Raw genomic sequence first — 120,147 nt, forward strand, 5'->3', positions numbered from 1 at the left:
TGAGTGAGCCAGCAATGAGCAGCACTCAGAGGTAGCTCTGTGATGCACGCTTCTGTGGGCCGACAGCACACTCGAGGTGACACTGACGTTAGTTTTCACGCGATTGGGAACATCAGGAATTCATCGTTTGGCTCATTCTAGGGCGCTGAGCCAGCGACTGTGAGGGCCTGAGTTCAATCCCCTGATTGATGTCACCACCTCACTCTTGCACGTGGGCCGATCTTGTTGCACCCGTGTTTGTGTGTGTGCGGTGCATGCGAGCGCGCGTGTGGTGCATGTGTGTGCGGAGCGTGTGGTGCTTGCTTGTGGGCCGTGTGTGCGGCGTGCGTGCGTGCGTGTCCGCCGCTCTCCTCACGTCTATCTGCTCGGGGTTGCCGGCGGGCAGCACAATGGCTGTGTGCGGCTGTGCGCGCTCGCGCGGCGTGTAGGTGTTCCCGCTGGCATCCAGCACGACCTCCCCGCGCAGGTTCACGCTCGCCACGGCCCCGTGGGCCCGCCGCTCCCCCGTCAGGTAGCTCAGCACGTGGGACAGGCCCTGCTCACGCCGAACATCGTCGAGAAACATCGCTGAACATCAACGCGGCCAGACCGAACGTTACCAAACATCGCCACCGTGCCCAAAATCAGCAGCACGGTCAGAAAACCACCGCACCGCACCACCACCACTCAGAGACACTGTGACATTGACGGCGACCTCACGCACGCGTCCACGCAAGCACAGGACAATGACAAAGGTCCTCCTGTGTAGCCTTGACAGACTGTTGGGGCAAGTGCCGTTCGCGAGCACGTATGAAGGCCGGCATGGCACGCAAGGCGGTGAGTGGTCAACACCGCTCCTGGCCACCTTTGTCTCCCCAGTGCAGATGTTTACACACCGCACCAGGTATTTACCAAGAACTCAAACTAAAGGAGGCCCAGGACCGGTTCAAATATTCGCCACTGTTATTAGTCGTGAGCGGGAATCGGGCTCGGGTCGCACTGCTGCCACACACACACATATACACACGTGGACACGTACATGCACACACACGCGCGTGCACACACACATGCACACACACATGCACACGCATGCACACATGCGTGCATGCACACAAATGCACACACACATGCACAAACACATGCACACGCACGCACATGCGCGTGCACACACGCATACACGCACGCACACACGCATGCGCACCTCTGAGCTGGGCTGGGCCATGCCGTAGACCGGGAGTTTGGGGACGCGGCGGAAGTTTGCGACGTGCATCTCACGCTTGGAGCTCATCACGTCCAGGTCGACGTGATCGTCCGCCACCTGCGTTGGACAACCGCTGCTGACTTCCCCGCAAAAAGTGGTGCTCATTTTATTGACTTACCCCCCCCACCCGTCCAAGGGATGATTGGCCGAGGCAGCTCCCGGCCAAGATTTGGAACTCGCAACCTTCCAATTTGCGAGCCGCTCGCTCTACCGCTGAGCCACCTGGCTGGACAGAAAACAAATATCCCCCGTGTAGCCTCTACGGACTGTTGGGGCAAGTTCTGTTAGCGAGCGCCTATGGCCAGACAATACACGTACATACAAACACAGGCGTGGTATCTGTCCGTGTCAAGGGCGTGTGTGCGTGTGTGTGTTATGTGAATGAAGAGCGGTAGTGGTTAGCATAGTGAGGGATGAACCCAGTGACCCGAGTTGAATTCCTGCTCACAGCCAACACCGGTGATGATTATCTGAAACGGACCTGGGCCTCCCCTAGGTAGACTCAGCCTCAAATGAGTACCTGGTGTGCGGTGTGTAAACATCGCCAATGGGGGTTACACAGGGCGGCCGGGCATGGTGCTGGCCACCCACCCCCTGGTGGTGCTACTCGCTAACAGCACTTGCCCCAACAGTCTGTGAAGGCTACACAGGGGGGGATCTTTTTTTTCTGTGTGTGTGTGTGTAAATGTGCGTGTGTGTGTGCGCGTGTGAGCAGTGACCAGAATGCGCGTGCCGGCGGTGATGAGCTCCGGGGGCGCCCACAGCTCCGACACATCGCTGCGCGCCAGCAGCCTCAGCAGCTCGGGGTGGCGGCGCATCCACACGCTGAATGGCAGCGAGAAGGCCAGCCTGAACTGAGCGCAGCGCCACACACACAGATACCCTACAGCAGCACACACACAGAGATACCCCCATAGCGGCACACACACAGATACCCCTATAGCGGCACACACACAGACACTCCCATAGCGCCACACACACACCTGTAGCGCCACACACACAGATACCCCCTATAGCAACACACACACAGACACCCCTATAGCGGCACACACACACACAGATACCCCCTATAGCGACACACACACAGACACCCCTATAGCGGCACACACACACAGAGATACCCCCATTGCGGCACACACACAGAGATACCCCCTCTAGCGCCACACACACAGATACCCCTGTAGCAGCACACACACACAGATACCCCAATAGCGGCACACACACAGATACCCCTATAGCGGCACACACACAGACACCCCCATAGCGCCACACACACACCTATAGCGCCACACACACAGATACCCCCTATAGCAACACACACACACACACAGACACCCCTATAGCGGCACACACACACACATAGATACCCCCTATAGCGACACACACACAGACACCCCTATAGCGGCACACACACACACAGATACCCCCATTGCGGCACACACACAGAGATACCCCCTCTAGCGCCACACACACAGATACCCCTGTAGCAGCACACACACACAGATACCCCAATAGCGGCACACACACAGATACCCCTATAGCGTCACACACACAGGTGAGTCCTCACACACACACATACACACAGGTGAGTCACACACACACACACAGGTGAGTCCTCACACACACACACAGGTGAGTCACACACACACACACAGGTAAGTCCTCACACACACACACACACAGGTGAGTCCTCACACACACATACACACAGGTGAGTCACACACACACACAGGTGAGTCCTCACACACACATACACACAGGTGAGTCACACACACACACAGGTAAGTCCTCACACACACACACAGGTGAGTCACACACACACACACAGATACCCCTATAGCGGCACACACACACACACAGGTAAGTTCTCACACACACACATACACACAGGTGAGTCACACACCCACACCTGCTCGTGCAGGTAGAAGTTGAAGCACAGCAGGTAGTAGCAGCGCTCGAGGCTCCCGAGCAGCCGGTGCAGGGCGGTCTCCCTCTCGCCGGATCCCTGCAGCCGGCGCCGACCCCACAGGGCCGGCGTCGGCACCGGCAAAATGCGAACGGTGGGAGAAACGAGACGGCGGGCGCGACGCAAACGGAGGCCGTGCCGAGCGCCATCGCCCCGAAACGTGAAGCCGAAACGAGACGGCGGGCGACACAGCCATCGCCTTCCGCCATTACAACGGTACGAATACCAAATGTGCCATCCATGTGTAATGTGAGGATATATCCGGCTCACTGACGTATCACAACTCGTCATGATGATTGGTGGAAACGTACCACGTGACCCGGGTATTAAATAGGGGTGGAGACGAACGGCACGTGGTCAGAACGGGAACGAACAGAGGAAGGGGGCCACGCGGGAGCGGGGCTCCGGGTTGCCACGTGGCGGTGCGTCTCTCTATCTGTCCCTCTCACGCTGCCTGTCACTCACTCACGCTGCCTGTCAGCAGTGTGAAGGAAAGCTGTAATACAAGTTGAATAAAAGACGGATTCCAGAAGTCGCCTCAACGACCTTTATTACACATGTATTACTACTGTTGTTGTTGTTGTTACGATTCATTTTCAGGGCTGCACGGAAGGAAATAACAAACATTCTGCACATTCGTAAACAACACTGCCTTCCTTAAGTGTAAAATGTATATACATACTTATCATCCCCATCCTGGATGGGTGAAATGGCGAGAGATGACTGGTGTGGTGTGCGATAAGAGGGTCTCAGTTTGTTTGAAGGGAAAAGTGTGTAGTGTATAGTGTAGTGTATAGTGTAGTGTATAGTACAAGACGGTGGTGAGGCCGCTGATGTTGTACGAGGCCGAGTGCTGCTGGGGCACAAGGAGAGAGGGAGGACTGAGCTACGGCAGTCACAGAGATGAGGATGCTGCGGTGGATGTTGGGTTTGACAAGGAAGGACACGGGGGGGGGGGGTGAGAAATTAAGAAGTGAGAGGAAGACTCAAGGTGGTAGAAATCACAGAGAAGATGAGAGAGAGAAAAGCCTCTGGGCGTGGCTCGGTCATGTGGAGAGACGACAGGGATACTGTGTGGGTCAGAAGGTGGCGAGTGATGCAAGTGGAAGGACAGAGATCAAGAGGAAGACAGAAGAAGAGGGGGTGGGGGGGGGGCGATGTAGTGCGATCGGACACGGTGGCACGAGGAGCGGAAAGAGAGATGGCGCAGGACGGGGCAGCGTGGAGACAGGGCAGCGTGGAGACAGGGAGAGCGTGGAGACAGGGCAGCGTGGAGACAGGGAGAGCGTGGAGACAGGGAGAGCATGGAGACAGGGAGGGAGTGGAGACAGGGCAGCGTGGAGACGGGGCAGCGTGGAGACAGAGCAGCGTGGAGACGGGGCAGCGTGGAGACAGGGAGAGCGTGGGGACAGGGCAGCGTGGAGACAGAGCAGCGTGGAGACAGGGCAGCGTGGAGACAGGGCAGCGTGGAGACAGGGCAGCGTGGAGACAGGGAGAGCGTGGGGACAGGGCAACGTGGAGAAGGCTGGCAAGGACAGTGGACCCTATATTGTATGAATTTGAAATGGGAGCATATTACCACCTGGTTATTGTAAATGGTAAAATGGATAAGTAGTACTTGTGCAGATAAGTCAATATATCAAGCTAAAGGTCAAATGTTTCAGTAATTTTGACCTCATTTGAGTAAACTACATATCACAAGCTTTCAAAGGACAGTCTCCTCGTTCATTGAAATCGATGGAATGGTCTGGGTGGAGTTCTCAAGGCAAAGATACACAGATTAGCCAATTATGGCGATCCTGGATGGGGATGTGTTAAACACTCGTGAGTTGAGTTGACCAAAATCTAAATATAGGACCGCAGAGCTTTGGGCAATTGTTGGCACCGGTTCTGGATGCCCCCCAGCCCGTCCGTGGTTTCCCACTCACTGAATCTCTCCCCGTCTCCGCGAGTCGGCGAACATCGCGCGCGTGACTAATCCAACATCTTTCTTTCCCATTGTAGGTTAGAGGACTCGGGTTAGGGCCCCCCGGCTGTGGTTCTTGCGTTTCCCATCGCTCTCGACCGAAACTCCGCCCTGGCCGGGGTGCGCGGGGGCACTGGGTAAGAATCACCGTGACCCTGACGAGCGGTCGGGGGTCTCGCTGATGGGCAGCTTCCGCTGGGGAGGGGGGAGGGGGCTCGTTTAATTTCCCGGGAAAAGTACACGGCCGCAGCGGTGTGTCAGGTTTCTGTTTGGTTTCCCCGTTACCGTGGCTACGGGCTGTCAGCTTCGGAGTTTTTTTTTTCCTCTCTCCCACTCCCCGAGTCGGCGAAGAAGCGGGACGCGTTTCATCGTCGGCACGGACTCTTCGCAGCGGCCGGGGGAGGCCTTCACCCAGTAGTGGAATGATCATGGAGGTGTCAGAGATGACTCCTTGCTTACGTTGAGGTTGATGGCAACTTGGAAGTCCGCGTCCGGATTATTTAGCCGGGATATGGATTCAGTCGGAGCGCGGTGGAATGATGCTTCAATGCATCCCTTAAGTTTCTAGAGTGGCCCAATCTGACAGCTCAACCGAGAATCCCTGGCTTGAATCCGAGTCTCAGCCGGCCAGCCGCGGCTCAGACTGTGGAGAGCTGACGCTCCCGCACCGGTCACCGATGGGCGCACTAAAAGGAACCGCCGCGCTCGATCCGGAGAACGCGGCTTAACCATGGGCGGCTGAAACTCGGCCCCCAGGTTCGGTGTCCCGGAGCGCCGAGCCAGCCGGAGCAGAGGCACTGGCCACGTGCTGCTCGCTCACCTGCGACTGGCGATCGTCCGCGGTGGCCTCCAGCCTCTCCTTGTCCTCGTAGACGGCGCCCGACAGGCTGCACAGCTCCGAGCACATGGCAACCGCACAGTCCACCTGCAACGCCCGCACCACAACCACACAGCAACCACACAGTCCACCTGCAACGCCCGCACCACAACCACACAGCAACCACACAGTCCACCTGACGAGACAACAATGGCACAACTTCCAAAAAGCATCGTCCCAAGAGACAACGTCATAGCAGTCAACGAGAACCAACAACCACATTGCAGGGTGGCGTGGGAGAGCGCTGTGAGGCAAAGGGTGGCGTGGCACAGGGTGGTGTGGGACAGGGTGGCGTGGGAGAGCGCTGTGAGGCAAAGGGTGGCGTGGCACAGGGTGGTGTGGGACAGGGTGGCGTGGGAAAGGGCGACGTCACGTGTCCGAGTGAGTGCACCTCGTGGAGGATCTGCTGTGCGTCGGGGACGATGTCGAGGAAGCTCGTGATCAAGTGGAGCCGTGGGATGGGAGGGGTCTCCGCTGATGCGCCATCGCCAGGCCTAGCGGGCGCCAGCACCACCCCCACCACCCACACGCACGCACGAAGACAGCAACCCCCATAGTAAAAAAAAAAAACACGCACTCGCCATTCCTGTACGGCGTCTCGAGAGACGCGATGGCGTGTCGACACTGTATACGTACGTGGACGTCTGTGAGAAAAGAGCTTCATAGCTCATCGGATTCTTCCAGTCTACAGAAAGATTCTGATTGTGATGTGTGTGTGTGTACACACACGCTGTGTTCAATAGCCAGGGCCACCAATGGTCGTTTCTTTGGGAGGCCCGAGGGGAAATGCAGGTTGAGGCCCCCCGGCCACCTCTAGAGGCCCTCCACAGCTGTTTCTGCGGCCCCCTTCCTCGTGTCCTGAGGCCCCACCTCTCACTGCGGCCCGGTCAATACCCTGCATCGCCAGATACAAGCCCCTCAACGTGCTGAGAGTACGGGAGTCGGTTGTTTCGGTAATCACGCGAAGGTGGGGTTGTCAACCATCCTCCCGGATTGACGGGGAGCCTCTACCGGGATCGGCATCGATCTCCTCCCGGTGACTGCTGAGATCAATACGGGAGATTTTAATCATCGGATATTTCAAGACAATTTCATTTTTGTTTACATATGTTTACACGTGGCGCCTTTCCGGCACAAATCTGCCACTGAAAAGCGCCATCATCTCAATTAATACTCAACATGAAATAAAAATGTTTCTAAACAAAGACAAAAATATACGTCTATGAAATAATAAAAATACATCCTCTGGAATAGCTTCAGTCAAGAGTTGGCAACCCTACGTGGAGAGAAGATTGCCGGGCGGGGGGTGGTGGGGGGGGGCGAAGGTACGGATTGTGGTGGGTGGGGGGAGGCGGTGGTGGTGGGGGCGAAGGGGAGCTACGGATTGTGGTGGTGGTGGTGGTGGGGGGATGGTGGTGGTGGGGGCGAAGGGGAGCTACGGATTGTGATGGTGGGGGGGTGGTGGGGGAACGGGGGGGTGGTGGTGGTGGCGAGGGGGGAGGTACGGATTGTAGTGGGTGGGGGGAGGTGGTGGTGGTGGGGGCGAAGGGGAGTTACGGATTGTGGTGGTGGTGGTGGGGGGGTGGTGGGGGAACGGGGGGGTGGTGGTGGTGGTGGCGAGGGGGGAGGTACGGATTGTAGTGGGTGGGGGGAGGCGGTGGTGGTGGGGGCGAAGGGGAGTTATGGATTGTGGTGGTGGTGGTGGGGGGGGTGGTGGGGGAACGGGGGGGGTGGTGGTGGTGGTGGCGAGGGGGGAGCTACGACTTGTGGTGGTGGTGGTGGGCGGTGGTGGTGGCGAGGGGTTCGGGCCTCACCGTGGTGTGGCTGGGAAGCCGAGGCGGTGGCCGAGCAGCAGGCAGGCGAGGGCCATGCCCAGGGTGGTGCCGCCGGTGCCGCTGCGGCAGGTGAAGAGGAAGGCCGGCACTGGCGCCACAGTGGCCCCGGCCGCCACCTCGTGGCCCACCAGGCCTGGGCTCTGCTGCACCGACACAACAACATCGTCGTCGATGTCGTCATCATCATCTCACTCGGGCAGAGTGAATGGCAACTTACTCATCATCATCACCATTTTCATTGTTGTCATCAATAATGTCCATCATCATCATAAATACCATCATCGTGGTCATCATCATTTTCAATCGAATACCATCATTGTCATCATCAACACCATCATCACCGACATCATCATCATCATCGCCTGGCCCATATGCTGCTGCACTTCGGACAAAGATATCATCATAATAATCATATTGACCGTCGCTACAATTACTGTTCATCATTATCTGCATTCTATTCATCATCACAACCATCATTATAATTACCATCATCACCAACATCCCCTACAACGCAATTACCATCACCACGGCCGCGATGCGACGGGTACTATGTTTTTGGGGCGGACGTACACGGATGAGGTTGATGAAGTCGTCAAACGCCTCCTCGTCAGGAGCTCCCTCCACTGGGAACGGGATCCGGGCATACCTACATCATCACCACGTCATCACATCATCACTACGTCATCACCACGTCATCACATTATCACTACATCATCACTACGTCATCACCACGTCATCACATCATCACCACGTCATCACTACGTCATCACCACGTCATCACCACATCATCACATCATCATCACGTCATCACATCATCATCACGTCATCATCACGTCATCACCACGTCATCACATCATCACCGCGTCATCACCACGTCAACACGTCATCACCACGTCATCACAACATCACCACGTCATCACATCACCGCGTCATCACCACGTCAACACGTCATCACCACGTCATCACAACATCACCACATCATCACAACATCACCACATCATCACTACGTCATCACCACGTCATCACGTCATCACCACGTCATCACATCATCACCACGTCACCATCACATCATTACCACGTCACCACCACATCATTACCATGTCACCAAGCGCATATCCACATCATCACCACATAGCCACTATATTATCACAACGGGTATCGCAACATCTTGATGACATCAATACATCACCACGACGTCACCAAAACATCACATCACCACGGGCACAGCTGCAACGTCACCAACTACATCGCTATTCCACCATCACCGCATCACGACATAATCAATCACACCATCACCACGACATCAACACATCGAGTGACGATATCGCCACGACATTACTCCGGGCAAAGGAGACCATCCTGGTCTCTGGAACGCTCAGCTGCTGAGAAAAACATCAACTTGGGAGTCGCGACATCGCCACGACATCAACATCACCACGTAGCTACGGTACTGATTTACATAAAGCAAAGTTTAAAAATTTAAAAAAATTACGAAATGATGAACGAAGCAAAGTGCCGACTACACCGAGCATCTTCTTGTTTCCACTGATCGTAAAAAAAAAGAACAAAAATTATTACCAGTTCATCACCCCGACTCATGGCATGGCTCTCAGACGTCACCATCGCGGCTCAGTGGCGGAGGCAGCGTGATTGAGCGAAACGATCCCAGCTCAAGATCGCCGCCTCCTGGTGGCGGTGAGGATCAGTGTGGTGAGAGTGTGGTGTGTGTGGTGTGTGTGGTGTGTGTGTTGTGAGTGTGGTGAGTGTGTGGTGAGTGTGTGGTGAGTGTGTGGTGTGTGTATGGTGAGAGTGTGGTGTGTGTGGTGAGTGTGTGTGGTGTGTTGTGAGTGTGGTGAGTGTGTGGTGAGTGTGTGGTGAGTGTGTGTGGTGAGTGTGTGGTGTGTGTGTGGTGTGGTGTGTGTATGGTGAGTGTGTGGTGTGTGTGGTGAGTGTGTGGTGTGTGTGTGTGGTGAGTGTGTGGTGTGTGTGTGAGTGTGGTGAGCGTGGTGAGCGTGGTGAGAGTGAGTGTGGTGAGCGTGGTCAGAGTGAGTGTGGTGAGCGTGGTGAGAGTGAGCGTGGTGAGAGTGAATGCGGTGAGCGTGGTGAGCGTGGTGAGAGTGAGAGCGGTGAGCGTGGTGAGAGTGAGGGCAGTGTGAGCCCGTCGCCGGACTCACCGCAGGCCCGGCACGGTGAAGAGCGGACGACAGAACACCTCCTCGCTGGTCCGGACATCGTCGTCCTCGCCGAGCCGGCACGGCAGCGCCGCCCCGGCGGTGACGGTGTCGCCGCCACCGCCAGAGGAGGCCGTGGCGTCCAGCTCCTCGTACACGTAGTACGTGCTCTGCTTCAGTGACGCAAAGTCCAGGATCTACTCGGGGCGAGGGGGAGGGACATCACCGACACCACGGACATTCATCGCAAGGCAGTCGCAGCATCGCGTGCTTTCTTTCAGGTGCGCTCCTGCGGCCGTCTGGAACGCTCTTCCTTCCGATGTTAGGTAGCCACTGGAGCGAACTCATTTATTTTGAACTGATATTTGTGTTTAGTTTGTTGTCCTTCCCCCGCACCTCCGATTAGCAAGGTTGGCTACGTACGGTGGGAAAGAAGTTCAACATATACAGAGGTAAATAAATATCATGATAACAATCTGGAATTTTTTACGCAAGCAGTGCTCGTACATTCTCTCGCAGACAGAGCACGGAGAGATTCAGAGGCGCGGGAAGTCGCAGGCGAGCGGGAAGGCAGCCGGAGCCGGCGTGAGCAACAATCGCCCGAGCTCTGCGGCCCTACATTGCAATGTTTGGCCAACTCCCTCAATCAATCAATGCGTTTATCCGTGCAGGAGAACAACAGAGTGCACGGGGGAACCCCACGCCTCAGACGGCCGGCGAACGCTCCAGCCCCCAACAGTTGGAAGTTCGTCCACCGGGGAGACGAAGCGAAAGCGGCCGCAACAACGTGGCCACTGAGCGGCCACTTCCCGTCCCGTGGGCCCTCGCCTCCCGGCACCGGGTGCACCGGCGAGGGAGCGCGGCCTCCCTCCCTCTCACCTCCCTCCCCCTCACCTCCCCTCCCCTCCCTCTCACCTCCCTCCCCCTCACCTCCCCTCCCTCCCTCTCACCTCCCCTCCCTCCCTCTCACCTCCCCTCCCTCCCTCCCTCTCACCTCCCCTCCCTCCCTCTCACCTCCCCTCCCTCCCTCTCACCTCCCCTCCCTCCCTCTCACCTCCCCCTCCCTCTCACCTCCCCTCCCTCCCTCTCACCTCCCCTCCCTCCCTCTCACCTCCCCCTCCCTCTCACCTCCCCTCTCCCTCCTCTCTCCCTTCCTCCCTCTCACCTCTCCCTCCCTCTCACCTCGCTCCCTCTCATCTTCCCTCCCTCCCTCCCACCGCCCCTCCATCTCACCTCCCCTCCCCCTCACCTCCCCTCCCTCCCTCTCACCTCCCCTCCCTCCCACCTCCCCTCCCTCCCTCCCACCTCCCCTCCCTCTCACCTCCCCTCCCCCTCACCTCCCCTCCCTCCCTCTCACCTCCCCTCCCTCCCACCTCACCCTCCCTCTCACCTCCCGGCGGATGCTCAGCTCCAGGGCGTCCACCTCCCGGCCGGCCCAACCGCCGCCACGGCTCCCGCAGCGCCCGCTGCGGTGGCCCCACGCGGCGGGGCCGGCGTGCGGAGGCGCCGGCGGCGCTGGTGGCGGCGGCGGGGCGGGGGGGCGCGGGACGTCGAGGGGGCAGCCCGGTCGGCGCGGAACGAACGCCGCGAAGTCGTCGTCGTCGTCCGGGCCGGTGCGCGGCAGGAAGACCACGGGGTCCCCGCGGAGGTTCACGAGCAGCAGCTCCTGCGGGGGACACGGCGCGCACCGCAGGCGGAGGTCGCTCCCCCTACCCCCCCCCCCCCCCCGCGTAGCTTGCGACCGACTGTCGGTGGGGCGAGCGCCGTTAGCGAGCGCCTTGTTGAGGCCGGAGCGGCACGCTAGGGGAGGGTTGCGAGGCCACAAACCGCGCCCGGCCGCCTTTGTCTCCCAGTGCTGATGCGTCGCGGACAAATACGCACGGACGCGTAAATGTGCGCACGGCTCCCCCCCCACCCCCCCACTTCACCAACCCGCAGGGGCCGGTGTGGGGAAGTATGGTCAGACAACCGCCATGATCGACACAGCGTGGGGAGGCCTTCATCCAGCAGTGTACTGATAAAGGGCAGGAATATTTGTTCCACCACATCCCTGGCCACGTGCGCGTGTGGTGTGGTGCGCGTGTGGTGTGGTGCGCGTGTGGTGTGGTGCGCGTGTGGTGTGGTGCACGTGTGGTGTGGTGCGCGTGTGTTGGGCTCTCACGGTGTGGCCGGCGTCACACATGCCCTGCAGCAGGCTGAGCAGGCCCGCCGGGGACGGCTGCCCCATGCCGTAGACAGGGAGGCCGTGTTGAGCCTGCCGGAAATTGGGGGCCCCGCGTTGCGACACCGTGCCCAGCACATCGGCCCCACGGGGCTGGTCCCTCACCAGGAAGTACTTGCCCTGGACGGGGAGTGCAGAGGGGGTGGGGTGGGTGGGGGGCGACAGTTCATCCAAATCAAGGTGCCGCGGTGGCGAGATGTTATCTCCCTCGCCTGGTCTGCAGGACATCGTGGGTTCGATTCTGACCCTGACGCCTGCTGTATATTTGGAATCTGCATGTTTCTCCCCGTGGTCGCGTGGATTTTTCTCCGGGTCCTCTGGTTTTCCCTCCATGTTTAAAAACGCGTGTTTAGAGAATTTTGCTGCGAATATAAATTCCCCACATGATGATAAGCCCACTTCGTTGAGCTATCATTTGTGGGCAGATCTCTTCTGAAAAAAGTGCTATACATCTCAGTGGGCTTTACCTGGTAATCAGTCAAATTTTTATTTAATATCCATGACCGCGCACGGTAAAGATCCCGACTCTCTGGGAGGCTCAACCGTGACCCATGGTGAGCCAGCAGCTCCTCTGTCGGCGATGCGAACGTCTGGAGGGGGGAGACAGAGTTCCTGCCGCCAGGGACAGACTGGAGGCGGGTTTCGTCCACCTTTGTTTTCTCTACAGCCGATGTCTCGAGATGCGCGCGCGTTCTCATGGACGGCGCGTCGCGATCGCCGCGGGCTTTTTGGGCCGGTATGGGGAGAACCTGAACGCGGAATCATCGCAGCCGGTGGATTGCAACGCGACAGTGGAACACAAAACAACTCCCAGATTCGAGAGAAGATGCTGCCCCGGTCTAACCGTGGGCTGCTGCCCAAAAAGCTTCCCTTTGGCGGAGGTCACCGACCGAGGTCGTGAGCCACACCCAGCCGGGGATTCCCCGAAGTCCCACGGGGATCGCAAGGAGGATAAGTCGTTGGTCCCAAGAGGGGAGGATTAAACGCGGTGCTGAGAGACGGGGTCACGGGGTCGGGCGTGACGGGGAAACGGAACCGAGCAACGAAAGATGCGACCGAACGACCATCACCAGCATCACAACCCCCCGTTGCATCATCACCACCGCCATCACTACCATCACAACCACCCACTGCATCATCACCACCAGTACCATCATCACAACCCCCATTGCATCATGCCGATCATCACAACCCCCCATTGCATCATCACCACCACCATCACCACCATCACAACCACCCACTGCATCATCACCACCAATACCATCATCAAAACCCCCATTGCATCATCACCATCATCACACCGCATTGCCCATTATCATAAAAAACTATCATTGCTGGCATATCCATCAGTCATCGCCGTCAGTCACCACCACCTTATTCTCGAAGCTTTCTATCACCCCACTTATCTCCTTTCACCGGTACATCTCACCCCCTCAGTCACGTACAGCCTGTCGTGATGGCGGCAGCAGCGTCTACAGCAGCAGCATCGTCGCTGTGGCCAGCAGCAGCAGCAGCATTCCACGTGGCACATGCAACAGCAAAAGCAAAATCATCTCGGGCATCTGCCACTCGGTTTTCAGCCTTCCAAAACGTGGTGGCAGACGCCGTATTCATAAGAGCAGAATACCAATGTCCACGAATTCGGATTCCAAATGAGTGTCCCCCCCGTCGCCTGCCATGACACCAGATTCGGAATCGCGGGGAATTGACACGTAACGTGGAACACAAGCTGAAACACTACACACGTGCAGAGAAGCATGGAGGAGGAGGGGGGGTGGCGAGTCACGCCGAGACGGGGAGAGGAACACGTGGACCGAAGAAGGTGCTCACGTTCGAGGCGTAACCGGGTCGGCGAATCGCCGCGAGAATTCTGCGCGCGATACGAACGGGAATTATTATTTCTAGATTTGAAGCTTTCGTGACTGCAAGGATAGCTGTATCACTTGATACAGCTATCGTGCTGTGACGGTTCCACCTAAAGACGGACGCTTGTGTTGCCTCCGAAACGTCGTGATTTTTATTTTATTTTTATTTTACTTTTATTAATTTTAATCTTTTACCTACGTGACTTTACCGAAAAAAACCTAAGAAAATGGGAATTATTATATTTTTGTCATTATTATTATATTGGCTGCACCAACGTCGGGTGGGGTTTGGGCAGCGCGCGCCGCGAGTGAGAAGGGACGACGTCTCCGCAGTCGAGACGTACATCGGAGCGGCAGCCAAAGGAGGGAGAGCCGGCCGACAGGACGTCCATGGCCGAGACGATGCTGGACCGCGCCAGACGATGATGGCTTGAGGAGAGGGGGGGGGAGGAGGCCACCATCCAGCAGTAGATAGACCACAGCTATGATGATAACGACGAAAATCTTCCACCGCACAGCACCGTAGGCCCTGGCTCACGGTGTGGAGGTGCCGCTGTAATGTGAAACCCGCCAGGCTCTGGTGGGGGGTGCAGGTGGACTGTGAGCCGATGCGGGTGACGGTTCCCCACGGGGGGGGGGGGGGGGCTTCTGGCTATCGGCGTAGGGACACGTCACGTGCCCCGGCACGGGCAGCCCGCTGCATCTTTAATGGGGGCACGCACGTGGCCGTGCGGGTCACGTGGCGCGGCCAGAAGGTGCAGCCCTGCCACTAGCCGCTCGAGCCACTGCTGGTGGAAGGGCCTCCACCAGAGGCAGTTCTAAGAGAGACCCTTCACCCCAGCCCACACGCAGACAACGACAGCAACACACGCACACGCACGCATGTGCTAGAGCAACAACAGCAACACCAACCACCCGTGCTCCCACGTCGCGGCGCCAATGTCTCGAACGCGGTTCCCTCGGCTCGCGTCTAACGAGTCCCCAGCGAGTCCCCAGCGAGTCCGCGCCTACCCGCACGCAACGCGTTCAACGGCCCGGCCACGTTCCCGCCTTGCCAAATTGGGGGGTAGGTCCCAGGGGCGATTAATTAAAAACAAAAATACCAACGTTTGCTAAACGTTGACGGTCCTGGAGGGACAGAGGCCGATCTCGACAACTGTCCCAATAAGGGGTGGGGGGTGCGGTTTTAGATTGTAAAAGTAGTAAAACAGGGTCCTATACTATTGGGACAAGACATAAATGGTGAATATTACTCTGATTATTTCGAGCTTGCATCTCTTCTCCATCGTACTCTTTTTCGAGTTTTTTTTTTCATTTTTTGTTCCACTTTGTGATGTCAAGAATTATTCTAAATGTTACACTGATGAACATCTTGAATAATGCAGTTCGTGAGTCGCGGGTAGGCAAGTCCCTCATCACAGCCACCATCACGGTCACCACGGCTTGGTTTCCAGACAGAATTCACCATCACCACCACGGCTCTTACCATCACCATTGCCATCAGGATTATTTAAACCGTGTCCTGGGCCTCCCCTAGGTCGACTCAGCCTCAAACGAGTACCTGGTGCGATATGTAAACATCGCCACTGGGGAGACAAAGGTGGCCGGGCGTGGTGTTGGCCACCCACCACCTTGTGTGCCGTGCCGGCCTTCATAGGTGCTCGCTAACAGCACTTGCCCCAAAAGTCTGTAAAAGGTTATACGGGGGATATTTGTCTTTGTGCGGGTCAGTGTGTGATTGTATGTGTGGGGGGGGTGCTAGAGTACTGGTGACATATATCTGAACCGGTCCTGGGCCTCCTTGAGTAGTAGTAGTTTATTTTGAATTACCATGTGAGCCAATAAGCTCTTAGATCGGGTTCCATCAACCTCAAATGAGTACCTGGTGCGGTGTGTCAACATCAACATTGGGGAGAGACAAACGCGGTGCGGGCGAGTTGCTGGCTCCCCACCCCTTCCGTGTGCCGTGCCGGCCTTCATAGGTGCTCACTAAGAGCACTTGCTCCAATAGGCTGTTCGAGGCTCTACCGGGGGAGGATCTTTGTGCGTGGCGTGTGTCACCTGGATGAGGTAGTGCTCCCTGTGTCCGTCTGCGATCCGTCCCGTGATGTAGCCGGCTCGGGACTTCTCATCATGGATCTGGAACTCCTCCTTGCAGTTGAACCTGAACACCGACACCACCAAATTATTTTTATTTTGCCCCGTAGGGTGCACTGAGCTGTATGGCTCTTGTCAGAAGCTTAGAATGATACAGGTGTATTATGGACAGTGCTACCTCGTGTCTTATTTGTCGTGCCTTATGCCGATAATTCCAGCATTATAGAAAATGAGAGATTAAGCCCTAGGTACACCCCCCCCCTTCTCCTCCAAATGTTTGCCGGGTCCTAGAATCACCGCTGGGTGAAGTCGCAAGAGGCTGCCCACTCACGTGATGACGACCGGTGCCACCTTGTTGGTGATGATGGATTTTGCCCGGTTGCCAGGCAACTGTGCACAACCGCCTCCACCCATGCCACCGCCGCCACCGGCTGATGTGTTGGAGATTATGGTTGCCGTGGAGATGGCCGAGTTGGTCCTCGGTGCGGCGGCGACGCTGGAGGGCGGGTGGCGGCTCGCCGGTCCGTCACCATGGAAACTGGAGTACTGTGCTGCCACGGAAACCGCCTGCCTCCCCGTGCTCGCTGTGGTTCCCATGATCCTCGGCCCCTGGAGTGTTGGAGAGGGGGGGTGGAGAGGGTGGGGGGCTAGGGAGGAGAGGGGGTGAGGGAGGATAAACATTTGCGTGGCTTTTAAAATGCAACAGTTATTCCTCGTCAACCATTACAGTGTGAAATCACGCTAAGTTTACTTTAATTCATATGACTTTTGTCATATAGGTTGCGCAGTGGTTAACACGTGGCACTATGGAACCCAACGATCCAGAGGTGGGACAAAGTCATTGTTATGCAAGTCCAAGTCGAGTCGCAAGTCATCAAATTCATGACTCGAGTCTGACTCGAGTCCAAGTCACATGACTCGAGTCCACATCTTATAGGTGGGACAAAGTCATTGTTATGCAAGTCCAAGTCGAGTCGCAAGTCATCAAATTCATGACTCGAGTCTGACTCGAGTCCAAGTCACATGACTCGAGTCCACACCTCTGCAACGATCTGAGTTCGATTCCCGGCCAACAGCTCACATTACTGGCGTTTGATATCTTAACCGATTCTGAGCCCGCAAACTCCATCACCATCCCGCACCAATAAACCAACCCCCACGACCGATGCGACGTGGGGAGGCCTTCATCCAGCAGTGGATTGGCTAAGGGCCGTAGCTCTACCTTATATACCTAGTCAAACTGATTAGCATCATATCTTACCTATCTTACCTATCTTACATGGATGTACATATGATAATTATCGGAAAAAAACTATTTAATGGCATAATACTCTCGAGCCGGTAGCGCGTACGTGTGATATAATACGAACGTGTGGACATTGTGCAGCATGGATTCGTGATGTTTTGATGTTTTATGTTTTTAAAAGAAGAAAAAACGTAAACATCAAACTTAAATTTCGACCGTCGTTTCGGCTTTCATTCCGTTTTCATCGCCACGTGGAGCCACGAGGGACGCGGGGCCACGTAGGCGCCGGTTGCCGGCTTCTGAAGGTACGCGGGGGGAGTTATTTTGATCAAGCTATGCCGTATGAGAACAAAACAAGTTTTACTGGCTGGCTTCCGGCCTGGATTCCTCCCTGGCTGGCCGCCTGCCACGCAAGTGCGCGTATGCTCTCCGCATAATCTCATGGGAGGAGGAGGAAACGTCCGTTTCGAAGATGACTTCAATTAACTATTTCAGAAGCCAATCCCATGAATAGATATTTGAGAGCGCCGCACCTTACAATGCCATCCATTTATCGCTGCCAAACGACATTTTTGAAATGTACAATGCCAGGGTTTAGCCTGGTTAGCAGTGGAGTGGGACGCTGCTAGCGTAGAGCAGGTGATGTCGGGTTTGAGGGGCTTGGTAGTTAACATCTCACCACTGTGGCTACGGATACTTGAATACATCTATGCGGATCTGCGTCATCCACTCCAATGTTCTCTGTTCCCCAGTTTCCTTTCCCAAGAAGCCGTACTGCCGTTGTTGGAAGCGGTCAAATCCCCCCGTGTAACAGCACACTCCTGACAGGTGCTCCACAGACTCAGTGAGGCTTCCAAAGGGAAACTGCATTTTGACAATTATTATCCTTTAAATTTCGATTTAAAGCTTTCGTGACTGCAGAGATTCATCTTCTTGGTTCTTTCGGTAAAGTCACGTAGAAGGTAAATAATAAAACAATAAAATAATTCTCACGACGTTTTGGCCACAACGGCTGCTTGCGATGGAGTCTGCGTCTCCTGAGCACGCGACGCCGATTATAGCGCGATGGGGTGGTGGGGGTGGTTCATCTTGAGCAAAAAGAAGAAAAAAATACCAAACATTTAATTAAAACACGGCCGAGGTGCTGTTCATATCGCTGGGGTTACCCAGAATCCTCACACACCGCGAGCCACAGATGAAGAGGCTGTTGCCAGGCAATGCCGCAATGCTGTTGGCCGTGTCTCCATGGCAACGAGCTAAATTTAGCGAGCCGGTGTTTTTTTGTTGTTTTTGTTTCTCGCGTGCATCCTCCTGTCTCGCGCCCTTGTCCCTTCCTTCGTCTCCCTCGCTCTCCCCAGCATCTCTCACACCCCCCCCCCCCACGTGCTCTCCCTCTCATTCAGCATCTCTCTGTATCTATCGCGCTCTCTATTCCCTCTCATTCAGCATCTCTCTGATGCTCCCACTGCTCTCAGCATCTCTCTCATGCCCCCTCTCTCTCTCTCTACTTCAGATTTTCTGCCTCTCTCTCTCTCTCACGCTCTCCCTTCCATTGACCATCTCTCTTTTTAAATCCTTTATATTAAGTTCACTTGCTTGCTTGCGCGCTTACGACCGTGCAAATCTTTCGGTCGTTTTTTAACCCACTTCCCGTGATCCAATCGAGCTGACATTTTGCACACAGACTCGTTGTGCGTGACAATTAATTTTGGTGAAATTTTTTTTCCTAAATTTTACACTTTTTAGGGGAAAAAAATATATTTAATTACCAATTGCTTAATGGTGGCAGGCAATCATCTGACCCATAGGTGGCAGCCATCTCAAGCCAGAGGACGAGAGGACTTTAGCAGCCACGCATATAAAGGATTTATAGTGAAAAACTTTGTTTTTACGGGTTCATTTTTTCTCTCTTTCTCTCCCTCTCCGAACACCATGTCTCTGTGACGTTCTCTCTCTCTCGTCTCATGCTCTCTCGCGCGAGCGGTACCCTAAATAAATAAACCGCCCCAAATACACGAAGAAAACGTAGAATTGGACCATATAAACACACCGAACCACTGATTCAACGGATGCCCAAACAACTGGCTCTCACGACCGCGACATGACGAATGAGTCGTGTCACCCACCACACAGCCACAACGCCATACTTCACCGCCGTGGGAAGATATCCCATCACAGCCGAACTCACACACAACCCAGTGGGAACCTTGGGGGCATACGGAGTCACGTCAGGCAGATCGCACCCCGCCTGCCCAGATGTTGAACTGGGCAAAGCAGGAATAACTGCGCCTCCATCAATCTCCTAAATGGGGCTCAATGCCCACGTGCCTTCACCCCCTCTCTAAACTAGAATACTCTTCCCACGGCTTCATACATATATATACCCCCCACCTCTAAATCACACAGGGCAGAGTGAATTCCTTCCAAAATTATCCTGGCACAAGTCTGGCTGGGGCTCCAGGCAGATGTGTTTATGTTATTGTGGGAACGAGAGAGCGATTGTGGCTGACTTGTGAGCTACACTGGGACTTGACAACAGCACACTGGGGCTACACCGGGTTGATGGCATCGAACCCGCGTCCTCTGCAAACATCAGGGGCACCCCCTGGCATCTCGAGGACTGCGTGCGGCACCACACAACCACGGGGTATGGCCAATCTCGGACGCCAAGCGGGGTTAAACCTGCACGGTGCTCGCTCGCTCGCTTGCCATGGGACGGCTGTGTTACGTGCTAGGCAGCAGATGGCGGGGCAGCAGAATTCACTGTTGTACCGTACCCCTATGCTCCCGCATCGATGCTGCTCGCCTTAACCACCCACGCTGTTGCGGTGTTGAATACATTAAAAATGGAGCTGTGGGAAGAGTCTTGAAGTTTTGGGGGTGGCAAGTACACGTGTAGTGTAATAGCGCCGCCTGTTGTCCAGCAACGGCAACTGCGGTGGACGAGCAGCACACACGCCGGTGAGCATCGACACGGCTGTGTGTCGGCAGGGCGGAGGAACTGGGGCAAGGGTCATAGAAGACCCCATCTGAAAGCCGCTGGAACCCGCTAGTGGGTTCGAGAAGGGAGGTGTGGCCAGGGCGGAGCCAGGCCGCGTCGGAGAGCATAAAAGTGGCGGAGAGCGGGAGCTCGTGGCTGCCGGTTCTGGGAAGTGAACTCGTCTCGTCGTCGCCTTTGCCGCCTTCGTCGCTGACGTCTTCGCTGGATATCACGCGGCCGATGAGTTGTTGGCTGTCTCGGTCGGCGCCATCGGTGTTACACGGTCAGAGTTTTGTTAAGACTGGGCTAGACAACTAGGGAGAGCGTGAACCTGTGAACCTGAAGGTGTTGAATAAAGAAGGTGCTCCTGAGAAACCTTGTCTCCTGCTCCGCTGACACTACACGTGCCTGTGTACATACATACATGAGTACACGTACATACGTGTACAACACTTTTTGTGCAATCCACTGCTGGATGAGGTCATCCTTACGCCCGTGCGGGTCACTGGCGGATATTTGACTATACTTCACCACGTTGGTCAGCGCGGATTGGTTGGTGAAGGCGGGTAGAGCATTCATTGCGGAAGCATACAAGTGCAGTACAATGAAGGCTTTTGCTTCAAGTTAATGCGAGCCACGTTACATCCACTGACGCGATCTCAAGGGCTCACTGTTGTTTCCCTCATCGTATTGTTAATCAGCTATTTTATTATCATTATGTTGATGTTTTTTTTAATTGTGAGGTAAAAATTTGTTTTCATTTAATGTAAATAATCGCGATAGTGTGGCTTTCAAACGGCCCCAATGCTGCTGTGGAGTGGTCATGGCACTTCGTAAAAAATCTGTGTTTAGCATTTCTTAGTTAATTTCCATCTCAATGAGGAATTAATCCTCCCATCTTTCCCCTCAATTTTCAACATCGGCACTTATTTTGCTCGCGTTAAGCGTCGTGGCTTAAATTCTTAAGAAGGAAAATTATATCGCAAGAGTTTACTAAGTCATATATCTCTCCCGACACGCCAAGTAGCTTTGTAATTAATTCTCGAATTTGCATAATCGTGCATTAATAGTCTAAATGTCCGGACCAGACATAGTCTTCGCGATCAGCGATCAACTAATCAGCGTGACCATCATCATCATCATCACAAGTAGCATCATCAGCATCATCATCAGCTTAATGAGATCAGCAGTAAAATTGTTACAATTACAGCAATACCCCGGTTTAAGTCGGGAATGCGTTCCTGTGTGACGACGTAGCTGTCAGCCCAGACGCTTTACACGTATTCTTGTACAGGGAAATTGAGTTCTCAGCTCCACACAGCGTACAGCCGTTGCAATACGGGCATTTTGTGTCTATTTGTTTGTGTTTCTCCCTTGTAATGGTGACTTTGTAGGATGAACGCTGAGATTTATAAGTGGGCACGGCGTGACCATTAAGGTCTGAATTGGTCTGTAATAAGGTAGGGGCACTGATAAGGGGTTGACAGGCATGCGAAGACGAATATCTCAAACGACGTTAATCGAAGCGAGGCTGGTGTCAAGCGACGCAAGTGTGGGGGTGGTTGAGGCGACGCAAATCAGGTGGCGGCGTTCATCGTAAAGTGGCGACGTATTAGCGAAGCGACGTAACAGGGGGCAGACGTAGCAGCAGCAGCAGCATCAAGTCGAAAGTGGCGAGTATCTACAGCCTCCACCATCGTTACTGCGCATCAGCAACAGCGCGGACATCACTTCAACCACCGCCTTCATCACAACCACCACAATCACCCCGACTACCGCATCATAACCACAACTACAAAATTACAACTACAATCACGAACTCATAGCCACAACCACCACAATCACCCCGACTACCGCATCATAACCACAACTATAAAATCACAACTACCATCACCACCTCATAGCCACAACCACCACAATCACCCCCACAACCGCATCATAACCACAACTACAAAATCGGAACTACAATCACGACCTCATAGCCACAAGCACCACAATCACCCCCACAACCGCGTCATAACCACAACTACAAAATCACAACTACCATCACGACCTCATAGCCACAAGCACTACAATCACCCCCACAACCGCATCATAACCACAACTAGAAAATCACAACTACCATCACGACCTCATAGCCACAAGCACCACAATCACCCCCACAACCGCGTCATAACCACAACTACAAAATCACAACTACCATCACGACCTCATAGCCACAAGCACTACAATCACCCCCACAACCGCATCATAACCACAACTACAAAATCACAACTACCATCACGACCTCATAGCCACAAGCACTACAATCACCCCCATAACCGCATCATAACCACAACTACAAAATCACAACTGCCATCACCACCTCATTGCCACGACCACCACAATCACCGTCTCAACCACAATCATTGCCTTATAATCGCTAACCACCATAATCGCCACCACCTACAAAGACAAAGGACCCCACCACCCCGGTATAGCCTCAACAGACTGTTGGGGGCAAGTGCTGTTGGCACCTAGGAAGGCCGGCACTGTGGCACACGAGAGAGGGTGGGTGGACAACACCACGCCCGGCCGCCTTTGTCTCCCCAAGTGACGATGTTTACACATCGCACCAGGTACTCATTTGAGGCTGAGTTGTCCTTGGGGAGGCCCAGAATCGGTTCTGATATCACGCGGCCCTGCTGTTAGCTGTGCCCCGGAATCGAATTCAGGTTTTACCGGTTTATCAGGCAATGCGCTAACCGCTATCCCACTACTCCCACGCACACCGCAATTACCTCACATTACTAACCACACTCACCTCACACCACTCACCACACTCACCTCACACCACTCACCACACACCACACTCACCTCACTCCACCCACCACTCACCACACTCACCTCACTCCACCCACCACTCACCACACCACTCACCTCACACACACCACACCACTCACCACACACACCACTCACCACACTCACCTCACACCACTCACCACGCTCGCCTCACACCACTCAGCACACACCACAAACACACCACACCACTTACCACACTCACCTCACACCACTCACCACACACACACCACCCACCACTCACCACATCACTCACCACACTCACCTCACACCACTCACCACACCCACCTCACACCACTTACTACACTCACCTCACACACACACCTCACACCACTCCCCACACTGACAACCACACCACGCTCGCCATACCACGCCGACCTCCGTCTGTCCAGCAGAGAAGCGAAACGAGCCGTGGCCACAACCTCCATCAATCGCGGATGCGTGCAGCTGCAGCAGTAGCAGCATTAGCAACATCAGCAATAGCAAGCAGCAGCAGTAGGAGCAGTAACAGCCGTAGCATCACAAGCAATAGAAACAGCAGCAACATCAACAGCAGCAGCAGTAGCGGCAACAGCAACCGGGAAGGGACAACAGCAGCATCAGCAAGGGCATCATCATCATCAGCAAGCACGAGTCAGTATTCGTAAGCGCTCACGGGAGTTGAAGACGAGCGGAGCGCAGTGTGCGCTCTCTCTCTCTCCCCGCGCTCTCTCTCTGCTCTCGCCTCCCTCCTCCTCCTCCCGCTTCCCTCCCTCCCTCTCTTCCCAGTGAGAGCGTGTGTGTGTGTGGCTGTGTGTGACTGTGTGTGGCTGTGTGTATCTGTGTGTGTGTGGCTGTGTGTGACTGTGTGTGGCTGTGTGTGTCTGTCTGTGTGTCTGTGTGTGTGTGGCTGTGTGTGACTGTGTGTGGCTGTGTGTGTCTGTGTGTGACTGTGTGTGTGGCTGTGTGTGGCTGTGTGTTTGTGGCTGTCTGTGTGTGGCTGTGTGTGTCTGTGTGTGGCTGTGTGTGCTTGTGGGGAGCGGTGGTGCAGCGGTTAGCGCGCTGCGCTATGAACCCGGCGACCCGGGTTCGATTCCCACTCACGGACAACACCCACTGACGATTATCTGAGCCGGTCCTGGGACTCCCCGAGGTTGACTCAGCCTCAAAATGAGTACCTGGTACGTTGTGTAAACATCGCCACTGGAGAGACAAAGGCGGTCGGGCGTGGTGCTGGCCACCCGCCCCCTCATGTGCTGTGCCGGTCTTCATAGGTGCTCGCTAACAGAACTTGACCCAAACAGTATGCCTAGGCTATACGGGCGATCTTTGTCTCTACACGAGGTGTTTCCTACGAGGAGCGAAGGGCGAGTCCCGTGGAGACGGAACGGATTCACAAAAACGGACGGAGCGGGAACAAGCAACAGCAGCGTCTAAAGAAATCAAACAAACTCTACACAATCGCCAATAACACGCTGGCATTAAAGCTGCATGTAGAGAGGCCATAAAGAGCTGATGAGAGTTTGATTTGCATTTTACCACCGTGGGACTGTAAAGTGCCCTCTCCAACTGCCCCCCTGCCCCCTCTCACCCTCTCCAACTGCCCCCCGCCCCCTCTCACCATCTCCAACTGCCCCCCCGCCCCCTCTCCAACTGCCCCCCGCCCCCTCTCCAACTGCCCCCCCGCCCCCTCTCCAACTGCCCCCCCCCGTCCCCTCTCCAACTGCCCCCGCCCCCTCTCCAACCACCCCCTCTCCAACTGCCCCCCCGCCCCCTCTCCAACTGCCCCCCTGCCCCCTCTCCAAATGATCACACAGGGATGGGTGACGTGACCCAGCGGCATCGCGTTAGTCGCCGTTTGCTTCAGAGGTTCACGGCTCGAATCCAGCGGCCGCCCTGGTTATTACCGCGGTGGTGTGGTAACCATCGCCGCCAGTTTCACAGTGGACGTGAAAGATCGCCGACGTCATTCGCAAGAGCTGGCTATTGCGTGCCAGCGTCAGGGTCCCACATTTGACCAAATTTTTTAAAACGTATTAGACCCGCGAATCGCTCGATCGGGATTACACACCACAGCAGCAGCTGCAGCAGCCCCCTACTGGGAGCAGAATGACGCCCCACATCTGTGGCAGCCTCTTGAGTCACCTTGCAATGTCGCTGTTCTCAATACTTGCGCCAATTCACTGCAGGATACAAGGGCTTCTTTGTTTACGACGTAGCGTGCAGCGTGGTGGTACAACCGCCTGGGGTGTCACTCACCACTCGCTCGCGTTAGTCGTGCCGAGAATCCAACTCGGGGCGCCACATTCATCAAAATCAAAACAAACTTTATTGTATTGCACAATTCGTGCAAATAATGGAATACAGAGTGCTTTACAGGCCACAATAAAAGTGACTGACACAATATAAACAACAACAATAAATCTTCTTGGTTTTTTCGGTAAAGTCACGTAGAAGGGAAGTAATAAAATAATAAAAATAAAACATAATAAAACAATTCTCACGACGTTTCGGCCACGACGCAAGCAGCCGTCCCCAGGTGAAGACCAGGTATGTCGGGGAGACAGCGTCTGAATGAAACAACACCACGCTTGGAGCGTATATTTAAGCTGGGTTGGAAGGGGGGAAGGGCGCCTTGACAAAAGAATTTGCATATCAAGAGGAATTTAGCATATTTTTTAATCGAAACAACAATAAAGATACTTTTTTTTTTAATGCCTAACATTATAATACACTGAAAATAGAATAAAAAGCATAATAAACATACAATAATAGCGTCCTAATTAAAAGCCCTTCTAAAAAGAGTGCGTTTTAAGATTTCGTTGAAAAACATTCGCTGATTCTGATGCCCTCAGATCCTCAGGCAGGCCGTCACCAAGGCGAGGTTCACACAATCTGAAGGCGGCCTCCCCATCAGCCTCGGTCCTTGACCTTGGCACCGCCAAGAGACCAGTGCCAGAGGACATAGCGCAGTGCGTTAACCACTGCGCCACCGCTCCTCTTGCCCCCCACCACCACCATCACCGACCGTCCTTCGTGAATAGATGTGTTTATAAAGAGTGCTCACAAATAGCCACGTGCTCGCTCTCCTGGTCTGCCAATTCAATTCGCTACCGCAGTGAGATCAAGTCCCTGCCGAGTCGCTCAATGATAACACAGCCATCGGGGGACCTCTGTGGTCTCGTTGGTTAAATCCGAAATTAGTCCGGAGGGACCGGTGGCTAATTACGGGGTGAGGGAAGGGGGTGGCATTTGTGATGGAGGGGTTCCCAAACTGACCATCGGAGTAACAAAATTCAATTTAGACTCTCTGGTCATTTCGGTAAAGTCACGGAGGTAGAAACAAATAATAGATCACGATCTTCTTGGTTCTGTCGGTAAAGTCACGTAGAAGGGAAATAATAAAAATTATTTTGAATGATGCTGTCTTTCCGACAGACCTGTTCTTCACCTGAGGACGGCTGCTTGCGTTGTGGCCGAAACGTCGTGAGAATTATTTTATTATGTTTTATTTTTATTATTTTATTACTGCCCTTCTACGTGACTTTACCGAAAGAACCAAGAAGATGAATCCCTGCAGTCACGAAAGCTTTAAATCGAAAAATAGATCACGATGTTTCGATCGCCACACAAGCAATCGTCTTCAGGTGGGAGAGAGAATATTCCTGCAGTCACGAAAGCTTCAAATCAAGATTAAAATTCTATTTTTTTTGTACACATCCCATCAGCCACACAGCGACACTACGAAAGGTGGCGACGACATAGGGGAAGCCTTCATCCAACAGGGGATCGATCATGGCTGACTCGAGTGATGTGCGTTGTGTGTAGACGTGACGTGAAGCGATGGGAGCATTTAACCTGGCAGTGGTTACGAGACAAAGCGGTGTCGACATGGAGCCGGCGACCTCTTGACCTTGACCGAATTTCCCCGCGCCAGCAAACATCGCAGCGATCGGATTGCGCGTGTGCGCCCACCTCCCACATGTATGTTTGGTGCACTTCTTTCGCACCGTACGTAGCCAACCGTGCGAATACGGAAACCCCTCGCGAAGAAAGAACGAGACAGGTCTTGCGGAAAGTCTTGAGCTCTTGGGACCGGCCCGACCGGTCGCTCGCGTTATTTCCGACTCAGTTCCGCGTTCTCCGCCTTCCGAGTCGTCAAGAAGCGACAGAATCCAGGGACGCGTCCGTGTGCGGTGCTGCGTTGCTGCTGCTCCTGCTGCTGCTGCTGCAGCAGCTGCTGCTGGTTTGTCGGTGGTGGTGGTGGAGACTTCCAGGATGGCTCAGTCAAGCTTTGCTCTAATGCTGAATTTGGATCATCTGGAGGCGAGGCTGCGAACTCTCAAGTGAGTATCGCGGTGCGTGTACGCGACACGGTGCGACTCCCTGTGTGGGTGTTGAGCGAGGGTGGTGATTGATGCTGAGAATAACGACGTTGATGGATGGTGATGGGAGGGAATACGAGATAGAGGATAATGGCGATGATGACAGTAATCGTTGTGGATGTATGTTGGACTTGAACTTCTTTCGCACCGTACGTAGCCAACCGTGCCAATGTAGGACCGCAGAGCTCGGGAGATTGTTGGTCACGCCGGCTCTGGCTGCCTTCCCGTTCGCCTGCGGCTTCCCGCGCCTCTGTATCTATCAATGCTCTGTCTGCGAGAGAGTGGACGAGCACCGCTTGCGTGAGAAATTGAGATTGTTATCATGATATTTATTTACCTCTGCATATGTTGAGTTGAGTGGATAGTGCTTAGATCGGTCACCATGAAGCATAACATAAGTTGGCAATGTTGTCTGTACTGTATGTTGAACATGTTTCGCAGCGTACGTAGCCAACCTTGCCAATCGGAGGTGCGGGGGAAGGACAACAAACTAAACACAAGAATGCGTTCTCAAGAAATTAGTATTCGATCTAGATTTAAATCACGATAATGATGACGATCGTCATGATCGTGAAATAGGACTGACGCGCGTTTCTCTGCACGTCCATGAATATGTTAACATGATCCTGAAACGTTTGACTGACGAGAGAGATGATCATGATTGCGACAAGATGCTGCCATGCACGGCTATTAATGACGATGGTTTTAACGTACAGGGAATTAAATGTTGCTATAAACGGTATATAATATATATGATTGGCGATGACAATCCAAATGATTATAATCATGAAAGTGTGCTAAAATATAGTTGTTATTGAGAGGATTCTGACATGGAACCAATGTTCAAACGATAAAAGCAAAGCAGGTTGGAGCGTGTATTGTGATTGGGTGGGTGACCATTTATACACACCAACACACGTTAATAGCACTGTGGCTTGCATAGGAAACGATATCCTGTAATAGGTGACGTTTCGGGCAATGACCCTTCCTAGCACAGAGAGGCCAGAGAGATCGAGTGGATAATAAAAGTTGGAGGCTGTACTTTAAGACTACGGGACCTTTGATGAGAATTATCTTTATGAAATGTTTTAAATACGTAAATTAATATTTACATAACAGTAGACATTAACTAATAGACACACCCTTGAATATTGTAATGGAAAAATACATTGCTTCTTAAATAAGCTCATTTTCATTAAACGTAAGGTTATGAAGTGATTCTGGCACATTGCATTATGGGTAGACCTGCATTCTCGATCCTCAATTATCAATACCTGTCAACCCTTTATCAGTGCCCTACCTTATTACAGACCAATTCAGACCTTATTGGTCACCCCGTGCCCTCATAAATCTCAACGTTCATCCTACAAAGTCCCATTACAAGGGAGAAACACAAACAAATAAAAAATAATTGCCCTATTGAAACGGCTTTAAACCGTGTGGACCTGAAAATTGAATTTCCCTCTACAAGAATACGGGTAAACCGTATGGGTTGACATGTATGATTTTAATTTCAGTCGGATAAAATTGGCTTTCCAAGAATGTTGATATAAAAGTGACTTTAAAATGTTTTAATTTCCTAAAACCGTGCAAGCAGGGAGAGGGGAATTTATGGGAGAACGTTTTTTTTGTTCATCTGCGTGTCTCTTTAGGCTTTGTTTTCCAAGGTTGCTGATCAATCAGATGTGCTACGTAAACAGATTTGTGTTCTGAGCGGTAGCGCAGCCGGGTGAGCCCAGAGCAGACGAGTGGGAAAGGTGAGACGCTCCGCTAATTCGTGAGACCCTCGAGAGAGAGAGAGAGGAGCGAGAGAGCTTCATTTTCTGAATCCTCCGAATCAAATGCCATTTGTGTTATCGCCATCGCGTCGAGAGACAATGGAAAGTCTTTAAATCACATCGTTACCACGGATGCCGATCCCGTTCAGACGGTTTCTCGACTGATTTTACAACCAGGAGATCCGTGACTGCTGCGTGAGCTCAGCAGCAGCAGCGAGAGCGACACAAACGTCGAAAATTGCAGGGGGGCCTTCAGGGCATGTTGCACAAGTAACAAACGAGGTATTTGAACGCTCGTAAACGACACACTCGTGAGTCGAAAACAAAAGTGCGAAATATAATGGCAGGAAGAGGCGACAGAGAGCTGGAATATGACAACATCCTTCCTGAGGTCGCTCGCCTTCAATGTTCAATCCTCTCCCCACAGTTCCAGCCCCAAATCTAAATCTCGGCCACTCTCAATCCTTTAAAAGCGCCCCCAGGCAATGTAAACCGTGACTCGCGGGCCTCCGGTAACGCGAACCCTCCCACACACCAGGCGCGTGTCTCAGCCACCCTTGGTCTATCATCACAACTCTGTGCGCTATGCTGGTTATTGTTATGAGGAAGCCACTGGAGCTAAGCACTTTTAGGCCCAGATTGAAAACGCATTTCTTTAAAACTGCGTTTTGTGTTTAGTTTGTCGTCCCCTCCCCTTCCCTCCGACGCGCACGGTGTATACGTTGAAAGGTATGTTGAAGGACGTTAAACACACATACATTTCCATCCGCAAAAAAAGTCAACACACACTACCGGTAAACAAGGGGGGTGGGCGCGAGTGTTGCACGGTGTGCGCGGCGATTCTCTCATTCGGCGCATCTCCGATTCTGTGAGAAAGTGGCACACACTATCGCAAGCACACACCCGTCATAAGCAACAACCGCCGTTCGCCATGAAGTGGCGGTGATGTCACAACGGCATTTGCGCCATGCGAGGTGCGCCCTGAGGCCACGTGAACTGTCGAAGACTCGTTCGCAGGTCACAACCGGCCCCAGGTGCCATTGGCTGACTGAAATGACAGGCAGATGCACCACCTGTGCTCCCCACTGCCCAGCATCGTTGCCTTCTATCGGCCTGGCGCTACGCTCGTTGTTGTTGGGGGGCGACTGCCTCCAACTTCCCAGCAGCGTCCTTTACAAACCTCCTCCAGAGGGTTATCTTGACACCGCTGGTACCAGTCATTGGCAAGTCAACTCAGCTCCACGTCCTTCTGTACCACATCTTTCCATCTCTTCTCCAGCTCGTGCCGCCCCTGTTTAGCCCCCTCTATCCGGGCATACAGAAAGCTGCTTGAGGTATGATGGGCATACGAGCTTCATGTCCCAACCAACGCAACCACACCTACCGGTCGAACTCACTGATGGGAATGTGTCCAGAACTTTCAAGAATCTGCGAGCTCCTCACACAAGACAGTCTTGAAGAACCCAAGATGGATAGTAGGCAGGGCAGCCTTAATGTTTCAAATCGTGGCAGATGATCCTTTAAGGGGCTTCACGTGTCGCAATGCATGGAGAAGAGAGGGCGTAACTGTGACCGACATTACTCCGATCTTCGTATGGCGCAATAGGCCAGGTAGCTTCCGTACAGCGTAAAGCAGCCGATGAAAGATAATGCCGCTTGACTGAATCTGAGATCGCTGCCAAACTGGATCTGCTAATAATCACAGTCAGCCAACCCAAAAACATGCTCAATCGCACACAGATATGCACAGTAACACATAGACAAAAAAACATCTCTCACATCGCCTTTTAACAGACTGTTAGCGAGCACCTATTAAAACCGACATGGCACAAGATACACACAAAAAATCGCTCTCTAACACACTCGCACAAATAAATGCACGCAGAATCACATACATGACTTTCAAAAAAATATTTACAACACGTGCAATTTCACACCTTACGTCAGCCACAGCCTGGGCAATGACGTCACGGTGGCCATTTTTACATCAGGGATTGTTTTCATGGCAGCTGATTGGCTGGTGCAGCGGGAGTGATGACGTAAACAGGTCCCTGCGGGGTGGGCTGGTAGGAACGAATATCCAAAGAATATAAACATCATGTATTATTACACTTGTTTAGCCAGGAAAGCCTCACTGAGTGTAAAGGTGTTTGTAGTGTCCTGCCAAGTGTTTGCAGTAGGGGGCGATGTTGCTACACCTAATCGGACGATACGAAGGGAGAGTTTGAGGCCTAGTTCTAGGCTTTAGGCCTAGCTGTAGGCTTGAGGCCGCTGTGAGTTAATTTTTTATTTAAATGTTTTAATTATTAATGTAAAAGCTTTAAATGTAAATGTTTCTATTTAAAAACATCAGGGAATGTAACATTGTTAAACATTAACTCCCTTGCACACACGCGGGGGTACGATACGAAGGGAGAGTTTGAGGCCTAGTTCTAGGCTTTAGGCCTAGCTGTAGGCTTTAGGCTGCTGTGAGTTAATTTTTAATTTAAATGTTTTAATTAAAAGCTATCTCAGGGAATTATAAGGGAATGTTACACTTGTTTAGCCAGGAAAGCGTCACTGAGTCTAAAGGTTTTTTAATTAAAAGCTATCTCAGGGAATTATAAAATAAGGGAATGTTACACTTGTTTAGCCAGGAAAGCGTCACTGAGTCTAAAGGTTTTTGTAGGGTCCTGACAAGTGTTTGTAGTAGGGGGCGATGTTGCTACACCTAATCGGACATCGGACGGTCGGACGGACGATATCATCTATTGTAGGCTGGTTCACTTCGTTCCTACCAGTATTATGAATAATCTCATGAGACCTCCTTTGCCAGTACAGTACCAAAATATAATGGGGGTTTTCCCCTTTTTTTGGCAACAAAATTGAAACCTTTTTACAAGGATTCATGTCTGCATTAACCACAATACTTGCAGTCAAAATGCAAACAAAAAACACACTATGATAATATATGCATTCATCGTCTTGGTTCTTTCGGTAAAGTCACGTAGAAGGGAAATAATAAAATAATAATAATGATGCTGCTAATCCTGCATAATGCACGGGCATAATATGACTTTGAAACCCCTCGCCCACCTACGCATTTCACAAGTAGTGACTAATCCCATATTAGCATTTCCCATAAATATGCTAAGTTCCTCTTGATATGCAAATTATTTTGTCAAGGCGCTCTTCGCCCTCCAACCCAGCTTAAATATATGCTCCAAGCCTGGGGTGTTTCATTCAGACGCTGTCTTCCCGACAGACCTGTTCTTCACCTGAGGACGGCTGCTTGCGTTGTGGCCGAAACGTCGTGAGAATTATTTTATTATGTTTAATTTTTTATTATTTTATTATTTCCCTTCTACGTGACTTTACCGAAAGAACCAAGAAGATGAATCCCTGCAGTCACGAAAGCTTTAAATCGAAATATATGCATTGTCCTTGAAACTGATTGGTCCACACCAAGGGACGGCTTTCTTTTGAGCCTCGACCCAATTGGTGCTCGACCAGAGGACGCCTTTTCAAGGACAATGCATATATTATCATAGTGTGTTCTTTGTTTGCATTTTGACTGCAAGTATTGTGGTTAATGCAGACATGAATCCTTGTATAAAGTTTTCAGTTTTGTTGCCAGAAAAAAGGGGAAAACCCCTATTATATGCGTAACCTTTGTATGGCTCGGACGCTCCCAGATACGTACGGTACTCTGCAATTGGCACTACGTGATTTCTGAACATATGGCAAATCGCTCCCTGATTAGGATGTATGCGGGGTTTTTTTATTCTTTAGTACCCAGGCCCCAGATCTCGGTACAAATCAATTTCTGCCACCCGTATACAAGTGCCATTTCCGCGGACTGAGCAAAAATCCGGATAGGTGGCAAACCTACTAATTTTGTCTCAGAAAACCGGGGAGTGCAAGACTGGCACAGTCATAGACAGGCCCGGACTGGCCATCGGGCAGTCCAGGCGGCAAATGCCATTCGGAGTGCGCCGGTGGGCTGGTCTGTTTGGGGAAATAGCAAATGTGATCAGAGTAAAACAAATGCAAATATCTTATTACCTCTAATGTGTATGCTTCATTGCTTATTTACGCTCTCAGTTAGCATTGAATCTCATATTTGGCAGCCCCAAAGATTGTTCCTCACTGGGCAATTTGTTTTTTTGCACCAGCTCAAATGGGCAAATGAGGATCGCACAGAAGAAATCACGCTAATAGATCGTCACATCGCAAATCTCGCTACTGCAGTACAACACAATTTGTAATAGCACAACAAATCATTTATCACAAATAAATAATTCCATAGCCCGAATATGGACCGGTGAGAACCGTGACCTTCGGTGACACCCAGAGGGGCTTTCCACAACGAGGAAGGCGCCCCAGACGAGTTTACACAACAATAGCCAGAGATGTTGATTTGAATATTCCGTGCAATCTCGAATAACAAGAAATTCCTCTCTTAACCGAGAATCTTCTTAACACCGCGACATCGGTGTGGATCATTGTAGGCTTCCAGCGGTTGCCCCCACGTGCTGATAAACCGGCTGTGTCCCGAATCTTTCTCCAGGCAGTACATTGATTTAGTGTGCTGATCTTAAAGGTGCATTGAAAAATGTTAATACTCCGACTGATGCTCCTGCTGTTGTGGAGTGACTCATGCAGCCAGCTATGGCTGCAGAGTTTGGTGGTACATGTTGTTTATGTCGTTTATTGTGAAAATTCGGTCACAGTTCCTATGATCACTGTTACATTGGTTTTTATGGCTTTATTTTGGTGATTTCGAAAAGTTTTTTGGTTTGGCCATGTTTGTTTGTTGTAGTACAGAGTTAGACTGATGGCCTTAATCTAAGTTGTCTTGTGGTTGTTGTTGTTGTTTGACTTGCATCCCACTGGGATTTTTGCACAGTGTTGGTGTACGGTGCTTTTTCTGCAATATTTTGCTGTCTTTTCTTGGATTTTCTGTTTGCACATAGTCACTTTAAGATGTTTTCTTGTTCATGTTTTTGTTTGTTGCGGTTGCACCCGATTCAAGAGCCGAATGGCTCACAGGGCTATACCTAATAAATGAACTTGAACTTGAACATTGGCGCTTGGCGCGGTGTGTAAACCCCCGGCGCTGGGGAGCAAAAGACGCCTGGACGTGATGCTGTCTACCCACCCACTCGTGCGCCTTACCGGCCTTCACCAGTATGTCTAACTAAACTATTAACCGGGTTAAGGCCCCCACTGAACTATGTAGATATTTTCTTGGTTCTTTCGGTAAAGGTACGTAGAAGGGAAATAATAAAATAATAAAAAGTAAACATAATAAAATACAATAGTGAGATTTGTATTTTATTATGTTTTATTTTATTATTTTATTATTTCCCTTCTACGTGACTTTACCGAAAAAACCAAGAAGATGAATCCCTGCAGTCGCGAAAGCTTTAAATCGAAATTTAAGTAGATATTTTTCGGAAGCGACCTGGCCACAAATGATAGCTCAATGAAGTGGCTTATAATGTGGAAATGTTATGCAGCCAAATATTCGAAACGCATTTTTATAAATGTGGAGGGTTAACCCGAAGGACCCGGATAAAAATCCACGCGACCACGGCGAGAACATGGAAACTCCAAATATATAGGGCAGGATATTTTTTATTTGTCCTTTGTGTATGTATATGTTTGTGGGGTTTGTTTGTGTGGTGTACGTACCATGATTGTGTGCCGCGTGGGCTGGGTCATATGGCCACTACATGCCCAAGCAGCTTCCGTTTAGCTGGATAGAGGGGGCTAAACGGACGCGACACGAGCTGGAGAAAAGATGGACTGATGCGGTACAGAAGTAAGTGGAGCTGAGTGAACTTGCTGATGAAAGATATCAGCCGTGGATGAGGCATATATATGTTTTTTGATTTGCAGGTTTTATCATGGGAAGCTGCCAAGACACAATGCCGAGGCTCTGCTGCTTGCGAATGGGACAACGGGGAGTTTCCTCCTGAGGAGGAGCAAGGAGCCAGGGAAGTATGCGGTGTCAGTCAGGTACGGAGAGACTCTATACACACACACATCATCATCGGCCACTCGCCATTGAGTGGTATGGATATCTCCATGGCTTGTCCCAGGCTAGGGGTACTCTTAGTTACGTAACGTGTCGAAATCTCGCTGGAAGGAGGTCATGGGACATACCCAGGTGTTGTGGGTTAAATTACTGAGATGATTGGTAGATGGTTGGCAAATGCACCACCTGTACCCGCTGTGTTTTAGCTGTCCGGCGCGCTGTCCATCACTGTGAGCATCGCTCCTCCGCCTCCAATTTAATTTTACAAGCCCCCTCCACAGGCCGTGCTTGAATCATTGATGTTCGTCTTCCGCGACTCCACTCAGCTCCCGAATCCACTTGCATCGCATCGGCCCATGTTCTCTCTAGGCCATTTTGTTCATTTTTACCTTCTTTTATTCCGCCAAGCCAGAAGCTGCTTGATCATTCGTGGCTGGGCGTGCAGCTAACGTTGCCCGCGAGAGGAGTTCGCTGATGGAACAACGTCAATATATTTTAGGGATCTTCAGAAGATCTGTGATCGCACACGGTTCAGCATGGATATAACAACAGAATGAATAACAATCCACAATCCTAATGAGAATGGCAATAATATTGATAATGATCGTATTACTGTTGAGATGGATGGTGGTGGTGATGATAGGTACCATGATGAGGATGATACCAAACATTATTATGATGCTGCCAATGATGATGAGACGATGATACAGTTGTGATACTGCAGATGACATAGGTGGATGCTGACAATTATTATGAAGCTGAGAAGGATGATGATAAGAAGGACGATGCTGCCGGTGCCGATGATGATACTGGCGATGACAATGTTGTTGCTGCTGCTACTGCTGATGTTGTTCATATGCAGGACCAGCAGTAACGTCATCCACTTTGTAGCGGAACTCAATGTCGACGGGGAGGTCACCTTCGGACAAAAGAAGTTCTCCAACATGGAGAAGTTCATGATTCACCTGCAGGGGCAGCCCATGGTCGGCAGCACCGAAGGTATAACACATGCACCTAGCCTGGCACGAGTACAAAGCCTAATTCTATCAAGATGTCATCGTGGCCCACGTCATTCGTGGCACCACCGCACGTCACCGAAACTCTCTGCCCTCGTCAGATCCCGCAGCTGCTGCGTAGTCGAGACACGCAGGGTACCTCCAAGATATTGCCTGAATGTCTCCCACCATGCGCTTAGGTTCTTCCCCTTGGAACCTAATGACATAGCATCGGCAATATTACCAGCAAATGGTTGTCATACGTGCACACAAGCACCATGACAACCCTTTGAAGCTACTTCATAACACGAGTTCTAGCACGATGACTAGTGCTACCACCACCAACACGTGCTTTAACCCTCTAACGCTGGCAGCTGGTCCTAACACCCCCAGGTGATGCAACCTCACGTGGGCCCACGCCTTGCGTGTGCGTGCGTATGGGGAGCCGTAGTGTAGTGGTTAGCGTGATGTGCTATGAACCCGGTGACCCGAGTTCACTTCTCGCTCACAGCCAACGCGTGACGATTATCTGAACCCGTCCTGGGCATCCCCTAGGTCGACTCAGCCACAATTGAGTACATGGTGCGATGTGTAAACATCGCCACTGGGGAGACAAAGGCTGTCGGGCGTGGTGCTGGCCACCCACCCCCTCGTGTGCCGTGCCGGCCTTCACAGGTGCTCGCTAACAGCACTTGCCCCTACAGTCTGTTAAGGCTACACGGCGGGATCTTTGTCTTTTGTAGCGGGCACGGTGGTTTTCCTGTCGACGCCGTACCCAGGCGTCGTGGACGAGCCCAGCATCTACACCCGCCTCAGCATCCACCACGAGGGAGGGACGTACCCCCCGAAGATGCCCATGACCTCTGACCGCGTGTCCTCGGTGAGATGGTGGGGGGGGCACCCAGGACATCTTCATGCACGGGGTGGGTGGCATGGCCTCGCGCCAGGGGGTGGGAAACATGCGGATCTTCCTCCGCATGCCGCTTCCTAAACTTTGCGGATCTTTGGCTGCTCTCCTTGCTGGGCAGTCGTTTTTTGTTGTTGTTGAAAAACAATCCGCACCCCACCTCACCCCCACAAATCTTAAATATTATTTAACGCGAAGATAATTGGTTAAATATGGCAGGGAATGAGTCACTGTGGAATGTCTTGGTGACAGGCAAAATTCACGACAGTCAAACCGTGTTGTTAAATGTTAACTCAGGGGGCGATATAAACTAAATAGACGCATACTCTTAGGTTTTTTTCGGTAAAGTCACGTAGGTAAAATAATAAAAATAAATAATAGAAATAATAATAGAAATAAAATAATAATTCACGACGTTTCGGAGGCAACACAAAGTCTCCGTCATCAGGTGGGACCAATTTTAGCTGTGACGGTGTATTGTGTGTGTGTAGTGTATTGTGTGTGTATTGTATTGTGTGTGTAGTGTATTGTGTGTGTATTGTAGTGTGTGTGTGTAGTGTATTGTGTGTGTATTGTATTGTGTGTGTGTAGTGTATTGTGTGTGTATTGTATTGTGTGTGTGTAGTGTATTGTGTGTGTATTGTATTGTGTGTGTTGTGTGTGTTACAGCTGGCAGGCAAGTCTGGCTACATGGTGAAGCAGGGGGGCCGCGTGAAGGTGAGACAGCCGCACTGGGGGGGGGGGGGGGGGGGGGGTCACGGGGGGGGGTCACTGGGGGGGGGGGGAGCTGTCGCCCCCCTATCCCCCCGTCGTTGGCTCCACCACTTCGCATCGTGGGGCAGGGGGGGCCACGCGGCAAGGCTGCAGCCCTCCTCTCGTTCAATGCACGTGGACAGGAAGATAGGCGGCATGCACGATTACGTCACACGATAAGTGACAATCAGTGCCGGATTTAGGCATAAGCTAAGTTAAGCTACAGCTTAGGGTCTTATATTATGATATGGGAGGGGGGGGGGGGTTCTAAATACGAAAAGATAATTATATAAAGTTTAAAGTTTTACATAATCGGTTGAAAAATAAAGATAAAGGGAAAAAAGACACTCGACAAAACCGGTTCTTTTCATACCCACGCGACAAAATTTTGACGCATTCCTCGATCTGCAAAGCCTCAGCTTCGACATTACTGAGGTTCCCCAGCATCATCCGACCCTCACGAACGAATGCATCCACACGCCTTGTAGATGATGGTTGTTTGACCATACTTCAGACTCGGTTAAACGAAGCAACGCCGTGTCCCGTCACCACAGCTGCAGCTCCTCCATTCGGCTCCAGCGGTGACATGCAGTATAAAACCCATTCATGAGAACTGCTTTTTGTGTTTAGTTTGTCGTATTTCCACCCGCACCTGCGATTAGCACGGTTTGCTACGTATGCTGCGAAAAATGTTCAACATACAGTAGACAACATTGCCAACTTATTTTATGCTTCATGGTGACCGATCCGAGCACTATCCACTCAACTCCTGCTTGGCTTCTTCAAGTTCAGGTGTCACCTGTGCAGCTGGTGGGGAGCCCAGCAGAGCACAGCGAGGCGTGGTGGTCACTTTGAGGGCAGTGGACATTGAATAATGTATATTGGAGGAATCCGATTATCTATAAAGCTCTATTTTTCACAGATGTTCAGTGTACAGAGCCATAAGCTGAACCACAACTTTCCTCCCCCCCCCCCCACGCTGTGTACAGAGCTGGAAGAAGCGTTGGTTTGTCTTGGAACGCAACGAACTCAAGTATTACAATAATCAAGCGGTGAGGTCATATCATTGTTGTTGCGTTCTCTGTACGTTCCGACTTTGTAACCTTTACAAATCCACATTTTTTAAAAGTACGTGAACAAATATGGCATGGAACGGAAGCCCGTCATCTGTAGATGTGCACGACCTTATGGGTGCGAGCGAAAGAGACAAAAACACTTGTGGACTACAGAATGCAAACCCCCGGAAGGCTAACATACTTGTGCGCATTACGAAATCAAACCGTTTCCTCTGCTGGTCGCGAGGACCAATCGCCACCCTAGCAACAGGTGCTCCTAGCAACGGCTTCCATAGCAACGACTTCCATAGCAACGGCCGGCCCTGCAGGAAGTAGCAACGGATGGCGTCGTCGCTTTGCGTGCAGGTAGTTTGGTGGGAAGTGCTGGTGGCATCACTCATCGTAAATGCCACGTGTCATCACGATAGGTTTTTTTTTTAAATCAGTTGCATCGACAAAAAAATTCCAACACATGTTTTTGTTATACAATATTTCGCTGAATTTTGATTTAAAGCTTTCGTGACTGCAGGGATTCATCTTCTTAGTTCTTTCGGTAAAGTCACGTAGAAGGGAAATAATAAAAAATGTCTTTCCGACAGACCTGTTCTTCACCTGAGGACGGCTGCTTGCGTTGTGGTCGAAACGTCGTGAGAATTGTATTTTAATACGTTTTATTTTTATTATTTCCCTTCTACGTGACTTTACCGAAAGAACCAAGGAGAATATTTGGCTGGTCCTGGTTTTACTTGGTTCATTTCACGCGCGAACACCCCTGGAACGTGTTCTGTGGGGGGGGGGGGGTCAAGACAGCCACTCGGTGATTAAAACGTGCTTTTCTGCATACCATCTGATAACGTACAGCTAGATCTCCATTATCCGTCAGCGGGTCGATTGCCTGGGTTGCGGACTCGGCGTGGACATCAGTGCCGTTCGTTTTGAACGCAAGCTCTGCTCCTCTCTCGTCCGCGACTGTGACCACGTGAAAAAAAATTATTCAGACGACGCATTGTGTCGTCACCCCCCATTCGACAAAGCAAAACCCAATAAACACACTTCTGGAGCCAAACTTGCTTGTGCACGATTTGCGTTTTTGCTTTATATCTTCCCCCAGTTACGCCAGATAATTGAGTAGTGGACTGCACAACGTTGCCACGTGATGATGTGTTTAAAGTGACCACGTGACCCCGCGTGACGGTAGGATGACAAGCCGATCGACACATTGCGCCTGTCACGGTGCTCTAAAGTGGAGCAGGACATCAGCCAGAACAAGGGCAACTGCTTCAGGTGAGGGCACCCCCCACATCAATACCTCCCTCGTCTCACCACCAGTCCTCAGCCCCTCTCGCTCCCTATAAAGTATCGCCCCGATACCCCCCCCCCCCCAATCATTTGAAGTATCATTATTATGCTTTTTCTCAGGAAAGCCTCATTAATTCACTCACAATTTTAAAGAGGGTACCGTCAAATTTTGCCAACAGGTGAAGATTGCAGTTGTGTGTATAATGAACTCGAGTAATTTGTGGACTTTTTTTTTTCCAATTCGGCATATTTGAACCAGGACGGCCACAAAACGGCCTTACCACTTGCGAATTACATCAAAGCATTTTTATATTCACTGTATGCATAACTTATTTTTCATCGTACGGAGACCCTTTTATAAATCCACTTCTGGACGAGGGCCCTTAGCACACTCACTGTGTGGGTCGTGGGGGTTTATTTATCCATTCTTCACGCTGGCCATTGCAGTTTGTGAAGACTTTGGAGCAGCGTTGAATATATTTATATTTTCTGCACGGCCCTCTGCTGCCTACAACGTAGCCCCGCAGCAACCTATAGCACCCGTTTCGTGCACGGTGGTCACTCGTCCGAGAACTATGCAGGCTCCATCCCGCTTAGCTTCCCAGATGCGATGAGGTCAGGCGCATTTCCGTGCGATTTGGTTAAATTCGGTAGACTGCTTTCCTGAGGGCAATGATGATAAATAAACGATGCTTAAATTATTTACGAGGTAGGAGGGTGAAGATACAGACGTAGACATGTATTGTTGTTGCTGCCAATGATGCGGATGTCACTGCTGTTGTACTGGCCCAGGATGGTGTTTCCGGAACGGACTTACTACATGCACACAACCACACCCGAAGAGCGAGAGCACTGGATGGAGCTCCTACAGTTCAAGCTGGTGAGACGTCGCTTTCGTTTCTACGACGCAGCGCTAAGTCTGGATCTTGTGCGATTGTTTCAAGTGCAGAAAAGCATTGAACGGTCTCTACTCGCAAACGTTTGGCCAAGCTTCTTGAGGAAATGTGCTTTCCTCGACACCAATACTAATCCCTGCCATTCGCCACCAAGTGACGTCACCACGGGTCCTGTGCCAGGCCAGGTGCACTTTGAGGCACCTGGCCTGGCGTTATTGCCCTTCGCTCAAAAAACTCGATCGAACAGCGACACCACAGCATAAAACCCAAGTAAATTAACCCTCTGGTTACAATGTCTGCAGTTGAGAAAGTCACATCACACCGCTCGCCTGGTTTCAGTTAAGACATCGCACCACACGTGGGCAAGCCAGCAACACTGGGCTCATCCGTTCAAATTCAGCTGCTAGCCGCTCACATTTAAACCAGGTTCTAAAGTGAGACAAATTGATGGCCTCAGCTTGGTCACAAATGACATTGTTTGATTGACATGCAGAAAAAACTCTCAAAGAGGTGGCATATAAAATCACTGTGCTCAAATTGGTGGAGAGACACAGGCTTTGGAAGTGACTTCGACGTAGTTTTGAAACATCACCATGTTCCGGGGCAATTGTCGAACACAGGGTGGTGCACTGCTCGCTGTGAGAGCTCCGAATGGTGATGTAACGATGGAACACACGAAAACCACCCATTTTTGAAGACGAATAAGTATTCGGCTACCACGAATGATAAAGAAAATTTGCGAGCGGGCAGCATTATCGCTCCTGTGAATCAATTAATTGGCGGTGGTGGTGCTGTTGTTTTCCAGAACCCGGAGATCAAGCACAACTGCCTATGAAGCCCTGCCCACGTGGCCCACAGCTTCACTCTCCCACCAGCTTCCAACTACAGCTTTGCCCCGTCCACAACCGCCCCTCTGTGGAACCTCTTCCTGGCCAGGGTTGACACCAGTGATAAGTGATACCAGAACTGGTGATGTATGGTCAACAGACTCACACGACCGACAAGGCGTGGGGAGGCAGTCAAGCTGCAGTGGATTGACAAATGACTGTAAACTATTAATACAATTTAAACAAAACTTATAAACAAGGGTATAACATTGAGTATATATGTTTGGTGCAAACTATAGCCTCGGTAACCTATACAAAATCATTAAAGATTTCTATTCCAGTATTTAACAATCGTAATATTGACTTAAAGCTTTCGTGACTGCAGGAATTTCATATTCTTTGGGTCTTTCGGTAAAGTCACGTAGAAAGAATACAAAAAATTAAGTGAATAAAGCATAATAAAAATATCACGTCAACAAGAGAAAAGAGGGACGATTGCTTGTGTTGTGATCGAAACGTCGTGATAGTTTTATTAATTTTTATTCACTTTATTTTCATTTTTATTATTTTGTTCCATCTACATGATTTTACCAAAAGAATAATCGTAATATTAATAAAGCACATAACTGCAGTGTAAAATGCTTTATCAAAAATGAATACATTTAACATTGTGGCAATAACGGTGTTTAAATAAGAGCAGTTGCAAGGGTCATGTGAAACCATTAAATGTACAAATAGAAAGCGTACTCTTATACGCGTGCAGTTATATGCATGTATTGGGAGCTTTAAAATAAATAATTAATGCATTTCATCCACCTCGGTTGATTTGGTGCTTTTGTAATAACCCACACAGATGAGGCAGTTGATGGCAATAATTGGGGCTTATTCTGCTACTGCAAATGAGGGTTCGGGTGCTGCTGATGTTAGTATTGACAATGATGTAGGTTAACATGCAAAAAATAAGTTTTTGAAAGTAAAAAAAACTCAACAGTAAGCACTCATCCCCCATGTGACTCATCTCACTCACGTGACTCCCATCAAAGCCGCCACTTACGAGAAAAACAATAAAGACAAGTTACTGACTCCTCTCTCTACCAGTCTCCCTCATCCTGCCCGCATCTCCCTCGTCCTCCCCATGTCTCCCTCCCTCCCCATATCCCTCAACCTCCTTGTCTCCCTCCTCCTCGGTGTAGGATTCCCACCACCACCACCCATCTCAAAAGAATTCTCTCATCAAAACGCTATACCACGGAGCTCATGGCATTTCTGACCAACACCACCTGGCCAGTGAATTGAAACATGTACATCGGGCCCTCAGGATGAACGGATACTCTGAACGCACCATCCGCCAAGCTGTTTCTCCCACCATACAGAAACAGCCACTTGAAACTCCGATAAAAACTGTCACGTTACCATACATAGCAGGCGTGACCAAAAAGATCTCCAAAATTCTAAACAAACATAAGATCCAAGTCCGATTCAGTACAGTACATAAAATCCGTGATCTAATTCCATCTGTGAAGGATGTCATCCCTGACTTGCAATACCCTGGATTCTATAAACGGAGTTGCAGCTGTGGTGACTGTTACATTGGGGAAACGAAACGTCATGTCTCTGATCGTGTCCGCGAGCACAAGTCAGATTTGAAACACATCAAAATTGAGTCTTCCGCCGTTGCCGATCATTGCTACAACGCGGTGGGCTCTCATGAGATTGTTTTCTCCGAGACTAAGGTGCTCTGCAAACCCTCTGGCTACCATCAAAGGTTTGTACACAAAGCCATTCAGATATACAAACGGACATAATTTCAACCGTGATGATGGGTACAAACTTAGTAATCATTGGAAAGATGTTATCAACCATGCAAAAAAGATTTAATTACACATTTTTGGACCATCTTATCTGACAGGCACTATTTTACTTTACCGAGTGTTAACATCCCTAACGTTTAACAGTACTCTCTTCATTGTCAGCCAACACTGGTATAAACATGGACATTTTCGTTCCTTTTCTAATATGTACATCCACAGTGACTTGCGCACAAACACGTCATTGGCCATGACCACGAGTACCCCGTCCCTCTGTTAGCCCCCCCCCTCCCGATACGCTCCATTCATTGGCTACCACATTCTGATAAGCCCCCCCCCTCCCCCCTTAACTGGTACTTAAGAGCTTACACCTTGAATCCCTCCCTCACTGGATGCAGCAAATCTGGCTGTGACGGTTCCACCTGATGACGGAGACTTGTGTTGCCTCCGAAACGTCGTGATTTTTATTGTTTTATTTTTATTAATTTTAATTTCATTTTTTTACCTACGTGACTTTACCGAAAGAACTAAGAGTATGTATGCGTGTACTGTATGTGCGATTCTACTTGCGTGGAGCGGTAGCGTAGCGGTTAGTGCGCTTTGCTACAAACCCGGGTCCTGGGTTCGATTCCCGCTCACGGTCGACACCAGTGACAATTATCTGAACTGGTATTGGGCCTCACCTCGGTCAACTTGGCCTCAAATAAGTACAGTGAAACCTTGGAATGTGAGCATAATACGTTCCTGAAACGTGTTTGTAATCCAAAGCACTTGTATATCAGTTGTGATCACGTGACGCTCGGCAGACAGCGTCTGCACGTACTACTCATATTGCAAGACCTCGCTCGTTTATCAAATTAATATTTATTTAAAAAAATTGCTCGTCTTGCAAAACACCCGCAGACCAAGTTACTCGCAATCCAAGGTTTTACTGTACCTGGTACGGTGTGTAAACATCACCACTAGGGAGACGAAGGTAGCTGGGCATGGCGTTGGCCACCCACCCTCATGTGTCGTGGCGGCCTTCATAGGTGTTCGCTAACAGCACTTGCTCCAACTGTCCATTACGGCTATACGGGGGATCTTTGTCTTTGCGATGCTACTCCTGTTGCTGATGATGTTGCTCATGTTTTTCTTGAGGATATTGCTGTAGATGATGAAGTTTTACTTTTGCGATTGCCGATTTTTCCGAAACTGCTGATTCATCAGCAGGATTAGAGTGGAGGAGAAACGGGAAGCTCAGCGGGTGCTGAGTTTATCCTCCAGGCGAGCGTTCATGGAGGCGAGGTTTTGAGCCCCAGAGAGGACAAGGTGAGCGTCTACGATAAGAGACGAGAGGGAGCAAGGCTGTGGGGGGACACAGACACACGCATTATGATCACTCATAGACGTACACAATCACAGAAAAACACACACTGAAACACGCACAACGGCACAGAAACAGATAATCTCAGACAGATGGGATGAGGAGACAGAGACAGACACTTCGACATATACAGAAAAACAATCAAAGATATACACACGTGTGTGTACTGTGTGCATTCGAGTATCTAGTGCGGTCTGTAAACGTTACGGAGAATTGGTGATTAACTTGGACTCTTAATCATGAACATGGATCACCAATGATCAGTGTAGATAGCAATATTGAACATTAATTATTAGTTGTTTATTTTAACTCTTAAGAATTAATATCTGTAGTTAACGATTAGGGAGACAAAGGTGGCTGGGCAAGGTGCTGGCCAGCCCCCTCAATGTCCGGTGACAGCCTTCATAGGTGCTTGCTAACAGCACTTGCTCCTACAGTCTGTTAAGGATATATGGTGGGATCTTTGTCCATAATACAGGTTTTTTCGGGTTAGATTGCATACATATATAAATGTGTCGTGAAACCTACCACCGCCCGACACAGCCAATTAGTAATGTTTGTCACAAACAGAATATGCGTGCATGTGTCTGTCTATGTATCTCCGTGTCTGTGTTTTGTCACTCACATTTCACACTTAACTTCTAATTTAGAAATATTTGTAAGAACGTAATAAACCAGGCTACGCGTTAACTGTGTGTTAACCGACTCTGTTGCATTGCATTTCCAAATTTTACTAAGTTTGTTTTCTCAAACTTCCTATTTCTCTTTCAAATTTGCCAGGCTTGTTTGTCTACAGGTTCATGCTGCGGGGTGGATTTCCACACAACTCTCTCATTGACATGCTAATTTCTCTACCCCCCCCTCTCTATTTAAGGCCTCGACACAGAGGCGTTGTGTCTCTGTGTGTCTATGTGTGTGTCTCTGTGTTCTCTCTATCTGCTTGTGTGTCTGTCTATGTGTCTGTGTTTTGTCTCTCAAATTTAGCAATCTTTGGAAGAACGTAATCAAATCAACCAGGTAGGGTGTTGACTGTTGTTAGCCGACTCTGTGTTATATTGCATTATATTTCTAAGTTTATTAGGTTTGTTTTCTCATTCATTCTTACCTGGTGACGATTGCTTGTGTTGCAATTGAAACGTCGTATTCTATTATTTCATTTTCTTTCAACGTGACTTTACCAAAATAACTGATTGGGTTCAGGTGAGGACATCGTCCTGCTCTATTTAAGACAGGAAGCAGGTGGATTGCTTCACTATTCTGGCAAATCGGCCGATTATGCTGGATGCAATTACCAGCGAAACGTCGTACTAAAATTGTAAATGTTGTGGATTTACTCTCCAACACACCGGTCGGCTGAAGTAGTAACTATTTGGCGTTTTGTTTACGTGACAAATCCCTTACTAATTAATTGGCTGTGTCGGGTGGTGGAGGGTTACGACACATTTATACTTACGCGATCTAACCCAAAAACCTTAATTATGAATGTTATTTTATTAGTTTACATTTGACGGAGGGGAAAAACAAATCGCGCGTTTTCGTCCGGGGACTTAGTGTGTTGTATCTGTGTACTTTGTTGAAACGTAAACTCAATAGTGTCAGTTAAAAGCAGACAGGCAGACAAAAAATTAGGTTTATAGGTAAGATATTGGTCGTGAAAGCCTACGTCTTAAACTTGGATCGTTGTGAACCACACTATAAACTCAAGAAGCGGAAGTTGATTACCGACCATGGCCAACATCTGTACCTGCCATGGGCTCTCCGGTTTTAAATGAGTATTGTACAATGTCACACATCCGACTCATTGGAGACTAAGGTATAGGTAGACGTGAGCATCTATAGAAAATGACAGTTACACCATCATGGACAAATACAGTGGATTGCGAGTAACTTGGTCTGCAAGTGTTTTGCAAGACGAGCAAATTTTTTAAATAAATATTAATTTCATAAACGAGCGAGGGTCTTGCAATACGAGTAGTACGTGTATACGCTTTGTCTGCCGAGCGTCACGTGATCACAACTGATATACGAGTGCTTTGGATTACAAACACGTTTCCGGAACGAATTATGCTCGCAATCCAAGGTTTTACTGTACCGCACTGGGTGTGGGCGGCAAATTGGTCAGGGTGGATACGCGATGGTCCTCTATGCAACATAGTGTATCTTATTTGATCTCGACTCACCAGTTCCTCCTCTTCCTCCTCCTCTTCCCCGTGCCTTCTCTGTCCCCGTGTCTCTTTCTCCGTTTTGTAAAAGTTGGAAAGAGACTCTAAAGTTGTGGCGGCGTCAGCCAGGGCCAGGTCGCGTATCTCCCCCAACTCCAAAGCCTCCTGCCGGAGCCTACACAGCATCACCATTAGCAATGCCATTCTCATCAACGGCATTATCAATAACATCAACAACATTTTAGTAAGCAGCAACATTATAAGCAGTAGCATCAGCATCAGCTTTTTCATCGGTAGCATCAGCTTTTATTATGTTTTATTTTTATTATTTTATTACTTCCCTTCTACGTGACTTTACCGAAAGAACCAAGAAGAAGCATCAGCTTCATCACCAGTAAGAGCAATAGCAGCATTCACAAGATAAGATAAAGTACACCAATACCAGCAGCAACGTCATCATCATAATTCTAAAAACTCAGCATCTTAATTATTACGATTGGTGATAGGGTTCTTAAAACCAATGACGATGATGCTGCTGCTGACGATACGTTAGCCGATTCCCACCTCTCTTTCTCCATCCTCATAGCGAGTCTCTTCTTGCGAATTCTCACCAAATCCAACTCAACCTGAGATACAAAGAAGCCACATTCGTCACCAGGACATCAAAAGTTATTCACTACCTATCATCATTAATAGTTAACTACTGATAATTAGTATCAATTTTCATAATTAATATTCAATATTGCTATCTATACTAATCATTGGTGATCCATGTTCACGGTTAAGAGTAAAAGTTAATCACCAACTCTCCGTATTAAGCCTTAAGAATAATCACTCAATGTCACACCTGTCAACCCCGTATCATTATCTATATTATTACAGACCAATTCAGACCTTATTGGTCACCTCGTGCCCTTATAAATCTTAACGTTCATCCTACAAAGTCCCATCACAAGGGAGAAACACAAACAAAGAGACATTTTTTTTGCTCGTAATGAAACGGCTGTACACCATATGGACCTGAAAACTAAAATTCCCTGTACAAGAATACGGGTAAACCGCATGGGTCGACAGGTATGCAATGTTAAACATCAATATAAATTAACATATTATCTCTAAAGGAAAATCTTAATAATTGGATCGTGAGATGGTGGGGCACCATAATGAGGCTTTTAATCAGCAGTGGATTGACCATGGCCGATGGTAACGAATTGACATTATGGCAAGTCCTCAATGGTGCGTTCACACGACGCGTTTTTTCAATATCGCGGTTCCTCCATCACGGGAACACCATTCGCACAATACGGAATGTGCATCGTAATAACGAGGAAGGCACACCGTTATAACGCGGGACGCATGCTGTTATACGATGGGATGCGCGGTTATAACGAGGAATGTGCACAGTGATAACGCGGGACACGCGTCGTCACGAGGAACGCGTGCCGTTATAATGCGGGATGCGTGCTGTTATAACGTACGTGCAGCCGAGCAGTATGATAGTCAGTGGAATGATACAGTAACACAGCGGCGTACCACCCTCAGTTATTCGTCCTGCCATCTGTCTGTGCGTATATCGTATCCCGCCAAACTTTATCATTGCGTTATTTATGGGGAAATGGTTTTCGCTTAACACGGCACTTTTCAGGAACACGTCCATCGCACTGAACGAGGACTTTCTGTACTCGTTAATTTCTATACCCGTCACTTCTCACCCTGCGTAACTTGGAATTCAGATTCTTCCATTCTTGACGTTTAAGAGCCTGCGACACAGAACAAGCGCAGTGAATTCACCCAAAGCACGTAAAAAGCATCAACAAATAATGCGTGACAAAATCGAACAATGAATCAATGCATCGACAAAATTATCTATAAAAACTCAACAATAATCAATGAACTAAACGATTTTTATTTTGCCAGGTAGGGCTCACCGAGCTTTATAGCTCTTTTTCAGAAGCGACCTGGCCACAAATGAAGCGGCTTGCCACGTGGAAATTTATAGCAAACTCTACACACGTTTCTAAATGGAAGGAACAATCGCAGGACCCGGAGAAAAATCCACGCGACCATGCGAAGAGAGACATGCAAACTCCAAATATACAAGCATCGGGTTGGGATCGAACAGATGACTTCCTGTATACCAGGCAAGAGAGTTAATTATTTGCAGCTCAGCCAAATAGATTCACAGTTATGGCCGTAATTCTTACAAAAACTTCCAATGCCAAAATTATATCCTTATGAATGATTAACAGCGATTTATATAAAGTATTAATAATCCGTGGTTCAAATGTATTAATAATAGTCTCGCCATTCATAAGGATTGTTAATGATATTGATTTTTAACGATTATTCTAGAAAGTTAAAGATAAATCATCTCACCAAGTTATCAAATTCCACCTGCAAGTTCTTATGAAGCTCTTGAAGGAAAGTAACGCACACTTGAGATGTCACCTCCTCCCTAGAGACACACGCAGAAATATACAATCATCCCCCGAATAGCGTTAACAGACTGTTGGGGCAAGTGCTTTTCGTGAGCACTTATGGAGGACGGCACGGTACACGCAGCACCACACCCCAGCAGCCATCGTCTCCCCAGTGGCGATGTTTACACACCGTGCCAGGTACTCATTTGAGGCTGAGTCGACCTGGGAGAGGCCCAGGACTAGTTCAAATTGTCGTCACTGCTGTTGGTGGCCGTGAGAGGGTATCAAACTCATGTTGCCGGGTTTGTAGGGAGCGCACTAACCGTTGCACCACTGCTCCCCATTAAATATATACAAAAACACAGCCATATATACCACCATATCTGTGCGTGCGCATCTCTTTGTGTGTTTGTCTCTTTAGTGTCACTAACATGTAGGTCTCGATTGACGCTGTATATGTAGAGTAGTGTGGAGCAGTGGTGGTTAGCGTGCTGTGCTTCAAACCCGGCAACCAGAGTTAGATTCCCGTGCACAGCCCACGCCAGTGATGATTATAATTATCTGAACCGGTCCAAGGCTACCCCTAGGTCTACTCGGCCTCAAATTAGTACCTGGTGCGATGTGACAAAGGCGGTCGAGCGTGGTGCTGGTCACCCACACCCTCATGTGACATCCCTGGTTTTCATACATGCCTAATAGCACTTGCCTCAATAGTCTGTGAAGGCTGTTCAGGGGATGGTGTTCGTATGTGTGAGTATCTCATTGATGTGTAGGACTTCGTGATGCTTTATATGTAGGTGTATGCTTGTGTGTGCCATGCTGGCCTTAATAGGTGCTCGCAAACAGCACCTGCCCCAAATGTCTATTGAAGGCCATACTGGAGATCTTTGTCTATGTTTGTCTGTATAGAGGAGTGTTTATGTGATGGGTCTCTGTGTGAGTTTGGGTCTCTATGGAAGTCTCACTGACATGTAGGACTCAAGGACGTTGTGTATGTAGGTGAGGATGACATCAAGCGCGGTGAGTTGGCGAACTCCTCTCTTTCGTTCTCCTACACACACTCGCACAGTGCGCACTAAACACATAGATGCACATTAATATACACACACACTCAACAACAACAGCAGCCATTCGCCATTAAGTGGTGATGGTGCCACCACGGCACTTGTGCCAGGCGCACTCTCCGAGGCTCGCTGGAAGGTCACGGGTCAGACCCAGGTTACACGAGTTGACAGGTGCACTATCTACTGTGCCAACTTTGTGTTTTAGCCACCCGGCGCTCCGCTTATTGTTGCGAGCAAAACACTCACTCACACATTCACACTCGCCATCACTTGCACTCACGTTTGATCATCGAAGCTCTCCCTGCACTGCCGGGGTGGTCCCTGGTTCTCCGTGGGCGCAGTTTCTCCAAAGTGTTGGGCTGTTGTGGCTGCAGCTGCTGCACCGCAAAAGAGCGTCGTGCCGGGCCGCTGTGCAGGGACTGGGTGCTCTGTTAAGAGATTTGGAGAGTTTTCAACTCGGTGCATCGTATCACCGTAAAAGGCCAAATACCCGCTCTAAAGGGACTATTTATCGGCCTATCTGTCAGCAGTGGCATGAGAAAGCAATTTGAAGACTGGACCTTTACCCTTCATCCACCACATATCAATTCTCCAACCAACCTTTATCCACCACATACCAATATTGATGTGTGACCTGTAACATATGGAGCAGAAGGACAATGAAAAAGAAAGCAAGTGTGAAAGTTTGAACGGTCCAAATTGTTACTGCCAAAAAAGTTCCCAGCAAATTTTATTTCCATCCATCCGTGTTACCATGGTGTTAATGTGTGCTGGAATTGCAAGACAAGAGGTCGCCTGTTCGATCTTCTGGCAGGCTTAGAGCTCATCGGATTCCTCCAGTATAAATATTCTGATTCTGAAAACAATGACACGTGGCGCCATTGGGAAGGGGGAAAACATGACGTGCGACATCATTGCCTTGGCTGTAGCGGCTTATTAGATTGCCGTTTATATTTAAGTCGACACGTTTTGGGCAACCCTTTGTTCAATTTAGCAGGATCATCTTTACCCGAGTTATGATGCCTCCCCATGTTAGTCAGACAGAGTTAATGCACAAATGCTATCAACCTTAAGTTTGGAAGCGTGAATGATGTATAACCTAACAAAGTGAGGTGAGAGCGAGTTTGAACATTTTAGCATTTACAACAAAAAAAACTAAATCGGTTTTGTTGAATCGAGAATTTGAGAATGTTGACAATTTATGTAAATAAGATGCAATATTATTACACTCGGGGTAATATAACGAGATTGACATTACAAATGAGACAATATAAACGAGACAAGACAGCGTATGTTGAACTTCTTTCTCACCGTAGCCAACCGTGTTAGTCGGAGGTGTGGGAATACAAACGGAATGGGAAAAAAAGTGACTGGATAAAAATGAAAGGATATTTTAGGCAGAAACAAACGAGATGGGACAGAAAAAACGAGACTGTCAATATGACAGACACGATGAATGAGACAGCCAGCAATAGACGTATAATTTCTCGTCTCACCGATTTGTGTCCGAAGTTGGTAGGTGTCTGCGAGGTTAGTCCACGTATTTGTGAAACTCGTTTTTCCAAAATGTTCCCAATGGAATTATCAACTTCGCTGTCTTCTTCGTCTTCCTGTTCTACTTCCTCTTCCAAGATTCTGGCTTTTTTCGAAGAATGTCCATGTGGTATCAAAGTTCCAACACCTTCCATTCCTCCCGCCTCCTCCTCCTCCTGAATCTCAGATTCCCGAGAAAGTTCCTGATCTGGGCTTTCAAGGTCCGGCGGGCTTTCAAGGTCTGGCAGGTTTTCCTGCGCATTTTCAAGGTCACCTTCATCACTGTCACGATCACTTTCACCAACAACTTCATCATTATCCGGAGGAGTTGGCTGTACAGTTTTTGACTCTGAACCTCGGCTCTCTGAAGGATTTTCCTCCATAGCTTCACCATCTTGATTTGTGGTTCCAACGGGGCTGTTTTCAGAATTATTTAGGTTTGGACTTTCTAATTCTGCGGTTGGTACTTTCCGAGCACTTCTAGTGGTAGCATCATCTTCTGGAAGAATTTGTGGGGTTCTCTTCAATGATATCTGTTGAAAGAACAGAGGAATTCAATTATCAAGATTGCAATCCCTATTTTCCAGATCTTCCATGGACTGGCTCCTGCCTATGCTTGTCCCCTGATCTTACTTTACTCCACCTCCATGCACTCCCCTACCTTCCCCCTCTCACCTCACTACACACCTCTCCACGTGCTCTCTGGCCTCACCCTCAACACGAACCCCCAGTGACACACAGAAACAACCAGAACCAAGGCTCAAAGTCAGGATCTCAGTATCTCCAACAAAGTCATTATGAAACCGACAATGATTATGAACCCCCAGAGATAGAGACACGCATGATTCGAATTCAGGATCTCAGCAGTGCCAGCCGTTAAAAACCTCTTAAAGAGAGAAACAGACACCCAGACCCAGGGCTCGAACTCAGGTTTCACAATGTTGTTGATCTAACCTTGGATTCTGGATGACTTGTGTTAGTCTTTGACTTTGCAGGGCTGGAGATTTCTAAGATCACAGAACATACGTTACAAACATCATTATCTCCATCAAGCAGTGGATAGATGGTGGTAATAAAAGCAAGGAAAGATGCATATGGATAGAAATACACCAAAATAGAAAGAGGAACACATGGATATATAGATAAAATGTATGAATGTACAGGCGACCCCCACACCTACAATCGAATTGGTTCCTGGACAACATTCGCAATTGGACCAGTCGTAAGTCCAACCCTTATTACCCATAGGTGAAATGTTATACATTGGGGTTCCGTTCCTGGAAACCCATTTACATACCATAAAAATACCAAAATTTACCGCAAAAATAAATGAAAATAACCCTTAACACACATTCATTGTAACTTAACAAACATATTTTTAAGTAAAAACACATATTAAAATCTTTAAATACTTTTCTAAATGTACATCACATTTCCTCTTTTCTGACATAGCGAGTAGATTTTTTTTTTCAAAATTTGAAGAAAATTCCCTAAAAAAGTGAAGAGCGTTGCGCAAGAGATGCGTTAGCGCTAGGGCAATCGACTCGGCATTGGGGGTCATAGATACGAGTTTTAGTCGCTGTGGGGGTTTTAGTTACTATAAAAAAGGTCGTAAAACCGGGGGGTTGCAAGTCGAGCCTTCGTAAAACAGGGGTTACCTGTATGGAGAACTTCTTTCAAACTGTGTGTAGCCAATCGTTCTAATCGGACGTACGGGAATAGTCTTCCCCGACCAGGAATCGAACTCGGGTCGTGGCGGTCAGAGTGCTGAATCATAAGTACTAGACCATTAGAGAAGGCAAAGATATGCAGGTTAAATGTATGTATGTAGCACGTATTTTGCACCAGGCTAATGGTATATCACTACATCCTATGCTCTTTCAAGATTGAGCCACATAGAGATGATTAAATGTCGAGTGAGTTCACAAACATCCACACATACAACAAAGATCTCCGCCCACACCACATAACCTCAACAAACTATAGGACCAAGTACTGTTCACGAGTAGCACCTATGAAGGTCGGCAAGGTACACGAGGGGGTGGGTGCCCAGCACTACGCCCTGTGTCTTATTCACGGCGATTTTTACACAACGCACCAGGTGCTCATTTGAGGCTGAGTTGATCTAGGAGAGGCCCAGGATCCATTCAGATAATCTTCACTGGCGTTGGCCGTGAGTGGGAATCGAACTTCGGTCGCTGGGTTCGTAGTGCAACATGTTAGCCGCTACCCCACTGCACCTTATCCACACATGCACACACATACTTGGACGTACTGCATAGCTAAACTAATTTACCTTCTTCTTCAGAGTAGTCCTGTATGCTGGGCAGCATCAAAGCCATCGAGCCATTCTCATCGTTGGTGGACACAAATAGCTGGGGGCATGGAGAAGAAGAGACCCATAGACTCACGTAGACACTCAAGAGACCCACAGACTTACACAGACACCCAAAGTGAAACAGAGACTCATAAGTCTTCCATAAATACCCACTCACCCAAAGTCCCATATGCAAGTACTGTATGCGAGTTTCTGTGCAAGTCTGTGGGTATCTATACAAGTCAATGGATAATCATGTCTGCGAGTCAGACATATAGAACCACGGCTTAAACAGCTTCTCAGTGTATCTGACATGGCCATTATGAATCAGAAATTGTTATTATGAATTTAAGATGGATGACCATTATAAACCTCTTACCTGCTTCTCCAAATGAGCACTTTGTCTTGTCGAAGACTTTTCCACAGCATCAGTGTCTGTAACGTCAACAGTTACAGAGACCCATAGACTCACATACAGGCCAGGTTTGGTACCAGCGTTAATAGATGCTCGCTAACATTATACCAGTGTTTGAGCTACACGAGGGCTCTTGGCCTTCCTACATGTCTGTGGGGGGGGGGGGGGGTAATGTAGTGGTTATTGCACTATGAACCCAGCGACCCAAGTTTGATCATGGCTAATATCAGTGGAGTATCCAGGGCTGTGTGTAAACATCGCCACTGGGGAGCCAAAGGTTGTCAGGCATGGTTCTTGCCACAACACTCCCCCGTGTGCCGGTCTTAATAGGTTCCCCCTAACAGCACTTGCCCAAACAGTCTGTCCAGGCTATATGGGGGATCTTTGTCTACAGTATGTGTGTATATGTGTATCTCTGACCTGGAGGTTCCTCCTCCACCTGTAGTTGTTCTTGCACAGCAAAATGAAACTTTCGTTGTGTGGGCTCTCTCGTGCTGTTCACACAACACGCACACACACAGAGTTGTAAAGTTGATTTTTGTTCAACCAGGTGAGAACTCAAGAGAACAGGGCGGTCTCATTTGTAAGGGTGAGCTGGGTCACCAACATGCCAAGAGCAATGACGTAATAAACGAAGTAATGTACAACAATTCTATAAGCTGAATCTATGCATGTATGTTGAACTTCTTTCGCACCGTGCGAGAAAATATATACAGTATATAGTGCATGCCTGTCAAGCCCTTATCAGTGCCTTACTTATTCTTGGTTCTTTCGGTAAAGTCACGTAGAAGGGAAATAATAAATACGATAGCAGCACCGACGAGGAAGCAGCCTAAGCCTTGGATCAGAGTTTCGTATTCATTAAACCAGGTTTTAATTCCCCGAAATCGGGTTTAAATGTATTAAAGAAAAAACCCGATGCCTGCCGCTGGAAAAATCGGGTTTTTTCCACCCATGTGACCAGGGCACCCCGGGCTTTTCACATCGTGATCTAGGCCGGCGTAACTTAAAGGATGCTTGTAGGTAGGGCAGGCAAAACCTTTACACGGCTCGGGGTTAGCCGGGCGTGGAGGAAGCGAGGCGGAGTGGAGCCCAGGTGCTTCGTGTTGGGAGCGATAGGCCAGAGACGGCGGCTTCCATAACAGCGTTAACACGATGGCTCACGACTACCACCGTCACCGTCACCCAGAAGTTAATTCGCCGCGGACGGCCCGGCCTGGCTTGGCAACTCACCTCAGAGGGCGCGTTGTGGGCCGCCTCAGCGGCTGCAGAGGCTCCATTGCGAGGGGAGAAGGCGGCGTTGGGAGCCTCCTCCACTTCACTTTTCGCTTCTCCCGCCAAAAATGAAGCTCCCCCACCACGTGACGGCACCAGAATCGATTCCTAGGAAATCGTGATGGTTTTATAGGAGGAATGGATCGATTCGTAAATAAAAATTGTTACCTCGATTAGTTTCGATTTTTCCGTTGCAGTACTGTACTTCGAATGGCGTTGGATTTATTAAATTGCTTTAAACGTCAAGAATCAGAATCTCTATTTATCCGGGAGAAATCCGGGAGAAATCCGTGGCGTCCGAGCAAACATTAATGGCAGAATCCGTTATTAACGGACCGGGTTTCGATTTATTAACATGTTCATTTTTGTTCACGAAGAGATAAAATAGATTCATTAAGTTCGGAATTGTATTGACAAGCTTTTGATTTAACGTTGCCGTATCAAGGAATGTAAAAATCTATTCAACGGATATTTATTGTTAAAACGGACGCAGATTTTACCAGCAACGCCTTGAACTTGATTGGGGATTTCTGACGTCACGTGCACGCCTTGGGACTGTGATGTCATCACCCAACATGATTCGTTACGTAGTTACGTCACCACAGGGGGCGGGGGGTCGTGGTGACGTCATCGCGCAATGGGATTCCGACTTGCGTGACGTCAGGCGCGTCCCTAGCGAGAACTCGTTGTTTTATGACGTCACCGCCAACATGAAGTCATCGATTTTATTTTAACTAATGAAGGAATCGATTATCTCCCAAAAGCTGCACTCCTTAACGTTGCGAATAAAAATAATCAGCTCAGTAGGAATCGATTCCAAGATTCTTCGAAGCGATTCCAAGCTGGTGTTCTTCCCACGGGAATCGACAGTTGGTGTTGGTGATCACGAATCGATTCCTGTCGTGTAAGAAGTCAACTCAGCCGGACAAGGCCCCAAGCAGGTTTGTACCTCCTGCCGATTAATTATCGCGGCTGATATCTTTCTCTCCTTGTCCATAATTGATTTGATCATCGTCGTCATCGTTATTATTACCATCACCAGCCACTGTCAGTCCACCGCCAGCAGTCAGAATTTTGAGACGTGTTGATAATTTTTAAATGCGTCTTCTTGAGCCTGTTGCTATCGCTTCGGATGTTGCTGATTGATTGTTGTTGGCCGAAACGTCGTGAGAATTGTATTATTTTTATTATTTCCCTTCTACGTGACTTTACCGAAAGAACCAAGAAGATGATCGCTGTCTGTTGATGCCGATGATTACTGTAGCCTTTGTGAAGACTGCTAGACTCCCATGTAATGATGATGCCGATGATGATGTTTGGGGCCGTCCATAAATGACGTCACGTACCTACGGGTAGGGGGGGTCAGATTTTTGTGACGAGGGAGGGGGGGAGTCAAAAATTGTCCAAAATCGCGTGACGTCATTTATGGACGGCCCCTTTACTGTAGGATGAGCGAGGAGGAGGCCGGGTTTGAGACTAATGCTCGTGATGCTGCTGCTGCTGCTATTGATGTTGCTACTTGAGGATGAGTAATACTGCGAGGCTGCTTCTGATTATAGTCATACAGATTACGCAAATTACAATCACAAATCTGGCTGTCACCTGGTGATGCCGGTTGTAATTACTAGCGAAACGTCGTACTCCAATTGTAAATGTTGTGGGTTTACTCTCCAACACACCGGTGTGATGTACTAGTAACGAATTTGCACATTCTGTTTACCTGACGAACCTTACTAATTGGCTGTGTCGGGTGGTGGCGGGTTTAATGACACATTTATGCGACCCAACCCAAAAACATTTCTTAGATGGATAATGTCTGGTCGCGAAAGTCTCCTACGTGTAAAACTACGATTGTGTTACTGCTTCTAAAAAAATGATAATGACGATGCTGATTTTATTTCAGGATGAACGAGGAGGTCGAATCTGTGAGGCTCCGTGCTGAGCGCAGGAGAAATCGACTCCTGCAGAACCCAGAGGAGAGAATGAGGAAAATCCTTGGGCATGGAGACATGAAGGCGAGAGACACTGGGAGACTGCAAGGTGAGAGATACACGGGGAGAGAGAGATGAGGGGTGAGAGATATACACAGGGAAATAGAATGAAATGACTGAGACATACACAGATCATACATGGTAAGAGAGAGACACGAAGAGAGAGTAGGGGAGGGAGATATACACAGTTGAGTGTCACTGACCTTTTACGTCTCTGTGTCTATATCTGTCTTTCTCTCTGCATCTGTCTCTATATCTATCTTTGTCTCTCTGTTTCTGTCTCTCCATTTCTGTCTCCGTCTCTCTCCCTTTATTTCTGCCACTGTGTGTTTCTCTCTCCGTGTGCGTCTCTGTCTCTCTCTTCTTCCTCCAGACCCTGAGAAGGAGGAGGGGATCAAGGGGGACGTGTCTCCACCACAGACTCTGCCAAAGATGCATACGAAGGAGCAGAATGAGGAGAAGGGGGGGTCCCCCACCCACCCCGCCCATGCCACTGAGCATAGCACCACCCCTCGACTCAGACTCCCACGTACGCGTGGGCCAAGCAGGGCCGAACTTGGCGAGAGATCTCTGGGTGGTGGGCAAACGCCTCCGGTGAGTGCACGCACCGCACGTGCGTATACACACGTGCAGTATAAAATACGTGCATGGGCGCATGCACAAACACATTGATACGTACGAACGCACACAAAGGTGGTACTTGGCTCTAGGGCTCTCTCAAGCGGAGGCCCTTCCGACAGCTGTGGTATGAGCAAGCCATTGCAGGGCTGCCCCTTCACATCATCCCCCCCCGCCCCCTTTCCTTTGTCTCTCCTGCACAGAGCGGCCTCGAGAACTACTTTGCTCAGCTCGACCAAGTCCTGAGGGCGGAGGGATATGGTGGTGGTGGTGGTGGAACAGCAGAGGGGTTTTTCCGGCGTCGTAAAGAGGTTGGAGGTGGCGTGGAGGAGGAGGACGAGGAAGACGAGGGGGAGGTTTTCCGTCTGCTACGTTTGCTCTGCAGTGCGATGCTGGCCCTATTCGTACGGATTTTCGTCGTCCAGTACCTGGTGAGTGAGGCGTGTCTCCCCGTTTGACTCCTCGTCCAGGATTGAACTACAAATTTAGTTACGACGTCGGAGTGATATCATGCAGGTACTAAGTGGATTCTTGCATTGCAGGATCCTGGGAGTTGGCGACAGTTTTGGAAGGGGGAGGACTTAATTCACCAGTGGATAAATCATGGCCAATGATGATGATTGTGTGTGTCTGTGTGCTACAGTCCATATTCGCTCCGTTCCTGACTCTACAAGTCGCTCTGATGGGCATTGGAAAATTCTTCCCACAGGTACAACTATTTTCACACCAATGGTATCTTTACACAGAGAAAGACACAGCGAGAGATGCACAATTTGATAGAGATATGGGGAGACAGACAGACACAGGTAGAGAGGAATAGAGAGGTGGGGGGGAGGGGGAGAGAGGCACGGCGAGAGAAAGAAGCAGAATATTTATTTATACTGGAGGAATCCGATAGGCTATAAAGCTCTTTTTCACAGATGTCCAGTAGGGCGGGTCAGAAAGTTACAACAATAAACAATACAAACACACGACACGAGTGCAATGTAGAGGAAAGGTAAACAAATCACAAACAAAAACGTGCTTTTTATTTCACCACGTAAAGCCCACTGAGCTGCAGAGAGACCTTCATATAGAGAGACACAAAGGGAGAGACTCAGAGAAATGGAGAGAGACAACCAATGAGGTTATCAGACGAAATTAGTTGTAAATGTACGGAGTTCAGATAAAAGATACCCCTCCTCGTGTCTCCCTTCTCTTCCTCATGTTTCCCTCCTCCCCGTGTCTCCCACACTCACCCCTGTGCATCTCCCTCCTCCCCTCCCCATATCTCTCTCATCTCCATGCCTCCTGTCCGTCTTTCCCTCCACTCAGTACGAACGGAGGGTTCCCAGATGGATGCCCACGGAGCTCACTCGCATCCTCACGGGGAACTCGAGGCAGCGAAGTGTTTCCACGGGAGACTGCCCGACCACCCCCTCCGCCACCACCCCCCTCCGCCACCACCCCCACCGCCACCGCATTTCCCCCGTCGGCCGCCACCGCCCTGCGTAACCTCTGGAGCCCGTCGGTTATCGGCATCGCCAGCCAGGGCAGCTCGCTCTCGGCCCTGCTCCCTCGGCTCTTGCGCTTCTACGCGCGTCTCACGGACGCCTGCGCCGACCTCGCCGTCTATTTCTTCACAATCCTGGTTTGCCACGAGGGCATGCGGGCGCTCGGCGCGGAGATGGAGCAGGAAGAGTAGGGAGGGAAACAGGGGTCGAGGAAAAGGAGGGAACAGGATGAGATGAAACAACGGCACGAGAGGGAGGTGGAGGGAGTTTCGAGTCGATTACAACTAGGGCTGCCACAGTATTTCTCACGATGCAATGTCAGATTTCGCGATATGATTCTCACGATATCTGTTTTCCATTAGTTTGTAGTATTTATTATTGTGTTGTTTTTGTGCTTTGCTGTCATTCCAGTCAAAGTTCTTCAACTGCAGTGCACACAACATCAGCCCGCCATGAGTCTTTCTATTCATTACAAACTGCAGTGCACATGCTGTCAGCTGCACAATAAATAAGCAATTACAATAACTTCTAAACCTATGACATCGGTTACTCCGGAAAACTTTTTGTAAAGCACTAATTTAATTGGCGAGAGCTATTTATTTAGAACGTGGTTAAGTGTGCTTTTCATTTTGTATATATTTTGTCAGGAAGTAAAATTTTGATTTGGAATATATTGGCCAAAATAACCACGATGTCACGATACTTTGCATAGTGGGCGATACGATTCTCGTGGTCCTTGTATCATACGGCATCATAGTATTGGCACACCACAGAAACCCTCGTCAGAAGTAGAGAATGAGAGTAGTCTAGAAGGAAACACTGAGTAGATTAGGAGGGAATGAGAGGATTACATTTGGAGAGAATGAGAAGGCATATACTCGAGAATTAATAGATTAGGAGGGAATGAGTAGATTAAAGGAGTAAATTAGGGAAGCGTTTATTAGAAGTACAGAAGTAGGAAGGGGGTGATACCTTTTCCCTCTGAGACTAAGGTATGTTTTACTACAGCTATCGGTCTTGCATGCGACAAAGGAGAATGGAAATTTCCGAACGATGAACAATGGTCTGTAACGACATGATGATAATAAAGGTCATAAAAATGAAATAACGTGCTGCCCTTTGTCGATTCACTGTCATGCGATGAAACGCCAACCTCCTAGCGGAGAGCGTGGGAAAGTTGCCGAGGATCTGTGGCCATCCTTGGATGCACTAGGCACTGCTCACTGCTTTCCTCTTAGTTTCTTCTAACGACTGCTCCATCAATTTCAGTGAATGGAGAGACATATTTGAAAGCGTATGATGTGTAACTTAGGGCAACGATTACGCCTATCCGTTCTGGCTATTGTGGAAGAGTAGGCCAAAAGACCCTCTAGAGCGGCTGCATTAAAGCTCCCTCTAGTGGAGGCCCTTCTGCCAGCAGGGGCGTGAGCAAGCGGTTGCAGTGCTGCGCCTTATCTCCTTTCGGCCCGCAATGCAGTTCCCACGTGCTCAGGGTAAATGCAGCACCCGGTTACAGCTTGCCCGTTATCACCATCTCAGCTGATTGCTGAATTTATCCATATCCTGCCTGACAAGTCTAAACCAAAACACAGAACTCGCATTTAGATCAAAGTCTTAAGTAGTTCCAATCCTGCCACAATGCCATTACGATAGCCGGCACACGAACCAAAGCTATCACCGCAGATGCAATGAACACTGTATTTTAATATTTAACTTTTTATTTTCCCAGGTCAGGCCCACTGAGCTATGCAGCTCTTTTTTAGAAGCGAGCTGGCCATAACTGATAGCTCAACGAAGTGGCTTATCAAGTGGAAATGTAAAGCGGCCGATGTGGTGCTCTTAGCACTTCCGATTAGCACGCTTGGCTACGCACGGTGCGAAAGAAGTTCAACACACATACAAGGGGTGACACGCTTACGACCCTAAAGGGAGGTGAACCCGCTTCCATGCCCTTGACACGATTGGTCCTCCAGCACTTATGCTGAGTCACTATTCCAGCAAACAGTGCCTTGCATAACCGAGGTCTAACCTGGCTCCCCCCCCACACCCAGAACCGTGCCTAAATGATTGAAGGCCTCCAAGGAAGGGCCATAACCTTTAAGGGGCACCGCGGTGTCTCAAGACTTAGCATTGGCATCTTTTTTGTGAAGGGTGGTGTCGCGTTTTATGTCGCGACTTAATGACTCTAACATGTTTTATTGCCGTGTTATTGTGACTGGGTGACCGCGGGGTGACTGGGTGATTGTTGACCTCCTGGGTGGTCGGGTGATTGGGTGACGGGGTTACTGGTTGTTTGTTACTGAAATGACTGGATTGGTTGTGGTGTCGGCTGAATCAGGAGTGTGTGTGGAGTGGAATGTGACTCAGGGTTGTGTGAATTTGAGATGGTTAATACTTTCACCATTTATCCATATGCCCCATATTTCTCTAATCGATTCGGAGAAATTTTACATGGGGTTCCTGTTTTGAAATGTTTGGTCAATTCCTTACCCGCTGAAATGTGTTCCAGTGGGATGAAATCAGTTTTACTACCCTGGAGAAAATACACATGACACACACACACACACCTTCGATAAGCACTGTTGGCTACCTACGGTGCTAAATACGTTCCATATCCATACGTACACACCCATCGCAATCAGATTCAAAGTCTATTTACTGGGCTGCAATGCATTGGCGAAAGAAAAGTTTTTGTTGCGCAAACGTACCTGTAAAAGCCAATGTTAAGTTACCGTGCGTGCACGCGTGCGTGACGTGAAGAAGGGACTTTGTCCCACCAATAATCCCACTGTCCAGTCCCCTCGCCATATATAAACCCTGGCGACCCGTGAGTCCGGAGCGAGAGAAGATCGAGGACAAAGCTTCATCTCAACTTCCAAGGTGTGTTGTGCTCCTTATCACGGGAGTTCCGTGTCGCGTGCTGCCCCACGTCTGCTCCCTGGCCTCGTCTGTCTAGTGGCGAGTCGTATGTTGTTGTTGTTTTTCTGTTGGATGTTGTTGAATGAACCCCGATGACACCCCGTGTGATACAGAATTCGGCAGGATGCGAATTTTTTGCGTTTTTATGCGGCTAATGTTGACAACATCTTTAACGTGCTCAAATAAAGATGCGCATAGCAGTTTTGCAACATCCACTGCGAGATGAGAGCCTCCTCACATCGCGCGGGGGTTGTTTGATCACACTTCACCACACTCTCCACTGTGGTGAACATGTGCAGTGTATACGTAGGAGCATAGAAAGTATAGTACAACCGATGTCGGCTACACTGCCCTTTGCTACTACACTGCCCTTTGTAGCGTATACGTAGGAGCATAGCTAGTATAGTACAACAGATGTTGGCTACACTGCCCTTTGCTACTACACTGCCCTTTGCAGCGTATACGTAGGAGCATAGATAGTATAGTACAACAGATGTTGCCTACACTGCCCTTTGCTACTACACTGCCCTTTGTAGCGTATACGTAGGAGCATAGCTAGTATAGTACAACAGATGTTGCCTACACTGCCCTTTGCTACTACACTGCCCTTTGCAGCGTATACGTAGGAGCATAGATAGTATAGTACAACAGATGTTGCCTACACTGCCCTTTGCTACTACACTGCCCTTTGCAGCGTATACGTAGGAGCATAGATAGTATAGTACAACAGATGTTGCCTACACTGCCCTTTGCTACTACACTGCCCTTTGTAGCGTATACGTAGGAGCATAGCTAGTATAGTACAACAGATGTTGCCTACACTGCCCTTTGCTACTACACTGCCCTTTGCAGCGTATACGTAGGAGCATAGCTAGTATAGTACAACAGATGTTGGCTACACTGCCCTTTGCTACTACACTGCCCTTTGTAGCGTATACGTAGGAGCATAGCTAGTATAGTACAACAGATGTTGCCTACACTGCCCTTTGCTACTACACTGCCCTTTGCAGCGTATACGTAGGAGCATAGCTAGTATAGTACAACAGATGTTGCCTACACTGCCCTTTGCTACTACACTGCCCTTTGCAGCGTATACGTAGGAGCATAGATAGTATAGTACAACAGATGTTGCCTACACTGCCCTTTGCTACTACACTGCCCTTTGTAGCGTATACGTAGGAGCATAGCTAGTATAGTACAACAGATGTTGCCTACACTGCCCTTTGCTACTACACTGCCCTTTGCAGCGTATACGTAGGAGCATAGCTAGTATAGTACAACAGATGTTGGCTACACTGCCCTTTGCTACTACACTGCCCTTTGTAGCGTATACGTAGGAGCATAGCTAGTATAGTACAACAGATGTTGCCTACACTGCCCTTTGCTACTACACTGCCCTTTGCAGCGTATACGTAGGAGCATAGCTAGTATAGTACAACAGATGTTGCCTACACTGCCCTTTGCTACTACACTGCCCTTTGCAGCGTATACGTAGGAGCATAGATAGTATAGTACAACAGATGTCGGCTACACTGCCCTTTGCTACTACACTGCCCTTTGTAGCGTAAACGTAGGAGCATAGATAGTATAGTACAACAGATGATGGCTACACTGCCCTTTGCTACTACACTGCCCTTTGTAGCGTATACGTAGGAGCATAGCTAGTATAGTACAACAGATGTTGGCTACACTGCCCTTTGCTACTACACTGCCCTTTGTAGCGTATACGTAGGAGCATAGCTAGTATAGTACAACAGATGTTGGCTACACTGCCCTTTGCTACTACACTGCCCTTTGTAGCGTATACGTAGGAGCATAGCTAGTATAGTACAACAGATGTTGGCTACACTGCCCTTTGCTACTACACTTCCCTTAGCAGCGTATACGTAGGAGCATAGATAGTATAGTACAACAGATGTTGGCTACACTGCCCTTTGCTACTACGCTTCCCTTAGCAGCGTATACGTAGGAGCATAGCTAGTATAGTACAACCGATGTTGGCTACACTGCCCTTTGTTACGACACTGCCCTTTGCAGCGTATACGTAGGAGCATAGATAGTATAGTACAACAGATGTTGGCTACACTGCCCTTTGCTACTACGCTTCCCTTAGCAGCGTATACGTAGGAGCATAGCTAGTATAGTACAACAGATGTTGGCTACACTGCCCTTTGCTACTACACTTCCCTTAGCAGCGTATACGTAGGTGCATAGAAAGTATAGTACAACAGATGTTGGCTACACTGCCCTTTGTTACGACACTGCCCTTTGTAGCGTATACGTATGAGCATAGATAGTATAGTACAACAGATGTTGGCTACACTGCCCTTTGCTACTACACGTCCCTTTGCAGCGTATACGTATGAGCATAGATAGTATAGTACAACAGATGTTGGATACACTGCCCTTTGCCACTACACTGCCCTTTGCAGCGTATACGTAGGAGCATAGATAGTATAGTACAACAGATGTCGGCTACACTGCCCTTTGCTACTACGCTTCCCTTAGCAGCGTATACGTATGAGCATAGAAAGTATAGTACAACAGATGTTGGCTACACTGCCCTTTGTTGTGTGGAACTTTGCATCGCTGCACGGCCGCCTTTGACAGCCTGGCGTGCGTGCTGGTCACCCATCCAAGCACGATCCACTGCCCAGGCTCAAACACCGCTGAGCTTACGAGACCTCAGAAGATCTGGGGCATGTTGCGGGTGATCAAGTTCAAGTTCATGTATTAGGTATAGCCCTGTGAGCCATTCGGCTCTTGAATCGGGTGCAACCGCAACAAACAAAAAACAAACATATGAACAAGAAAACATCTTAAAGTGACTAAGTGCAAACAGAAAATCCAAGAAAAGACAGCAAAACATTGCAGAAAAAACACCGTACACCAACGCTGTGTGCAAAAATCCCAGTGGGATGCAAGTCAAACAACAACAACAACCACAAGACAACTTAGATTAAGGCCATCAGTCTTACTCCGTACTACAACAAACAAACGTGGCCAAACCAGTAAACTTTTCGAAATCACCAAAATAAAGCAATGAAACAGTGATCATAGGAACTGTGACGGAATTTTCACAATAAACGACAAACAACATGTACTACCAAAACCCTGCATGGTGACGATGATGATGATGCCATAGAGATCCACGTATATGAGTGGCTGAAGAAGAATATTGCAACACGTCTCGGTCGTATAGACATGCAACGCCTGTCTATAAACACAAAAGCTGTAACACACCTGTTCATAAACACTGCAACACACCTGTACGCACACAACTCCTCCAACACACCTGTGAACACACCTGTGACATTCATAATATAGGTTTTTTGGGTCAGATCGCGTTATTTATAAATGTGTCGTAACCCTCCACCACCACCCGACACGGCCAAACAGTAAAAAATGTGTCACGTTTTTCAAATATATTTATTTAAATCTATTTAAATCTATTTAAGACCGGAAGCAACAGGAGAGCTTCACCATTCTTGCCCGATGAAGCTGATTGTAATTATTAACGAAACGTCGTACTCAAATTTAAAAATGCTGTTGATTCTCTCTTCAACACACCGGTAGGCTTAAGAAGTGAATTATTTTGTCCTTTGAAAAACGTGACACATTTTTTACTGTTTGGCCGTGTCGGGTGGTGGAGGGTTACGACACATTTACAAATAACGCTATCTGACCCAAAAAAACCTATATTATGAATAATATTGGTCGCAAAAGCCTACGTGTTAAAATACACCTGTGACATGTTTGTATACAAACACCTGCGTGCAAACACAACACGCGTAACACACCTGTGCACAGGTACCTGTGTGCGAATGCAAACACCTGCACCACATGTTGCATGAACTACAAAACACCTGCACACACACACCACATGCAGCACATCTGCGTCTCGGTAAGGCGGCCACTTGCCCGCGGCCCCACGATCTCATCCCATTATTGACCCCGCTACCCCGGAATGACCTCCCCCATGCTCCTTGACGCCCCCAGGAGCCCTTGGAGCTTCCAGGATGGATGTAGAGATGAAGGGGTCAGACTCGAGCCAGGAGATGCAGGGCTCCGTGCTCAGCTTCCACGACATCGGCTACGGCGTTACCCTGTCGAGTGGCCCTCCCTGGCATCGCTCGTCCCAACGCAAGGACATCCTGGTGAACGTGAGGTGAGGCGGGCTAAGGCTGCCCGGGGTTGTGTTGGGGCACGCCCGGATGGATGTCAGCGAACGGGGCAGTATTCCTGCCATCCTGGCTTCTTCTGCAACGCGGTCGCCTCTGCTCCGATTTCTATCCGATGGTTTTTTTTCCCCACCCTGCTCGGATTTCTAATTGCGTCATTGTTGTTGTGCCAGTTTTTATGTTATTGTTGTACCAGTTTTTTTTTATGTAATTGCTTTTTTGATATTGGTGACCCAGGTCAGACCATCCTTGCTTCTTGAGTTATCACCTTGTTAAACAAAACAACCTTGAACCCCTTCCGATTTAGGGGGAGGCTGCTGGTTTGTATTTATATATATAAAAAAAGCTAAAATACATGTTTAACTAAAATGTTCTAAAGCAATACGAATGGCTTAAAGCAGGGGTCCTCAAACTTTTTAAACAGGGGGCCAGTTCACTGTCCCTCAGACCGTTGGAGGGCTGGACTATAGTTTAAAAAAACTATGAACAAATTCCTATGCACACTGCATATATCTTATTTTGAAGTGAAGAAACAAAACGGGAACAAATACAATATTTAAAATGAAGAACAGTAAAGTTAAATCAACAAACTTGCCAGTATTTTAATGGGAACTATGGGCCTGCTTTTGGCTAATGAGATGGTCAATGTCCGGTTCCATATTTGTCACTGCTAGTCGTAACAAGTGATGCAAGTGTGCATCCGTTAGTCTAGATCTGGTTGGAGATTTCAAATGTTTCATTCTGGAAAAAGTTTGTTCACAGACATAAGCGCTGCCAAAGATGGTTGCCATTTTCAGTGCATGGTTCCTGAGATGAGGATATGTCTCAGAGGGGAGAAATGCATAGAAATTATGAAGGCTGCTTGACTTGAATGCGTCTTTCAGAGAGTCACAATTCTGCAGTTCAGCCAGTTCCATTTGGTAAATTGTATCCACATTTTCAATGTCAATAGAAAATGGGTTACGGAAAAGCTGTATGTCCTGTTCATGAAGATGAAGCTCTTTAAATCTAAATTGGAACTCCTTTTGCAATTTTTCCAGTGAATCCACACATGTTTTGTTTGGGAATGCAACCAATGGTTTTTCTGCTAACAGATTTTGAGTTGTGGGGAGATGGCAGAAGTTTTCCTCCTTCACTTGTTTGATGAGGAGGCCTAATTTTACTTCAAATGCTTTGACATGTGATTGCATATCACAGATGAGCTTCTCCTTTCCTTGAAGTTGCACATTGAAACTGTTGAGTAGATCTGTTACATCTGTCAGAAAGGCAAGGTGCCATTTCCATTCTGCATCATTGAGCTCTGGTACTTCTTTGTTTTTTGAAAACAGAAAAGCTGTAATCTGTGTTAGTAAGTCATAGAAACGTGTCAAAACTCTTCCTCGACTCAGCCAACGGACTTCTGTGTGGTACAGAACATCTTCATAGTCAACATTTAGCTCAGACAGAAATTCCTGAAATTGTCTGTGGTTTAGTGCATGAGCTCTAATGAAGTTAACAGAGTCCCACTTCAGTGATTTACTACACAGCGCTTGTTGGTGGATGAGGCAGTGTATGGCTATTGGATGAGAATGGTTATGTTTGTCCATCTCTTGGTTAATGCGAGCAATTACTCCTTTCTTAGACCCCACCATGCTAGGAGCACCATCAGTTGTCACACTGGCTAGTTTAGCCCAGTTCAGCTCCAAACCATTCACAGTTTGGCAAACCTTTTCATAGATATCCTCTCCTGTAGTTGTTCCTTTGATGCTTTGCAGTGCAGCAAGCTCTTCTGTGACTTCGAAATAGTCATTCGTCCCACGAATAAAAATTAGAAGTTGTGCAGAATCACGAACATCATTGCTTTCGTCGAGTGCCAAGGAAAAATAGGAACGTTTATTTGTGGAGTTTTGCAAATGCTGATGGAAATTGTCTCCCATTTCTTCAATCCTCCGTGTAATTGTAGGTCCTGAAAGACTCACTGTACTAAATAAATCGGCCTTCTCTGGACACATCTCTTTGGCAACAGAAAGAAGGCATTCTTTAACAAATTCTCCCTCAACGAATGGTCTGCCAGTGATTCTAGATTTGAAGCTTTCGTGACTGCAAGGAATCATCTTCTTAGGTTTTTTCGGTAAAGTCACGTAGAAAGTAAAATAAAATAAAAAACAAAAATCACGACGTTTCGGAGGCAACACAAGTCTCCGTCATCAGGTGGGACCGTCACAGCCAGATTAGCTGTACAGCTAGCCAGATTAGCTGTACAGCTAGCTGTACAGCTAATCTGCATATGCTGATGGAAATTGTACAGCTAGCCAGATTAGCTGTACAGCTAGCTGTACAGCTAATCTGGCTGTGACGGTCCCACCTGATGACGGAGACTTGTGTTGCCTCCGAAACGTCGTGATTTTTGTTTTTATTTTATTTTACTTTCTACGTGACTTTACCGAAAAAACCTAAGAAGAGGTCTGCCAGTGCACGCTATTAGCTTGGCAACTTGAAAACTTGCTCGCAGTGATGAAATATTTAGCTGCTTCTGCTTCACAAAAGTATTTTGCTGAGTTGTTAATGTATTTTTCAGTTTTAATATTTTATATTTTCTCACTTCTCCGACCAAACAATCATATTTATCTTTATGTTGAGTTTCATAGTGTCGACGTAAATTGTATTCTTTGAACACAGACACTATATTCTGGCATATCAGACACACAGCTCTTTCCTTGTATTGCATGAAAAAGTAATCATAATTCCACTGTTTTTTGAATATCCTACACTCCGAGTCAATTTTTCTCTTTCTTGACATCATTGTTTCCTAGGGAGTCAAAATTGCTATTAGTAAAATACCAATATATATACAGCGCTACAAAAACAATATACCAGCAATAACTTTGCCCACACAGAGACATACAGACTGCACTGCCCATCAATGCAGTCTGATTGGGGGAACTCCGCTTTTACCCCAGGCTCACACTGGTGCGGGTGCCATTAAAAAGTTAATTACACCTGCAGTTTTGTTCACAGATCGCAGTGCGATCTGCGAACTCGCATAGGAATCTGATCGCATGGGGGAGAAGACCCATGCGATCCGATTCCACTGCAGGAAAAAAGAAGGCACATGTGCCTTTTTTCTTCCGAATCTAATGCAAGTTCAGCCATACAAGCATATGGCTGAACTCGCACTGCTCAGAGATCGCAACAGTATGAACCGGGGCTTACACAACATACAACATATAACCTCATATAATTGAATAGCAATCAGAATATAATTGCACTTACTGTCATTTAAATTGGGTTTCCTACTCCTCGGCTGTCTGTCACTGATCAGCACGGGAAAACAGCAGGCAGCTCCTCCAGAGATCAGAGATCACTCTGTTATTACCCCTCTATCATTTACTCAGCACACAGGAATATCACTGGGAGTGGAGCCGAGGGGCAAGTGAGGGAGCTGAGGGAGGGAGAGCCAGTCAAGCGCAGCCAGGGGAGGGCTGGCAGCCTTAGGCCTGGGGGGCAAGTCCAGTCAATTGGCCCATTGAACCATTCACCAGCGCAGCCCAATGAGTGCCCACCGCCGCAGCTCAATTATTGCTCACCAGCGCAGCCAAATCAGTGCTCGCCACGGCAGCCCAATCAGTGCCCACCACCGCAGCCCAATGAGTGCTCACCAGCGCAGCCCAATTAGTGCTCACCAGCGCAGCCCAATTAGTGCTCACAAGCGCAGCACAATTAGTGCTCACCAGCGCAGCCCAATTATTGCTCACAAGCGCAGCCCAATGAGTGCTCACCAGCGCAGCCCAATTAGTGCTCACCAGCGCAGCCCAATTAGTGCTCACCAGCGCAGCCCAATTAGTGCTCACCAGCGCAGCCCAATTAGTGCTCACAAGCGCAGCCCAATTAGTGCTCACCAGCGCAGCCCAATTAGTGCTCACAAGCGCAGCCCAATGAGTGCTCACCAGCGCAGCCTAATTATTGCTCACCAGCGCAGCCCAATTAGTGCTCACCAGCGCAGCCCAATTAGTGCTCACAAGCGCAGCCCAATTAGTGACCATGGGCCGGATAAATGCCCTCGGTGGGCCGCATGTGGCCCGCGGGCCGTAGTTTGAGGACCCCTGGCTTAAAGCTTTCGTGACTGCAGGAATTCATATTCTTGGGTCTTTCGGTAAAGTCACGTAGATAGGTTCAAAGAAAATAATCAAAAATAACAAAAAAAAACTACGACGTTTCTATCGCAACACAAGCGGCCGTCTTCAGGAAGACGTCGTAGTTTTCTGTTATTTTTCTTTGAACCTATCTACGTAACTTTACCGAAAGAGCCAAGAATATCAACACGAATGGCCTGGGAAAATCAGTATGCGGCAACAGAATTTAAAAATTATCGCCTCTTCTGCCACGCGTCTGTCCCACTCATGCAGGTGTTCGGCTGTACTTGCCAACCATCTCCACGCTGCCCTGTCTTCACGCTGCCCTGTCCCCACGCTCTCCCTGTCTCCACACTGCCCTGTCTCCACGCTCTCCCTGTCTCCACGCTGCCCTCTCTCCACGCTGCCCTGTCTCCACGCTCTCCCTGTCTCCACGCTGCCCTGTCACCACGCTGCCCTGTCCCCACGTTGCCCTGTCTCAACGCTGCCCTGTCTCCACGCTGCCCTGTCACCACGCTGCCCTGTCTCCACGCCCCCCCGTCCCCACGCCGCCCCGTCTCCACGCTGCCCCGTCTCCACGCTGCCCTGTCCCCACGCTGCCCCGTCTTCCCTCTGCCCTGGCCCCACGCTCTCCCTGTCTCCACGCTCTCCCTGTCTCCACGCTGCCCTGTCTCTACGCTGCCCTGTCTCCACGCTGCCCTGTCTCCACGCTCTCCCTGTCTCCACGCTGCCCTGTCTCCACGCTGCCCTGTCTCCACGCTCTCCCTGTCTCCACGCTGCCCTGTCTCCACGCTGCCCCGTCCTGCGCCATCTCTCTTTCCGCTCCTCGGGCCACCGTGTCCGATCGCACCACCCCCCCCCCCCCCAATCTCTTCTTCTCCCATCCTCTTCTTGATCTCTTTCCTTCCACTTGCATCACTTGCCACATTCTGACATCATTTTCCTGTTCTCTCAACATGACCAATCATTTAAAAATAATCTGCCTACCGCCTAACACTGTCCGATAGTTACAATGCCTCGTCTCTAGAGGGCAGCCCCGACCTATGGAAAGGGTGAATCTTCCCCGTCGACCCGCTTCCCCAGTCAACATGCAAACGTTGAACCAACGTTCCATGTTGCCTGGGTCCCTCCTTGTTTGACCTCTCCTGTGATGGTCTTCCCCTTTCACTTCGTGGCCTCGAAGTAACGCGATCGGATATACCGTGTCCCGTACATACATATAGAGCGGTGGACAAAGCCAATCGGCCTGGCTTGTGAGCTCCAACTCCCAGTGCCGGATTAAGCTCATGTGGGGCCTGTAGCATATGTTATACTGGTAGGAACCTCCTGGTTACACCAGCCCACAGGGGATTATTGTGTCCGTCCGTCCGTCGTACAGCTATGTTGCTATACACTACACTATACACGACTCTATACACCACTACATACCTTCAACCCCTTACAGTATCAGTGTCTACCTTATTACATACCAATTCAGAACTTATTGGTCACCCCGTGCCCTTATAAATCTCCACGTTCATCCTACAAAGTTCCACCACAAGAAAGAAACACAGACACATTTTTTTTTATTTTTCCCGTATTGAAATGGCTGTACACAATATGGACATGAAAACTTTATTTTCCTGCACAAGCATACAGGGTTAAACCGTGTGGGTTCACAGCAATGCCTACGAGATAGAAGTGCCCGGGCCTACAAGAACCTGAAACCGGCCCCAATTGCTACCATGCATATTTTTATTTCGTGACAATTTGTAGATTTAACCTTCGCCGAAGTGTGCTTAAGTCAGACCGTCTCGACTTCCACGAAACGGTGAACAGAAAAAAATAATACAGAGGCATTTTAGTCAATGAGCACCCAGATCTTTAATAATTAACACAGTCAAAGGCTGGAGGCCCGACACGCACCCTCCCCTCTTGCCTGAACCGGCCCAGCCCAGGGCACTCGGCAGACTATGTTATCCAAAGGTGCCCTTCTGGCCACACGAGTTAAATGAAGGCTCGATGATCCGCCCTATTGACGAGAACGGCCACGGATGATTCAAAATCGTGGATAATCCAAAACTGTAAAGTTAAGGTAATGGAGTTGCCCAGTGATAGCACTGTATGTGTTTAACATTTACACAGTACACTGCTTACATGACCAAGTTATCCCTTGGTCTCCACGAGCTCTCACCTGGTCTAAATAAAGGTTCTGTTTGTCTGTGTGTCTGCGTGCGTTTCCCAACAGTGGCCTCATGAGGCCAGGAATGAATGCCATCTTGGGACCGACCGGCAGTGGAAAATCTTCGTGAGTGAAACTGCGAACGCTCCGTTACTTTGCGCACATCTCCTTCGTAAGTAGAAAATTAAAGCCATCGCCACAGGAGGCTGGTCGTGGCCACATGACCCAAACTATGGACTATATAACTGAACAACTGTAGTCTGTGCTCCCTTGAATGCATTAAGCTCCTGGACAAATTGCAATGCGCAAGAATAGAATTAATACAAAAAGGCACCTTCATGGGTGTCCAGGTGATTAAGCTTAATAAGATCCTGCAGTAATGTCGACCCTGGGAGCAAGATTTTGTCAGTACAATGCTGGGTGAGGGCCTCGCCACACCGCCAGGATAATGGAAGTTATGCCAAACTTCACCCATCGTGCCCACGCTGGTCACTGCGGGGTTGTGAAGGTGGGGTGCATAGATGGAGCATAGTACAGAATCACAATGGATTTTGCATGCCAACCCTCTGCTGCTGTGGATGCTGTCATCCACATTGCTGATGAGCGCCGCGATGGTGAGATGTTAACTCCCTCGCCTGGTATGGAGGAGGTCGTGGGTTGCATCCCGACCTTGACGCCTGTTTATTTGGAGTTTGCATGTCTCTCTCCTCGTGGTCGCGTGGATTTTTCTCCGAATCCTCCGGTTTTCCCCTCCACATTTAGAAACACGCATTTAAATTATTTGGCTGTGATACATTTCCACATGATGAACCACTTCGTTGAGCCATCATTTGCCATAGCCAGGTCGCTTGTGAAAAATATCTATATAGCTCAGTGGACCTTACCCGGTAAATAATGCATAGTTGAGTTTTTTAGTTTGATTCTATAGATGTATGTACTTTAAGCATCTATTACACCGTAGCCAACCGCGCTAATAGGAGGTGCGATTGCTGATGCCACTGCTCCCCGCTACTGCTGCTGCAGGAGATGCTGCCGATGTCGCCCCTGCCACGATAGATGCCGCCGTAGCTTCCGCCTGTGTAACCACTCCGACGACAAAGTAATATGAAGGGCCACTCTTATTTAAAGAACCCTACTAAAGAATCTACACAATAAGGGACCCGAGGCTTCGTTCTTGTCTTCCCGCTTGTATCTTCCTCCGAGCGTCCCCACTCCTCGTGCTCTCCCCTTATATCTCTCTCGGAACCTCTTTCTCGAATCTTCTTGAGCCAATCCCCGTCCGTTCCCTTTAGCAGATCCTTTCCGTATTCCCTTTCAACCCCTTATTCTGCGATCCCTTTAAAAGTCTACCTCCTGACCAATCACCGTGGAGGCCTCTTGCTTCCAATCGGAGACCGTTTGTTTATTTTTAAATGGCCGTTCGGCTGCGTATGGCTTGGGGTAATTTTTCGGTCATTACGCTTGATGGCCTCGCTGCTCTCTGCGTGCTCAGGCTGCTCGATGTGCTGGCCGATCGGAAAGACCCATCGGGGCTCACGGGCGAGGTGCTGCTCAACGGGGACCCTCTGCCACAGGACTTCAAGTTCATATCGGGATATGTGGTGCAGGTGAGGGAGACCCCCTACATCATGGGGTGGCCAACCAGTAACAGACCAAGAGCCAAAGAGTACCCATGATTGTTGCAGAGCCACGTGTACATAGATATAAGTGTATATCCATAATAGAGTTTTTTTGGGTTAGATCGCATGAATATAAATGTATTGTTAAGCCCGCCACCAACCGACACGGTCAATTAGTAAGGTTTGTCACGTAAACAGAACATGCCAATTCGCGACGCGCTAACCGCTACACTACCGCTTCCCACACCTACCCACACCCCACACCTCCGATTAGCACGGTTGGGCTACATACGGTGCAAAAGAAGTTCAACATACATACATAATTACATACACACACATCTTTACACATAAACACAAAACCGCATAAACAAACCACTGCTACTGCTGCCCCTACTTCTGAATGCCACTCCTGCTGCTGCTGCTGCCCGGTGCCGCAGGACGATGTGGTTATGGGGAGCCTGACCGTGAGAGAGAATTTCCAGTTCTCGGCCGCGCTGCGACTCCCGACATCTGTGAGCCACACGGAGAAGGAGCAGCGCGTGGAGAGAATCATCTCGGAGTTGGGACTCACCAAGGTGGCCGACTCCAAGGTCTGTGTCACCCACGGGAATCCGCCACAATGTCCACCACGTGTTGCCCGAGGTGCCAAACGCAATGTCTACCGCACCGTCGAGACGATGCTCGCGATGGGTGCGGTGTCATCCAACTCGTCAACCCACGTTTCCACTCCCAGTGTCAACCTTGTGTCATCAACGGTCTCACCGATGTGTCACCCACGTGCCACCCGGGGTCCCACCCACGTCCCACCCACGTGTCACCCACGTGTCACCACACGCGTCAGCCGTGCATCACACACGCACGTTACCGGCCGGTCTCAGCCAGCTGTCACGTTGTCGCCCACGTTGTCACCCATGACTTTGCGACGTTGCGCGGGATGGCGCGACGTCACCCGTGTGCGTCACCCGCTGCTGTCACCACATGTTGTCCACCCTCCCCGCGCCCCCCACCGGTCGTCAGGTGGGCACGGAGCTGGTACGGGGCGTGTCGGGCGGGGAGCGCAAGCGAACGAACATCGGCATGGAGCTCATCACGGATCCCTCGGTGCTCTTCCTGGACGAGCCGACTACGGGACTCGACTCCAGCACCGCCAGCGCCGTGCTGCTGCTGCTGCGCCGGTGAGACTCCATCCCACGCCGCGGGTTGCTTCCGCGAGGATGGCTGTTGTCGGGTCCGGGTGTGTCCCACGTCGAGTCCAGGTGTCTCGGCCTCGCTGTGCGCTGCGTTGCACCACTATCTGAGTAGTTAACCTCGCATTCAATAAACCTTCAGAGCCAGGGTGAACATCCGACTCCAACGTATTTAATGAATGAAACGAGGTAAAACTTATAGAAAAACACAGCACAAAAAACAGAATCTGTTAATACTTGCAATATCAATACAATGAATGAACACTGCAGCATCATCACATTGTCTTCGATAACATGAATCTCAACAATAGGTCCTGGATGGACAAGGCACCTACATTAGCACTGAATAGCTATACAACAAGAGAATAAGCAACTGTGTTAAATAAGGTCACTTTGTGTAATTACCATACTGCAGCATAAATGCACAGTGCTGCATATAACACTGAACTGTGGATGAGATATTTCTTCATCCTTGCTCTCAAGAACGCATTAACCTATCTACGTGACTTTACGGAAAGACCCAAAGAATATAACATTCACAATAATGCAAGTGGCAGGCTTCGTTCTTAACTAGGCCCCATATTCATCCTAACAATTTAACAGCATTATAAAGGCATTTACAGCATTATAACGGCAATCCTAACATTATAACAGCATTCTCAGTATTATAAGAACATAAACAAACTGCAGACAATGCTTCTTAAGTCCCGCAATGAACAGATGCACCCGTCTTCACTGAGACGTGAATTGTGCCTCCATTTTGTACTCTATGGAAAATGGCTGACACCCCTGCCTGGCCTCGTGACTTAAAGACCCTTAACTCGTAATTTCCTGGTCACGTGACCAAACTCAAAACCGTCATATCAGAAAGTTCCTGTGTAAACATACCCCCATATCTGCCGTGGGGCAGAACACTCGGTGTTGTCGGAGGAGAGTCCGGGTGTCCACATGTGGAGTCTGGGTGTTGTCGGGGAGAGCCCGGGTGTACACATGTGGACTCCGGGTGTTGTTGGGCGAAGTTTGGGAGTCCGGGTGTTGTCCTCTTGTCCGCTCGCCCGCCCTGCGAGTTGCGGTCTCTCGCTCGCCGTGACTCGACTCTGGCCTGCAGGCTCTCCCGCCGCGGCCGCACCATCATCTTCTCCATCCACCAGCCGCGCTACTCCATCTTCCGCCTGTTTGACAGCCTCACGCTGCTCGTGAGCGGCCACACGGTGTACCACGGCCCCTCGTCGAAGGCCATCATTTACTTCAAGTCCATCGGTGGGTGGGCGGTTGGGTGGGCGATTGGTTGGGTAGGCGAGTGGGTGGTTGGTTGGGTGGGCCACAATTATTGTAGACATCTCCAAATGGAGGGTTGATGACCATTGCCTTTGTAATGGCTGTGATGATGACCGTAATAATGTCAACAATAACATGACAATGATGAGTGATGATGATAATAATGATGATCAAGATGTTGATGCCTTTGATGATGATGAGAATATTGATGGTGATAATTATCATGATGACGATAATGACGACGATGATGATGTGAGTCAGGCTACGAGTGTGAGCCGTTCAACAACCCGGCCGACTTCTTCCTGGACGTTCTCAACGGAGACTCCACGGCGGTGATGGCAACTGCAGACACGGCCGTCGAGACCGGTTGGTCACATCGCCCACATCGCCCACGTAGCCCACATCACCAACATCGTCACATCAACACATCGCCCACATCGTCCACATCGTCACATCAACACATCGCCCACATCAGCCATGTCACCCACATCACCCACATTGTCACATCAACACATCACCCACGTCGCCCCCATCGTCACATCAACACATCGCCCACATCATCACATCGACGCGTCACCCACATCGCCCACATCATCCTTACCTGATCAAATAAAACAAAGAAAGGTCGAGCGACATCGCTGTAACCGCTCACCCAGCAGACGCGGCGGCGGGCGCCGGCTCCGTGTGCAAGCACCTCGCCGAGAGCTACGCGGCGTCGTTCTTCTGCCGGGACGCGGAGTCCGCCCTGCGCGCCATCGAGCTCCGGGGCTCGGAGTCGCACGGCGGAGACGGCGGCGATGGAAAGAAGAGGAAGGGGAGGGTGGGTCGCGCGATGGCGAGGGACAAGTGCGCCACCTCGTTCCTGCACCAGTTCGCGTGGCTCAACAAGCGCAACGTGAAGAACCTCATCGGAAACCCGCAGGCTTCGCTGGCGCAGGTGACGTCGGGTAGGGGGCTTGGAGCAGGGACGTGCGGTCAGGGGAGGCAGGGGAGGCAGAGCCTCACCTGTTATACTCCAATGAAAATAGCTGTTACGAAAAGTAAAAAAAAAAGAATCGTCAAATAAAATTAATATTAAGATTTTTCCACTGATCTGTGTTGTAAATGTAATTTCTGTACGATGCCAATAATTTTTATAGACAAAATCGCCAAATTCTCGGAGCTCCGCTGCAAATACAGGAAGAGACGAGAGGTGAGGCAGCGACGAGCTCAGCCTCCCCTTTGATTGCGCAACCCCTCAGTAACTGGATGGAGCGCGGGCAATAAGCACGTGCCTGTTACTATCTCAGTATGTCACCAATGTCATGTTTGTAGACCCCTTCCTTTCATGTCCTCGCCTTCCATACTCCAGGTAACTTATTTCACGTATATGTATAAAGATATTTAGTCCTGCTGGTCTCGTCATGAAACTGCATTGAAAAAGCACTAGGGGAGGCAGCTATCAGATCTGCTTCAATGAGGCGGACGTGTCTAACACGCCCCCCTCAGTGAGGCCACGCCCCCCTCAGTGAGGCCACGCCCCCTCAGTGTGTGAATCTGGCTCTGACACTCGCTAGTACCTCCCCAGCCATTGACCTCACGGCACATCACTGGTTTGGGGGGGGCATCGGGGGCGGGGGGCATCGGGGGCGGGGGGCATCGGGGGCGGGGGGCATCGGGGGCGGGGGGCATCGGGGGGGGGGGTGCATTGGGGGGGGGGGGGGCATCGGGGGGGGGGGGGGCATCGGGAGAGGGCACCCTTACTCAGTGCCCAGCCTCAGCCGCAATGGTGCCGAACGCCGCTCCGGAGAATGGTGTTGGCTCGCCTCTTGTCCTTCCTTGGGAGACTGGGCTGGTGCATGGGGCGTGGGGTGTGGGATGTGGTGGGGCGTGGTGCGTGGGGCGTGGTGCGTGGGGTGTGGTGTGATGGGGAGTGGTGGGGTGTGGTGGTGCGTGGGGTGTGGTGTGGTGGTGCGTGGGGTGTGGTGGGGTGTGGTGGTGCGTGGGGTGTGGTGGGGCGTGGGGTGTGGTGGGGAGTGGTGGTGCGTGGGGTGTGGTGGGGAGTGGTGGTGCGTGGAGTGTGGTGGGGCGTGGGGTGTGGTGGGGAGTGGTGGTGCGTGGGGTGTGGTGGGGAGTGGTGGTGCGTGTGGTGTGGTGGTGCGTGGGGTGTGGTGTGGTGTGGTGGTGCGTGGGGTGTGGTGGGGAGTGGTTGGGCGTGGGGTGTGGTGTGGTGGTGCGTGGGGTGTGGTGTGGTGGTGCGTGGGGTGTGGTGGTGCGTGGGGTGTGGTGGGGAGTGGTTGGGCGTGGGGTGTGGTGGGGTGTGGTGGTGCGTGGGGTGTGGTGGGGTGTGGTGGTGCGTGGGGTGTGGTGGGGCGTGGGGTGTGGTGGGGAGTGGTGGTGCGTGGGGGGTGGTGCGCGTGGTGTTGGTAACCTGCATATGTAGGAATATCGAGTACATAAAATTTAATTCCTATGTTTCCGACTTCCTCGATCTTGTCCCAATGATGCTTGACGTCAAGCCAAACGCCGTTGAACTAATCGCTCAACTCCGTTCCTCGCGAACTGTTCTCCAACTCACCGGCGCGGGCTGTGGCGGTAACGTGGCGCGCTCGACGCTCGCCCGCCACGTGACCTAATAACCCTCCCACCCCCCCCCCCCCAAAAAAAAAACACAATTATGCGACAATAATAACGGGTTAGGATTATCATGGATAGGCGTGCCTTGTAACTCGAGCGGGCAGTGCCGTACGTCCATAAATCCTCGCTCCAAGGCATCCCGGCAGCGTTGCGGAGCACGTCGAGTGAGACATCAAATCCCCGGGGGGGTCTCTGCCTGCCCCCCCCGCTCACTGCCGCCGTTTCGCTGTCGACGCCGTAGGTCGTGGTGACGTTGGTGCTGGGACTCGTGGTGGGAGCGCTCTTCTTCGACGCGAAGCTGGACAACTCGGGCATCCAGAACCGGTGAGGGCCGTCCAGCGGGCCCGGCGGTCAAAACTGCCCATCGGACGAGCGTACGCCGTTGGTTGATAACCCACAGGGCGATGGTGGGCCGAGACAATTCGTGACCTGTCCCAATGCCCCCCGAGTCTCCATGCCCTGAAGTGGCAACGCCAGCCTTGCCCTCTCGTCTAAATGTCCCACCTGTCCCAATGCCCCCCCCCCCCCCATGTCTCAATTCCCCCATCTCTCAATGCAACGTATCTCAATGCCCCATACTGCCGTGTCTCAAGTGCCTTCCTCGCCACCCCGTGTCTCTCAGGATGGGCTCGCTGTTCTTCATGATCACGAACCAGATGTTCGGGAGTCTCTCGGCCATCGAGCTGTTCGTCCGAGAGCACAAGATCTTCATGTGAGTCGGGGGCACACAGACACACGAGGGTGGGGGGAGGGGGGGAATGGTGGTGAGCGCGGTATGGTGGTGAGTGCGGTATGGTGGTGGCACTCACACTGATATTGTTGATGAGTCTGATGATGATGCTCATTATAATGTTGATGATGGCGATGCTGATGATGCTGCTGATGCCGATGATGCTGATGTCTATGATGCTGCTGATGATGCTGATTATGATGCTGATGATGTCGATGCTAATGATGCTGGTGATGATGCTGATGCTGATGATGCTGGTGATGATGCTGATGAGAATTCCGCCGACGATGACGACGACGACGACGCCCTGTGCGCAGCCACGAGTACGTGAGCGGGTACTACCACGTGTCCGCGTACTTCTTCTCCAAGATTCTCTCCGACCTCATCCCCATGCGCACGATCCCCGGCATCATCTTCTCCTGCGTCACCTTCTGGATGATCGGTAGGGCTCCCTCGCTCCTTCGCTCGTTCACTCGCTCGTTCAACCAAGTCATTCGCTTCTCCACCCGGTTACGTGTGTGTGTCGTGATGAAAAAAAAGAATGGGCTTTCCGGCAATTATGTGGCCGATTATTTTTCCGGAATTTTGATACCGGCAAAAAAAACGGTCTTGTAGATAGGGGCCGTCCATAAATTACGTCACGCACCTATGGGGGGGGGGGGGGGGTCAGACATTTGTGACAATGGGGGGGGGGGGGGCGGGTTGAGAAATGTGACGTCACATCAAAATGCGCAACTTTAAATAAATATAGACAACACGTTCTAGTTAATTAAATAGACTTTTTAATACATCTTTTCTCCTACAACATCAGAGTGCAGCGCCACAGTAAATACGCACTACAATAGCAATAGTTTAAAGCGATTTGAAGCGTGTTTTATTTGGGGGGGGGGCAGAGCTTTGTGACGTCATATTTGAGGGTGGGTTTGACTTTTTGTGACGCCGTGTGACGATGGGAGTGGGGGGGTCAAAAATCGTCCAAAAGCGCGTGACGTCATTTATGGACGGCCCCATATGTGTGTCATGTATGAATATGTGCGATCCAGTCTTCTGTGACCAGGTGACGCACATGCCACGTGCTTGACCGGGTTACGTGTGCGCGTCACATATGACCGTGTCGCGTGTTCCGCGTCCCGGGGTTCCAGGAGGAACAAGTTGATGACTGCGCGTGTCACGTGCGCGTCACGAGTGAGTCACGCGCGTGTCACGCTTGTGTCTCGTGCGCCAGGGTTCCAGGCGCGAGTGGACAAGTTCTTCATCTACATGCTCACGGTGGTGATGACCGCATACGGCGCCGTGAGCCTGGCTCTCGCTGTGAGCGCTGGCACCAGCGTTGTCGCCGTTGCCAACGTCTTCATCACCGTCTGCTTCATCTTCATGATTGTACGCCCCGCTGGTCGCTCGCTCACCCACCCGCTCAATCACTTACTCACTCACTCACTCACCTGCACACTCGATAATTCAAGCACCCACCTGCCCACTCAATCACTCACCTGCTCGATCACTCACTCACCCGCATACTGGCTCACTCACCCACATACTCGCTCACTCACCCACTCAATCACTCCCTCATTCACCCGCATACTTGATCACTCACCCGTTCGATCACTCACTTGATCACTGACCTGCTCGATCACTCACTCACTCACCTGCACACAAGATTTGTCAAGAAAATAATTGTTAGCATTTGTCACCCAGGGTGGGTAACGAATGGGAAACGTTTTGGGCCACTGGCTCAAGGTCGAACGCCTGACATCGCACGTTCACGCTCCGTGCATCCCCACAGCTTTTCTCCGGGTTCCTGGTGAACCTGCCCAGCGTCATGTCGTGGCTGAGCTGGCTGCAGTATCTGAGCATCCCTGGCTACGGATTCACGGTGAGTGCGGCATCAGGCGGTGGCACCGGCGATCGGTCGCGCTCGCGGACCTCAGGAGCTGACGACTGAACTGCTCTCCGTGTTCCGTCAAGCGCGCTTGATGGAACAACTGTGCTCCTGTTGACTCCAAACGCGTTGTACAGCGTGTACACGAAACACAGGCAATGGCTTTAAAAGTTGATAATCTCCTATCGATGTAGATGCCACTGGTTCATGTTCTACAGATGTAGATGCCACTGGTTCTACGTGTTCTGCAGATGTAGATGCCACTGATTCTTCACGTTCTGCAGATGTAGATGCCACTGGTTCTTCACGTTCTGCAGATGTAGATGCCACTGGTTCTTCGTGTTCTGCAGATGTAGATGCCACTGGTTCTTCACGTTCTGCAGATGTAGATGCCACTGGTTCTTCACGTTCTGCAGATGTAGATGCCACTGGTTCTTCACGTTCTGTAGATGTAGATGCCACTGGTTCTTCACGTTCTGCAGATGTAGATGCCACTGGTTCTTCACGTTCTGCAGATGTAGATGCCACTGGTTCTTCACGTTCTGCAGATGTAGATGCCACTGGTTCTTCGTGTTCTGCAGATGTAGATGCCACTGATTCTTCATGTTCTGCAGATGTAGATGCCACTGGTTCTTCGTGTTCTGCAGATGTAGATGCCACTGGTTCTTCATGTTCTGCAGATATAGATGCCCCTGGTTCTTCATGTTCTGTAGATGTAAATGCCACTGGTTCTTCGTGTTTTGGAGATGTAGATGCCACCACTGCCATATATTGCGCAACGGTTGAACTTACGACTTTCTGCCCGAACAGGCAACTTGGACATACGGACAGGATTATTTGTATCTCTGAAGGTTCGTAAGTCGAACCTTCGTAGGTAGAGGAGTCCCCGTATTCCAAATCCTCACATCTGCAACAGTCCCACGGACCATTAAACAGCGGCCGTGCGGGATAGGGTCGCCAGCTGTCAGCGGTTTGACCCGAACAGTCGGGGAATTTGACATCCACTCTTTGGGTGGCAGCAATGGATTCACACCGAGATGCGGTGAGCGGCACCGGCGTTGTGTCGATCTTCGTTACGGAACAACAGACGTGTAGGGCGGACTGAGAAACATGGGCCGTCCGCGTAAGTGTTCGCCGCTGTAACTTTGCCGACCCGACCACACGGGACACCTGCGAACAAGAGCTTCGTAGCTCATCGGATTCCTCCTTCCAGCCCAGTGTGTGCTCGAGTGTGCTGCGATCTATTGCTGGACTTTGTTCGAATTTGTCTCTGTAATTTTTGGCCGACCCAGGCCGCCCTTGTGAGACCGCGCTGGTCCGTTCACGCAAAAGAAGCGCGACCTTCACCGCTGTCCTCGACGCGATGCGATCGGCAATGTCACGGCGGCGCCACGATCATCGCGAGGTCAGCTGCCCACGACAGCCGTCGTAACCCCCCCCCCTCCCTTCTCATCGTCAGGGCCTCCTCATTAACGAGTTCACGGGACTCGAGTTCCTGTGCCGGGGCGGAGAGAACGCCACGGAGCCCGAGCAGTGCCCACCAAACTCCAGCGTCGCGCTCGGCCCCGTGTAAGTACCCCAGCAGCGGAGAGAGCATGACGGTGACGGCAGCAGCCGAGACGACGAGAGACAGACGAGCCCTCGCCATTCCCTAGCAAGCCCCGCCCATCACCTCCCGTCCAGCGGCACGCGTCGGGAACAGATGCGAGGCATTTTATCGCGACGACGTTCACGCGACACGATTGGCCACCGATCAATCGGCAGAGTCATCGACGGCTTCAATGTTAGTCGAACTTCTTTCGCGCCGTACGTAGCCAACCGCGCTAATCCACCGAGAGCCCAACTCTCATGAGCGTGCCCTTTAGTTACCCTGCAGAGCGCGGTGCGACAAACTCCGTCGTTGTACTCTACATCTGTGCTCCCCACCTCCAAAAAAAAGCCGCACTGACCAGCCTGGTGAAGTATGGTCAAACAATCCCCACGACCCGCACGGTGACCATCTGACAAGGTCGGGGCCCACTGGGGGATGAGCGGTGGTCGCGATAGGGGCGGCGGCGTTGGCGATTGTGGTGTCGTTGACATTGATGGCAGTAGGAGTGGTGGTAGCAGTCGTGGTGATGGTGTTTGCGGTGGGCTTTGAGAGCCATATGGGTGGTGGTGGTAGGGCAGGAGGCATTGGCAATGTTGGTGTTGATGGCATTGGTAGTGGTGGTGGGGGTGGTGGTGGAAGCAGCAGTGGTAGCTGTCGTGATGTGGTTCATGACGACGGCGGTTGACGGTGGTGACGGCGGTGCGCTGTGACCCCCGTGGTGACCCCCGTGGTGACCCCCGCGGTGACCCCCGCGGTGACCCCCGCGGTGACCCTGTGGTGACCCCACGTAGGTGCACGGGGGCGGAGCAACTGTGCCGCCTGGGCATCACGACGGACTCGTGGAGCCTCTGGAAGAACCACGTGGCGCTGGGCGGCATGATCCTCATCCTGCTCACCATCGCCTACCTCCGCCTGCGCTTTGTGCGAAAGTACATGTGACCGCCCGCTCACCCACCTGCTCACCCGTCTACTCACCAGTCTACTCACCTGCCTACTCACCCGCCTACTCACCCGCCCACTCACCCGTCTACTTCCTCAACCCGCTCACCCAACGGTCCACATGCCACGGAGAAGTATGGCGTTTGTATCAAATGATAAACGCCAGAAACAAACGCCATAATTGCGCGTACGTGCGTATGTACCGTGTGTATATACGGGAGAGCGAGGAGTGTCCGCAATGTATCTCTCACGAGATCGAGGTTCGTTTTTCGTTCGCGTTAACTACCGCTGCGTTTGTTGTTTGCCGATGAGCTCGAAGCGCGAGGGCCGCGCTTCTCGCCGTCACCGCTCGTGTTTGAAGCGCCGTGCTCCCTTCCCGGCAGCGAATCTCCCAACAACCCCCTGGATGACGGAGCAAACCGAAGAAAACGTCAGATGGACTCTGCAAATCGAATCGAATCTCGCGCCACGTTTGGCATCAGCGCCGTTTTCGCGGCGCAAAAGGGGGGCGATCGCGAAGGTGCCGCGTTTCGCACGGGAGCAGGGGCGCCGCGGTGGCTAGGAGACGTCAACGACCTCGCCTGGTGTGCAAGAGGTCGCGAGTTTAAACCCAACCCTGACGCCTGCCTGGATATTTGGAGTTTGCACATTCTCCCCGTGGTCACGTGGATTTTTCTCCGGGTCCTCCGGTTTTTCCCTCCACGTGTAGAATCAATGTGCGTTTAAAGTATTTGGCTCCTATCAATGTCCACGCGATAAGCCACTTCGTTGGGCTATCATTTGTGATAGCCAGGTCACTTCTGAAAAAGAGCTATGCAGGTCTGTGGGCCTTGCCTGGTAAAATAAAAAATAGTTAATAGAGCCTGCGAGTTGAGGAACTTACCAACCTTGGACCAGGATGCCGGCACGCATGGACGACTGGTCTTTAACAAATGCCGTGGTCAATACACGCCACGTGTATTCGACATTACGTGTGATGATGCTGTGTGCGATGATCCTGTGTGCGATGATGCTGCGTGCGACGATGATGACGTCACACCACAGTATTAACCAGGGTGGCCGCCACTGGTCTCGGCGAGCGCGCCACCACCCGGGCCGCATCACTTCAAAGACCGGCAACGAGACGACAATCGGTGAATCCCGACCGTTTAATCACGAACGGCGCAAGCGGAGAGCCAAGCAAAACATTTACGTACCCACAAGCCACGCGGGGCCAACAATAAAAAAAATGTATAATCTTCAATTTAAAAAAAATTTATTTCGACGGATTAAAAAAGAAAAACAATTTCAACTCCGGCCAAAGAATAGGACGACCGGCGGCGTCGTCGGCAGCAGCATCGTTGGTGGCGGGGGCAGTGGGGGCAGTGGGGGCAGTGGGGGCAGCGGGGGGCAGTGGTGGGGGGGGGGGGGGAGCTGTGGGGGTGGGGGGGGGTGGCCTGTGGATCGGCGTGAGAGGCAGCCGAGTCTCGCGACTGTTTCCAGAAGGATCCTGCCAAGTTTTCGTAGCGGGAGGGGGCGATGCTGCTGCTGCTGCTGCTGTGTAAACTCAACTGGGTAGTGTGCGGGGAACGTTTCAGCCTTGGGATGTTTTGGCCACTGCCAGTTGCATTGTGCGAGCTTTTTTAGTTTGTATCCACAGGTAGAAATTGGAGAACCCGGAGGAAACCCACGCAGAACGCAGCGGGAGAACATACAAACTACACAGAGGCACCCGAATAGGGAATCCAACCCAGGTACTTCTTGCTGTGAGGCACAAGCGTTACCTCCGCACGACCGCCCTGCCCGCTAGCAACTATCGTCTCACCACCGATGACTGAACAGTGAACCCAATAAACACACCGACTCGCTCACTTTACCCATGGATTCTCAATACAGTGCGACAACGTGGACAAAGTATGATAATTGGTTTTTTACCCTTTTATCTGGCAACAAAAGTGACACCTTTTTTACAAGGAGTCATGTTTGCATTGACCACAATACCTGTGGTCGGAATGCAAAAAAAACACAACTCTGATAATGTATGCACTGTTTTTGAAATTGATTGGTCCACACCCGAGACAGCTTTTCTTAGAGCCTAGTCTCACATGGTGTTGGACCAGATGATGCCAAAAGGCGCACAACTCAAAAACAATGCACCATCAGAGTATGAGAGCTCGGGGTAAGCATTTGCACCATTGGAACCTCCTTTGCCAGTAGCAAAATATGATAATTGTTTTTTTACCCTTTTATCTGGCAACAAAACTGACACCTTTTTTACAAGGAGTCATGTTTGCATTGACCACAATAACTGTGGTCGGAATGCAAAAAAAAACACAACTCTGATAATATATGCACTGTCCTTGAAATTGATTGGTCCACACCCGAGACAGCTTTTCTGGTGTTGGACCAGATGACACCAAAAGGCGCACAACTCAAAAACAATGCACCATCAGCGTATGAGAGCTCGGGGTAAGCATTAAAAAAAAGTGTCAGTTTTGTTGCCAGATAAAAGGGTAAAAATGTTTTTATCATATTAGGCTACTGGCAAAGGAGGTTCCAAGAGTGTGGACAAAGTACTTTGTTAGTTACCAAGGCTTGACCAGAATCTGAATCTTTATTTATCCTGGAGAAATCCAGTGAGCTATTAAGTTTTTTTTCACAGATGTCCAGTAGGGGGGTGCGGTTCAGAAGGAAGCAGGGCACGGGTTTAAATTCTCAACATCATTAAACATCTAATTTTAAAAATCATTTAACTAAGACCCATCAAGACCAGTTACACACACACACATACACACAAACACGTAAACAAATATTAACCAATCAGAGTAGCGCGTGGGGGGCGACGGACGGACGGGCGGCTCACAGAGACGCTGAGCCCGCACCGTTGAGACCCTCGGTTGGAGTCCGGCGCGGGCGAGCGGATTCCTCCGCTCCACTGCGACTCGAGCAACCGGGGAGGGTCGTGACCCCAGCGTGGAGTGTATCTGAAGGTGGGGGGGGCGGGGGTGGGGGCGGGGGTGGGGGCGGGGGCGAGGGTGGGGGTAGGAGCGGGTGTGGGGGCCGGTTCCCTAAGCTAAAGAGCCGCGCTACTACGTACGGTGGTGAAAGAAGTTTGACGTACGTGCATTATGTCCCGCGACGTTTCGTTTCGTTACGCGCGATCGCCACTCTCCCCCTCCCCACCAACTCGGAGCGCGCATCGCTCTGACCGTCGGTACTCCCTCGACAATGTTTTCAAAGCCTCGTGTTGTTTTCTAGCCGAGCAAAATGTCTCGTTGCTCATTTGTCTCCCGTCCGTGTAATTTCAATAAGAACCTTTGTAAAAGCTCTTGTGAAATGTTTTCTCTGTTTGGTCTCGAGCGAACGTCGGGTCTAACCCTAAACCATAGCCCCTAAACCTAACTCCGATCTCAAGGCCTAACCCCTAGCCTTATCGCGAGCCTTAAACCCTACCTGTGATGTCTCGCTGCTACTCCCTACTCCTCCAATTAGCACGGTTGACTACATACGGTATGAAAGAAGTTCAACATACATAAATCCCGAATGCCTGACCCCTGACCCTCAATCCTATCCCTAATACCGAACCTGTAACCCTATCCCTAACCCCTGTCCCTTAGACATAACCAGAAGCCCTTAAACCATGTCCCCATAACCCCAAGGATACGGGCGAAAATTAATGAGGTGCAGTGCCCCCCAAATATTTATATATATCTATTTGGGGGGCACCGTGCCCCTGTGAACGGTCAGCTGGTCCGTCTCCCGTCAACTGGATTCCCCGTGGTTGGTTGGGCAAAACAGCCCGCTGATCTCACTGCCGCTCACCCCGTTGATCTTGGCGAACGGTTAAGCCGGTCGCTCGGGCAGTTTTCGTTTGGCGATGCAGTTGCCAGTTAAAAAGCCGCAGCAACGTTCGCCATGGCGAGCGTCGCCATGGCGACGCTGCCGTGACAACGCCATGCGGCGACGGCGTCGCTCCACCGGAACCTTAGAGGCTTTTTATATTCACTTCTCGTTCAATGAAATTGCAAACTCGTCGCCGTACAGCCTCCGGCACACAGCCTTCGGGCTTGCGTAGCTACAAGGTTATCGCCGTCTGGAGTGTTGCGGCGTTCCTACTCCTGCTCTCATCGTCGTGACAATCATTACCCAAGCGACACAAAAAAAACCCGGACTGCTCCTGAGAAAACTTCTTACAGATTTCCTTACCCCCCGCCCGCCACCACCCTCCCCCCACCACCACGAGTCGACGTCTACCTCCTCAAAAACCTGGACACAGACGGCAACCCCCCCCCCGCCCCGGTCGGCCTGCGGCCCCGGTGAGTCGGGGCGCCTTGTCGGCCGTCGCCGCCCGACTTTCCGGTGGCCTCCCGTCCGCTGCGCCGTACAAGTCACCCGGCGCCGCCCCGGGTCGCCCGCCCGGCGCGCGCCGGGGTCTCTCCGCCGCGGCCGCTGCCGCCCGCTTGTTTAGGCGATCTGATTGGTCGGTTGCTTGACCCGGAAGTAGAGCTTGCGGGTCAGCATGGACAGGAAGCAGGGCACCTGCTTCTTGCCCAGCGATTTGATGTCGTTGGAGCGGTCGACGCAGCGCGCGGCCACCATGCGGTTGACGAGCGTCAGCAGCTCCAGCAGCTCCAGCTCCGAGCCGTGGCGCTCCAGCGCCGTCACCAGGTCCTGGATGTACCACGAGCCGTTCACCGTCTCGCGGTGAGAGTAGTAGCCTGCCGCGGGGCGGGCGAGAGAGAGAGAAAGAGGAGTTGCGGTGAGGTAGAGTGAGCGAGAGAGAGAGTCACGGAGAGACAGAGAGAGAGAGTTGCAGTAAGACAGACAGAGAGAGTCACGGAGGGAGAGACAGAGAGAGAGAGTGGTGGAGAGACAGAGAGAGAGAGTCGCGGAGGGACAGAGCGGGTGGGCAACAGTGGGGTGGGGAGGAACAGGACATTGTTGTCGCTGTTGTGGTCACTGATATTATCACCATCATTCTCATGGTCATCATGTGTTTCATCTTCATTATGGTCATCACTACCACCATCACTGTCACCATCACTATCACCAGCACGAGCACAATCACCATCAACATCACCACGACCACCATCACGACCACCATCACCGCCACCATCACCGCCACCACCACCGACACCACCGCCGCCGTCACCGCCACCGTCACCGCCGTCGTCACCGCCACCGTCACCGCCGCCACCCTCGCGCACCTTCGGCCACGGAGTAGCAGAGCAGGAAGTCCGCTGCGGAGGGCAGCGTGGGGGCGATGCCGGCGTCGGCCACCACCACGTTCTCCTCGGGCACCAGGAAGTGGTCCACCGCGTCCGTCTCCACCAGCACCGGCTCATCGTGCTTGTCCCCGCGGCACGCCTGCACACGGACGCACGCACGTGTACGCACGTTACACGCGTACGCAAGCACGTGTACACACGTCACACGCGTACGCACGTCACGCGTGTACACACGTCACACGTGTACATACGTCACACGCGTCCGCACGCAACACGCGTGTCCGCACCTGGAAGATGAAGATCTTGGGCTTGCCGACGAGCGAGGGGCACTCCGTGCCGCGAAACTGCTCCAGGATGTCGTTGGTTTTGACGAGGCCGTCCTTGGTGTAGAGTATGCCGGGCTCGCCGTGCGTGAACACCGCGCACACGAAGCAGTCAAAGCCTGAATGGTCCGCCTTGGCAGCTGGCGCGGGCGGGCGCGAGGATGCGCATGGGTACATGGGGGCATGAGCACGCAAACACGTGGGTACACGGGAACATGGGCACGCAAACACGTGGGCACAGGGGAACACGGATATGCAGGCACATGGACATGCAAACACGGGCACACGGACACAGGCAAATGGACATGTGGCCACACGGACATATAGACACACGGCCAGATGCACGGAGAGACAGACGGACAGGCAGTTAAATGGACAGACAGAGGGGCAGGCAGTAGACAATCGGACGAATGAACAGACCGACGGTGCAAGATGGACCCAAGGAGAGACAGCCACGTGGAAAGACGGCCAGATGGATGGGTAGATGGATGATGCGCAGATGGAGATATCCACGGGCAGACAGTCAAACAGACTTTTCAGACAGACACATGGATGGACGAAGAGGGAGAGACAGACGGATGTGCGGACAAAAATCTAAGTCAGACGGATGGATGGAGAGAAAACAGATGGACGGGGACTTTAAGAGTGGGTCTTGAAGGGATCTAGCATGAGGGAGCAAGAGTCCAGCTTGACGCTATCAAGAGAATTGGCCACGATGACCTCTTGACCTATTAACCATCTCCTATGAGAGCGGGGGGTGGGGGGGGCGCGGTCAGAGAGCTCACCCTGAAGGATGACCTGGTGGAACTCCGTGGTGCAGATGTCTTTGTGGACGCGCACCGTGAACCCCAGATTACGCAGCCTGGACACAGCGAGGGTCAGGGGTCAAACACTCCACACCAGTCCAGCACGTCAACCGCTCACGGTCAGTCGCGTCACTCAACGCAGCATGTCAACTAATCACAACATGGGGGGGGGGGGGGGTGAGGGAGGGGGGTGCACTCGCCTGCGCTCGAGGTTGTTGGAGTCGGCCTGCGTGCCACGGCGCTGATTCAGACGCAGGGTCCAGTGAAAGTTCTCGTGGTTGAAGATCAGCGCCAGCCCCCGAGATGCATGGTTCATGTTGTACTCCAGTTGAGGGTCCATAATGCTGCGTCACAGAGACAACACAGATTATTGATTTCGATATCATTACGAGTCCGCTCGATTACCCAGCACAGCCGCATGGAGCCTCGAGATTCTTTGTCAGGAGGGTCCTGCCAGGTTGGTGTGTGTGCGCGTATGTGTGCGGTGTGTCTGTGTGTGTGTGGGGAGCGGTGGTGCAGCGGTTAGCACGCTGCGCTACGAACCCAGTGGCTCGAGTTCGATTCCCGCTCACGGCCAACCACAACCTCGTGTACCGTGTTGGCCTTCAAAGGTGCTACTTGCAAACAGCACTTGCCCCAAAAGTAGGTTGTAGGCTATACTGGGAATCTTTGTCTTTATTGTGGTGTACACTGCCCGTAGAATGTGGCAGTCCAGGTGGTGCCGATCACCCACCGGACCGGTTGGACGGGTGGCAGGGATGAACATCCGGGAAAGCGGAAGCGGGGTGGTTGTGCAACGCGCACACGTGCGCCTTTGTGTGGGTGTGCATGTGTGTTTGTCTTTGCTGGCGTGGATGTGAGCGTCTGTGGGCCTACGAGTGTGTGTGTGTGTACGTGACCGTATGTGGGGGAGTCGGGAGCGGTGGGTGTAGCGGTTAGCGCGCTACGCTACGCACCCGGTGATTCGAGTTCGATTCCCGCTCACGGCCAACACCAGTGACGATTATCTGAACCGGTCCTGGGCCCCTTCTAGGTCGACTCAGCCTCAAATGAGTATCTGGTGCGGTGTGTAAACATCGTCACTGGGGAGACAAAGGCGGCCGGGCGTAGTCCTGGCCACCCACCCCCTCGTGTGCCGTGCCGGTGCTCGCTAACATCACTAACCCCAACAGTTCGTTCAGGCTATACGGGGGATCTTTGTGTAGTGACATATAATGGGTCACTACGGCGCTTAGCGCCAGTTACGGATAGAGGGGAACTGGGAGTGTAGTGGCCCTCTCTGCCAGCACGGTACGCTGTGTCATGGACAGGGTCCCTAGGGGGCATGGTTCTGGTGGCTGGCAGAGAGGGGATGCATCTGAGGACATAGCAGCCCGGTTGGCTGGGGGGCATAAAAGGGAGGTCCCGGGGTCCCATCGGGGCTGTCTGCTGGAATGGAACCCTCGGTTTCCGGTCTTCCTGCTCGGCATTGTGGGTCAGGCAGTGTGCCGACTCACCTGACCTGTTTATATAGTTACCCCGTGGTGGTTACCGGTAATGTAGTTATCCCGTTGTGGTTACTGGTTACTAAGTTACCCCGTTGTGGTCGTAGAATAAACCTGTTGCTTCCTGAATTAGTGTCTCTCAAGTGAACTCACTGCATTTGTATGTGGAGGAGTGGTGGCCCAGCGGTTAGCGCGCTGCGCAGCAAACCCCGCCACCCCAGTTCTAGTCTGGCTCCCGGCCAACACGAGCGACGATTATCTGAACCGGTTCCTGGGGTATCCCCTAGGTCGACTCGGCCTTAAATGAGGGCGTCATGCCGGGCATGTAAACATTAGCAAATTGTGGAGACAAAAGCAGCAGTCGGGCGTGGTTCTAGCCACACCACCCACTCGTGCGTTGTGGTGGCCTTGATAGGCGCTCGCTAACAGCACTTGGCAACAATCTATAAAGCCTGCATACCAGTGCGTGGCATGCAACAAGTGGGAGTACAGGATAGGCGAGGCTGGTTTGCCTGCTGCCTAATATTGAGCAATAATTTACTTTTAACTAGCACGAGTCCAAAGTACTGTATCGTAAAAGCAAGTGTATTGTTTAGTCTATCAGCATATTGGACCAAACGTGAAGCGAGCGGCCAACTCTTGGTCCTGTTTCAAGTTTCTGGGTCATATCAGCAGCAGCGGCGGCGGTCTGGCTTTCATTATCCGGGGACGCTGTTGGCACGGGTGGGCATGGATCGTTCCGTTCGGTGGGGATAAAACGCCATACAGCCAGAATTCACCACATCTTCGTCATAATCATCACCACCATCATCATCACCAGATGGGTTTTTTTTTCATTCATTCATCCATCGCGCATAAGGACCGTTGCGCCAAAAACAAACAAAAAACCTCCTTTGACGGCATTTGTGTAAAAAAAACTGCTCTTGCTGCCATACACCAGCATCTAAAAAAAACACAATTAAACATTTCTCATACAGCGAACCTCCACCGGTTGTCAACCTCCCACTCCCCGCCAATGGTCGACCATCAACCCAATGGGGACCGAGGGGGCACGAGGCGGCACGTGGCCGACGCGACCGTCCGATGACGCAGACGGCACCCGTCAAAGGATTCGGCGGACCCGCAAAACCCAACACCATCATCGACTGCCATCGAACACAAATACCAAAACCATCGACCCACACCATAATCACTCCCGCCACCGCCGCCGCCGCCACCGCCGGCTTCTTCACGCCTTTAAAGGAGGAGGAATTAACCGTTGATCCGCTCTCGCTTCTGAACAGACAACCCGAGTTGGATAACAACATCTAAAATGACATCTTTTAATCTGCTGCGATAAATCTGTACGAAAGAACGAAGTCTGGCCGGCATCTTGAGTGATTTGCTTCAACCACGGATCACGGCGGGGGGGTGGGGCGGAGGTCACGGACCACACTGACGGACGTTGACCGTCAACTGGGGTCCACAGGGCGACGGTCAACTCCGTTGGACGCAGCCGTCTCCCCTCTCGAACTGAGCTCCCGATCGCGCGGGCGGGACAGGTCGCATGACATGAAAAGACGAAGCCGAAACCCACATAACAATCTGTCAATAAAACAGTTGTTAAGATGTGTAAATACCAGACAGGATTCACGCGTACTGCATTAACGCCAATAAGTATAACCCGTAAAAACAAAGATTTTCACTATAAATCCTTTATATGCGTGGCGGCTAGAGTCCTCTCGTCCTCTGGCTTGAGATGGCTGCCACCTATGGGTCAGATGATTGCATTGCACCATTAAGCAATTGGTAATTGAATATTTAATTTGTTTTCCCTAAACAGTGTAAAATTTTGGGAATTTTTTTTCACGAAAATTAATTGTCTCGCACAACGAGTCTGTGTGGAAAATGTCAGCTCGATTGGATCACGGGAAGTGGGTTAAAAAACGACCGAAAGATTTGCACGGTCGTAAGCGCGCAAGCAAGCACGCAAGCAAGCACGCAAGCAAGCAAGCGAACTTAATATAAATGATTTAAAAAGGGTGTTCGCTGTCTGGCGTCCTCTGGTCTAACACTGTTTGAGACTCGGCTCTAAAGAAAGCTGTCTCTGGTGTGGAGCAATCAGTTTTAAAGACTGCATCAAATGATCAGAGCATGTTTAGTGTTTGCATGTTCACTGCAAGGACCGTGTGTGGTTAATGCAGGCATGATTCCTTGAAAAAAAATATTGTTTGGTGCTTTAACATCTTAACACAACTGTTTTGTTGCCAGAAAGGGGTAAAACCTATTGCTATATTTTGATACTGCCTAGAAAGGTCCCGATATTGAAGTCGGACCCCATCGGTATGCCAAGAAGGCGCCTTCTTTGGGCATCGCAAGTGGAACGACCGGCAGCCGAAATCCAAATCGGCTGATATCTAAATCGGCTTGGCAGCAATGTGTAAAGCGAGAAGTCGAAAGTGGCAGAAACACGGTGAGCAATAATGCCGACTCCACCACCACTACCCCCCCTCTCTCCCACACCGCCACCACCACCACTACCCCCTCTCTCCCACACCACCACCACCACCCCTCTCTCCCACACCACCACCCCCTCTCTCCCACACCGCCACCACCACCACTACCCCCTCTCTCCCACACCACCACCACCCCTCTCTCCCACACCACCACCCCCCCTCTCTCCCACACCACCACCACCACCCCTCTCTCCCACACCGCCACCACCACCACCCCCTCTCTCCCACACCGCCACCACCACCACCCCCTCTCTCCCACACCACCACCCCCTCTCTCCCACACCACCACCACCACCACCCCCTCTCTCCCACACCACCACCACCACCCCCTCTCCCACTCCCTGGTGCCATGACCCCGCTCTCTGCCAAGGGAACCGCCACTGCGTGGGCGAGTGGAGGAGTGGGCTGTACCACTTCACTCACATATAACATGCTAATTCACACATATAACATGCTAATTCACACATATAACATGCTAATTCACACATATAACATGCTAATTCACACATATAACATGCTAATTCACACATATAACATGCTAATTCACACATATAACATGCTAATTTACACATGAAATGCTAAATAACACATATAACATACTAATTGACGCACTGTATACACATGAGACGTGTACAATGCTCATTAGCATACGAGTGACACATTCCTCCCACCCACAGTGTTGACGCCGCGGGGCGTCTAGGGATGATGGGGGGGGTGGTGGGGGGGGGATCGTGGGGGGGGGGATGGGGGGGGGAATGATGGGGGGGATGATGGGGGGAGGGATGGGGGGGGAGAGATGGGGAGGGATATGGGGGGGTGGGGGAGGGATGGGGGGGTGGGGGAGGGATGGGGGGGTGGGGGAGGGAGGGATGGGGGAGGGATGAGGGGGTGGGATGGGGGGTGGGGGAGGGATGGAGGGGTGGCGGAGGGATGGGGGGGGTGGGGTAGGGATGGGGGGGGTGGGGGAGGGATGGGGGGGGTGGGGGAGGGATGGGGGGGGTGGGGGAGGGATGGGGGGGGTGGGGGAGGGATGGGGGGGGTGGGGGAGGGATGGGGGGGGTGGGGGAGTGATGGGGGGGGTGGGGGAGGGATGGGGGGGGTGGGGGAGGGATGGGGGTGGGGGAGAGGGATGGGGGTGGGGGAGAGGGATGGGGGTGGGGGAGAGGGATGGGGGTGGGGGAGAGGGATGGGGGTGGGGGAGAGGGATGGGGGTGGGGGAGAGGGATGGGGGTGGGGGAGAGGGATGGGGGTGGGGGAGAGGGATGGGGGTGGGGGAGAGGGATGGGGGTGGGGGAGAGGGATGGGGGTGGGGGAGAGGGATGGGGGTGGTGCTCAGGTAGACTGACCTGTTTGAGTCGACTTCGTTAACGTTGGCGGCGTCTGTAAGGGAGCACAGAGACAGTGGTGATGTTATCCGGCAGACGCGACCACGTGGCTCCAACAGGGTTTGGCGATGGTGGTGATGATGGTGGTGGTGTGAGAATGATGTTGACTTGAGCGGAGAGTCTTGCAATACAAGCGTCAGCGATGGGATTTCACACAGTGGCAACACGCCACTCCACTTGGATTCAGTGATGGTGAGGATAGAGAGGATGGCGATCGTAACTGGGGATGGTGATGATTGAGGATGGTGATGATGGTGGTGATGAAAATGGTGGTGGTGATTGATGGTGGCTATGTTAACGGTGGTAACAACGGTAGTGGTGATGGTGATACTAATTTGTAGTGATGATGGTGGCGCTAATTTGTAGTGATGATGGTGGCAGTGATGTTGATGATGGGTGGTTGTGATGGTGGTAGTGAATTTGATGATGACGGTGGTAGTGATGGTGATAGTGATGTTGATGATGGTGGTAGTGATGATGGTGGTAGTGATGTTGATGATAGTGGTAGTGATGATGGTGGTAGTGATGTTGATGATAGTGGTAGTGATGGTGATGATGGTGGTAGTGATGATGATGATGGTAGTGATGATGATTGTGATGTTGGTGATGGTGGTGGTTGTGATGTTGATGATGGTGGTGGTAATGATGATGATGATGTTGATGATGGTGGTGGTAGTGATGATGATGGTGGTTGTGATGTTGATGATGGTGATGGTGGTAGTGATGATGATGGTGGTAGTGATGATGATGTTGATGATGGTGGTGGTAGTGATGATGATGGTGATGATGGTGGTTGTGATGGTGATGATGGTGGTAGTGATGATGATGGTGATGATGGTGGTTGTGATGGTGATGATGGTGGTAGTGATGTTGATGATGTTGATGATGGTGGTTGTGATGTTGATGATGGTGATGATGGTGGTAGTGATGATGATGGTGGTAGTGATGATGATGTTGATGATGATGGTGATGATGGTGGTAGTAATGTTGATGGTGGTAGTGATGATGATGATTGTGATGTTGATGATGGTGGTGGTTGTGATGGTGATGATGACGGTTGTGATGTTGAGCGGATCGTGAGACCGCCACGCGCGCCGCCTCACCTGCCCAGGAGCTCGCGGCGGCGTCTCGCGACTCACCTCTCGGTCACGTGACCACCAACAAACATGCCCTTCGCTCGCTGTCGCTTTGTTACCGCCCACAGAGGCTTCGTCAATTTCCTCAATGGTGAGTGTGGGCGTGGGGAGGGGGAGTTGCGGAGAGGATGAGGAGTGGGTGGGTGGGTGGGGAGGAGGTAGGTGGGGGGTTGGGTTGCGTTTCCTGGTGGGTGCTGGTGAGTGGGGTTGATTCTGGGGTTGATGTTTGGTTCCGTTTGCCCGGGGTCACGGAGCCCGCATGCCCAGCCACCGGATTCCCCGCACGGGTTCTGTTTGGTCAGCCTAGAGGAAGCTCAACGGGCGGCGGTGGCGGCTGTGCACGGGCTGGAGAAGAGTCGGAGGGATGTGGAGCTGAGTGGACTTGCCGAAGAGCGGTACCAGCGGTGTCAAGATTGGCCTCTGGAGGAGGAGGCTCGTGAAGGACACTACTGGGCAGTTGGAGGCAGTCGCCCTCCAGCAACAACGGAGGACAGAGGAGCGACGCTCACAACAACGAGCGGAGCGCCGTGCGGTTTAAAACGCAGCAATGTATCTCAGTCAGTCGACCTATGACATCTGGGTCTGCCCTGTGAGCCTTCAGCACTTCACATGGCCTCAAAAGTGCACCTAGCCTGGCACAAGCGCTGTTGTGACGTCATCGCCACTCGGTGGCGAATGTCGCTTGTTGTTGATGGTCGTAATGGTGAGTGTGTGTCCGTGGTGTATCTCTGAGTGTGATCATGCGGTGGGGGGGGGGGGGGAGGTGACAGAGGGAGATAGGCCGCGCTATCTCCCCCTCCTGCGTCTCCACTCACCTGCCAAGACTCCTGTGTCCGCGTGATCTCCAGGTGACGAGACGTCCGCTGCGACAGCGCCTGCGGCACAGAGGGGAGACTGTGGAGGAGCCACGTGGCAGAGGAGGGAGGGGGTGGGGGGTAGGGGGGGATCCGACGCACCCCCTTCAACCCCCCCCCCCCCCATCGAAATAAAGTCCCCTCCGCGTAGCCTACACAAGTACGTAAAAAAATGAAATTTAAATTAATAAAAGTAAAAATAAAATAAAATTATTTTACTTTTATTAATTTTTATTTTTTTTACCTACGTGACTTTACCGAAAAAACCTAAGAATATGAATACTTGCAGTCACGAACGCTTCAAATCTAGAATACACAAGTACGCGTGGTCAATGCAGACAGGATTCCTTGCAAAAGGTTTCAGTTTGGTGTTTTGACATCTCAACACAACTGTTTAATTGCCAGAAAGGGTAAAAAACTATTCTTATATTTTGATGCTGGCAATGGAGGTCCCATGATGTAGCTGCTCACCCCGAGCTCTTAATGACAGTGGCATTGCCTTTGTGCTGTGCGCCTCTTGGCGTCGTCCTCTGGTCTAACACTGTTTGAGACGAGGCTCTAAAGAAAGCTGTCTCTGGTGTGGACCAATCAGTTTCAAAGACAATGCATTATATACTACCAGAGCATGTTTTTTTGTTTTCATGCTCACCACAAAGTGTGTGTGGTTAACGCAGACATTATTCCTTGCAAAAGAATTCAATTTGGTGTTTTAACATTTCAACACAACTGCTTTATTGCCAGAATGGGTAAAAACACATTCATATACCGGCCACCTGAGTTCGATTCCCGGCCATGGCAAACATCAGTGGCGAATATCCAAACCAGTTCTTGGCCTCTCTACTAGGTCGACTCAACCTTAAGTCGAGAACCCGGGTGCAGTGTGTGTAACAATCAGCACTGGGGAGACAAAGGCGGCCGGGCGTGGTGCTGGCCACCCACCCCCTCGTGCTCTGCACCGGCCTTCATAGGTGCTGCTCGCTCACGGCACTTGCCCCAACAGGTCTGCTCAGGACATTACGGGGGAGCTTTGTCTTTGTGCTGTGGTGGTGGTGGTGTTGGCGGTGTGAATAGTGGTCACCAGATGTCCTTCAGGGCAGAGGTTAAATACAGGGGGGCGCTTCAAACAATGTGAACGCTTCTGAGAATTTGCAACGACACCATGAGAAATGTGCCACCTTCCGGGCTCTGGAGACCACCTGGAGAAGATTCCAGGCACGCGTTGACAATGATGGCGAACAAGTGGAGACTTTTTGAAGCTATTATCATGCATTTGTTATCATGTTACAGTCGTTCTTTTTACATTAAAAACGATAGTCGCATGTGTGATTTCTTTTAAGCACCCTGTATATGACACAATACAGTACGGTAGTTGTGTATGGGCGCACTCTAGTGACAAAATATATAAATACACAATGCATATTTTTTTGATTTAAAGCTTTCGTGACTGCAGGGATTCATATTCTTGCCTCTTTCGGTAAAGTCACGTAGAAGGGAAATAATAAAAGAATAAAAATAAAACATAATAAAATAAAATTCTCTCGACGTTTCGGCCACAACTCAAGCAGCCGTCCTCAGGTGAAGAAACAGAGCTGTCGGAAAGACAGCGTCCCCATGAACATATGTAAACTCCTTTGTCAAGGCGCTTCCCTCCTCCCACCCAGCTTAAAATACGCTGCCAAGCTTAGCAGTGTTCATTAGGACGCTGTCTTTCCGACAGCTTTGTTCTTCACCCGAGGACGGCTGCTTACGTTGTGGCCGAAACGTCGTGAGAATTGTATTATTTAATTATGTTTAAATTTTATTATTTTATTATTGCCCTTCTACGTAACTTTACCGAAAGAACCAAGAACACAATGCATCGTTCATACATATATCTCTCCGCAATCGGCAGGGATGTTTGCCCTGATGCAATGTCTACTTTTATTTATTTACACGGACTTGCCAATCGTTTCCTCGATGTTGCATTCCCATCGTGTTTGTTGTTGTTGTTGTGTTCTTTGCCGACCGCGTGGCCCCTACTGGACGTCTGTGAAACAAACCGCTTCACGGCTCATCTGATTCCTCCTGCACTGTCTGAGATGAAGACGATTCTCTTTCTCGAGCAGCACACAGCGCCACGTGATGCTGCACTGCCCCCTACCGCCCACCGCGCTTAACGTCCGGCGCACGAGAGCGCACGACTCGGAACGCGACATCGATGTTGAACGTGCCCCCCCCCCCCATATCCAATAATGATCGTTCATGCGATTGTGCAAAACAAAACAAGAATTGAAGGTCGTGGCAAGTGGAGGGACATACAAAGCGGCTTGGTCTGTGACGCGTACCACGGGAAGGAGAGAGGAGAGACGCGAGAGAGTGAGCGAGAGGTGGGGGTTTACATAAAGCAAAGTTTAAAAATGTAAATTATAAAAAAAAATACGAAATGATGAACGAAGCAAAGTGCCGAATACACCGAGCATCTTCTTGTTTCCACTGATCGTAAAAAAAAGGAGACACGCGGAGAGAATGGACGAGGGGGGGTTTGGGGGTGGGGGCAGGAAGAGACCGGTACGCGAGAGAGAAGGGGATGGAGGCCGGGACGGAAGTCCCTCGAGACGGACAAAGAACGGGAGGAGGAAGTGGAAGTCACGGCTCAAGATGCAAACGCGTCCGCTCAAGATGCAGGCGTGCGGGAAGGTGGCGGTGGAGGGGAAGGAATGACCAAGATCTCGAGGAGGATGATGAGAGGGTGGAGACGATGATGACGACGATGAGAGGGGAAGAGAGGGAGATGAGAGGAGGAAGGAGCTTGCGTGGTGGAGGAGGAGGAGCAGCGTCTGTAGTCACAGCGGGGTTGGCGGGTGAGAGGAGGGATTCCGAGTGGAGGTGGCCACAAGGAAATCGCCGCTTTACGGGAGCCTTGAGCGGATTTGGACATTCAGTAGAGCATAGGTGGTGTACGTATGTTGAATTTGTTTCGCACAATGCGTAGCTAACGGTGCTAATCGGAGGCGCGGGATGATGAATACACTCCGCGATATTGAGCGGGGCGGCCTGCTGGGGTCGAACCGCGAATCTCTGCACGTAGCTGCGAAGCGCTCAACCGCTGGGCCGTGTTTTTGAAGTCCATCAAAGTAGAAAACCCCGATATGAAAAATTGTGAAATCGTATCGCGGAAATAATACCCAGAGCTCAGGAGCCGCGATGGGACTGGGCAGGGCGTTTGTTTGTTGTAGTACAGAGTAAGACTGATGGCCTTAATCTAAGTTGTCTTATGGTTGTTGTTGTTGTTGTTGTTCGACTTGCATCCCACTGGGATGTTTGCACACAGTGTTGGTGTACGGTGTTTTTTTCTGCAATATTTTGCTGTCTTTTCTTGGATTTTCTGTTTGCACTTAGTCACATATTCACTTTAAGATGTTTTTGTTCATGTTTTAGTTTTTTGTTTGTTGCGGTTGCACCCGATTCAAGAGCCGAATGGCTCACAGGGCTATACCTAATAAATGAACTTGAACTTGAACCCACTCACTCACGACTTGAACACAAATCTCACCCGTGGCACAAGAATGGGAGTCGCCAGACCTGGCAAACAAGTGTCTCGTTACCCCACCCCCTGGTTTCAACCTCCACAGGAAAGAGTGGGTCCATCCTCAACAGGTTCGGAACTGCTCACGGGCCAATTCCTCGCCACCCTCCACCGATGGGGCATAAGAGCGAGCGAGTCACGACACGTGCCATGGGGGGGGTGCAGCAAGCCATGCTCCAAACATCCTAGAAGTCTGCCCGATCCGACTCGCCCTCAACACAGCGGAGAACGGAAGCAACCGCTTGGCTTAGGGACTTTGCAATTCGCTAAATGAAACATTGTCACACGAGAAGAAATCTCGAATCGACGCGACCTCTAAACACACACACACGCACGAAAACAAAGTGGAGCATTTGTAGAATGTTGATGTTCTTCGTAACACAAAAATAAAAATATTTCGCATTTTTGCTGGATGAATGCCTCCCCACGCTGGGGGTTTGGTCATGGTGCCTGTTTGACCATACTTCACCCCGACGGTCAATGCTGTTAGCCGTGGCCAGGAATCAATTAACCGTCAAAATGATAATTATTATACCGCCCTAGCCGCCCATCATCACCATCATCACTCCGGGGTCGATAAAACGGCACCACTTTGTGGTAAGCCAGCAGTAGTTCGTGTTATGGATAAACTGACACCCCCTGTCATAGGAATGTGGAAGTTCAAGGCTCGCGACTATTTGTCGTGTTTGTTTAGCCGAGGTGATCATAAAAGCAGGAATTTGACACGCAGCCTTTCGCGACCAAAATAGAGGGGTTTTTTTTGGGGGGGGGGGGGGGTTAAATCGCGTACATTTAAATGTGTCGGGTGATTGCGGGTTTAACGACACATTTATATTAACGCGATTTAACCCAAACATCCGTCTCTAGTAGGATAACGACACGTGTATCAGCAGCAAGATTGTGGCACGGAGTCGCCGAGGCTTTCACAAGAAGCAAACGCGAAACGGATACTGAAGGCGACAGCGGTGGAAGCGAGAATAGAATAATGGGAGCTCCAAAAACAAGCGTGTCGTCGTCGTCATCTTCATCATCATCGCGAGGAATCGAAAATATTGCACGAAAATAAAATCCCCGCCTGAGTCCGTCTCGAGCAGAGCCGTTTTATGTTTTTAAATCCTTTATATTAAGTTAACTTGCTTGCTTGCTTACGACCGTGCAAATCTTTCGGTCGTTTTTTACCCCACTTCCCGTGATCCAATCGAGCTGACATTTTGCACACAGACTCGTTGTGCGTGACAATGTTTTTTTCGTTAAAAATTTTCTCCAAAATTTTACACTTTTTAGGAAAAAGAAAAATTATATTTAATTACCAATTGCTTAATGGTGGCAGGCATTCATCTGACCCATAGGTGGCAGCCATCTCAAGCCAGAGGACGAGAGGACTCTAGCCGCCACGCATATAAAGGATTTATAGTGAAAAACTTTGTTTTTACGGGTTAATTTTTTTTTGTTTCGACCGATGGTCGTCGCTGTGAAGTTACAGAGACACGAAACGGATCAAGGGTGGAGACCGTGCTCGCTATAAAACAAGAGGCCATATGTCAATCGGGCTATGTGAGGCTATGGGGCAATGTGAGGCTATGGGGCAATGTAAGTTTATGGGCAATATAAGTTTATTGGCAATGGTCAGTTTATGGGCAATGTTAGTCTATGGGCAATGTTAGTCTATGGGCAATGGAAGTCTATGTGCAGTGTTAGTATATGGGCAATGTTAGTCTATGGGCAGTGTTAGTCTATGGGCTATGTTAGTCTATGGGCAATGTAAGTTTATGGGCAATATAAGTTTATTGGCAATGGTCAGTTTATGGGCAATGTTAGTCTATGGGCAATGTTAGTCTATGGGCAATGGAAGTCTATGTGCAGTGTTAGTATATGGGCAATGTTAGTCTATGGGCAGTGTTAGTCTATGGGCTATGTTAGTCTATGGGCAATGTAAGTATATGGGCAATGTTAGTCTATGGGCAATGTTAGTCTATGGGCAATGTTAGTGTATGGGCAGTGTTAGTCTATGGGCAGTGTTAGTCTATGGGCAATGTTAGTCTATGGGCAGTGTTAGTCTATGGGCAGTGTTAGTCTATGGGTAGTGTTGAGTCTATGGGTAGTGTTAGTCTATGGGTAGTGTTAGTCTATGGGCAGTGTTAGTCTATGGGTAGTGTTGAGTCTATGGGCAGTGTTAGTCTATGGGCAGTGTTAGTCTATGGGCAATGTTAGTCTATGGGCAATGTTAGTCTATGGGTAGTGTTAGTCTATGGGTAGTGTTAGTCTATGGGTAGTGTTAGTCTATGGGCAGTGTTAGTCTATGGGCAATGTTAGTCTATGGGCAATGTTAGTCTATGGGCAATGTTAGTCTATGGGTAGTGTTAGTCTATGGGCAGTGTTAGTCTATGGGCAATGTTAGTCTATGGGCAATGTTAGTCTATGGGTAGTGTTAGTCTATGGGTAGTGTTAGTCTATGGGCAGTGTTAGTCTATGGGCAATGCAAGTGCAGCATATGGTGACTTGCAACTCGTATGTAAACACACAACTACGTGTGCCAATTAGGCAATGTTAGTATCCGTGTAATGTACAAACAAAGGGAAATGCTCGTCTTAACTACCATCCCTCGACCATACTTCCCCACGCTGGTCCGAGCGAGTCAGGGAGGGGAAGCCCCGGGTTCGATTTATGTACAATATGTACACTATGTACAGTATACGCCACTAACTTTAGCCCTGAGCGGGAATCGAACTCGGGTGGTCGGGTTGGTCGCGCATTGCGCTAACCACTGCACCACCACTCCACCCCTCAGCTTTGTTATTGCTGCTGCTGTCATATCACAACCCCTCCCCTCCCACTCACGATCCCATCCCACTCTTACACTCTCCCACTCACGATCCCATGCCACTCTTACACTCTCCCACTCACGATCCCATCCCACTCTTACACTCTCCCACTCACGATCCCATCCCACTCTTACACTCTCCCACTCACGATCCCATCCCACTCTTACACTCTCCCACTCACGATCCCATCCCACTCTTACACTCTCCCACTCACGATCCCATCCCACTCTTACACTCTCCTACTCACGATCCCATGCCACTCTTACACCCTCCCACTCACGATCCCATCCCACTCTTACACTCTCCCACTCACGATCCCATCCCACTCTTACACTCTCCTACTCACGATCCCATGCCACTCTTACACCCTCCCACTCACGATCCCATGCCACTCTTACACCCTCCCACTCACGATCCCATCCCACTCTTACACTCTCCTACTCACGATCCCATCCCACTCTTACACTCTCCTACTCACGATCGCATCCCACTCTTACACTCTCCTACTCACGATCCCATCCCACTCTTACACTCTCCTACTCACGATCCCATCCCACTCTTACACTCTCCCACTCACGATCCCATCCCACTCTTACACTCTCCCACTCACGATCCCATCCCACTCTTACACTCTCCCACTCACGATCCCATCCCACTCTTACACTCTCCCACTCACGATCCCATCCCACTCTTACACTCTCCCACTCACGATCCCATCCCACTCTTACACTCTCCTACTCACGATCCCATCCCACTCTTACACCCTCCCACTCACGATCCCATCCCACTCTTACACCCTCCCACTCACGATCCCACTCTTTCACTCTCTCGTTCCCACTCACTCTCTCATTCTCCCACTCTCTCACTCACTCTCAATCCCACTCACGATCCCACTCTCACACTCTCTCATTCTCCCACTCACGATCCCACTCTTAATCTCACTCTCTCGATCCCACTCTTCCACTCTCTCACGCTCCCACCCACTCTCTCATTCTCCCACTCTCTCATTCTCCCACTCTCTCATTCTCCCACTCTCTCATTCTCCCACTCTCTCATTCTCCCACTCTCTCATTCTCCCACTCTCTCATTCTCCCACTCTCTCATTCTCCCACTCTCTCACTCTCCCACTCTCTCACTCACTCTCCCACTCTCTCTCTCACTCTCCCACTCTCTGGCTCTCCCACTCACTCTCTCATTCTCCCACCCACTCTCCCACTCACTCTCACACTCTCCCACCCTATCACTCTCCCGCTCTCACGCCCTTCGTACCGTCATCGATCATCTTCCTCTTCTTCACCTCTTCCCACTCCATGCCCCGGGTGGTTGGACAGCCGTGGAGCGAGCTGACGAAGCGCAACGGGTGGTGGAGGATGCGGGGGAGTGATGTCCGATCTCTGCGCGGGGCGCTGGGGGTAGGGGAGGGTCGCGGTGCCACCACCTCCCTCACTCGGCAGATGGAGTTCGTGGGGTCTTGGACGGCGTGGCGAGGAATCTTGCAACAAACCCCTGGCTGGTGCAGAGCTCCACGTGCGGCAGATTCCCCCACGGAGCTCCGAGATTCTCCCCCCGAGCGAGCAGCGAGCGAGCAGCAGCAGCGAGGAGTCTCTGGGACGTCCCTCGAAGACTTCCGCGTCGCGCGCCCCGAGATTCTCAGACGACGGTCGGCCTCCAGTGACGTCACCGGGCGCTCTCGCTTTGAGATTCAGAGGGGGCCCCGTGCGGTGATGCAGGGCGTGGTGGGGGGGAGGAGGGGGGGGGAGACGTTGGGGGGGGGGAGAAGTTGGGGGGGGGGGGAGAAGTTGGGGGGGGGGAGAAGTTGGGGGGGGGGGGAGAAGTTGGGGGGGGGGAGAAGTTGGGGTGGGGGAGAATTTGGGGGGGGGGGAGAAGTTGGTGGGGGGGGAGAAGTTGGGGGGGGGGAGAAGTTGGTGGGGGGGGAGAAGTTGGGGGGGGGGAGAAGTTGGGGTGGGGGAGAAGTTGGGGGGGGGGAGAAGTTGGTGGGGGGGGGAGAAGTTGGGGTGGGGGAGAAGTTGGGGGGGGGGAGAAGTTGGTGGGGGGGGAGAAGTTGGGGGGGGGGAGAAGTTGGTGGGGGGGGGGGAGAAGTTGGGGGGGGGGAGAAGTTGGGGTGGGGGAGAAGTTGGGGGGGGGGAGAAGTTGGGGGGGGGGGAGAAGTTGGTGGGGGGGGAGAAGTTGGGGGGGGGGAGAAGTTGGGGTGGGGGAGAAGTTGGGAGGGGGGAGAAGTTGGGGGGGGGGGAGAAGTTGGTGGGGGGGGGGGGAATTGGGGGGGGGGGTGAGGTGGTGGGAGAGGGGAGGAGGAATTGGTGAGGGCGCTCGCCTAACCCCCATTGCAGGCGTGGTGGGGGGAGGAGGGGGGGGCGAGGAGGGGGAGCGACAGACGAGAGGGGAGCGCGTGAGTGGGGAGGCGTGAGGGTGCGACTCGGGGTGGGGAAGGAGGGAGTGAGGGGGGCGGGTGTAATGATGGGGGGGGGGATGAGAGGGTGGGGCGGGTGAGGGAGTGAACATCAGAGATCATGAGAACACAACACGACATCAGCCCCCCCCCATCACAGCCTGGCCCATCAGCCCCCCCCCCCAACGTGTCTGGGACTTCAGCTCCGCGCGACTCTCAGCACGAAAGGGTTTCTTGTTTTTCGTGTTTTTTTATGGTCGTCCACTGGCCACGTGGTGGTGGTGGTTCGTGGTGGGTGGTGGTGGTGGTTGGTGGTGGTGGTTGGTGGTGGTGGTTGGTGGTTGTTGTTGTTTCTCGTTCGTGTTCTCCCTTCCTCGGGGCGATTTGTGAACGACTCTCTGGTGGGTGGGGAGTCATCAGAATCGCGTGACTGATTGCAGAGACACGTGACTGAACTGGTCGCGGGGCTCCCCTAGGTCGGCTCGGCAGAGTGTAATCATCGTCATCACTTGGGAGACAAAGGCGGCCGGGCGGGGTGTTGTCCACACCATCACCTCGTATGCCTTCACAGGTGCTCGCCAACAGCACTTTTCTCAGCAGCCTATGTAAGGCTACACGGGTGATCTTTGTCTTTGTGTCTCACGATCGTCTCTGCTTTTCCCCCAAAGTTCTTACAACGTCGCTCAATTCAAGAAACGTGTTTAGTCATCTCTTTGCAACTTGGATAGCGCTGTCTGGTACTGGCCGATTGGGGTTTAGTTCAGTTTCAGTTTCATTAATTAGGTATAACCCTGTGAGCCATGCGGCTCTTGACTCGGGTGCAACCGCAACAAAACAAAAACATGAACAAGAAACATCTTAAAATGACTACGTGCAAACAGAAAAATCCAGGAAGAAACAGCAAAGTCTTCCAGAAAAAGCAACATACACCAACGCTGTGTGCAAAAATGCCAGTGGGATGCAAGTCAAACAATAACAACCATAACACAATGTAGATTAAAGTTATCAGGCTAACTCTGTACTACAACAAACATGGCTAAACCAAAACGTTTTAGGGCGTCACGGTGGGAAGATGTTAACTACCTCGCCTGGTGTGCAGGAGGTCCGTGGATTCCCGATCCTGACGCCTGTACATTTGAAGTGTTCATGTTTTCCTCGTGGTCGTGTGGGTCCTCCGGGGTTTCCCTCCACGTTTAGAATCAACGTGCTTTTAGAGGATTTGGCTGCTATAAATGTGCACGTAATAGGCCACTTCGTTGACCTATCATTTGTGGGCAGGTGGCTATTGACAAAGAGCTACATAGCTCAGTGAGCCTTACCTGGTAAAAATAAAATAAAACATAGTTTAGTTGTTGTTGTTGTTGTTAAAAGTCAACGTGGTATTGGGATGCGAGTGTAAGGACACAGTTATTCAGGACAATCTCTGAGTCGATTTTAATTTTCAACCAGCAGCGGCTCACTCAGACAACCAGCACTGACGAAGAACAGAAGCTTTCGTGACTGCAGCAATCCACTCTTTGGTTCACGTAAGTAGAAAATAAAATAAATCACGACGTTTCGGGCGCAGCACAAGCGTCCATCATCAGGTGGGAAAGCATGGTCTGCTGCTGATGCAGACTGTTTTAAAGGTTTGAAATGGGTGTAGCTCAAGGGTTACAAAGAAGTGACCGGGGCTAGTGATGTTAATGTGAGAAATTAGAGGTTACAGAAGTGGCTATGTTAATGTGAGAGATTAGCATGATGTTAATGTGAGAAATTATCATGTAACTGTTCTGCTAATAATATACGCATCTTTTAAAGCTTGGCCTACACCGACAGCAGCCTTCTGCGTCTACATCAGCAGCCAAGTAGAACAAGAAGACCACTCCAAGGCACACGCACGCACTCTTGCGGCTCGCTAGCTCCTTCGCCGAGGTGGCCTTGGGCGTTCACTCTGTGGGCCCCGAGTTGAGATGAACGAGCCCCGGTTCGGGCTCAGGCCAGAGGTCGCAAACGGGTTTTGATTCCTTACCCGTACCCGTACCCGGCCGCACCAGGGTCGCAAATGGGTACCTGCTACCCGTACCCGGCACGGGTACCCGTTCCCTACCCGTACCCTACCCGAAATGAGTGACAAACAGCTACTCACCAGTGACTCACGGCCTACCCGTACTCGTGCCCGGCCGGGTACGGGTAGCCGGGTATCGGGTAGGGTATGGGTATCGGGTAGGGTACGGGCATCGGGTACCCGGTTGCGACCTCTGGCTCAGGCGCCGTCGCCGAGAGCTGTTAGGCGATTCCGACTGCAAGTGAACTCGTGAACCGCCCTCGCAATGCAATGCAGTGCACGCTGGGTGGTTCACGGGGCCCACGCCGACTGTCGCTCGCTCGCACGCCGGCTTGCCCCTAACTGTGCACGCGTCAACGACGGCGTTGAGAGGGCCGGCGGTGGGGGCTGCTGGACTGCGCATGCGCGACCAATGGAGAGAGAGGGGGGGAGGGGGATCGGCCACTGAACGGCACGGAGAGTTCGTTTGTTCTCGTTTGCGAAGTGATGTTCCTTGCTTTCCCGTCATTCGAAAATCACCGCGACACATCTGCTCGGACTTTGTTGTGTTGGCACGCCGGTTTTGGAGCGCTGGTCGGGCTGGTAGGGTCGGGCTAGGGGCTTGCGCTAGTGGGGTCAGTCTATTGGGTCGCGCTAATAGTGTCAGGCGAGTGGGGTTAATCTGGTAGGTCTGGTTAGTAGGGTCAGCCTAGTGGGATTAATCTGGTAGGTCGGGCTAGTAGGGTCAGGCGAGTGGGGTTAATCTAGTAGGTCGGGATAGTAGGGTCAACCTAGTGGGGTTATTCTGGTAGGTTGGTCTAGTAGGGTCAGAGTAATGGGGTTAATCTGGTAGGTCGGGCTAGTAGGGTCAGGGTAATGGGGTTATTCTGGTAGGTTGGTCTAGTAGGGTCAGGGTAATGGGGTTAATCTGGTAGGTCGGGCTAGTAGGGTCAGGGTAATGGGGTTATTCTGGTAGGTTGGTCTAGTAGGGTCAGGGTAATGGGGTTAATCTGGTAGGTCGGGCTAGTAGGATCAGGCCCGTGGGGTTCATTTAGTAGGTCGGGCTAGTAGGGTCAGGCTCAGGCCAGGGGCCCGTGGCTTGGCACACAGACGCACGCCTCCCTCTGGCTTAGCAGGAAAGGTCGGCAGCCCAGGTTGTCCATGCCCTCGTGGATGGCGTCCATGATGGAGCCGCACTTCCCTGCGCACCGCACGGAGAGAGAAGAGAAAGAGGAGCCACGCTGCCACCGCCGCAGATTCCGAGCTCACCTCCATGAGGCTCGCATCAAGAGACCCATAGACTCGCACAGAGACCCATAGACTCGCACAGAGACCCATAGACTCGCACAGAAACCCATAGACTCGCACAGAGACCCATAGACTCACACAGAGACCCATAGACTCGCACAGAGACCCATAGACTCGCACAGGGACCCATAGACTCGCACAGAGACCCATAGACACGCACAGAGACCCATAGACTCGCACAGAGACCCATAGACTCGCATAGAGACCCATAGACTCGCACAGAGACCCATAGACTCGCACAGAGACCCATAGACACGCACAGAGACCCATAGACTCGCACAGAGACCCATAGACTTGCATAGAGACCCATAGACTCGCACAGAGACCCATAGATTTGCACAGAGACCCATAGACTCACACAGAGACCCATAGACTCACACAGAGACCCATAGACTCGCACAGAGACCCATAGACTCACACAGAGACCCATAGACTCGCACAGAGACCCATAGATTTGCACAGAGACCCATAGACTCGCATAGAGACCCATAGACTCGCACAGAGACCCATAGACTCGCATAGAGACACGTAGACTCGCACAGAGACCCATAGACTCACACAGAGACACATAGACTCGCACAGAGACCCATAGACTCGCACAGAGACCCATAGACTCGCACAGAGACCCATAGACTCGCACAGAGACCCATAGACTCGCACAGAGACCCATAGACTCGCACAGAGACCCATAGACTTGCACAGAGACCCATAAACTCGCACAGAGACCCATAAACTCGCACAGAGACCCATAAATTCGCACAGAGACCCATAGACACGCACAGAGACCCATAGACTCGCACAGAGACCCATAGACTTGCACAGAGACCCATAGACTTGCACAGAGACCCATAAACTCGCACAGAGACCCATAAATTCGCACAGAGACCCATAGACTCGCACAGAGACCCATAGACTCGCACAGAGACCCATAGACTTGCACAGAGACCCATAAACTCGCACAGAGACCCATAAACTCGCACAGAGACCCATAGACACGCACATAGACCCATAAACTCGCACAGAGACCCATATACATGCACAGAGACCTATAAACTCGCACAGAGACCCATAAACTCGCACAGAGACCCATAGACACGCACATAGACCCATAAACTCGCACAGAGACCCATAAACTCGCACAGAGACCCATAAACTCGCACAGAGACCCATAGACTCGCACAGAGACCCATAGACTCGCACAGAGACCCATAGACTTGCACAGAGACCCATAAACTCGCACAGAGACCCATAAACTCGCACAGAGACCCATAGACTCGCACAGAGACCCATAGACTCGCACAGAGACCCATAGACTCGCGCTGCGAACCCAGCAGCAGCTCACCCGAGTTCGATTCCCACTCGCGATCAAAAACAGTGGCGAATATCTAAATCAGGTGCGTGACACATTCCTGCGGAGGGAGCTGGTAGGAACGTTGGGTTGCTCGGTCAATGGCCAGGGTCAACGGCGGCGTGGTGTATTCCGCAAATATGCCCGACTGTGAGGGCGGGCACAAGCCGGCGTGAGTAGGTTAAACGTTGAGTTTTATAAGGGCACCACGGGATGCCCAGCCCCTCCCCACCCAGCCCCACCCCTCCCACCCCCCACCCAGCCCCACCCTCCCCACCCAGCCCCTCTCCACCCAGCCCCTCCCTTCACGACGGACGGACACAATAATCCCCTGTGGGCTGGTGTAACCAGGATGTTCCTACCAGTAATATCAGCATTGGAGGAGGCAAAGGCGGCCGGGCGTGGTGTTGACCACGCTCCCCTGCACAGGTGCGTGTGGGTGAGTGGGTGCACAAGTGTGTGCGTGTGTGCGTGCGTGGGTCCGTGCGTGTGTGTGTGTCCGTGCGTGTGTGTGGGGGGAGCGGTAGTGTAGTGGTTAGCGCGCTGCGCTACGAACCTAGCGACCCGAGATGGATTCCCACTCACGGCCAAAATCAGTGACGATTATCTGAACCGGTCCTGGGCCTACCCTAAGTCGACTCGGCCTCAAATGAGTACCTGGTGCGATGTGTAAACATCGCCACTGGGAAGACAAAGGCGGGCGGGCGTGGTGCTGTCCGCCCACCCCCTCGTGTGCCGTTCCGGCCTTCACAGGTGCTCGCTAACAGCACTTGCCCCAACAGTCTGTTACAGGCTACACGGAGGATCTTGGTCGCTAACAGTCCGTCGAGGCTACAAGGGGTGAATCCGAGTCGTGGGTTGTACGTCAAGTCGGGTCTGGGGGGGGGGGGCTTCGGTGGCCGGGTTCCCACCACCACCACCACCACCTTGCGAGAGCGTGAAGAGGTTGAACACCCAGTCGAGGCGGTGGCACACGCGGCCCATGCAGCGGCGGAATCGCGAGTCGCAGTCCACGCGCGCGACTCCGCACCTCGCGTAGCACAGGTCGTGGCGGTTACAGCAACGAGTCACCCCGCCCAGCGCGCTCACCTCACCCTGCCCGGCAACACGCAGAAAATGTATTTAAAAAACGGACAGACGAAGATCCCCCCCCCCCGTTGTCGCCTTCAATGGACTGTTGGGGCAAGGTGCTGTGAGCGGGTAGCGCGTGTGTGGGTGCACAGGTGTGTGTGTGGGTGCACAGGTGTGTCCGTGTGTGTGGGTGCAAAGGTGTGTCTGTGTGGGTGCACAGGTGTGTGTGTGGGTGCACAGGTGTGTGTGGGTGCACAGGTGTGTCCGTGTGTGTGGGTGCAAAGGTGTGTCTGTGTGGGTGCACAGGTGTGTGTGTGGGTGCACGTGTGTAGATGTGCGGTAGTGTAGCGGTCAGCACGCTGCGCTACGAACCCAGCTACCCGAGTTCGATTCCCGCTGACGGCCAACACCAGTGATGATTATCTGAACCGTCCTGGGCCTTCCCTAGGTCGACTCGGCCTCAAATGAGTACCTGGTGCGGTGTGTAAACATCGTCATTAGGGAGACAAAGGCGGCCGGGCGTGGTGTAGGCCACCCACCCCCTCGCGTGCCGTGACGGCCTTCATAGCTGCTCGCTAACAGCACTTGTCCCCAACAGTCTGTTAAGGTTATCGGAAGGGATCTTTGTTTGTGTGTGTGTCTTTGTTATCGTTCTAGTTTGAACTTGTCGAACCTGGAGCGTGCCAATAATAGGTGGGGCTTCCTATTTGTCTCATCAAAAATCCCCTTACCTGGGGTGTTTTTATTTATTTATCATGAAACACTCGACTCGTTCGCGAGTGATGGGGCAGTTGTGGAGAGAATGGGGGCGTTCCCATACCTGGCCTCCGAATCTTTTCATCAGCTGCGTTACGCGGTTGTATTCACAGCCACTGTTCTGCCCTCCTCACCTCACCTATGCACGTGAAACGCGGATCCCTTTTTAAAGGAAGATCTGAACCGGTATTAAACACTTTTTGACAGATGCCTGCGCAACGCGACTCACGACCTCCTCTTGATACCAAGATCCAGGATGGTCACGTCTATGCGCTGCTTCTCGGTGGCAGCCCCAACAGTCTGGAACGTCGTCACCCCTCTGCACATTCGCAGCATCACCTAAATCGCCTCCTTCAAGAGACACTTAAAAAGTCGCCTCTACAACCACGTGCTTTCGAGCGACTCTGAGCTTGGCTCTCCGCGCCTCTGAGTTGCGGCCATTACGTCCGCAAATTTGCGCGCGTTACAAATTTAACTATTATTATTACTCTGTGAGGATCTCGCAAATCCTGGAGAGATCTAGACATCGGCAGGCGAGTCAACGTTGGCTGGGTCACGTAGCCTGCAATCCAGCGACCGCAAGCCCAAGCAGCTTCTGTTTGCCGGATAGAGGGGGCTAAACGGGCGAGATAAGAGGTGGGCTGACGTGGTTACAGTACAGGAGGTACTGGAGCTGAGTGGACTTGCCGATAACTGGTACCATCAGTTCAAGATCGCCCTCTGCTGAGGAGACTCGTGAATGACGCTAAAGGGCAGTTGGAGGCAGCCGCCCTCCAGCAACAACGGAGGGCAGAGGAGCGACGTTTACAAAGCACAGCTGGTGCATCTGCCGGTCATCTCAGGTAGGCATCGCATAGGACCTGGGTCTGTCCCGTGACCTGTCAGCGACCCTTCGACACTTCACGCGGCGCCAAAGTACACCAAGCCTGACACAGGCATCGTAGAGATGTCACTACCACTTGGTGATGAACAAGCGGCTGTTGTTGGTGTGTGCGTGATGCGCTGTGCATGATGCGGCAAAAACAACCTCCTACCTCCTTGTTGGTGCCGGACGGCAACGCTGTGGTGGGCAGTGCCGTGGGGGGAGGGCCAACTTAGATTGGCCATTCCCCTCGTGGCGTTTGTAACTACCACAGCGGCCAAATGGAGGCTCTGGATGGGTGCGAGGGGCTGGTAACCACGAAAACACGATTTAATGCCCGAGTTGGTCATGATGCTGGCACCTGGTCTGGAGTGATTGGAAGACATGGGCCAGATCAGCTCAATAACACGGATGCATGCCGGGTCCTAGCAAGAACATCTGCTTGACTACATAGTGATGGAACAGCGGATGCCGGCCCATGTCCTTGACACCAGGACCTACCGTGGAGCTGATCTGCCCACTGACCATTGACTTGTCATCTGTAAGATACGCCAGCTATTCTTCCACTCCGGTGGTGGGTGTACACCCAGGACCCCATTCAAACCCATTGTGGCATGGTCTCAGCTAGCTGATGAAAGTTGCAAGCGAGAATTTAATCATCGCTTGCGGCTGGGGTTCGCATCATCCCCCACTCCTCCTGATGTCATGGGGAAATGGGCGAGGATTAGTACTGTGGCTCATGCAGCTGCAATGGCTGCTTTGGGTACACGGTCCAGATCTCCCCAGAGACCCTGGCTGATAGAGGAGGTTTTCATGCTGGCTGAGAAAAAGCGTCAGGCCCACTCTCATCGTCTACAGCATCCCATGTCAGAGAATGAGGAGGCTTACCGCAGCCTTCGCTCGGAGGTTCGGAGAGCCGTGAGGCACTGCAAGGATGGGTGGTGGTCGCGGATTGTGTATAACTCTGCTTCTGTGTGCATGACGCGCCGTGTATGCCGCTGTGATGCGCTGGGTATGATGCTGCTGCTGCTGCTGTGTGTGTGATGCGCACGTATAATCCGAAGACAGGAGATCCACATCCGTTCGGAGCAGACACGAAGCCGGGCCGAGGCTCGGGTTTAGATCCTGAAACAAGAGCACGCAGCGACTCCCCGTCAGACTCGTAGACCTGTTGGGGGCAAGTGCTGTTAGCGAGCACCTATTAAGGCCGGCTCGGCACACGAGGGGGTGGGTGGCCAGAACCACGCCCGGCCGCCTTTGTCTCCCCAGTGGCGATGTTTACACACCGCACCAAGTACTCGTTTGAGGCTGAGTCGATTTAGGGGATGCCCAGGACCAGTTCAGATAATCGTCACTGGTGTTGGCCGTGAGCGGGAATCGAACTCGGGTCGCCAGGTTCGTAGCGCAGCGCGTTAACCGCTACACTACGGCTGCCCACCTACACATATACAGATATAAACAACCTCCGTTCACCACTAAGTGGCGGTGACGGAGGTAGCCTGTGCCAGGCTAGGTGCACTTTGAGGCCACGTGAAGTGTCGAAGGGCCCGCTTGGCATGAGGTCATGGGACAGACCCTGCTGGTGCCATGGGTTTGAGTGACCGAGATGACTGTCTGATGCACACCACCTGTGCCCCCCCCCCATTGTGCCAACCTTCTGCGTAGTAGCAATAAACTAAAGCAATTTGCCAGGGCAGTGCACTGGAAACGGTTACCGGTTCATGCCTTTCAGAACCGCTCATCGAATCTAAAAGCGATTATTAGAGGTGTACGGGTTGTCGTTTAACAACCCGAATAGAAATCCACACACACACAAAACAACGCAACGCAGTCAATCACACCGCGACCTTAAAAGGAGAAGAAAAAAACCCGTTATAGACGACGTTTCGGGCATTGACCTCCACCCCCCGTTACCGTTCCCGCACGTGTAGCGGCAGATCCCCTCATTCCCGCCCAGGTACTCGACCGCAGTGTCCAGGAAGCCCCCCAGCGCCTCCACTCGCTCCAACACCCAGCCTCCCTCTTGCGTGCCCCCCTCTTGCGTGCCCCCCTCTTCTTTGCCCCCCTCTTCCTTGCCCCCCTCTTCCGTGCCCCCCTCTTCCGTGACCCCCTCTTCCTTGACCCCCTCTTGCGTGCCCCCCACTTCCACGCCCCCCACTTCCGCACCCCCCCGATGCACCCCACCCGGATCCGGCTCGCTCTCATTCCATGCACCATGCCCCCCCATCGCCATCGCCACCGCCAGGAGTAGCAGCAGCAGCGTCAGCAGAAACGGCAGCGTGGGTCTCATGCTGTCGGCTGGGTCGTTCGAGTCTTCCTCTCGCCGAAGTAACGCGGAGTGGAGGGTTGAGAGTCCCGAGCAAAACTCTCCGGGCGTATATCGGCGTCCCCTGTCCCCGTCGCGCTAACGTGGAGTGGGATGAGCGGTTGCGCAATGTTCCCAACCCCGCCTGGTCCTTTTTTTTGTTAATTTTGGACGTCCAACGGGTTCTGGCACCCAGCAACGTGGAGTGGCGTTGTGTGACGAGACGCGATCCCCGATCACCTGGAGCTCCCACCCCTCCCCTCCCCTCCCCTTCGCCCGCCTGGACTCGCCGCGGTAACATGGAGTGAGGCTGGCGGGGGTCGACACGTGGGAGCTCGCGACCCCTCCCCTGGTGAACCCGGCGCGTGGAGCTCGGAGGACAAAGTCCACTCGGGGGGCGGGGCCAGGACCCCCCCCCCCCCGTGTCAACTCTGGCCTTCGTACACCTCGTCATCACGTGACACCTCGTCATCACGTCATACCTCGTCATCACGTCACACCTCGTCATCACGTTATTAAGTCATCACGTCACACCTCGTCATCACGTCACACCTCGTCATCACGTTATTAAGTCATCACGTCACACCTCGTCATCACGTCACACCTCGTCATCACGTTATTAAGTCATCACGTCACACCTCGTCATCACGTCACACCTCGTCATCACGTTATTAAGTCATCACGTCACACCTCGTCATCACGTCACACCTCGTCATCACGTTATTAAGTCATCACGTCACACCTCGTCATCACGTCACACCTCGGCACGTCACACCTCGTCATCACGTTATTAAGTCATCACGTCACACCTCGTCATCACGGCACACCTCGTCATCACGTCATCACGTCACACCTCGTCATCACGTCACACCTCAACACGTCACACCTCGTCATCACGTGACACCTCCTCATCACGTGACACCTCGTCACCACGTCACACCTCGTGCTGCCACGGCTGACACGGGAGTCCTCTTGCCAACCGCGTCTGGCGGCAAGTCAGCAGCATTGTGTCTCTTCAGAGTCCTGGGGGTCGGCAACCTGCAGACTCCGGGAGCCGCGTGCGGCTCTTGGAGCGACTTCATCGCGGCTCTTGAAATATTTGCGCGTTTCACCGAATTCAATCAATTACCAAAAAAAGAGATAGACAGAGAGAATGGCTCTTCTTGTGATTTTTGGTTTGCCGATCCCTCACCCCCTCCCCGCTGTAAACAAAGTCCGACCTGTTGGCGAGACGTTTGCAGTCGATTTTCTTGCACAAATAACCTGCTGCGGATCACCGCATGGGGTGGAAAGCCCAACCAGCCGGCCACAGGGACTGCCGCGCACGGTGAGAGGCACGAAGCGCAGGGGGGCTGCTTGCACTTGCTCGAGCCTGCGGGTCAGGGGTCAGTCTCAAGTCATGGTCAGTTCACCGTGCGCAGTGAGTCGGGTGCAATACGACGCTTTGCTGCTGGCAAGTGCTGTGCGCGGGTGCGCTTCCCGCCGTCACCAACCAATCAGCGTGTTGATGCGTGGGCAAGTGACCCACACGGGACCCACACGGCGTGGGGAGGCGCTCATCCAGCAGTGGAGTGACGAGAGGGCTGTGGGGGCCTGGGCCTCGGCGGCGTTCGTGGCTGGACGGAGCTGCCCGGGTGTTGGGGGGGGGTGCCGATAGGGGGCAGCCGAGCGCGACTTGGTTTGTTCTAATCCCCGCGTCTCTCCGTGTCTGCAGCTGTCCGTCAGCGAGCCTCCGGGGTGTCTCCTCTCGTCTTTCCACCTCGAGTGTCCCTCTCATTGGCCTCCGTGTCGACCTCTGCGTCGTTCTGCTCGCCCACGTGCGTCTGTGTGTCCGCCACAGTTTGCCGCTGGGCATCAGCGCAAAACGAGCTTCATAGCTCATCAGATTCCTCCAGAATAAATATTCAGATTCTGGTTGTCCGTCTCTCGCCGTGCCCGTCTCAGTGCCACTTTCCAATTGTGTCCGTGGCTGTTGCTCTGTCTGTGTGCTTCTCTCCCCGTCTCCCCGTCTCCCTCCACCTGTGTATCTCGAGCCCAGACAAAACGGCTCGTTACGGAGCGGCCAATTCCGACTCTCGATTTTATTCGAACCAGGCGAGAACTCGACGCGATCTC

General features: G+C 51.2%; 7 protein-coding genes across 13 annotated transcripts in view; 3 read left to right on the plus strand and 4 right to left on the minus strand.

Annotated features, from left to right (window-relative positions):
* LOC144732008 (paladin-like) overlaps positions 1-17,373 on the minus strand; it is a 33,382-nt gene extending 16,009 nt beyond the window's left edge. The window contains 14 exon segments of the mRNA XM_078613189.1: positions 356-535; positions 1,181-1,297; positions 1,960-2,094; positions 3,150-3,245; positions 5,993-6,097; positions 6,441-6,543; positions 7,864-8,027; positions 8,455-8,530; positions 10,059-10,252; positions 11,446-11,721; positions 12,217-12,396; positions 16,203-16,305; positions 16,570-16,885; positions 17,325-17,373. Coding sequence (XP_078469315.1) covers positions 356-535; positions 1,181-1,297; positions 1,960-2,094; positions 3,150-3,245; positions 5,993-6,097; positions 6,441-6,543; positions 7,864-8,027; positions 8,455-8,530; positions 10,059-10,252; positions 11,446-11,721; positions 12,217-12,396; positions 16,203-16,305; positions 16,570-16,885; positions 17,325-17,373 — 2,094 coding nt within the window.
* Positions 17,374-27,417: 10,044 nt separating this feature from the next.
* On the plus strand, positions 27,418-43,281 carry LOC144732067 (dual adapter for phosphotyrosine and 3-phosphotyrosine and 3-phosphoinositide-like). Its single transcript, XM_078613305.1, has 9 exons — positions 27,418-27,627; positions 35,328-35,447; positions 36,329-36,465; positions 37,205-37,341; positions 38,038-38,085; positions 39,111-39,173; positions 40,375-40,460; positions 41,268-41,355; positions 42,177-43,281. Exons 1-9 carry the CDS (start codon positions 27,560-27,562, stop codon positions 42,204-42,206), a joined length of 777 nt encoding a protein of 258 aa, XP_078469431.1. The 5' UTR covers positions 27,418-27,559; the 3' UTR covers positions 42,207-43,281.
* A 147-nt stretch (positions 43,282-43,428) lies between these two features.
* CAMLG (calcium modulating ligand) lies at positions 43,429-61,765 on the plus strand. Of its 3 annotated transcripts, none has more exons than XM_078613302.1 (6): positions 43,429-43,963; positions 58,462-58,598; positions 58,923-59,143; positions 59,371-59,598; positions 59,811-59,876; positions 60,482-61,765. In XM_078613302.1, the coding sequence occupies exons 1-6, from the start codon at positions 43,518-43,520 to the stop codon at positions 60,659-60,661; spliced, it is 1,278 nt and encodes a 425-aa protein (XP_078469428.1). In that variant the 5' UTR covers positions 43,429-43,517; the 3' UTR covers positions 60,662-61,765. The 3 variants fall into 3 exon arrangements, with proteins under 3 accessions (XP_078469428.1, XP_078469430.1, XP_078469429.1); XM_078613304.1 differs by lacking the exon at positions 43,429-43,963 and adding an exon at positions 45,228-45,317; XM_078613303.1 differs by lacking the exon at positions 43,429-43,963 and adding an exon at positions 57,376-57,499.
* Positions 44,051-57,123, minus strand: LOC144732065 (uncharacterized). Of its 3 annotated transcripts, XM_078613299.1 has the most exons (15): positions 57,059-57,123; positions 56,517-56,666; positions 55,704-55,777; positions 55,248-55,303; positions 54,848-54,926; positions 54,210-54,332; positions 53,506-53,558; positions 52,515-53,084; positions 51,299-51,446; positions 50,924-51,029; positions 49,911-49,989; positions 49,247-49,294; positions 48,099-48,160; positions 47,553-47,709; positions 44,051-45,353 (listed from the first exon to the last, which is right to left on the minus strand). In XM_078613299.1, the coding sequence occupies exons 2-15, from the start codon at positions 56,561-56,563 to the stop codon at positions 45,246-45,248; spliced, it is 1,710 nt and encodes a 569-aa protein (XP_078469425.1). In that variant the 5' UTR covers positions 56,564-56,666; positions 57,059-57,123; the 3' UTR covers positions 44,051-45,245. The 3 variants fall into 3 exon arrangements, with proteins under 3 accessions (XP_078469425.1, XP_078469426.1, XP_078469427.1); XM_078613300.1 differs by lacking the exon at positions 54,210-54,332 and having other exon boundaries at positions 57,059-57,122; XM_078613301.1 differs by lacking the exon at positions 57,059-57,123 and having other exon boundaries at positions 56,517-56,679.
* A 1,657-nt stretch (positions 61,766-63,422) lies between the features above and the next one.
* LOC144732068 (broad substrate specificity ATP-binding cassette transporter ABCG2-like) lies at positions 63,423-87,236 on the plus strand. Of its 2 annotated transcripts, none has more exons than XM_078613306.1 (16): positions 63,423-63,540; positions 67,579-67,747; positions 74,100-74,159; positions 75,526-75,640; positions 76,090-76,242; positions 76,670-76,827; positions 77,948-78,099; positions 78,379-78,483; positions 78,774-79,054; positions 80,975-81,057; positions 81,356-81,445; positions 81,781-81,905; positions 82,689-82,843; positions 83,247-83,336; positions 84,802-84,911; positions 85,725-87,236. In XM_078613306.1, the coding sequence occupies exons 2-16, from the start codon at positions 67,599-67,601 to the stop codon at positions 85,870-85,872; spliced, it is 1,974 nt and encodes a 657-aa protein (XP_078469432.1). In that variant the 5' UTR covers positions 63,423-63,540; positions 67,579-67,598; the 3' UTR covers positions 85,873-87,236. The 2 variants fall into 2 exon arrangements, with proteins under 2 accessions (XP_078469432.1, XP_078469434.1); XM_078613308.1 differs by having other exon boundaries at positions 78,777-79,054.
* Positions 87,237-88,446: 1,210 nt separating this feature from the next.
* CASP6 (caspase 6) lies at positions 88,447-107,580 on the minus strand. Of its 2 annotated transcripts, XM_078613309.1 has the most exons (8): positions 107,219-107,580; positions 99,524-99,583; positions 97,534-97,567; positions 92,409-92,552; positions 92,188-92,264; positions 91,367-91,542; positions 91,059-91,218; positions 88,447-90,569 (listed from the first exon to the last, which is right to left on the minus strand). In XM_078613309.1, exons 1-8 carry the CDS (start codon positions 107,259-107,261, stop codon positions 90,316-90,318), a joined length of 948 nt encoding a protein of 315 aa, XP_078469435.1. In that variant the 5' UTR covers positions 107,262-107,580; the 3' UTR covers positions 88,447-90,315. The 2 variants fall into 2 exon arrangements, with proteins under 2 accessions (XP_078469435.1, XP_078469436.1); XM_078613310.1 differs by lacking the exons at positions 99,524-99,583; positions 107,219-107,580 and adding an exon at positions 98,676-98,793.
* Positions 107,581-109,773: 2,193 nt separating this feature from the next.
* Positions 109,774-118,017, minus strand: LOC144732009 (group XIIA secretory phospholipase A2-like). The gene is made up of 4 exons (XM_078613190.1): positions 117,642-118,017; positions 116,779-116,852; positions 113,965-114,133; positions 109,774-111,583 (listed from the first exon to the last, which is right to left on the minus strand). The coding sequence occupies exons 1-4, from the start codon at positions 118,015-118,017 to the stop codon at positions 111,462-111,464; spliced, it is 741 nt and encodes a 246-aa protein (XP_078469316.1). The 3' UTR covers positions 109,774-111,461.
* Positions 118,018-120,147: the final 2,130 nt, after the last annotated feature.

This window comes from Lampetra planeri, chromosome 41, assembly GCF_965212315.1.
Source record: "Lampetra planeri chromosome 41, kcLamPlan1.2.h2, whole genome shotgun sequence".
NCBI lineage: Eukaryota > Metazoa > Chordata > Hyperoartia > Petromyzontiformes > Petromyzontidae > Lampetra > Lampetra planeri.

Bases quoted from the DNA above. Each gene is read 5' to 3' on its own strand.
- LOC144732067 (XM_078613305.1), top strand. From the start codon at position 27,560: ATGGCTCAGTCAAGCTTTGCTCTAATGCTGAATTTGGATCATCTGGAG. The intron at 39,174-40,374 runs GTGAGGTCATAT...GCGTGACGGTAG, and splicing joins AGTATTACAATAATCAAGCG to GATGACAAGCCGATCGACAC. The intron at 41,356-42,176 runs GTGAGACGTCGC...GTTGTTTTCCAG, and splicing joins AGCTCCTACAGTTCAAGCTG to AACCCGGAGATCAAGCACAA.
- CAMLG (XM_078613302.1), top strand. From the start codon at position 43,518: ATGAACGGATACTCTGAACGCACCATCCGCCAAGCTGTTTCTCCCACC. The intron at 59,599-59,810 runs GTGAGTGAGGCG...TGTGTGCTACAG, and splicing joins TTTTCGTCGTCCAGTACCTG to TCCATATTCGCTCCGTTCCT. The intron at 59,877-60,481 runs GTACAACTATTT...CCCTCCACTCAG, and splicing joins TTGGAAAATTCTTCCCACAG to TACGAACGGAGGGTTCCCAG.
- LOC144732065 (XM_078613299.1), bottom strand. From the start codon at position 56,563: ATGGAGCCTCTGCAGCCGCTGAGGCGGCCCACAACGCGCCCTCTGAG. The intron at 54,927-55,247 runs GTAAGAGGTTTA...CCATGCCCCCAG, and splicing joins GTGCTCATTTGGAGAAGCAG to CTATTTGTGTCCACCAACGA. The intron at 53,559-54,209 runs GTAACCCCTGTT...CTGTGATCTTAG, and splicing joins GAAAGAAGTTCTCCATACAG to AAATCTCCAGCCCTGCAAAG.
- LOC144732068 (XM_078613306.1), top strand. From the start codon at position 67,599: ATGGATGTAGAGATGAAGGGGTCAGACTCGAGCCAGGAGATGCAGGGC. The intron at 81,058-81,355 runs GTGAGGGCCGTC...CGTGTCTCTCAG, and splicing joins AACTCGGGCATCCAGAACCG to GATGGGCTCGCTGTTCTTCA. The intron at 83,337-84,801 runs GTGAGTGCGGCA...TCTCATCGTCAG, and splicing joins TCCCTGGCTACGGATTCACG to GGCCTCCTCATTAACGAGTT.
- CASP6 (XM_078613309.1), bottom strand. From the start codon at position 107,261: ATGGAGTGGGAAGAGGTGAAGAAGAGGAAGATGATCGATGACG. The intron at 92,265-92,408 runs GCGAGTGCACCC...CGCTGTGTCCAG, and splicing joins TCCAACAACCTCGAGCGCAG to GCTGCGTAATCTGGGGTTCA. The intron at 91,543-92,187 runs GTGAGCTCTCTG...CGCCCGCGCCAG, and splicing joins CCACCAGGTCATCCTTCAGG to CTGCCAAGGCGGACCATTCA.
- LOC144732009 (XM_078613190.1), bottom strand. From the start codon at position 118,017: ATGAGACCCACGCTGCCGTTTCTGCTGACGCTGCTGCTGCTACTCCTG. The intron at 116,853-117,641 runs GTAACGGGGGGT...CTCTTGTTTCAG, and splicing joins CCGCTACACGTGCGGGAACG to GATCTAAACCCGAGCCTCGG. The intron at 114,134-116,778 runs GTGCGCATCACA...GTTGCCGGGCAG, and splicing joins CTCCTGTCTTCGGATTATAC to GGTGAGGTGAGCGCGCTGGG.